Below are 144,179 nucleotides of genomic sequence, written 5' to 3'. Positions count from 1 at the left end.
CTTAATTTCCTTGTTCACATGGGCGAGTACCCCCAGGAAGGACAGCACTGGGCTGCAGCCACACTTGAGCCTGGGGGAGACACAGGATCTCTATACAGAGGAGAGATATAGGGGCAAACAGCAGCAAAGAGGTACTGATAACCTGCCTAGGGAGGTTTGGTGTTGGGCTTAACAGAGGCCTTCCACTGTGTGGGACCAACACATGGCTTTTGCAGAAAAGGCCCCTTAGCCCTCTGGTAATCTCATAGATGAAGGAGGGAAACTTCTTAGCATGGGACTTAGGAAAAATGTTTCTTTGGGAGAGACAAAAAACTTTTTGTATATCTTCAGGATGTTTGTAGGGAGAAGAGGACAGGCTCTGTGTGAGGGATGGTGTTTATATTTTACAGCAGGGCCCTGTATGCTTGTGCTTTCTGGGTACATGTGAAGGGGAGGTAGAAGTCTTGCTTATATCCTTCGTAGCTGGAGGAGAACAATGCTCTACTGTCTTGGCAGAAGGGAGGACTACTGTTAGGTATGTGAGGGTAGGGTTTATGAGTACTGATAAGGTAGCTCAGTTTAAACTGAGTAGCCCAAGGTGTTGTATGTTAAGACTATTTCGGTTTTAGCTCTGAGCTGTACATCTGCAGATGGCCGTGCACATTTCCTGCCACCCCAGAAAACCGGCTGCTTGTGGCAGTAGTGCCCAGATATGCAGAGATGGTTATGGGCTGGCTTACAAGCTGCTCGGACTAGCTCTGAAACATCTGTCTCACAGGAGTTCGGAGACCTCAGCGCCCAGCTTATAGCCACACAACCCATGGCAGCAACAGTATTCACTGTACCCCAACACTGTGATGGCTGGTATCCCTTTGGGAAGAGAAGGTGATGGCCTTTTCCAACCAAAAACATCCTAAATTGTGAAAAAATTGTAGATCATAGTTGTGGTCCTGACCCATGTCAGAAGGAAGAGATGATGGAAACATCTCTGGCAAACATGGACTGCAATGGCTTCAGAAGGGCTAGGTCTCTCCACCTAAGAAAAACTTGACAAAGACATGCATCCCATGTCTTTGCCTCTCAAACCTTGGGAAGGGGAGTGGCAGCAAGGACGATGCTTTCACATGTGGGTAGTGGATGCATAAGTAATGGATGGCTGAGAGCATGCATGGTGGGTGGGCGCTATATATACAATGAAATCAGGTCTCTGAGGCACATGATGTCTAATGTGTGCTGAAGAGTCCCAATCTGTGTAGCACAAAGAGCTACAACAAGGGGTGCTCCCGTGGGGATGTGGTTGCAAGTTCCAGTAGTATCTGGAAACCTGAAATGCCCATGGTGAATGCAGCCCAGGGAGTCTCTCATCTGATTTTTCCACCGCAATCGTTTCAGGATGGCGGAGGTCCTGGCCGCAGTACCGACAGGCGTTTCTGTAGGGAGGATCAGGTTGCAGCACTGTAGCAGCTGACACACAGAGAAGATGGCTGAGATCAGCCTGTGTTCCCATAAGATATAGTTGGGCCATGAAGGATTGCAAACACAATCTCCACTGTGCAAGAGCAACTGTAGACATTTAAACCACTGTTGAGCTTTTATTGCAGTGTGTTTTTACTGTTTTCCCAAGCCATACTAGCACCATGTATGTTTGGGGATTAAAGCATACCTTGGGTACCTGAACACTACCTGTTGTCTTGTGGCTATGGCGTGGAGAAATGTCCACGACATATGGTTAACTTTATTCATGAACAACACTTAAGGCTCTAACACCTACCTGTGCTGTGGCTAACCATGCATCAGGTTACATGAGGTTTGTAAAGATGGGTCACATTTTTATTAGAAAGGTGATAGACTTGGAAAGAAATGGACAACCTCCCAGGCACACAACTCCTTCCTCCAGGCAGAAGCAAGAGCAACAAACAATAAGCATATCCCTTAAATCACATCATTTCCTCTAATGAAAGATTTTAGCTCTCCTTGCACAGCTTTCCTTTCTTATATTTTTATCAGGGATGCAAACCTACAAAATCCAGTTTGGCACTGCCATGATGTAATGGGATGGCCTTTGCAAGCACAGCAGGAACCCCAAACAGGAGGTGTCGATATGTCCCCGAACGCACTGTTCCTGGTGTCCTCACGGGCAGCGCTGTCTCAGAAAGGCTGCCCATCGCTGAAAGAGTTAAGAACATCTTGTCAAGGATATGCAGTTATCTGGAACTTTTGTTTATACAGAGAGGCAATAAAACATTCAGCGCCTTAGACCAGTGTAAGAAGGGTCAATACAAGCTCCAGCAGTTGTATATAAATTAACCTTTTAAGTATGGCCTAATCCATAATGATTCATTGACAGGAATTATTCCAGGAGGCTGAGCTGCAACAAATTGTAGCAGTTGTAGCTAACTACAGTACCTCACAGCTGCTGAAAGCTCGGCTGCCTCTTAAGATGAGGTATCTAAGGGAACATTTTAAAAGGCTTTGACAATGTATTTCCACAATACTTGTTAGAACTAGGACGTCTCCAATGATCTTATGTTCCTAAAGTGGAAAAAAAGTATGAGGAATCTGAATATATACATGAAGGATGTTTTGAAAGATTTTTGCTTTTACTGTAGCGCTGACAGAATATGAAAAGGATGCTTCACTCCTACACACTGGAGTGGTCACCCAAGAGAGCTCATTTCTTCTCCTCACTAGGATTTAGCCAGGATAGTGCAATGAGCGTTTGAGCTGAGAAGCCTGCAGCGTATTTGCAATTGTCAGAATTAAAAGTGAAGGAAGACAAAACAACCTCTCCACTCCCACCCTCTGTCAAACATGCCTAATGAATAGCTCTACATGCACTGTATCAGAAGCCCCAAACGTTGACGGCGACGCAAGGCACTAATTTGTTAGTTATCATATCTGACAAATTGTCATCATGGTTCCACTCCTTCAGAGGGTGTTGTGCGTCTGACCTGGGGAAGGGCTCTCAGGCTTGAGCTAATGGGTGTACGACTTGGAACAGAAGATGATGTGCCAAGATGGGAACCACAGAGTGGGCTGCCAAAAAAGAACAGTATAATTATCTGTGCATAATTCACGGCCGGAGAATAAGCTTTCCTCCAAAGTTGTCTGCTGTAGAGCTGTACCAGATTCATGGCTTTTTCAGTGAGTATTCACAAAGTAGTGACAATCTGTGCAGAAATGTTCACTTCTCCAAACTTTTTTTTTCTATTGGACTAAAATAGACATTTCTATAGCACTCTTTGCTCTCAGGACTGGTCTGTTAAGACAAGTGATGACTCACAGATGTATATTCTTACTTTCTTGGATAGTTATCTCTCCCCTCACCCCACCTAATCCCTTCACCGATGGGATTTGAAAAAAAACCCTCTGCAAGGAAAAGCACTAAAAATACAAACTACTGCAAGAGTATTGGCTCATTGAATCTTCAGAGTTGCTGCTTTACTGTGACAACAGTGGTCCTAGTTCTCCGATTCTCAGGACAAACACGCAGACAACATGAGCCAAAGGAAAATTTCCTTTAATTCTTAGCACTTTAAGGCAACACAACTTGCCAGTTCAGGTTCTGTTCATCAGATGGCAAGGTATGAATGCACCTGTGAGAGCACATGTATATAGCCCACTGCTCTTTCAGTTATTATTGGACTGTATGAGGGTTATTTGGTTCTTTTACCATCATCAGAGATACCACCTTTTCATCACTGTTATGGAAGACAGATATTTTGTCTCAGCAATGAGTAAAAAGTCATTTTCCAAACTGTGTTCATTTTCTTGAAGGAGATTCAGCTTACAAAAGGGAAAGCTCGGGAAATTCCTTAACTAGTAAGTCCTTCTGGAGGAGATCAGGGTGAAGGACTGAATGTCCTATAAAGGCTATTCCGAATGGGAGGGAGAAGGCTCCTACAGAAAGGCAAAGGAGATGGAAAATGTTCCTATAATTGCTGGCAAGAAAGATGCAGATTTTGCTTGGGCACATTTCTCTTTGAAAGCTGATCCTGTTTTGTAAGGGTAGACAAGGAAGAGTTGCCAAATTCGTAGGACAACGAAGTTTGGAAAGCGCTGGCAAAATATGTGGAATTTGATTAAATTTGACAAAATGTCATATTGCTTTAAGGCTCCTCAGGGTGTCCTGAACCATTTTTGCTCCTCGTAGTGCAAATTTCCTGTAAAGCTTTGGCACCGCTGCCTCCATCCTGAGCTGCTCAAAAATGTTGCTGGGGCCATGCTGAAGCTGTAGGGACCTCGTCTCACAGGAATTTTCCCAAAGAATCGGTGCTGATCTCCCTCTGGTCTCTGTGTAGGAACCTCCCCCAGGGAAAGTCCTGGTGTTGTAGGGAGCTTGTGGGCACGTGCATGGGGTCTGTGCTGTCCAGGGGTGCTTGGGCAAAGCTCACTGGGTCCAGCCGGAGGCCGGAGGAGGCAGTGCTAAGCTGACACGAGAGTTTGGATCTGGAAGCGATGTAAAGCACAAATGTGCTTTCCAGACCCCGACTAGCTGCTTCTGGGGTTGGTTGTGCGGGATGACGCTTGTGCACTTGTTGTGTAAGCCTAGCCTGTGTCACTGCCTTGTCTTCCATTACTTTGATAATTTATAGTCACAAAATTATTAACAATGATTTCTCCAGGACTGGAGAAAGATGTCCTGGTTCTGGCAGAGTGCTTCAGTCAGTGGGATAGTTTATAATTTTAAGCACACGCTTAATTGCTTTGCTGGATCAGGGTGCAACTTTCTCGGTAGATATTGCAAGACTCACTTTCTGGGAACGCTTTTGGAAGGAAGAAACAAAAACATTTCCTCTATAAATGTTTGTGGAAAATGAATAAAAATGTGTGAATATGCAATGAAAATGAATTTCCACTTCTTTATCATGTTCACCAAACAACTCAACATAGCAATAAGGACCTAAGCTTACATGAACAGTGAGGAATGAGCTTTGCAGCCTATTAACCTGAGTGAGGAAACCTTGGGGTACGGACGTGTCCTGCAGTTTGCACTCACATAAGTGTCTTTGTCAGAGTGACCAATTGCCCAGAGGGCATCAGGCTGGAGGGGCATCTCCTGGAAACACCCCAGGGACAGGCTGGTGCCACACCTGAGGCTGCTCTGCTGATAATCAGATGACTTCAGTTTCCAGAGATCTCAACCTGAGAGCTTTCATCAGCATTGCATTCACGGAGAGGAAATTACAAAAAAAAAAAAAATCATAAAAGAAAAGTACTGGAAAATCAGGTGCATACGTGTAACCAGCCCCAGCATTGATCTAACGTAAATGGTAGCACTTATGAGGCAGATAATCCAGCTTCTCATTGATCTTGGCAGTACTAGTAGGGGGCAATATTTACATTTGATTGAATTGCTCTTGGACAAATTTTCTCCACAGTATTAAATACAAAGAAGCTTTCCATTAACACCAGGAGAGCAGGGCTTTTCATTCATCTATTTTTTTCATCTATTTTTAAAAAAATACATGGCCTGGTTCTCTATTCTGTTGCTGGTCTTATACTGGGGCAGCTGCACTGAGTAAAGGAAAGTAGCAACTACATCAAAGGCTGCGGCAGAGAAGAGTTGGACCCTGAATATTTGCAGCAAACAGCATAGTTTTCTCCTTTTTTAAGTACAAAAGAACAAGGAATTATTATCCTTTTTTTCCCAGCAAAACAGAGCAAAATCAATATTCTTCCCTGGGTCATTTCTCTAAGCGTCCTTCTTTCCTAAACACTCTCACCTCATGCTTTCTCCATTCTGGAGATATTCTGCTCCTTTGATGAAGAAAGGAGGGAAACAAGCATTTTTTGGGGAGTAATTCTTTGGATGCATTTTAGGCTAAGATGAATTGCACCATAAAGTGCCTGTTTCTCTCCAGGTATGATAGAGTTCAAACCCTGCAAATGTGTGTGTGTGTGACTGTACAAGTCCTGCCCATTGCATCTGGGCAGTCCCATCATGTCTGGCCAGTTCTATCCTGCTGTCTGGTAGAGATCTTGACCCCTTACTGTGTTCAAGCAGAGAATGAAAGCGCAAAGGAGTCAGTGTCCTTGCATGTCTCACCCCACCACTCTAGCAGCAGCTCAGGGTACTGTGACGGACAATGCCTTGCTGGGCACTTCCAGCCTCCTCCTGGGAACATGACAGGGAAACAAGAATTGCAGGACAGAAGAGTTTATCGGCACCAGGAAGCCAGTGTCTGTGGCATATCAGCATAAACAAAGAAATTGTCTTAATAGAGAGCCACACCTAGAAGTATCACAGTCCTCTCATGGGATCACACAGCATGTGGTACATGAACCAAGGCAGTGAACCCATAGCAAGCAAGGGTAAGAGCAACTTTATAGAGCAGCAGCTAGAAAGAGAGCAAACAAGTACTGTGAAGGGAGACAAAAACCGCCCGTATAGTAGCAGGGAAGCCAGAACCAAGTCTGTATGCAGAGCTGACCATGAGAGATAAAGATGAGAAAATGAAGGTAAAGATTTTTACTGTCTCACTGGGAATTAAAGGACAAGAAGCAAGTGAGATGCTGTTGCCAGGAATAATGCCTGAAACACTGGAATAGCTGATAAAGGTGTTTGATTAGAATCATGACCCTGCAGACAGAATAAGGCTCTGGAGAAATATTGTATCTTTCACCCCACCTCAAAAAGCAGGAGCTCAGATAGACACCCACCTTGCAGAGCTGCAAAATCTATAGCTCTGGAGATGTTAAACACTCCCTAAATGGAGCCAAGATCATCTGTAGGACACATGAGTCCCTCTTACAGAAAAGTATTAAAAGAGGAGATCTAGCCCTAGAGAAACACCTCCAGATAGCAAGGGAACAGCTAACTATCCCAGGAAAAGGTCAAACCGATAGAGCAAAGGAAGGCAGCTAGCGGGAAGGGACAGCCTACCAATAACGCAGGCAGCAGAGGCCAGTGTAGGAGCTCTGTAGTGAAACCACAAGAAAGGCTGAAAGAAAAATGCCTGGCAAGGGCAAAGATGCAAAAGAGGTGGAGAAACAAAACATTTGCCTCAATCCTGCAACTCCCTAAGGAATTAAAAATTGGAATGCCTTTCAGATACCTGCAGCATGGCTTCAGCAGCAGGAGGGACTCTGGGAGTCCGCACACTCAGCAGAGCATGGCCACCAGCCTTCAGAACCCACATCTGCCCTTACATCAACAGCCAGGTCAGAGCCAGCTGGGTCATGAAGCCGTGATGTTGTTGAAAGAAGCGATAAGCAGCAATTCTAACCTGGAGAAATGTGACCACATCATGGTGATGTACAATAAAACCACCTTGAGGTCAATGGGCAATGCAGGTTGTTGACAATAAATCCATGAAACAAGAGATGTTATTGCTCAGAGTTTATAACAGTTGACATTCAAGATCACCACCCAGGGCAGAGCACCGGGGCAGTGCACAGCCTTCCTCCGGTCACAGTACAAACCCTCAGTACCCTCCGCTTGTACGAGGAGACGGTCTCTGTGGGCCACGTCCAGAATTTAAACAGGACTAAAGGGCATAGCTCTGTTTCCTGTGCCACATCAGAAAAGGTAACATTGCCCAGAGAATCTGGCCCAGACACTGTCTGTGTTGTGATCAGAGACCTCCTGACTGTATGTCCCATCGTGTATAAAGGTTAAAGGGGGGATAAAATATTCTAACCTGACCTGGTAGCTATGGGCACTCATTTTTGGACATGTCTGAATGCCTACACAAGGTGCCAGACAGAGATGGATTAGGTCAAGAGCTTATGTGTTCCTGTTTCATTATATATATGCATTGTATACTTTATAATAGATCTTATGCTGCTAATTTATATAATAATCAAAAATTATTTCTTCAGCTTGTATTTTTAAGAGATGGCTAAATGTGTGGTTTGCCTACTGTGCCAAAAGGCTGGCATGTGGCCACATGCTTTCGCACATCTCCTTGCAGTCTGTGGGGTCGAATTCTAAAACCAGTGGTGCCATCCTACAGCTGAAGCAATTCCGTCTACACAAGCTCAAGTGCAATCACAGTGGGACCAACTGCCTCTTTGTTTGGCATCAGGGTGTATAAATATCTGACACTTCCTATGCAGGTATCTATGTATTTCAAAGTAACTGACATGCTAGAATTATCAATAAAAGAAAGATAACTTACACAATAATCATCACTTCCTGACAGCTGAAATTTCAAAGGAATCAGCTGTGCCCTTCTTTTAATGAAAATGAGTAACAAAACCTTACCTATGTGAAGTTTGTCTCTCACTATCAAAATAGCTCAGCTGACCTGTGTTAAAGACTGTGTAAGAGTTGTTGAGAAATAACAGGAGAGGAATAGGCAGAGATTGTAAGCTCAACATTCTCTCCAACAGGTATAAGACAGCACAGGTGACCTGGCTTTAAAACACAGCCTTGTTGAACATCTGCTTTTTTATTCCAATACATACTAGCTAAAGCATAAAACATATATTTAAAAGTGTATTTCTTTTGTAAATACAATTTTTGAAGTACAGCTTGGGATAAGACATCTGTGCAACAACTGTAGATAAAAAGACAGTATTTAATTCTTTTTGAAAAATTATGCTTCACAATATTCTTCAACAGGGAATTGGGAATTTTTTGTGCTGGCAAGCAAGATCCAAGAAGGCAATCCCTTGCAGAAAGTGCTTACACAGCACAAATCAGTTTCTTGTGAACTGAGCAGAGTCACTTCATTCTGCTCTAAGTAATATTTAAGCTAGAATCTGAGGGGAAAAAAAAAGAAGTTTGTTAAGCTGGGTGCTGATGCTGATAGTGGTTGTTACTAAGTGCACCTGCCTCTCATGACTCCCAGCCTCACGCCCTGGCCAGCAGGATTTTGAAAGGTATAGGTGTCCCTTAAAAATGTAATTAACACCTCAGTGGAGTCTTCAAAGGGCAGAAGTTCCTGGTTGATATCTGTTTCAGTAGAAACAGAAAAATACTGGGCATCCCCTGGTTTGAAGCGAAGTGGAGATGATAACCAAAGGAGAGGGAGGACAAGGGTAAATACAGCGAAACCACCAGGATGTGTGGAGACAGCAGTGATAAGGATATGGGGGCTCTGCCGTGATGTGGCAATTCCCTTAGTCTGTGGCAGGAATCTCTCCCACTGATTAGAGCTAGTTAGGGAGGATGAGGCTTGAGCCTCTTTGTACTCCTTGGTGAATCTGCCTTTGATGCAGACTGGTTATAGCACAGCTCTGGTCCTAAAACGGGTTTTGAATGTCCTTCCTTCACTGGTCCATTTAAATAAATACAACAAGCTCTCTAGGTCTGTTATGCACAATACATCTATTTTGGTTCCTGATGACTGATTTCTTTGGCTCTGCAAATGAGGTGAGAACACCAGTTTTGTTTCTTTTTAGCACTGTTAAGGAAGTCTTGTGTAATTTTGTGAGTGCTGGAAAAAGTTTAGAAAAGAGGTAAGGAGGTGATTTGGATTCTGGATTCTGTACTTTTTATTGAGGGACCACAACTGATTTATTGGTGAGAAAGTTCAGAAATTTTGTGACCAGAAATTGGGAACGACCGGTATTGGGAAAAAGGTTCAGTTCTCTGTCCTAGCACAGACCAGTTGGTGAGATCAGTCAGTTGGAAGCTGAAGCTGGACAAACTCAGGTTGGCAATAAGGTGCATTGGCTTTTTAATAGGGGAAGCAATACATTATTGAAACAACTCACTTAGGGTTGTTGCGGCCTTGTCCTTAAGTCAAGACTGGGTGGCTTTCTATAATTCAAATGGGAACTGTGGGTTTGGTTGCTCAAAAGCCTGGGTGAGGTTCTGCTGCCTGCATTATGCAAGTGGCCTCTAGCCTTCAAACCCACTAATCCAAGAGCAATGGGCAGATCTCCAAAAGTTGAAAGGGTTGAATTGCACATGCCCTAGAGACATACAATTTGAATACCAAATGTCCCAAATGGCCACAAAATGAGCCTCCTTGGGGAATCCAAACATTTCACCGTATTCATCAGAAAAATTAAGACCTCAAGCATTTGGGAATGTGCCTGTGGTGACATACCGTTAAATCTGAGCGGTACCCAGCAGCGTACAAGCGCACGTACGCTGCGTCAGGGAGCAGCAGACACTTCTGCACAGCACCATGCAATGCAAGCCGCTGGAGAAGCCAAAGCCAGGTCAATGCTGGGCTGCGCCAGGCCAGCCTTGGGCCTCCCGTCTGTTTTACTGCACCGAAGCTCACACGCTGAACTCTGCAAGGTGAGGGGAGCTCAGCTGAAATTTGACATCTCATGCGACCCATCAGGCTTTTACTGCAGCTTCGTTACTGTGCTCTTAATTGCTGTGCCCCAGAAGATGGTTTCTGGTGAGCCAAAGCCCCCCCCAACTCTGCAGGTTTCTGTCTTGGTGGATGCCGGCCAGCTGGGGAATGGTTTCAGGGTTCATACTCTAAAAAGCACACGAAGCCTGAGCTGATACATAGGAGCAAGATGGTAACCACAGGCACTCGGGATTCATGAGGTAAGCCTGAGCGCTGTGCGTGTGACTGAAGAAGCATTTGCTGTTTTAGTTCCTTTTATTGTGTTTAGTAAAGTGTCCTTTTTTTCTCTGGAATGCTGAGCCTTTTCGTTGGCACAGTTTGAGCTTTTGGCACATTTGATTTTTTTTCCCCTCTCTGCAGTTAGGAAAAGCTCTTTTTTTCAACTGCAAACTTTTTTTCATGAAAAAAATGCCCAAATCTTAATAAAATCTGAAGGTGGCAGCAACGAAACAGTAGCAAGGCTATGGCTACAGCTTCTAGGGCATGTGTTGGGGTTTAACCCGGCAGGCAGCTAAACACCACACAGCTGCTCACTCCCCCCCAGTGGGACAGGGGAGAGAATCAGAAAAAAAGGTAAAACTCATGGGTTGAGATAAAAACAATTGATGTACACAGAGGCTTTTAGGCATGATGGTTTCATATTTTATATCCTTTATAATATCAGCAGGACATATCACACTGAAACTGTAAATTGATTTGCATGGGTTGGTCATCTCAGAACAACGTCCAGCCTGCAGCAAACAGATATGCTGTACTTAGGTTCAGAAATAAGGTGTCTCTTCGTTTGTCAGAACAGTAAAAGTATCATCACTGGTGTTGCTGGCCTGTACCTGCTGTCCGGAGCACCCCACATCCCCTCCTGCTAGTCCCACAGCTCCTCTTCCGACTTTCTCCGCAGCCAAAGGGAAGTGTGGAGAAGTCCAGCAAAGTTCACCCACCACGACCAGGAAATGCCCAAGCAGCATGGCTGTGATAGGGGGTGATAAAGCAACAGCTATCACCATGAGTGGCCAGCACGGGGTTAACCACAGTGAAATCCACTCTGAAGAATGTGCCTGTGAGGTTTCATCCTGAAAAAGGGCACAGAACAGTTCAAAATCCCAGTGAGGTGCTGCAGAGGACGCGGAATAGTAGGTCCAAGTGCCTTATAGAGGCTGTTTGAGATTCCCTTCCAGATTGCCCGATAAATCACAGGTGTGGCAGCAACAACAGCCTTGGTGGGGTCTTTGGGGGGGGAGAATATCCGTCAGCTGCCTAACGCTTGCATCTTCAACCGCAGCGAGTCCAGAAGGCACCCGAGTGCTCTGGCTGCAGTGCTAGCGCCTGACTTCCCCCAATTAGTTGCGTGATGGTCGGTGGGACAGGAGGCTGAGGGGGTGAGCAGGTCTTCCTGGACGGCACGGTGGGGGATGATTAGGCAGGGACTGGCAGCGTGCTCCTGCTGCTGCTACTGCTACCGTACGGTGCTTCACAGAGGGGATGCAGAGGCGTAGCAGGCAAGCAGCAGGAGAGTAGGATGCCACATGGCGAGGAGGAGGAAAAGAAAGAGGTGGAGGAGTAGGCAGAAGGGAGATTCAGTTTAACATGGCATGCCAGGCCTCCACTGCTGCTTCCCTCCCTCAGGCCTGCTCATCATGAATTTAATTTGCGCATGGGGTGAGGGGGATTTTGTTGGCATTGTTTTATTCTTATTCGATGTTCTTTGCATGGCAAACGCTGGTAGTATGCTCATCGCTGTGCATATAGGCAAATGTGGCCTTGGGTATACTTTAGTCTCAGGCCCTGATTGTGCAAACACATGAATAATCTAAAAAGCAAGAGGACTTAGTAATATACTTAAAATGACACCTGCTTTTGTCTTCATCTCTCTTTCCTTCCCCCTCGCAATATACTTTTGCTTCTGGATAGCTATTTTGAGCTCAGTATCTCAATTAAAATTTGATACAGAAAAGATAGTGATTTTTTTTTTTAAAATCTCAATTTAGAGGCTGACCTCATCTATATATATTCAGTAAAACAAATAAAATCCACTTGTGCCCTGTCCCAACTAAGATTCAATGTAAGACACCTTCCCTAGCAGGAAAGGCTCAGGAAAGGTCAAGCTTTGAATGGTGGTTGATACGCAAGGGCACTGCCGTTTGGAAAGATTTGTCTTAACCTGACTCAGAGGAATTTAGGTATGTGCTTTGACACGTTTGTTTGCTTTGCTTATGGACATTAACTTGATCTCTTAAAAAATTATATTTGGGAAAGCATCTATTGGATTTTTGAGTGATTTAGTGGAAGGCAGTACAATTACCTGTAATTCTGAAGGAGGATCAGAAAATTCACAATAGTTAGAATGAGCATATATAAAAATATATATATATATACACACACTCATACATATGTTTAAAAAATAGATTTCAAAAAACATTCCTGGGCTTTGGTGTGGAGGCTCCAAGCAGCAGCAGACAGCTCCCTCTTCTCAGTAGCTGCAACATCATTACACAAAAATACAGAGACACAGGAGCCACTATTCAAATGTAGCCCCTCAACTTCATGACCACAAGTGGGTTCTATTTTGGTCCTTGCTTTTGAGGCTGTTTTTGATGAAGGGATCAGAGTTTTTCAGCTCCCTGCCATTACATGTTGCTGTTGACCTCTAGCTGCAGCTGGCTTTTAGAACTTTGTTTCCATTTCCATTTCTTTAGTGTGAAGGTTGGGGATGGGAATCTGTATTTTTAAAACCTTGGTGCCAACTGCTGTGTGCTGTTGTACTGTGGCTGACTTTTACCTTCCTTATATTTCCTCCCGTGTTATTAGATCTGAATTGTCCGAAGTATCTGCTGGAGTATGGCCTCTAGACCCACATATCCTGGTGACCTGGGACATAAACTGTTGTATGGCAAATCCTGACTTGATCAAATTGGCAACAGAGCCTCAAGAATTATTTAGGCACCTAATGATCACTGATTCTGGTAGCAGGTAAGCCCCAAACTGAGAATCTGTGCATTAGTTTTTCTGTGGCTTGATGTGTCCCCTTCAAAATCAGAGTCTTTCCTAGACTGCCTTTTTCTTTCCTCCCCTTTTAGCAGACTGTGGCTTTCAGTTATCCCTGTGCTCTTGTTGCATGATCCCCGTGCAACGTTTCCTGTGGGCTGTCATAAATCTTCAGTCCTCTTGTATTTCATGTTTTCTTCAGGCAGCCTGGGTTACAGCACGGGCCGTGGGGAAGCCAGCAAGGGAGTGAGACCCTGCAGTCACTGGCCATCTGCAAATTCAAGGGTGTGCAGAGACAGGCGCAAGCCTCGAGTACAATTGACATACGACATTGGGGGAACTTACTCAAACTGACCCTTTTCTTGTACAGCTCAGTAGCCTAATACTGAGTTATAACATGACATTTTATTGTTGTTATTGTTGAAAAAGAGAGGTAGTGATGCTATTGGAAGATGGATTTTTAGCAGCTAAGAGAACTGGCTTTTAGCCTTTGTAATCTTGCATTTTTGCTTCTGTCCCACAGAAGCTGGATAACCTTTCAAGGTTATGGGAACACCTTTTATGCCTCCTTGCACTCATCACTAGGAGAAGTATCCCAATCGTTACCCACCTTTATGAATCACCTGGAGATGCAAGTGAGACATAAATGCAAAAATAATATTATTGGTATTGTATTATTATTTTTCCCAAGGAAATCGCTGTTTTCCACAAAGCAGAGCACATGATCTCTTGTTTATTGTGTAATAATAGCCTTGTGTTGTGATGGTAAGTAGGACACAGATACAGCTTTTCAGTGATGTACAGTACTCTTTCTTATCTTTAATTAAATGCTATTCCCTTGTATTGGAACATATTCTGCGATTACACATGTTTACAGTCTCTGTGTAACTTACCATCAAATACACTAATGAAAATCAGTGCCCCAAAGCAACTTGTGCCTTTTGTCCTGTACTATCCCACACCTCTCTCACTTTTTATTTTTTATTATTACTTGCAGTTTCCATTTTAAAAATTAAAGGGTTGAATTAAACAGTTTTGTATGAATTTCCTCCAACCATCGCTGCTTTTGATCTAGGGACATGTACCTATCTAGCTCTCTGCCCTTCCCCAGAACAGTAACCCCTGGGGATACCATAGAGCATAGAGATGATACAATTTAATAAAGTCACAATAAAACATCCAAGGCCTTTCATACTTTTTCACTTTCTTTAACTCAATTTATTTTTCATTTCATGGACAGAGATTTAGTCCTGGTATTAGTTTATGATTTTGCTGAAAGAATTACTGAACACATACAAAAAGGAAATACTATTTTTATTATTTATTTTGTGCCATGTATACCATAGGAAAAAAAAAAAGAGTTGAAATCACTTCAGTACCGCTGTGTTTTTCATTACAAAGTTATTACATATAGAAATTACTCCAAATTATCTGAAATGAATGGAAATTATGAGGTTTAAATTCCCCAGGTTACTGCAAGCACAGCACTGGAAATTTATTTTGTCATCTTGCTGAACATAATTGCTACAACAAAATTTCTTCCATTTTACAACTGCAGCATAACTTATTTATACCAGTGTTGTTGTAATTTTACATCAATAAGTTGCATGGGAAGGAGTACACAGGTGGTAATTGAAAACAATAATTTGTAGTGGGGTCCAGGTGGAACAGTTGGCTCAGAAAAGACTTCATTTGCTGCTCCGTAAACGCTTCGCATCTCTGTGGCCTTTGACTAGGGTGCTATCAAATCTCTGGTCCACCCAATGCCGAGGTGGCCTGATCATCCTAAATTACATTTCAAAGCGTCAGTGGAGGTGAGAGGAACAACCGATCTATCACTGTGGCACTGACCTGCAGCTCACGCGCAGAAGCAAAAGCGAGGTACCTGGGGAGAAGGCAAAATCAAAACTGGAAAAGTGGCAAGCACGATCCCGGAGTCAGGAGCAGCATCCTTGAAGGAACCGAGGTGGAAGGAAGCACAATCCAGATCTGGGGTATGCGTGTGTGTGCGCACACGTGTGTGCTCTCGGCATGTTACGGCCAATACTGGCTGTTGCCCCGGGCTTTTCAGCTCAACCATCTTCAATGAGCGTGGTGATACATTGTCATTTGTTTGTCGAAGGGAATACTGTTATTTGATAATTTTCAATTAAGATGTGAGTAGTTGCCTGAGACACGAGCAATGACGTTCACATTCATACTTTGCTCCTCTCTTTATGAACAAGAATGTGTAATTTGGGTGCAATACACAAGCACTCCCAGGCCAGGCATCCGCACTTCTCCGATCCGTAATTGTCAACAGGAATAATGAAACTGCGGAGGCTGGTACTGAATCCAGAAATCGATGAATTTCCCTGTTTGACTTCCGCTGCCCAAGTTAAAATAATAAAAATAATAATAATGACAATGCTAATAGGTTACTATGGATATACCCAATTTAAATAAAATAAAATAGGAAGAACATAGAGGAATAAAGAACAAGAATGAATGAGGTGCTGTTCTTTTCTGATGTTCAGATTTGGATTTTCATGATTCACGAGAGACAGGCTGGAAGATTTCTGTCATGAGTTCAAGCTGAAGATTTCATTGCCACATTCAGAGCTTAGAGGCTTTTGTTATTTTAAACAATCCAAAGATTTAAAATCCTCTTAAAATCATCTGAGAAGGGAAAGGGAAGAAATTGGTTGAAACTTTCACTTGAAAGCAGTGGAGAGCTGTACGGATCCCAAATTTCAGGTAGTGTAAGTTCTGAGGAGCACCTATGGAGGAGGGGTTCTTTGCCCCCTCCACATGCAAACTGAGTTGCACATGAATCTCTAGAGAGAGACAATGTTATGCATTTCCATAATGGAGCAAGTTTTAAAACTACCTCTTCAGACAAAAATATCCCTCAATTTCTAGGAGTTTTTAATGGATTTTTTTTTTTTTTACAGCGAAACTAGTGCTGGTTCACAAAACTCAGCTTATTGCACCAAGCAATGATGGCATCTGTTTTCCAAAGACACAAACGATCCTTGGATTGAATTTGTTAGGGAATATGTGCCAGCTTTTTTTAAAAAAGCCTCCCCAGCAACAGTGGATTTTGCCCATCTTCCTTCAATATTTTTTGGGGGGGTAAATAACAATCCTAACCCCGGTGTTATGGGGATGCCCGAGTGGCATCCTTAGTGGGACGGAGTGTATATAGCAGATGGGATGCTTGACTCCTATTTACTTTGGATGCTTGTAAAGCGTGTTCCCCTCCCCCTTTGCCTGTCGGCGTGTGCGCGCAGATGCAGGCGGTCGGTTGCAGGATGAGAGAGGGTGCTGGAGAGAATTGTTACCTGACTTTTAGAGAGACCCTCAAGTTACAAATGTATAGGCAGGTCTTGCTCTCACTGCAGGCCCTGAGGGTCCTGCAAATGATTTCAGTGGGGACACAACTGAATCTCTCCTGTTGGAAAATCTGAAGCTTAAACAGACCAAATTCTGCCTTTAGGAATGCACCTTTAAACTGACAAGGAAAACAGGGCCCAATCCTGCATTTTATCTGATTAAAAAAAAAAAAATCAGTGTTTTTCTTCTGCTCTTGCTTGCTGGTTCAATGATTTTTTTTTTTTGGGGGGGGGGAGAGGTATTGTTTTGATTTTGTTTATTTTAATTGGAAAAAGGTGTGGGAGAAAACTGGGCCCCAGCATTTGGACTGTTATTGAGTATGTTTAACACTTGGAAAAAGTTGGAAAAATGAGGGACTCTGCAGGAAAAAAAATGACACAAAAACCAACCAAACAACACCCCCCCCCCCTCCCCCCCCCCCTCCCATTGACTAAGCAGGGGACTCCAGGGAAGGTTTAGAATGTAAATGTTGAGGAAATCTCATTTTCTAAATTCACTCCTGGAAACATCAGCAAGTGACAGCCACCAGAAATAAGGAGACACCAAATGTCTTGAAAACATAGCAAAATATGCATCGCTTTTGCCTCTCTCCAAAAAGTCTTGGGAATGGGGCAGGGGATAATACATTATCCTCTTAAGCCTTCATTTCACTGCACCCTCAAATATACCAGTGTCATGGAAAAGAAAATCAAGTGAATAAATGTTGCAATTTATATATATTTGAATAGATAACAAGAACAATTTTCCTGTTTGCCATAAATGAAAAACCCCACCACATCATTCCTCTGATTGAGGTTCTGAAACTCTGTTTATGGCTGCAAAGTGATTCAATAAAAAAAAATTTACACATTTTGAGTTATTATATCACCCAGAAATTTGATGCTACTTAACTATGTAATTTTGAGAAATGATATAAAAGCACTGCAGAAAAATATTCAGGGAAGCCCAAAAGACCTCTGTCGTGGTTTAACCTGGCAGGCAGCTGAACACCACACAGCCGTTCGCTCACGCCCCCCTGGTGGGATGGGGGAGACAATCAGAAAAAGGTAAAACTCGTGAGTTGAGACAAAGACAATTTAACAGGGCAGAAAAGGAAGGGAAAAGAATAAGGATAAAAAAGGATAAAAGAATATACAAAAGAAGTGATGCACAATGCAATTGCTCACCACCAATGCCCAGCCAGTTCCCGAGCAGCGGCCATGCCCCCCTGGCCAACTCCTTCCAGTTTTTTGTTCAGCATGACGTCATATGGTATGGAATATCCCTTTGGCCAGTTTGGGTCAGCTGTGTCCCCTCCCAGCTTCTTGTGCACCTCCAACCTCCTCGCTGGCAGGGCAATATGAGAAGCTGAAAAGTCCTTGACCTTAGTGTAAGCACTGCTTAGCAACAACTAAAACATCGGTGTGTTATCAACATTATTCTCGTCCTAAATCCAAAACACAGCACTGTACCAGCTACTAGGAAGAAAATTAACTCTATCCCAGCCGAAATCAGGACAATAGCCACCCCTTATTCTATACCATCTACGTCATGCCCAGGTCTCACACTTTCCAATACATCCCAATTAATCACCACCACTTTTCCTGTCTTTTGATACATACACACAGATATCATTCCCTAAGTTTATGGACCATCCCTCTAAAATGTCCTTTGAGTTCATTCAGTCCAACACTTTGGGCTCCATCTGTCACAGTAGTCCTTCAGGGCAGGAGAGGTGGTCTGTGTTGTTGGATTGTTGCATGCTGAAGACAGTTCTGGTTCCATCACCGCTGCACTTTTCTCAGTTTCATCAAAATTCATTCTTCATTAATTTGGGTGATTCTTACTGTAATACTGTTGATATGGCATATAGCAATCATAGTAGTGATGACATACAGTATTATATAACAGTTAACATCATACAATTCAAATCATTGCTTGTTCTTACCAAAATCAAATCCCCTTGAGGTACACATCGGAATTCCCCATCCTCCCGCATCACCCACAAAGTGCACCCAGGTCCTTCAGCAAAAGCAATCCCACGGATGGGTTTGCCTTTGCCCGAGGAATAACCCAGGCTGTCTTCCCCAGCATATTTTTTACGTGCTCTACAGGGACTTTATCCCCTTCTGCAGTACGTAAAAGTTCTGACTGGGCAGGGCCAGCTCGATTGACAGATCCCCGAGTGTTGACTAACCAGGTGGCCTTTGCTAAATGTGTATCCCAATGTTTGAACGTTCCAGCACCCATTGCTCTCAGTGTAGTTTTTAACAGTCCATTGTATTGTTCGATTTTCTCGGAGGCTGGTGCATGACAGGGGATGTGATACACCCACTCAATGCCGTGCTCTTTGGCCCAGGTGTCTATGAGGTTGTTTTGGAAATGAGTCCCGTTGTCTGACTCAATTCTTTCTGGGGTGCCATGTCGCCATAGGACTTGCTTTTCAAGGCCCAGGATAGTGTTCTGGGCAGTGGCATGGGGCACAGGATATGTTTCCAGCCATCCAGTGGTTGCCTCCACCATTGTAAGCACGTGGTGCTTGCCTTGGTGGGTTTGTGGGAGTGTGATATAACCGATCTGCCAGGCCTCCCCATATTTATATATAATAATTGTCCTCCATACCAGAGAGGCTTTAACTGCTTGGCTTGCTTGATTGCAGCATGTTTCACATTCATGAATAACCTGTGCTATAGTGTCCACGGTCAAGTCCTCCCCTCGATCACAAGCCCATCTGTATGTTGCATCTCTTCCTTGGTGACCTGAGGTGTCATGGGCCCACTGAGCTATAAATAATTCACCCTTATGTTGCCAGTCCAGATCCACCTGAGCCACTTCAGTCTTAGCAGCCTGATCCACCTGCTGGTTGTTTTGATGTTCTTCAGTGGCCCAACTCTTGGGTACGTGAGCATCTACGTGTTGTGCTTTTACAACCAGGTTCTCTACCTGGGCAGCAATATCTTACCACAGTGCGGCAGCCCAGATGGGTTTGCCTCTGTGCTGCCAGTTGCTCTGCTTCCATTGCTGCAACCACCCCCACAGGGCATTTGCCACCATCCATGAGTCAGTATAGAGAGAGAGCACTGGCCACTTTTCTCGGTCAGCAATGTCTAAAGCCAGCTGGATGGCCTTTACTTCTGCAAATTGGCTCGATTCACCTTCTCCTTCAACAGTTTCTGCAACTTGTCGTATAGGACTCCACACAGCAGCCCTCCACCTCTGATGCTTTCCTACAATACTACAGGACCCATCAGTGAACAGGGCATATTGCTTCTCATTTTCTGGTAGTTCATTATACAGTGGGGCCTCTTCAGCACGCGTCACCTCCTCCTCTGGTGATATTCCAAAATCTTTGCCTTCTGGCCAGTCCATGATCACTTCCAAGATTCCTGGGTGACTGGGATTTCTTATTTGAGCCCGTTGTGTGATCAGTGCGACCCACTTACTCCATGTAGCATCAGTTGCATGACGTGTAGAGGGGACCCTCCCTTTGAACATTCAGCCCAACACCCGCAGTTGGGGTGCCGGGAGGAGCTGTGCTTCAGTACCAACCACTTCTGAAGCAGCTCGAATGCCTTCATATGCTGCCAATACCTCTTTTTCAGTTGGAGTATAGCAGGCCTCAGATCCTCTGTATCCCCAACTCCAAAACCCTAGGGGTCAACCTCGAGTCTCCCCAGGTGCTTTCTGCCAGAGGCTCCAGGTAGGGCCGTTCTCCCCGCCTGCAGTGCAGAGCACATTTTTTACATCTTGTCCTGCCCGGACTAGCCCCAGGGCTACTGCATGAACTATCTTGTTTAATTTGTTCAAAGGCTTGTCATTGCTCAGGGCCCCATTTGAAATTGTTCTTCTTCTGGGTCACATGATACAGAGGGTTTATGATCAGACTGTAATTTGGAATGTGCATTCTCCAAAAACCCACGACGCCTAAGAAAGCTTGTGTTTCCTTTTTGCTAGTTGGTGGAGACATGGCTGTTATTTTGTTGATCACATCCATGGGGATCTGACGACGTCCATCTTGCCATTTTATTCCTAAAAATTGGACCTCCTGTGCAGGTCCCTTGACCTTACTTTGTTTTATGGCAAAAATGGCTTCCAGAAGAGTTTAGACTATTTCCTTCCTTTTCTCAAAAACCTTTTCTGCTGTGTTGCCCCACACGATGATGTCATCAACGTATTGCAGATGTTCTGGAGCTTCACCCTGTTCCAGTGCAGTCTGGATCAGTCCATGGCAAATGGTGGGGCTGTGTTTCCACCCCTGGGGCAGTCGGTTCCAGGTGTACTGGATGCCCCTCCAAGGGAAAGCAAATTGTAGCCTGTACTCTGCTGCCAAAGGGATTGAGAAAAACGCATTAGCAATATCAACTGTGGCATACCACTTGGCTGCCTTTGACTCCAATTCATATTGAAGTTCTAGCATGTCTGGCACAGCAGCACTCAGCGGTGGCGTGACTTCATTCAGGCCACGATAGTCTACTGTTAGTCTCCACTCTCCATTAGACTTTTGCACTGGCCATGTGGGACTGTTAAAGGGTGAGCGAGTCTTGCTGATCACTCTTTGGCTCTCCAGTCGACGAATCAGCTCATGAATGGGAATCAAGGAGTCTCGGTTGGTGCGATATTGCCGCCGGTGCACTGTGGTGGTAGCGATTGGCACCTGTTGGTCTTCGACCTTCAGCAACCCCACAACAGAGGGGTCCTCTGAGAGACCAGGCAAGGTGGACAGCTGTTTAATTTCTTCCGCCTCCAAGGCAGCTATACCAAAAGCCCACCGGTACCCTTTTGGGTCCTTGAAATACCCTCTCCTGAGGTAGTCTATGCCAAGGATGCATGGAGCCTCTGGGCCAGTCACAACGGAGTGCTTTTGCCACTCAGTCCCATTAGGCTCACTTTGGCTTCCAATACAGTTAGCTGTAGGGATCCCCCCGTCACTCCAGAAATACAGATGGGTTCTGTTCCTTTATAGCTTGCTGGCATTAGGGTACACTGTGCACCGGTGTCCACTAAAGCCTTATACTGCTGTGGGTCTGATGTGCCAGGCCATCAAATCCACACAGTCCAGTAAACGCAGTTGTCCCTTTCCTCCACCTGGTTGGAGGCAGGGCCCCTCTAGTCCTGGTCATAGTATCCGTTACTCACTTCTTGTAAATGTGAATTAGAAGTCCCTTGATTAAGATCAGAAGTAGGATCAGCTCTTCTACTCGGTCTGGAGAACTGCCCACTGGAAACTGGAGCAGCAATTTTCCTGGAAGAACCCCCTTTTGTGACTGTTTTTCCTCGCAACTCACGTACCCATGCCTCTAGGGTCGAGGTAGGTTTTCCATCTCACTTCCTCATGTCCTCTCCATGGTGGCGCAGGTGAAACCACAGGGTACCCTGTGGTGTCTATCCACTGTATCCTCTCTCTTGAGCAGAGGAACACTTACTCCTAATAGTTGAGATACTGGTCCCTACAGGTGGGGAGTAGGACATACCCTCTTTGAATTGCTGGAACTCCCAGGACAGTTTCTCCACAGCTGAGACACAGGCCCATAGGGAGGAAGAGAGACTTTCTTTGTATTGCTGGAGTTGTCCAGCCAATTAATCCACCGTTTGTCCCTCTCCGTCTTTCCAGGTCATCACTGCCAATGAGTTGGCATATGACGATGCTCCGCTCCGTACAAACTTCCGCCACATGGGCTGTGTGCACTGGACTTCATCTGGATCTTTGGTTAGCTGTTCATTGCTCAGGTCATCATAAATCACCTCCAGCATGGCTAATTCCCTCAGGTACTGGATACTTCTCTCCATGGTGGTCCACTTGCCTGGGTGATATATAACATTTTCCTTGAAGAAATACCTTTCCTTCACGCCTGACAGGAGTTGCCTCCAAAGGCTGAGGGCTTGTGCCCCTTTTCCAATCACTTTGTCAATGGTCTCTTCCCTAGAAAGGGATCCCAGCTGCTTGGCTTCCCTACCCTCTAATTCCAGGCTATTGGCCCCGTTATCCCAGCATCGGAGCAGCCAGATAACAATGTGCTCGCGTGGACAGCAGCTGAAATCTTTTCACATATCTTGCAGCTCACTCAGGGATAGGGATTGGGTGGTTACTGTCTCGTTTATGAGTTCCTCCTCTTCTTCCTCCTCTTCTTGTGATGGCCCTGCTTCGGAGTAGCCTGCCTTGTCCAATTCTTCCTCCTTCCCCTTCTTAGTAAGAGTTTCTTCCCTTACTAAACGAGCTGACTTTTGCATCCAATATTTCTTCTTGTATTTAGGGGTGACTGATACCAGCACGGGTTGGTTCTCTGGTTCAGCTGCAGTGCCTGTCATGGGGGTTGGAGTAGCTGCAGTGCCCGTCACCCAGGTTAGAGTAACCGCAGTGCCTGTTGCCGGGGTTGGAGTAGCTGCAGTGCCTGTCATTTTGTTGTCAGATCCAGAGACCTTCTCTTCCCCTTGAGGGTACTAAATAGTGTTGAACAGGGCTCGGTAGGCATGGGCCAGGCCCCAGCACATTGCAGTGATCTGTGTCTCTCTGGAATTGCCAGGATGACAGCATACTTTTTCCCAATATTTTACTAGTTTTTCAGGATTCTGCACTTGTTCAGGGGTGAAGTTCCAAAACACTGGAGGTGCCCACTGTTCTAGGTACCTGCCCATACTATCCCACACATCCTGCCACTCATAACTATCCAGCTTCGGGGCAGATCTCTGGGTGGTATTCTTAAATAGTTGTTTAACCTTAAACAAGACCTGAAACACATTCAGGAGACACAGCAATAGGAACATGCTGGTTTGAACATCCCAAGGATATTAAGGATTCTCAGGAGCTGTTGTAACTAGGCTGGAGGAGAAGGGGAAGGTGAAGGAGCGGGGGAAAGTGTTTCCCCTTGTCTCCTCCACAAATTGTCTCTCCAAGGAGAAAAGGTAAAGAGTGTAATTCTTAATAGCTTCCAGGAGATGGTTCCCGAAGTATGGAGATGATGGCAATGCTGAGTACAAATACCAGATTAGTCTCATGACCAGTAATTTTGTCATATCATAAGCTAGTGTTACACAGTACAGCAAAATGATAAACTTAATTCAGCACCCAGAGGTGATAAACAGCACAACAGGGAACATATACGGCAATTAAGGTGTTACATAACACAACTCTGAGAACAAGCACAACAACTTTGAGAGCAAATAAATCAACATTGTGACCATCAACTATTTACCTACTAATGAATGCTTATGACAATTTGTTTTAACATGCTCTGGTCAGATCTGTTGTTATCTCAACCCTTCAAGCCCCATGTTGGGTGCCAAAAAAGACTGTCGTGGTTTAACCTGGCAGGCAGCTGAACACCACACAGCCGTTCGCTCACGCCCCCCTGGTGGGATGGGGGAGACAATCAGAAAAAGGTAAAACTCGTGAGTTGAGACAAAGACAATTTAACAGGGCAGAAAAGGAAGGGAAAAGAATAAGGATAAAAAAGGATAAAAGAATAGACAAAAGAAGTGATGCACAATGCAATTGCTCACCACCCACTGACCAATGCCCAGCCAGTTCCTGAGCAGCGGCCGCACCCCCGCCCCCCCCCCCGGTAACTTCCCCCAGTTTTTTGTTCAGGATGATGTCACATGGTACGGAATATCCCTTTGGCCAGTTTGGGTCAGCTGTCCTGGCTGTGCCCCCTCCCAGCTTCTTGTGCACCTCCAGCCTTCTCAGTCAGTAGAGCATGGGACGCTGAAAAGTCCTTGACTAGTGTAAGCACTGCTTAGCAACAACTAAAACGTCGGTGTGTTATCAACATTATTCTCGTCCTAAATCCAAAACACAGCACTGTACCAGCTACTAGGAAGAAAATTAACTCTATCCCTGACGAAACCAGGACAACCTCTTTTTATCTTTTTTTATGGGTCTAAAATGAGAACTCGCAGAGTTCCTTGCACTGTATGTGAAGGCTGAACTGCCACCTCGGGAGCTTTGTTAATATGTATGTAAATATGATCTGGTTAGATCCTGTGTTTCTGTGTCTTTTCACAAGGTGGAGCGGCTAACTAAACCAATCAGATCAACACCCTGTGTTCGTTCTTTTTTTTTTTCCCCTTCCCAAGCAGCAACATTTAAAGATTCAAAGAGAATGAGGACAGCAGCTTCATTTATGTCAAGATCATCTCAAACCTCCTTCCTTCCTTCCTTCCTTCCTTCCTTCCTTCCTTCCTTCCTTCCTTCCTTCCTTCCTTCCTTCTTTCCTTCCTTCCTTCCTTCCTTCCTTCCTTCCTTCCTTCCTTCCTTCCTTCCTTCCTTCCTTCCTTCCTTCCTTCCTTCCTTCCTTCCCTCCTTCCTCCCTCCCTCCCTCCCTCCCTCCCTTCCTCCTTTCCCTCTCTTCTCCCCCCCCAACTCCCAGATCTGTATCAAAACCAATTTACTTCTGACTTAGCATGAGCTTTCTCAGTAAAGACTGAGAAGAAACTAAAATCACATCACACAGAATCTGCAGCTCCAATTTTTCTTCCACTGAGAAGTTATTTGAGCAAATGGGGAGAAAGTGGAAATGCATTCGAAACGTGTCCAAGTGACACATCAAGCTTATCCTCCGTGAGGATATTGGGACTTCCTCTTTACACTGAAGCCACTGTTATTTATGTATCTACACCTGTGCCAAATTTTAGCTAAAGGCATTGCACGATTTCAAAAAAAAGAAGAGCAACCCAGAAGCTGCACATGTGTGTGCAGAGTTCTTGACTCAGCATGCCTTGTATATAGGATAAAATGGAATATTTAACATCATATTAGCTTGTTTTCCCCTATGATAAGGACGGTGTTTCTAGATGAGAACTCTTCAAATCACTGGTATATTATGAAGACAGAAAAGATGATTACTTTAATACAAGATATGTTGTGCATGAGAGTGCTTTTTTCCCCCTAATTTAAAAGAAGGGACTATAACACCTTTAAGGCCAGTAAAAAGCTTGTTCTCTTCTTGCAGGTTATGCTCCCATTTTGCCTGTTTTTCTTCTTTCTTTGGGGGATTTTTTTGGGGTTTTTTTTGGGGGGGTTTTGTTGTTATGGGGACTTGCGGCTCCAGGTTTGCAGGACAGTGGCGGGAGGCCGGCGCTGTGCCGTAGCTCCCAGGACGGTGGAGTGGGGGGCCGGGGGGCACAGGCCCCCTTTGCCGGCTGCGGGCGCTCAGCACGGCCGCGCAGCCCGGAACAAAGCGGGCCGATGTCGGGGTCCGCCGCCGCCGCCCGGGACAGCCCCCGGGGACCCCGGCCCCTCTTGCGGGGCTGCTGCCACCGGCTGCGGCGGGGGAGGGGGGGGGGGGCGCGGGGAGAGACACAAGCGCGGGGCCAGCTGCAGATGGAGGCGGGTCGAGGGATAGGTCAAGGTTAGAAAGAGCCTGCTATTGATCTGGCTTTGAACGCGAGACAGGGAGAGCAGAGAGACTAAAGGGGGAGCTGTGAGACAAGACATTAACAGCTTTCAGTGCTAATGATCACAAGTGCCAGACAGGGGAGGAAAGAGGAGACTGAGAAATCACTTTGGAATTTCCCCCCCCCCCCATTTTCGGAGGAGGAGGAGGAGGAGGAGGAGGAGGCAGGCTGGGGGCTCACCCCCCGCAGCCCTGCCCGCAGCCGGCGAGGCGGTGCGGGCGGGAGGGGGCTCCGGCGGCCCCGCCGCCCCAGGCAGCCGGGGCGCCTGCCTGGTCAATCATTGCCGGCCCTTATCTCCTGCTCTCAGTGCCCACTGGAAGACACTGGTTAGTCAACAGATGATGCCCAGTAACTTCCCGATAAGCTGCGCTCCGAAGGGGTGCAGCTTCCTGCAGGTCGCTGAGAAACGGCCGCAGCCGCTGCGGGCCGGACTTTGCACCCCTGAGGGTGGAAAGTGACACCCCCACAGCCCCCCCGGGCCGGGCCGCGCTTTGCACGGCAGGCACGGCCACACAAAGCCTTTCGGCCTCGCCAGCCGCCGGGAGGAAAGGCGTGACCCGACGGGGGAGAGGAGTGAGGGCAGCCCCCGTTCCCGCTGACCTGCCCGGGCCCCCTTCCCCGCGGGTGCGGAGGCCGGCGGAGGGGAGCCCCTTCCCTCCGCCCCCCCGCGAGGGTGCCGCATCCCGTCCCCCGCAGGCTCGGACAACGCCGCCCCGCAGGGCCAGCCCCGGGGGCACCCCCGGGGGCCGCGGCTCCCGTCCCTCCCCTGCCCGGCGGCGCCGAGCCCTTGCCATCACCACGCTCATTTTTCTTTGCAGGACCCTGCAAAACAAACCAAAACACGCACGGCGAAGAATCTAAACAGCTTAAGCGCCGTTAAATGTCTTTTACGTGTTTGCCGTGCGTTAATAAAGGCGGAGGGCTGAGCCGGGGCAGAGGAGGGCACTGCGAGGCTGGCCCGGCGCCCACCGCCCGGCCTGGGAGCTGGGGGGGGGCCCGGCAGCCCTCGGCGAGCCGTCGGGCCGGGCTCCGGGGGGCCGGGGGCTGGCAGCGCCGAAATGCGAGCTGTGAGCGGGCGGGCGGGTGTGGGGAGGAAAAGGCAGATTTGCTGGAGGAGGCGAGAGCGTTGCTGTTTAGCCAAATTCTACTCAAAGCTGATTAAGGGCACCGAGATGAATTCTGGTCCCCCCCAAGACTCTCATGCGATTTAATATAAAAATAATTTAATGTGGAAAGTAAGTGACACGACTGCAGAGCGGCTCTTCCAGCGTGCTCCGGGTGGAGACTGGGTTTCTTGGGTTTCTGCTCCATCTGCCTTCAAGCCCCCAGCCCTCCCCCTCTCCCCATTCCCCTCGCCCTGTCCAGACCTGGTGCTGAAAAGCTGTTTGCACCGAACAATTTCCTTGTCTGGGGAGCGAGAGAGAGAGGGGAAAAAAAAAAAAAATAGCAGGAGATGGGCTGGGAGAGCGGAGGTAGAGGGGGAAAAGTTGGTTTCCAAGAATCTCGCAAGTTAGAAGCGCACGCAGTTGTGGGCATTTACCTGCGTGTGAAATAGGAGGAAAAGTGCACTGAGATGCGGTCCCTGGGAACTCGGCGTCTCTCGATTCGTGGCTGAGACTTAATAATTCCTCCAAGGAAAAATCCTCTCTGCCAGGATTTTAAGGGAAGGGGGGGCGGAAGGGGGGGGGGAGAAGAAGGTCGGAGCGTGTGTGCGTGTGCGGATCGGGCGTGTGTGCGCGCGTGTCCCGCTACCATCACACTTCGGGTAGGGAGAGAGGAGGGAGAAAAAAACCCCTCTCCCCAGCCCACACAGATATTTATGTTGTTGTAAAACTGTTTGAAAGAAATGCAGGGGGATCGTGCTCGCCGCCGAGGAGCTGCGGCGGCGCCTGGAGGGAAGAGCAGCCCGAGACCCCTCGGGAGCCGCCGCTCCCGGGCGCGGACGCCGGGGAGCACGACCCAGCGCCGAGCCCGGACGGCGGAGACCGGCCTCCGCAATGAGTAACGGCGAGGCGGCGGCACCGGCGGGCAGCGCGCCGCAGCCTCCCGCCCGCGCCTCCCTCGGCCGCCGGCCGCGGAGCCCGGCGCGGCGCAGCGCGGCCCCCGGCAGCCGCCCCCGCCCCGAGCGCGGCCGGGCCGCCCCGCCGCCCCCGCCCGAGCCGCCCCCGCTGCGGCCGGCGCCGGGCTCGGGGAAGTTTGGCCGTGCGTGAGGATGCGGATTTATTCCTTCCACCCCCCCCCCCTCCCCCTTCGCTGCCGGCACTCCGCGTACCCGAGAAAGCGGCGCTGCACAAAGCCCGGAGCGGCTCCCGAGCCCTGCATGTGCTTTAGTTTGTGTGCGAGTGTGTGTGTGTGTGTGTGCGCGCGAGTGCGGGTGTGTGCGGTGTGTGCGAGTGGCGTTTCTTGTTCTCTTGCAGGGTACAATGTTAAAAAGCCACCGCTAGTCGCCCCCAGTGCTCCTACTCTCTGGGTCTTTTTGTCTCTAGTGCAGATTAAACGTCACGTCCGCACTTGAACTTGAATTTTATCCCATTGTACAGAGGCAGCCCCAGCCATAGAGAGACAGAGCGCTCCCAGAGAACCAGGACTCCGCCATCTTCACATTGCAATATATAATAGTAATAGCCAGCACCAGCCCAGCTGCACTGGGGGCTTCCTTCCTTCCAGTCCCAGTGCCAGGCGAGGGGGGAAGAGTGCAAAGTGGTGCAGGAGCACTGGCAATCCAAAAGCACCAGGGCAAAGCAGTGCCACTTGAACTGGGAAAGAGGAGACACAGTTTTGGCTACCCCGTTTCAAAAAAATTCTCTCTATATATCTACCCAGCAAGGGTCAATCTCTGAAAAACATTTTTTTTTGGCAATTTTTTGTGTGTGTGGGCAATCCCAATTCTAGTACTTTTTTTTTATATTCCTGCTTTTTTTTCTTTTTAAAATTTTTTTTTTTTTTTTTTTTTTTACCCTCCTGGTGGAAAAGCGCACTTGCCAATTTGCCAAGCACTCTGGAAAGAGGGAAAGAGAAAAGTGTCACTGGCGGTGCATATCCTCCTAAGTTCAAGAAGAGATCTGGAAGTCCAAGTGGCAGAAGCAGTGGAGAAAAGACAGTGTGTGAAAGAGAAAGAGAAAAAAGAGCGAGAAAGAGCTTTTCCTGATGATGATGATGATGATTTTTAATTGAGAGGGGATTCCATCCAGTGCACCACAGCAGCAACAAAAAGGAGGCTTTTTTTTTCTTTTTAAATTTTTTTTTTTTGAAAGAAGAAGAACTCGATAAAGAAGAAGAAGAAGAAAGAGGAAAAAAAAAAGAGGAGGAGGATCGCCCCCCCAACACATCCCCCCAAACCAGTGCAGCTCTCCAGGCGATGCCAGTGTAAATGCCAGGGCAATGTCCCGTCGCAAGCAGGGAAACCCGCAGCACTTGTCACAAAGAGAGATTATCACACGTAAGTTTGAACTTGGAACCAGACCGAGCCGAAATCGAAGAGCAAAATTAGGGAAGGGGAGGAAGCGGGGGGGGGGGGGGGGGGGGGGAGACTCCAGGAGCAACCAAAGCTGGTAAATGACTTCAGAGAGAGGGAGAGGAGAAGGGAATTAAAGAGGGGAGGGGGGTGTGTGGCTAGGGGGGATGGGCTGGGGGTGGAGGGGGGGAGAAGCCCGAAGTTTGCTGTGCGTTTTTGCAGCGGTGCGGAGGTGAGGCGGGCAGGCAGGCGGCGTGGAGCGGGGAAGGCGCTGCCGGCGGGGAGAGCGCGGCGCGGCGCGGGGCTCCCCCGGGGAGCGGGTGCGTGTGCGGGGGGCGGCGGAGCGGGGCGCGCCGCTCCGGGCCGGGCCACCCCGCCGGGGCCTCGCCGCTCGCCCCCGGCCCCGCTCCTCGTTCCCCGCTCCGGGGGCAGCGCGGGGCGGTGGGAAAAGTTGGCCGAGCGCCTTGCCTCGGCATGACGGCCGGGCCGGGGGGGGGGGCGATCAAGGTGGGCAGCGAGGCGGGGAGAAAAGCGGAGCGGCCCGGGGGGGACTTAACGGGAAGCACATGGAGGCGGTGGGCCGGACGGGGCAGCGCGGGCCGGCAGCGGCGGGCGCCGAGCCCCCCGGCGCGGGGACGCGGGGCAGGTAGATGGGCAGGCTGCACCCTGCCCGCCCCAGGTGCATCGCCGGCGGGGGGAGATAACTCTCCTCCAAAGCGGGGAGGGGGGAAGGCAGGATCAGTTCGGTTGGGGCTAGAGGCAGGGCAGGGGCTGCAGAGGGGTCGGGGGCGGGCGGGGGTGTCTGTCGGTGGCGGGGGGCGCGGGGAGAGCCGAAGCGGGGACGCGGCTGGAGGGCAGGAAATGCGGGCCGGGCAGCGGCACCGGCTCGGGTGCCGGGGCAGGAGCGGAGGCTGCACTTTGCCGAAGCGCCCATTGTGAAATGAAAACACAAACATACCCCCCCCCCCAAAAAAAAAAAAAAGGGGGAAGGAAACGATAAAGCGGGGGGAGGGAAGGAGGCCCCCCCCCGCCCCCCCCAAGTTTCAGCATCCCCCCTCCTCCCCGTTCCCATTCCTAAAGCCCCGGGAGAGGGGCAAGCGCCTGCAGGCAGAGTCGGGGGCAGGTCCCCGCGCCGGGCGCCCCGCTCCGCTGCTCCGCTGCTCCCCTGCTCCGCCGCTCCCGTCCCCGCGGGGCTTCTGCCGCGGGGGTGTGTGTGTGGGGGGGCGCCTCCCGCGGCGCGGGGCCCCCAGCGCTCCCCGCTGCTCCGCCGCCACCGGGGCACGGGGGGGGGGGGGTGTCAGGGGTCCCCCCATTTCCCTCCTATAGCATCGGACCCGTTTGGGGGGGGCTGGTAGAAAATGCCCGGCGCGCCGTGGGGAGGTTTGGGGGGCGGAGGCCGGGATGGGGTCCCGCACCCCGCCGGCAAGGCCGGCCGGACGCTTCCCCCCCCTCCCCAAGACGAGTCCGCAAGTTGCTGTGCTGCGGGGGGGCGGCGGCGCGCACGGAGCCAGCCCGGGGCTGAGCCTGAGCCGCGGCGGATCCGAATATTTATGTTGAGATTTTAAAGAATTTAAATAAATAAATAAAATATTCCCCCGGCTTCTCTCCCCTCCCCTGAAAGCCAAGAATAGGAGCCATCTGCCAAGAGCATTTGGTGCTTGCGAGCTCCTCTCTTTCTTTGTTACCGGTGATAAATTTCTGTTTGTAAGATTTCCTTGGGAATCAAGATATATATGTGTATATAATTTTTCCATCTCCTGTGAGATTTTTTTTCTTTTCGTAGCGGAGGGTTGTAGGGGGACAGTTCGGGTCCCGAAATTTCAATTTCTTTCGCTCTGTCTTTTCCTTTTTTCTTTTTTTTTTGGTGTGCGCCTGTATTTTTTAACCCGTTCCTCCTTCCTCTCCCCCCCCGCCCCCCAGCCCATCAGCTGGTGGAACACAAATGAAGATGCATCTGGTGTTCAGCTCTTTCTGGGGGGGTTGTTTTTAATTCATTGTTATTTTGGAGTCAGATTTGCATCACCATAAAAGGTGGATTCCCCCCCTCCTCCTCAACTCCCTCCCCTTCGTTAATTGCATTTTTGTTTTTAACCATCCGGTTTGGAAAATGCGTTTCCCTTTTTTGTTGGTGTCTTCTTAATTTTTTTCCATTTTTAATTTTTTTTTTTTTTAAGAAAATGCATCAACAATCTAACCCCTCTAAATCGCCCTGTGCAGTTTCTCCCACTTCTTTTCTGTCTCAGTTGCGAGGAGATGTGGGGTGTTGAAAGGGGATGTGCGGAAAATCTGGTTTGTTGCGCACGTCTGAATTTGTTTAAAGGGGTGAAACATTTCTTTTCTCGCTGCTGTTGCTGCTGGGGGGGGAGGTGGGGTGGAGAAGAGAGCCAGGTAGGTTTGTTCTTCCAATTTGATCTCCTTTTCTGATCGCTTTACTTGAAAGTAAATAATGAGGCAGGAGAGCATTAAAAGGTGCCGAGGAGCTGCGTGTACAATGGGTTTAGCGGGGAGGCTGGGGAGGAATGGAGAGCAGAGCGGTACGCAGCTTCCCTCCCTCCCCTCTTGTATTTATCTATCTCTCCATCCTGAGGAAGCTGGCGGAGAAATCTGGCTGCATACTGAACAGTGGCAGAAAAAAATGAAGGTATCCAGGGGAGGAGAGGGTGGGAGCCGGGGGGGGCTGCGGCTGGGGCTGGGGTTGGGGCTGGGGGGAGCAGGAAGCGCAGGCATTTCAGCGCACAGGCGCTGAGCCTCAGCTGCAGGCTTGCAGGAGGGGGGTTTCGCAATCCCCGCACTCCTCGGGAAGGTGTCATTCGTGGGGGAAAAGCAGCCGGGGAGACTGTCCTCTGCAAGGGGGAGTTTAGAAAGTAGCGGGCAACGGAATGGGAAACCAGAACACTTACAACAAGATAAAGCCGACCCCAAGCCAAGCCCCCAAAGCCGGGATGAATTGATACTGTTTTCTGAAATCTTGCATTTATGTCGTGTTTAGCTTGGTCTTCCCCCCCCACCCCGGTCTCTCTCTCTCTCTCTCCCTTTTTGGCATCTGTCAGGAGAGTTGCATTTCAGGATGGATTGGAGGTCTGTGCCAGGCAAGGAAAGAGAGATTGGGAGAGAGATGGGAGGGGAGAGAGGGAGAGAAGGGTTTTCTGACACTGCTCAGCTGGAGTTTATTGGGTTTCATGCTCTTGGTGTTCAGAGAAACGTTTAGATCCTGAGTGTAAGACAAACAAACAAACACAAAAAGCAGAGAGGCTGCAACGTAGTTGTGCTCCAGAGTTGCAGCGTCTCATTAGCACAGTGGTTTTTAAGACTGCAAAACGGAGTGGCCTGTTTGTCCTTGCCAGGCTCACCCAGGCAGCCTTGTAACGGATGCATGTGCAGGACAAAAAGAGGGGAAACACATGGAGAGAAAAGAGCAGCTCTGGACCTTTCTTCAGTGGTGGTGGACAGAACAAACTTGGTAGCTGAGCTCACTTGGGTGGACAAAGCAAAAGAGGCGATTATGTAGAGAAGAGGAGGCTGAGCTGTTGAGCTGCTCTGTGCAAAGAAACGTTATTTTGGTTTGATTCAAATTGCTGATTTTCCAGCTTAAGATCTTCTTTTTTTAACTTGAGAAATCTGTTTTCAAACTAGCCCTGCATTTTGCATTTGAAGGAAATGTGAAAGGCGAGAGCCTGTGAAAAGCTCGGTGATAGCAGTTCTGCAGAAGGCGGCAAAGCAAGAACATTTCTGTAGAGCAGCAGCAAAGATTGGGAGGGAAAGGCACAGTAAAATCACACAATTCCAGGTAGAGAGCCAGGTTTCCCAAGGAGGGTCTTCAGTACCTGGTCAACAGGTTCCCTAGGAAGAGTAATAATTTCCTTTATTGCTTTGTATTTGTACGTAGTAATTAAAAATAATAATTTAAAAAACACAATTTTTTGCATGTCAAAGTTTAGCAAATTGCTTCAAGGAGCTTCTCTTAAAATGCATTTAGATTTAGTGCAATTAATGCACTTTTTCCTACAGAAAAAAACCCACACCAATGTAATCAACTCTAATACAATGTAAGCTGTGACTGAAGAATTAGAGAGGAAATTATTATTATTTTGGAGATGGCTGATTTTTTCATAATACCCACATAGTTGTGCACAGAAAACGTGCTTTTAAAAGACATTACATGTGTTAGCTTTAAATAGGACAGGGGACAAAAAAAAGGCTGTGTGCTGTCGACTTCCAGGTTGCCGTTCATTTGAATATATTTGTACTGGACTTACAAGACTAAAAAAAATACTGGCATGTTTTCATAGTTTCTGATCTTTTAAAATATTTTTAAAAACTGGTGCAGGGTGACTAGATTGTGGATCTAGGTTGTTTCGTCCTTTTTGACTGATGTGCTCAATGGCTTTAATAGATGTACAACGGGTGAGAAATAATTTTGCATTTTTTTGCTGGTCGGCAGATGCAGAGCATATTTTGTCAGGCTTATTTAAATATTGAGAAATAAAAGTCTTCAAGATTCTACAACCTGGCTGCCTTTAATAGGAATGGTTGGAGCCCTCGTCTTGCGCAAAATGTATGTTTCTCTGCAGAACAAAGGGTTGTCTTGTGACATATTTGACAATAATTATGACTTAGAGGAGTGTGCGCTCGTAGAAGTAGTACAAATTATTGATATCAGTTACCGACTTCGGTTGACACCTCTTCAGCGGCTCTTCCCGGGGCTGAGCTTGCTGCTAGCAAATCTTTGCCCTTACAAAATGCCTCGCACGAGACTTTTGCTTCTCTTTCACATTTTCTACCTGGATTGCTTCGCGCTCTGTGGTGTTTGTTGATGGAAAATACGTTCCAAAATAAACTTCGCTGGCTTTTTCAGTTGCCTCGCAAGCCTGCCTTGTGCCCCCGGCTGCAAGTGGCGGGTGTTGACGACTAGGGGGAGCTCATAGCCTGTGTCATGGCAGGGATGGCTCCGGCCCTGCCGGCGCGGCTGCTTGGGATGCTCTACCCTAGGAAATAACAGCCGCGGCTCAGGCGGTTTAACGTTGCTGCAAAATGTTTTCAGTGTAAAGTTGTACTATTGATTTTCATGCGAAGATCTATACAGCGCTAGCGGAGAGGGGCTGTGAGCAAGACAAATCTATTTTTAGCTAAATCACGGCTGATTAATTGCTTCAGGAGGACAGGCGTTTTTAATTAAAATTAGTTTTTAACAATGCCTTTCATTGTCAACATACAATGTTTAAATTCTCAATTCGTTGTTGTCAGATAGCGATCGGGGTAATGATACCTGTACATGAGCGAGTCTCTGTGCGTGGGGGGGGAAAACCCACGGAGATCCGTTTGTTTGTTCCAATGGATGTAAAAACACAGAGCGAGGAAGCTGGAGTTCTAGAAGAAGGTGTGTACAGCAATAAAGCAGACATACACGTACATAATTTGGCGTTGATTACATGTCAGAAAGCCACATGTATCCCTGTCGAGAGGATTTGATATTAGATAGTTTACCGTACTTTGATCCTCAGGTCCCTACAGCAAAAAATCTGCAGTTCCTGCAAATGAAAATAAGCATTTTTTTTTTTTCTAGAGAAATAAACACAAAATCACATCAGTAGAAGTTGCTGCTGAGAGCTCACAGGCTGCTCTGCTGGGCTTGTGCTGTTCTCTGCTGCAGTCGGCTTGCGCATCGTGGACGGACTTTAGCGGGACGCTTTCTTGCCCAAACATATAATTTTGTGACATACACACGGGAAGCTTTGATCAGTTATTTCACCCAACCTGAGAAATTCATCAAGTTATGGTATTGTTAACATAACACAAGCGTTTTCTTATTTTTAGGGCGCAATATGTGGATGGAGGTTATCCCGTGATAGGAAAGCGCGCTTTATTCTAACCTGAAAGAGAAGTAAATTAAGTCAGACAAAAGATCAGGGCTGTCATCAGCTGTACAAAAACCCTTCACTCTTGGGTAGAGAGGGCCAGCAATTTGTCTGATGATTTCTCTACTTCATTTAATGTTTGAATCGAGCTAGTTGGAAGCATATAGACAGCAGCCACCTCGTTTAACAGACTGGTAAGCTGAAAAGCACAGTGCCTGGGCCGCTGATGGTGCTAGTGTTCCCCAGCCACGGGGAAGACCTTTCCTTCTCCCCTCCTGAATCCTCAAACTTCACTGATTGTGGCTTTCCTTCCATTCCATCACTGTTAACTTTTACCAAGCGAAACAACGATCCCCCTCTCCTCCTCCCCGTCGCCTCTGCCTACCCAGCGCATACACACCCACGCTCCCCTTCCTCCCGCTCCCTCCTCTGCCTCCCACCCGTCCCACTCCCCCAGGATGAAACCTGGTTGAAAAGTCTCCCCGCGGAGACCTGCTACTCCAAAATGGCTCTCCGTCTCCTCGCCAGAGCATTTCCTTCTTTTTGGTTGCAGTTCGGTTTCTCCAGGGTTGTGTTGCAGTTGTCTGTTGAATTTGGTCTCCCCTTGGTAGCCTCCAGGGAAAGCACGCGGAAAAATAGACGGGGGCTGGGGGTTACCGCCTGCTTTAAAGTTAGCGATACTGTAGAAGCGCTTGGTGAAGCATCAGTATTGGCTGTAGACGGATTTATACACATGTATCTTTTTAACGAGGGAGGGAAAAGACATCAATAACTGTGTGCATTGATAAATGCGTGATTCATTCAGCTGCTCTTACTACAGCACCTTCCTCTCTCGTGTTTATTTACTTTCTTAAAATGTATCTGGGCAGGCTGCACACCATTCCTCGGCACCCACTGTTACAGCCTCAGAGGCAGTTGTGTGTTCAGCTCCTGAACATCAGTTAAATTTGCTTGCTGTCTGCCCTCCCTCCCGAAAAGCTGTTGCTTGCTCGGTAGTGTAGACCCTTGCTGGAGCTTTAAGTAGCAGCTTCTTTTTTTTTTTTTTTTTCCAAAGGATATATAAAAAATGCCTAAAGCAGGCTATTCGAAAGCAAATTAAAGCAGAGGGACACACTTCATGCGTTGCAGGCACGCGCCAGTAGAAGGGGGTTAGAAGAATATCATCATTTTACTGGCAAAAGTGACACCAGATCGGGGATTTGATTAATGGTGCAGCATTCACAGGGACTCGGTTCTGTATTTTTGACATATGCAAGTCTTTTGTGTAGTTGCCTCAGTGCAAGAAATTCCTTTTTTTTTTTCCTGGAGCAGCTGATAATTTGTGTGTGTGCTGGATATGCCCAAGGTACTTTCCAAAGACTAAGCACTAGACAGCACAGTATAAAAAAGGAATCCAAAGTTAAGGGAGAGGAAAAAAACACACTGGTTTACTTAACTTTTTTATGACCCCTTTTACTAAGCCACTGGAAGAAGCCATAAATTTGCTGAATGTTATAATGAATATGCTTCAATGAAAGTAAAAAAAAAAGGCTTAAGAAAATTGTATATGAGCAACAGTGTGCCATACACAATTGAGAAACACAGTCTCTTTTGAGCATGATATTTAAGAAAAGAACAGAGCTGTTGTGTGTTTAATACATGTTCAAAACTAATTACTTAAATTTGATCATGCCTTTTAAATCCTTGGGTAAGAATCTGTTCTTCCAATATCCTTTTCTACGCCAGTTAAAAGCCTGTACCCAAATACTGCTCCTTCTCCTTTTGTGGCACCGAGCGTTCCTTTCTCTCCTTGGTTGTCGTTGAGTTTTAAATAAAACAAATGTATTCACTGGGGAACAAAGAATGCTTTTATATCACATCATCACATCCCATTTTATCTGCGGAGATTTACAGCTTCTGCAGTCTATAGAATAGCCTATGCATTTTCTGCTCTCAAAAGCAGTAAATATTTTTTTATGAACATATAGTTTACTTAAGAAGAGACACGCCACTCCCTTCTTTAACACTGTACATAGTTTCTGATGAAATAACATCTGACAAGTGTTGGAGATTCGTGCAGATCCTTGGATATTCTTGGCTTTTGTTCTGTTTGGGTCCGGCGTGGTTATTGTGTTATTTTCCTTCTTCTTTTCCCTAAACCCTGACGCGTTGCCTGGCTCTTTGTGGCGGTGCTTGGGCTTGCTCCGTCTCAGGTGTGTGCAGAGGGTTAAACTGCTTTCTGAGAGATTCGGGCTACTTCTGCAAAAGGTGCCTGATGTACCGGCGTTGCAGGAGAGTCCTCTAACTCACAGATGTGCGTGGGGCTTGCTAAGGCATTGGAGGAAAACAGGTTATTTCCCTCCACCCTCCCTCCACCGCTGGGTCCCGGTCCCCTTGCTGTCGGTACCCAGCGGGGGCGGCTTGGTGGGCTGTGCTGGGGCGGTGGGCTCCATCCTGCTGCTGCAGGCAGGTGTCAGTGGCCAGCCTGCCCCGGCCACCACCACCCCGCCGTACGGTGCTGCTGTCTGGCACGCGGGGCCGGCGGGCTGGAGCGTGGCAGCGGATGACGGGACGGCGGCGGCTCGGCAGCTGCACCGGGGCCACGCACGGCGCGGCGGAGGTTCTCCACTGCTCTGGCTGCCTTTGTGCACTTTGCACATGCCTGAGAGTCGCTCGGAAAGTAAGGCAGAGCTGCAGGCCCCTGTGTTTCTGGGACTTCCCGATCAAGTTGCCTCTTTCGGCCATCTCATCCTCAGACTTTTATTTAAAAAAATATAAAATACTCTGAACAATTGTTTTTTGGTCCTCAGAAAAATTAAAAATTGATGGCAGATAAGCGGTGCCTAGTACCGCTGAGTGTGATGCTGATGCAATATGTAGGCATAAGCTCAACTCTGCACCTTGCAGCTGCAGGGAGCTGCAGGGAGGCTCTGAAAACAGGTTATTGATAAACTTCGACGGCGAGAAGCCGCGTCACCCGCTTTAAGCAGTGTTAGTCTTTGTGCAGCAAGGATCCTGACATCGATCTCGGCGATAACCCAGCTAGAGAGCGTGTGATCCGAGCTGTTTCCGTTAAGCGTGTTGATGTTACAGTAAATGTGACATGTGGGTGTTGATTGAAGGGACATCATTTTCAGGCCTGCTTTGGGCCAACACCCTGAAAAGCGAGTCACTTCTTTGTGCTCGCTCTCCAACTAGGCTGAGCTCTTTCTGGATGTGCCTTCAAAACAGCAGTGACTGTGTGCGGAGAACAGCATGCTCGGTGCGCTGCGGCATGCTTGTGGGAGGCTTCCCGTGCCTGGGCGCCAGGAGCTGTGGCCCCATGGCAGATCCCAGGCAGGCCCAGCTCGTCCCAGAGTTGGCTGGCCCCTGGGGTAGCCTGTGCTTCGCCCCCCAGGTGGGCACAAGGGTGGGCAGTGGCTGCAGTGGGGTGCTGGGGCAGGCAGGGCACCCACCCACCATCTGCAGTGAAGGCACTGGCAGCACTCGCCTTAACCCTCCCGTTATCGATCTGTGCAGAAACCAACTGCGGAGGGGAGGTTTCACACGCAATGCTTTGGCCCGGCACCAAACTGATCCCTCTTCCCCCTTTCTCTGCCTCCTTTTGATACGGCGGGACGGGAAAAATAGGGAAGACAATAGGTTGGCAACTTTCAGATGCCTTCTTACCTTGGTTCTGCAGTGCAAAAAAAATACAAGAAAATAAATTACTGCTGCCTGGACCCAGCCTTATGTAAACCCCGTGAACAAGGATCCACGGTTTTGTCTTTAGAGGCCTTGGAAATGATTTTTGGTACCACAGTCTTTTTCACTATTAGTGGGTACGATTTTGAGACATCTGACAGGCAGAAAGTAGGTAGCATGCGCATTTGCTTTAATACTGGGCATGAGAGTATTGTTTGCATGGGGCACATATGCTCTAATGATGTCACCACGCCTAAGCAGGAGCGCTGGTGGTTTTGCGACGGTGCCGCTATGGAATTAAGGAGTTTGTCCACTGTATTTTGGCATGCTAGGCAGCCAAAGAGCTTGGAGGTGCTGCTTAGAGTCCAGCCAGCAAGTGTAATGCTTTTCAAAGTAAAGCAAATGATTTAGATTGTCCAGCTGCATTAATTTCATGAAGCCATTGGATAACAATGGTGTCACTCACGTCCCCATAGATAGCTCACGTCCCTGACTCGCTGTGCTCCCTCGGCAGGCAATGCCAAGGCAATCCTTTTTGGAGGAATCTCTGGGTGCAGGGAAAATGCCGGGCACACCTTAACACACCTGGAAGAACCAGGGCACGAGTCCTGGCTGGAAATAGCTCGTTTGCATTTTTTTTTCCTTTTCCCACGTAAGGGAGATGAGATGTTTTCCATTCTCCTTTTTTGTGTGGCTTGATTTTTCCTTCTTTAAAAAAAAAATTAATTAATTTTAAATAAATACTTGCGAGGAAACACCCTCCTCCCCCCAAACCCAGCTACCAACAAACAGCAATAAAACCACAGAGTTAAATTCAAATAATATGAAGCGACTCATTTGAAACCCACAGACACAAGTGGAGTCAGAACTTTAGATTGAGACTGGCCTAAGTTGCCCCACTGGTATTAAAGGACTCCTTAAACAGCCAAAGATCTTGGCTGTTGTATTAACCAGGCATGACCTGATGCGTTATGGGCTGGACTTGCAGGCTTTTTTCTCTTTTCCTTTGTGGGTTTTAAATCTCTCCTGTAATATTACTTGAATGTAGGTTTTTAATGGCTTAATTGAGTTGTCAATAGGAAGCCTTTTTTTTTTATTCCAAGTAAAAAAAAAAAGCAAATTGACGTGGATAAAATGCATGTGAAGATCTACTCAGTATTTTGTTTTTCATTCTTTTATGTCTGTTTTCCACATCCCGAATAAGGGGATGTAATATAGCTTCTGCATTGTTGGGTGTACGGCTGGTCTCATGCTTGATGATTTATTAAGCTCAAATCAGAAATAGAGTCGAGTAAAAAAAATCTTTTGATAGTTTGAAACCCAATTACTACTGATCATGAGGGCTCGGCGTACCAAGAAAACGAAAAGCTGATTTTCGGTAATGTGACGACTGCCAAAATACGAAGGAATACCAGATGTTATTTTTAAAAAGTGCCATTGCAGAGTCCTTGGAAAGAGAGAGTGAGCGAGTGTAAGTGAATAGGCATATGTGGATTTAACTAATATTCAAATGAAGTGTAGAACTGAAAAGAAAGAATTCGCAACAGTTTAGCTGTTTAAAACCTCCTTTATGTTTCCACAGACGCCTGGTCAGGACTCTTATCAAACGTAGCAGTTTTGCTACGTTTTCTGAAGAGCACAATTTAAATAGCAGGCAAAAAAACCCCCAAAACCTCACGCCAAAAAGATAATAAAGTTGAGATCCGTGCTTTTCTTTTTGTTTGTTATATATATATATAAATGCCAAAATTCATCCTTTGTAATTTGAGAGACAGACTTTAATCTGAAGGCTTTACAGGAATGTTAGGTGAAACTAGTAACAAACATTTTCCCCCCCTGCCACCTTTTTTCCTTACGACCCTTGGTTCAGTTCCTGTTTTCGTGTTGTCTTTTCCAGCTCTTTGTCCCATCTCCCGCGTGTGTATCTGCGTGCCTGTGTGTGCCTCTGTGTGTGGGTTTTTTTTTTTTTTAATATTTTGACACTCTGCTCCCCCTTAATAGGAATTCTTCCTAGAAATAGCACGCACATTTCTAAAGGACCCTTTTCACAGTCCTTTTCTTTTGGCTCTAAAATGATGTATATGTAATTGGTAATTAAAGGTGCAAGCTCTCTTCAATATAAACAATATTGCTCAATGTTAGATCATTAAAGGGAACCGCAGTACTAAATAATTACCTTTTGCATCATGACACACTGTTCGCAGGCATCCGCTCCCTTCCCAGCAGTCCCTGTTCAGCGCAGGGTTATGGTTACATTTTCACTAAGGCAAGGAGGCATCTTTTCATGACATAAATTGGTGAATTAATTACATAGTGTTGTCTTCAAACTCCTTTTAAACTTAGATTAAGGGGAAAAAGGTAATTAATGGTTTTCAGAACGAGTATTGTGCTGTGTGTTTGGTAAGCTTGGTGTGAGTTAGGAAACCAAAGCCTTCCTGTGCCCATCGTCCGCTCCAGCAGGATGGTCCGTGCTCGGGCACTTCTCTGGGGTCCCAGTCCTTTTCCTGCTGCCGCTGGTGCTGCTGCTGCTCTCTGCTTTGCTGTTAGTGAGCTCTGATGCAACTTGTAACACAGCTGGTAGATACACCGATCAATTATTTATTCTGCAAGGCGAAAATGGGGGCAATTCTTTTTCTAAACTGCCTTTTTCAAGGCTCAACCATTTTTGTTGTCAGGTAATACATTTCACCTTCTGCTTCTTGTCCCTTTCCTATGTGGTTTTTTTGCAATTTGGTGAAGAGTGGGACAAAACTCCTTTTATTTTCGGCCAGGAGGAGAATCCAGATCTGGATTATAACATATGTTTATCTCAGTCTCACTTCTTTGAGATATTTGTGTGACTTGCTTTCCCCAGGAAATCCATAAGCAAACCGCTTGGGCTAATAGAGAACATTTTTCCTCTTATTCCTTTAATCCTGATTCGATTAGAGGTCTCACTCGCTGATTTACATACTGTTAGTTCCTCTGTTTTGTTTAGCCCAAATCCTATAGTACTTGCAGAGGCAAAACAGCCTTATGCAAAAGTCAGTGGAAATTTTGCCCGAGTAAAGACCAAGGTTTGTATGATTTGGCAGTTACACAGCAGAAAAAGAGAAAAACCAAAAAACACATTTTGCCCCCAAAAGGGATTGTGATCCATAATTATTTTATAATATAAGAATTATCTCCGAAACACCCATTAAAAATGCACTATGTTTTATTAATTGTGAAATGAGAAGTTACTTATTTCTTAGAAACGGATGCAGGTCACTCAGAAATGTTTTCGCAGTCTTTGGGGGTAATGGTATGAAATCCATCACATCCGTCGGCAAGTTTTAAACAAAAAACTTTTATTAACCTATATAGCAACTGCAGGGGTATTTGACATCAGGAAAATGAGTGGAAGATTTCAGGCTCAGCCAATATTCCAGTATGTTAAATAAGTGCCTTATTCTCTTTTCCACTGTACACACTTTTGAAACCCCTTAACTTTTCATGAGACCGAATCCTGATTACCTTACTCTTGCAAACATTTTGCTGTAGTTCGTGCTAATGGGTGGTCGTTTAACCTTGCCGGTATCTCTGTAATGGGACAAGGTGGTATTAATTTTGTACGCCACGTGGAGCCTGATCCTGCTTGTTTGGAGCACGCAAGCACTTTTTCCCCCTCTCTCTGAAATAGGAGGAGACATTCGGGTGCATAGGATTTGCTGGATGTGGCCTTGGCCAGATGGCTGGGAGATATGGTGGGAATGAGAAGGTGGGATAAAAAGAGAGGAACTATTTCAGAAAGTGACTCGGGGCTTGAACATTTGCAAAATGGCTCTTTGCTGATATCCTTGCAGAGCTGGCAGCAGTGGGAAGGAGCTGTCAGGAAAGCTATGCCAGGTCAGCCTTTCCATTTTGTTTCAGGCAGGCTTGGTTGCAAAATATATTGAAATCATTCTGGGAGAGCAGAAAAGCTGAAAAATAAAAGAAAGATCTAATCAGGCTTGGCTTCTTTGGGGAGGTGGGGGGAGGCTGGGCCTCTTGTGATGCATCCTTCAGAGTCTGTGAACATTCAAAGCAATCTCTTTCTCTTCTTCCCTCGTCCCTTTCCTCCCTCTTTCTCCTTGTCCATGTAAAGCAGAGGCTGACCATGTGGAACCGGCACTCGCCGACGAGGATGAGAGCCTGGCAATAACAGAGCCAGGCGGCATCAGCATCGCCGCAGGCGGGACAGACCCCGACTTGTTAACCTGTGGACAGTGTCAGATGAACTTCCCGCTGGGAGACATCTTGGTTTTTATAGAGCACAAGAGAAAACAGTGCAATGGCACTGGTGGTGCCTGCTATGAAAAGAGCATGGATAAGAGCAGCCCTCCCCCCTCCTCACGCGCCGAGCTCAGGAAAGTGTCAGAGCCAGTGGAAATCGGGATCCAAGTCACACCCGATGAAGAAGACCGTCTTCTCACGCCTACAAAAGGAATTTGCCCCAAGCAGGAGAACATTGCAGGTACAGCATGTTTTACACTCAATCAACTGCCTAGGTAATCTTTTAACGAGAGCCCTCTAGAAAGTGCCATGAAACAGAGGCTTCAATAACAGGTCTTTATAGGAGCCATCAGTCTGGAGGATCCTCATGGCTACCCGGGGCTCAGCAGGGCTGTCCACCCCACATTTAATTCAGTGTAGCTATCTGCGCAGGGCCAGCTCCCAGAGAGACAAGCCTCTTGATCCCCCGGGAGAGCCAAGGCGCAGCCTGTACACATAGGAAAAAGCAGAAAGTTGGGGTCAGAAACCATTTCAGGAGCGTCCTTAAGCAGGTAGCAGTGGCGGAGGGATAGGGGCCTTTGGTGAGATGCTCAGTTCAGTCCAGTTCAGATTCCCTTTGTCACATGCAGACCCACTAGGAAGGACCAAATCTCGACCTCCCTGAAGTCAGTGGAAAAATCTTCCCACTGACTGCAGTGGAAACAAGATTTGTCTGTGAGGGCTAAAGCCGGGGTTCATTAAGTCCTTGCTTGTTCCTTCCGCTGGGGTAGATGTCAGCTTCCTGGTCTGCATTGCTGCCTGTGCTGCCTGTCCTGGGTCCCTGCAGATGGCTGGAGTTGGGTGGGTGACACCTCCGTTCACATGCACGCCCCAAATGGGGCTTTTGAATGAAGAGACAAGAGCACAGGCTGGCCTGGGTGAGGAAATTGTAGGCATTTCTTTTTCTAAAACTCTCATACGTGGTGCAGTTAACATTTACTCAGAGGACCTCCCCTGCTCAGAGGTGGGCAGGCGGGCGATGGTATCCCCCTGGGCGAGCTGCTGTGCAGCAGTTCCTGCAGAGCACCCGGCGTGGGGCCGCATCTGTTGTGCAGAGCATTTCTCCCCTCTGCAGCAGTGTGTTCCTCTGCAGTGGTGAAAGGACGGCTCCACTCCTTGCTAGTGAGTAGGGGTTTTATGTTACACAGCAGGATCTCCCCTCAAACGGGCCTTTTTTGTTCAAATGGACTGTATCCCATACAGAAGACCAGCGGCAATTTGTCTTTGCTGCCACTATGCCAATTTCTCTAGGAATTGTCCTATGGGATCAGATCTGATGGCCTGTAGTAGAGATGTTCCCATGAGGGGATCCCCAGAAGACTTGTGAGAGGCTCCTATCTTTACAATTGAAGCTTAAGAGATTCCCGCTTTTAGCATTGGAGGTCTCTGAGTCAGTCCCCAGTGTCTCTAACGGGCTTGGCCATCATATAAATGAGGATGTGGGCTTTGAACTGCTGCAGTCTTCAGATCTCCAGATGATCTTCCTCTTAGGAGAGGGCATATGCGACCCATTGACTACCTTGTTGTCTTCTAGGAATCTTTTTTGGGAGGAGTCACCATCTTGGCATGGGGCAGCTGGTAGCTTTGGGGGCATTAGCAGTGGCAGCCTGTGCTGTAGCATTGTAAACAACCCTACTGTAAGACCTGACCCCATCCTTTCCTCAACCTTTTTCAGCTTTCCCCATCCTTTTTCAGCTTTCCCCATCCTTTTTCAACTTTCCCCATCCTTTTGCAGTTGTGAATGCATTTCTTGGCAGAGATGACTACCTCATGGTATAGCAGCTTTGAGAGGTAGATTTCCTTCCCATTTGGTGGGAGCAGAAGAGAAGTATTCCTTCCAGGACCTTTTCCTCCAGTCTGCTGAAGGCCTCCTGAATGGTGCCGAGCACGCTCAACAGCTGTTGACCTCTGTGCAAGCTGATGGTGCTCAGCCCCTTGCAGAGGGTGCCCAGTGCTTAGTAAGGTTGGTCCAGGAGACCTACGCTGTAGTTGCAGTCCAGATCTCATCTCTTACTAATCTGTGCCCAAGTTCAGTCCATAATGAAATACTTCAATGGCTATACCCAGTGCAGAGGGTGCCGTCCCATCCCAGCTTCTGGGGGTCAGCATCAATATAACTAATGCTTTTGCCTTGCAGAAAGTCTGCTGGGGGAGGGGGTGAAGGGGATGTTCACATGTGGAAAAGGCATTAAAAAAAATTAAAAGCCAATCTGGAGCACCTAATCTCTTTCATACTAAACTGAATATCAAATGAAAATATGTAGGAAAGATTTTGAATTGAGAAAAATAAAAGGGTTTATCATTTGACTGGCATTTTCTCAGCAGCGCACGGAGATAGGGACATCCACTAAATAGTGCAATAATAATGCTTTCTCAATTAGGAGCCCAGCTCCGAGATAAAAAGGTGCAGTGTCCTTCCATGTTTTTTTTAATAGCAGATAGTTTTCAATAGTAGGATAAAAGCCTCACATTACAGCCATGGAGGGTAGCCATGAAAAACCCACAGAAGACATTCACTGGAAAGGCTTTAGTGGGATATACCAAACCCCTTATTTATATTTCAATAGAAAGGCTTTCTGCATTAGCCAAGAAAATCAGAATCTGCATTTAACATTAAAGGTATTTCCCAGTGAGCGGCTGTAGAGCATTGTTGTTAGATTTGTTAAAAAAAGAGACTAAATACGATTTCATAAAAGGGAAACTTAATCTCTAAGGCAGCTTTCTCCCACCCGGCCACCCCCTCCCTTTATTTTTTTATTTTTTTGGTAATAATGCAACAGCCTACAGTATTTTTACTTTATATGTGACGAAAGATATTCTTAGCCTTTCTGTACTGCGACAGGAAGAATGAATTTCTTTATTCCACCAAGAAATATGTAAAATAATCCCTTAGAAGTATGGGGAGATATGTTTGTTCAAAGCATTTAAAATGTTATTTTAATCAAAGGCACAAAACACTCTACATGCTGTGTCAGCTAAAGGAGACCATTACATTTTAACAGCAAATCGTGCTCTTTTTCCCCCTTCTAGCCAGCCCCCCCCCCTTTGAAACTAACTTTTTTTTTTATTAAATAAAAAAGCAAAAAAGATTAAAGAATAAAAAAACTTCAGTGGCTCAAATGTATAAAGTAATTTAATATGGTGGAAGCATTAATTATTTTAGCTTAATTGAATTCTGAGGACTGCAGTAGTTGCATTTTTGTAGACAAGCTCTGTTTATTATTTCTTTGTGTAGATTAACAGTAAAGGAAACATAGATAACTTTCAGTTATTTATTGTAAAATAAATGTGTCAATTCATGTGTAAAGCAAGCTGTTCAAAGATAATTGAGTCTTTATATTTGAAGAGGGAAACCAGAAATCACCCACTCGCCACTCTGGCTCCCTGAAATATGCTGCCACCACTGCTGCCCTCAAATAGGTTTCAGCTCCTCTCCTTGATCTTGTGTTATTTTAGTAGACCTTCTTATTTGGTCAAAATGATTTGTGTGGCCTTCTGTGGTGTGATTAAACCGCCAAACCTTACAGATTCCCATGGCTGAGCGTAGCGAGGGTACGTCAAGCGCTGAGCTTGGCTCTGCCGTTGCACCTCTCTTCCCTCTGGGTGTGAGGATGTTGGGATGCAGCACCGTGTGGAGCGTTCACCCTCGCACAGGGTGCTCCAGAGTCCTGAGTTCTTTCCTTCTCTCTTTCTTTTTGCCTTTCTTTCTTTCTTTCTTGGTAACTCTGCTTGGTCTGGTCACTGAATGCCTCTTGACCGTGTAACAGACCTTGTGCCGCTTCGAGGGAGGCAGGTAGAGCTCAGGAGTCTGCAAGAATTTGCATGCATGCAATGCAGATCTCCAGCTGACATTTCTAGATATCAATAGAGACAAAGGCACCTTTATGTCCGCAATCAGCTTTTAAAGACCTTTTGATAATTAAGTCTATCATGTTTCCCTGATTGATAACTTGCAAATCCATGCTTTTCAAGGCACTTTCACTTAGTTACCACTGTCCGTAAGGTGTGTGGTGGCATGTTAGCTGGCACTGGGGGGAAGTAACTTGCTTAGCAGCAGTTTTTCCTGTAAAGGTTTTTTTTTTCAAATTGGCTATGCTGTTTGAAAATCAGTTCTGCCTCTCGTACAGAGGGTGTGATAGTATCGAATAGATGTACCAGATTGTCGCACAGCAAAACACAGCCAGGCCAATGAGTTGGCTAGAAGTTATCAGTCACGGCTTCTTTCACTTCACCGCTGTCAGGTATTTTGGAAAAAATTAGACCACGGTTGTATTTTATACCTCTTTTTATCTTTCATATTTATCAGATCTTGGGCATAACTGGGTGACCTGTCCTGGCTGCAAAAAGGCCCTGGGGAGGTGGCTCCCGCTGTCCTTTGACTGATGGTATCTCCTGTCCTCCTCATGGCCCTGCTGGGCTCGCGGGCCACCAGGCTGTTCTTCAGCATGGCTCTCTGAAATGATCCAGATTAAAGAAAAAGCACCAGTTGGCTTGTTTTTAATGCTGGGTGGTTTCAGAGAACCCTGGCAGAGGAGGGAGTCTTGGTGGGGCAGGCACCGCTTGGACCAGACTTTCTCCAGCTTCACTGGCTGGTCTGCATGCTCCAGGCAGCGTACCCTCATGGACAGAGAATGACACCAGCAGCAGAGGTTCATTAAGACAGCGTAGTTAATTTCTGCAAAGACGGTGCTAGGAAAGGGGAGGGGGTTGTTTGGAATTCCTCGTTCATCCTGTCCCGGCCGCCAGTGCTGGGCTCCATACATTATGTACTTGAACTAGATGTGCATCATGAAAAAAGGCTCCCTGTCAGAGGCAGGATTTAACTGCAACCCCTGCTCCATGAATGTTCATTTCAGGCTTTTGAATGGTAAAACTGCCAGTGAGAGAAACTAAATAACTCACATGTGCTGGAAGCCAGAGATAAACACCGCCGCAGGTTGCCATGAAATAGGCTATTTGATATATTTAGAATTGTTATTTTTCTCCAAATTAAGATTAGTTAAATCCATGTGTGTTGTGTGAGTGATTGTTAACTCAATGGCATGGATTATCCTTTTTTCAAATCATGACAGCTAATTATTATTGCTGTCTACCCTGAGACATTCACTTACAATGTACCATTATGGACCCGCGCACCCATATTAACTGTAGGACTCAGACAGCCATCGTGATGACTTCACACGTGAGGGGAGGAAAATGCGAGCTGAAACAACCCGAGGCCTGTGGCAGCGATGTTGGGCAGGTTGGGAAGAGGTGTCCTGAGCGGCACTGAGCCGTCATGGGGCACGGAGACCATCCCCTTCCCGAGGCCACTGTGGCACTGGGTCCTGCTGCCAGCATCTCCCCAGGGCAGTGGGTCTTGCAGGAGTGGCTTGTCAAAGCCAGGCCAGGAAAAACACTACGTGGGGAAGAAGAGGCTTCCAGAAGTGTGTGGTAACAGAGCCTGAGAAACTCGTGTTGCAGCTGAAATCCTTTTCGTGAGGCTTTTCCAGGCTTGTTTCTTCCCTCGCGTCTGCCAGGCTTTTCCTGAGTGCAGAGGAGTTACCTGGCCTCCTCCTTCTCCTCCTCTGCAGCTTCACCAGCTATTTAGCAACGTGTTTTTCTAATTGGTGTGGCTGAGCAGCATGGGGGACACACACACGGAAGGTGTCAGCCACAGCTCTGCTGACAGCAGGGTTAACAAGCAAACCTCCTTCCCCTGAGGACCTCGGCTGAGGTCCTGACTTGGGTTGCGGAGAGAGAAACAAGCCGGGTGATCTCACCCAGAGCCCTGCTTGTGCCCAGGGCAGGATGGAGGGCACATCAGGGGAGCCTGGCTCTCCTCTGGGGGACAGGGCACCCCTAGCCCACAGGAGGGGCCTCCAGTGGCAGCTGCTCTCCCCTGGCTCACTGCAGCTTCAAGGATGATAAGGGGCTGCTGAAACGTTGACAGCTTGAAGTTTTAAGGCTGCCGGTGAGGTCAGGTGGAGGCTCCCCAGGTGATGTGATCTCCCCTTTAGGGGGCTCTTAGGGGGGCTGGTGCGGAGGGCATCCTGTGGCGGCTTGGCAGCCCCCCATCCTCGGCATGCCCCCCCCAGCTGGCAGTGAGGGACGGCAGGGCCGCGGCTGCTTGGCGCTGCACAGCGTCTCTCGCCAAGGCACTGGTAAGCACCCTGCTAATCCCAGCAAGAGTTAAAGGTGAGAAACCTGCCGATTACGAAACCCTTTCTTCCCCTTGCTTGAACTCCACCGCACCCATGTGGCGGGGCTCCAGCGCCCTCTGCTCAGTCCCGCTCTGGGGGCCACCGGCTGCCCTCTCCCCACTGCCGTCTCAGCTTGCCTCCCAGCTGTGTCCTGCCTGGGGTCTGGCCCCGCCAGGCACCGAGGCCTTCCCAGCATCCCCCCCGAGAGTCAAGTGAGAAATTAATTGCACCGAGTTTTAAAAGCAGACTAAAAAAACCGCTGAGGAATATGCCCTCGATTCTCCCTGCTGGTTTTAGCTTTTTGTTTTGTTCCTGTCACCATCCTGTTTTTCAAAGTTATTTTCTGCACCCTGTATGTGGTTATCTGGACTCCCACGAGGCCGGGACGGCAGGTGCCAGTGCTGGAGGAGCGGTGGGGGGTCCGGCTCACCCCACTCCACCCCAGTTTCACCTGGGGTAACTCCCCTGAAACCAGCAGTGCCATGCCAGATCGATTGGGCGGTGCAAGCGGGGACCTGCCCCCAAATGCATGGGGTGCTGAACTGCGAAACGGGAGCTTGCTGCTGTTATTTTCTCTCTAATCTCTTTTAGTTACAGTCATCTTCGGTTTTACGTGTGGCAATGCTAGGTAAAACCTTTCCAACAGAGGTGCCATTTTGCTGGCTGGTGAGAGGGGATTTAAGAAGATCATTCAGTACACGTGGCCAGAGTCTTCTTGCTCCGGGGTGGATGCGTATCGGGAGTCACTCCTAAGGAGCAAAACTTGCTTGTTTGTGCCAGCTTGGCACTTCTGTTACCCTTTTTTAATTCACTGGAAGGACTCTGGACTTACTCAGAGGTAGAGCCCAGTCAAAATGTCACCCAACAAAGTGTTTTTATGCCTTTATTTGGGCCCTCTTGTGAAATTACTTGGGCCATGTGTGGGAGACCAGAAACCGTGTGTATCTCTCTGATTATTATTAGCGTGGAAAGATTGGTAGATTTTTTAGACAACACTAATGGTAAATGATGAAAAGGCTGGTCAGCCAGTCATTACTCATTTTTGTTGACAACTTTGCGAGCAACTGTTAGGAGCAAAGTAAAAGTAGTGCCCAACCATGCTATAGACTGCTTTAGCATTTGTCTGGATGTGACTAACAGCAATAGGCTTGTGCTCAGTGGAGTACTGACTGCAAGAAAGGAGTTTGTGTGTGCTCGCAGGGGAATTTTGCACTGGGATGTAGCCGAAGGAAAGCCGGTTGCGTGGAAGTACTGTAAAACAGAAAAGCTCCCATATAGATAGAAAAAGTTGCTGTTCCTCTCTGACAGTGAATAAATACATAAAGGCATAGAAATGGTTCCTTTGCTTCAGCAGGACAGAAGTGCTGCTATAGCATGAGGCTGCCTCCCTTCATGTCTTTTCCATAGATTGTTTTTCTTTCTCAGCCTGTGTTTGAACTGCGCTGCCTATACACACAGTGACCAAATCGGCTGTGACATAAAGGTTGAACCTTTCTAGGGTTTTTTGGAGATTGGAACATTTTTCTATCATAACTGGAGAAAAAAAACCCTGTGAAGTAATCATACTTTCTGTACAAGAAAGGCTTGGATTTCTATGTCATGTCACATAACTTCAAAGGGCATAGATTTGGAGCTGAGTTTCAGCGCTGGCTTCGATGGCCGAGTGGGAAGATGGGAGCCCGGAGGGTGAGAAATAGAGGGAGGTCAGGTATAGAAATAAAACTGTGTTTCTCAGTGGACAACCCTGGAAGCCCGGAGAAACTGGGTAGCTCTCGGCTTGGGAGATGCGCGTGCTCGCTCCGAGGAGAGCATCCTTTTCAGCATGGTTCCTTCTCGCCGTTCCCTCCCACCCTCCAAATGGTAATTGGTGGGCCATGCAGTAGAAATGTTATAAAAAAAAAAAAAAGAAAAAGTGGGTGGGTGGGGTATCTAGGGATTTGGTGTCTAAGCTCAGGAGTTAAGCCGGAAATCCCAGAGATGTAATGAAAACAAAACGGACTTTTCACTCGCGCTGTGGCATTCTGGCAGTGAGAACGCTTTCGTGAGCCAATGTTTTCATTGTAGGTTTTCTCGAGAGAAGTAGTGGAAACGAATCGTTAACCCCTTAACAGGAATGAATGTGGTTGCTGCAGCGGGGAGAGGAGAGCCGTCTTGGCTCCTAGTTGCCACGTTGGAGAGCTTGGGGGTGTGTGTATGTTTGTGTGTAGTGGGGAAGGTGGGGTAGATACCGCTTGTAAGGAGTTTAATAATCTAAATGGCAGATGTGAAGTGGTTACTTAGCGGTTGCTGTTTTTTCCTCTTTGCATGTATGCCTTTGCAGAAAGATCTGAGCGCGATGAGCACAAACCACTGTTAAGCCCAACAGCTTTTAAATTCACTCGCTCTTCTGGCATTTGGTAGCATATTTCTTGAGTGAGAAAAGGGGGACACTGCTCACCGGTCCCTCGACAGGGTCATAAAAGCTGCAGATGGAAAAGACCTACCAAGTAGCAGAACGCAGTTTTCTTGGAAAGTGGAAGTACAGGATGCGTGTCTGTCGCAGGCCTGTTATGTATATAGCTTTAAATGTCCAGCAGCCTTGGACAGCGTTCAGCCTTACAGGAGTAAACCCCTTCATTAAAAAGAAGGGAGTTTAGGGAGGAAGGGAGGTGGGAGTGATTAATTTGATTTACCTTAACAGCCACTTTTGGTGAAGAGATTGTGTATCCCTGTCCTCCATGCTCTCATTAGGCTGCATTTTATTTCGGTATTTTATTTCACCTTTTGATCACAGCTGGCACTTACCATATTTCTCTCTCTACTCTTACTAGGGTATTTTATCTGCACGTATTCTTGCAAGCGGTATAGAGCATCAGCCCCCTGCTCTAGCTAAAGAGCATCTCATCTACCCTTTAGCATCTCGGAAGAGCAATTAAAATCTTTATACACCTTCTTCCAGCTGCCCTAGATCCTCCGGACCAGCCCTTGCATGCAGGTTGTGGGACTCTTGGTGCTGTGCAGACTTTGGATGTAATTGCATAGCTGCTGCAAGGGGCTGTGTCTCTGCAGCTGACCTTGCTCAGCGCATCTGGCCTCTGAATAGATGTTTGCCTTCTTTCTTCCCACTTTGACAGCTCCCCCCGCTCCGCACTCCAGCCCCTCACTCTGCCCCAGCCCACTCCTTGTCTGCTCATGCTGGGAAAGCACCGCGGCGGCAAGGTATTTGTCGCTGAAACTGCCTTGGCAATGAGCAGGGGCTGAGGAGAGTGTCGGTTCTCCCGTGCGCCGCTGTTTGAAGAGGGGAAAAATCAGAAAGAAAAGAGATGCTGCTGAATAAATGGTGGTTCTACATGTTTTTTATACCATGCTGCTTTCGTAATGGTCATTTAAACAAGGTGGAGTGGTGGGGGAGGAGAGAACAAGATGAGACTGCAGACAGGGATTAAACAGCACTCTTCTTTTAAGACATTTATTATTTTCAGAGTCAAGCCTGTAGCCAGCTAATGTAACTGTAAAAGTCTCCTTTGAATTATTGGCGAGGCGCTCTGAAGTCTTCTATTATTGCTGATGTACTTGCACGCAGGCAAAATCCAGATTTGAATTTAGCACCTACTTGTTTTATTTTCTTTATTAAACCAACTCCCGGCTCATTTTTTCCTTTCAATACCCGCTTTTCGTTTCCCGTTTTCTAGAGTGCCCTATTACTAGCTCATAAAAAGAGTTAGAAACTGAAGGGAAGTTTCCTGACCAAGAAGGAATTTTTGTTTTGGCCTTTTTTTTTTCTTCCCCCTATGGCTTGGCCCGGAGCCAACCTGTCTTTCAACAAGTAGAGAGCCATTCCAAGTTGAAATTTATAGAGCAGAGTCCAGGTTCAAGGGCTGAAGCCCGCCAACAGCTCCAGCCTCTTTGTTACTGATTAATTCTGCAAGCGGTTCAGCTGGTTTGCTCACTTCTGCCTGCTCTTCACAGCACTGCAGCGCTTCCGAGCCGGCTGCCGCTGCTTCCCCCTCCCCTGCTTTTCAGCAGTGCTTTCACCCCTCTCTGTACAGCATCCCCCCCCCAATTCATTTTAACCCCATGCAGTCCAAGCGGCACCGAGTCGACTTTACGGTAAAATTATAAAAAATCCTTTCCCTCTGCTTTTATTTTCTCCTTTCTTTTTTTCTTTTCCCTACAGCTAATTTTAAACGTCTGGAGCTTCCCGTTTCACTTCAGCTCATATTAACGATTGCTTCTTGGTATCGTTTGGAACCCAAGTTCCCGGGTTTTAATTCGTTTGCTCAAACACATGCAACAGGGCAAAATAGTTTATTTCAGCTTTACCTGCAAAGGATGTTTCCCATCTCAGCGAGGGGGTTTCCCTCGTGGAGGGATTTGAAAGGCAGAAGTTTTCAAGTGGTCTCAATATGGGGGCCCCACAAGCGTGAGTGTGGGAGTTGAGGGGGAGAAAGAGCAGGAAGAAAAAAGGAGAGAAAAAACCCAACAGGAGTTTGGGAAAGTACCTTGAAACGAGGATGGTCCCAATCCTGCAACAAACTGGATGTCAAAGCATAACCTTATTGACGTCAATGGGGGTTTTGCCATTGGCTTTAGTGAAGGCAGGATTTCGTCCTTAGCCTGCGCTGAGCTGTAGGTACGCCAACGGTCCTCTCGCAGTCAGCGGGATTACTGATGTGCAGAAAGTTAAGCATGTCTGTAAGCGTTGGCAGGATTAAGATCTGTGCTGGTATTTTCAGACCAAGTGAAATGCATGTGGGAGGTTTTTAAAGAAGAAAGTGCATGGGAGTTTTAAAAAAAGGAGAGTATAGCCGAGCCTGCCATTTTTAAGTGCCTTGGGGAAAAACTTGGGTTGCTATTAAAAATATCGGAGGATTAATGTGTTACTAATTGTGACACAATTAACTTCTTAAAAGTATTCGATTGTGAGTCCCAAGAAAATAAAAAGATGGGGATGAATAGCTAGAAATTCAGCCTGTGTTTCAGTTTAAACATTTCTTTTTTATTAATTAGAAATAAAAGCAAGCCTAGAGGTTCACTTTACCGTGCATCTTGGTTACTCTGCTCCTAGAAGTCTACTTTTGAGTAGGTTATTTAGAGAATTAGAAGAGGACGACAACAAAGAAAAGAAGCTCAAACCCAGTAGCTGTCTGAGACCCCTATATGTGGCTTTACCACAAAGCTCTTAAATTCTTGTTTAAACATTTCTCCAGAGCTGTTAGTCAGGAAATAAAAATGTGTGCTATTTGTCTGTAGCAGATTAAAAGTTTACCTTTAATGTGACAGCTTCTCAAATCTAGTGTCGGAAACATGCCTCTATTTTATGGTATTATGAAACAGGTCTGGAGCAGAAACAATATATTTAACTAAGAGAGAACAAGATAGAATTTGTGGGTTTCTTTCGTTAATGGTTTATAACCAGAAACCTTTTCTGTGCCTGTCTCTGAAACTTTTGTGCCTGCAAGTGGCCAGCACATGTAAACCACACTTTGAAATTTAACAGTTTACCTTAAAAAATCTTAAGTTCAGCAAAATGGAACTTTTTCTTTTAGTCTACGGACAGCTTTTTGTAATGATCTGGCAGAGGAATCTAAAGTTGTTATTTTTCTCCAAAATATTCATAATTTCAGCAGTAGAAAACTGAAGCACACCCGAGCTCTGAGAAGGCGCTCTCACATCTGCCTCCGCCTGTGTGCCGATTCCCTGGGGTCCCATTTATAACAATCTAACAAGATAGAATCTGCCTTTGAGTATCAGTAAATATGGCTAAAGATCACAAAACTGTGCTCATAATTGTTCAAGACTAAAAGGCAGAATATAGTGTTTGATTAATGTTTATGGTACAGGGCCTTCTTGCAGAAAGAAGTTAAAACAGTAACCCCCAACCCCCCCTAAAAACCCCCTGAGCCCCCGCTCCAGCCCCCCCCCGACTCCACTGAAAGATGCTATCCTCATTGTGCATAGTTCTTCAGTTAAGATGATGCACTTTATTTTTTATTTTGAAGTTGATCGAGGATACCTGATCGGAACTGTTTCTTGAAAGAGATGCACAAGGTAGTTTTCTGTTAGCAGCGCTAGTACACAGGAGCGAAGGACGTCTTTGCTGGCCACCATAAACACCCATCCCTCAGGTCAGGAGGCTTTCGACAGTGCATTGTCTTTGGACTGGCCTCATCCTTACCATGTCTGCTCTGTGGATGAGGAAAAATGCTCTCAATCCTTAATGCTCCCTATCTGACAATTAATGTTCATTAGAAATATTTAAACAGGGGGAGGTTACGGATGCAGCGGTGTCTCAGAGACCCCTAGCAAAGGCACCTGCTTGTGTTGGAAGGACTGATGAGCTGGATTGATGAGGTCTCCATTGGCGCTGGAGCCTTGCTGATGCTTAGGCTAGGGTTTGTGCCGTCCGACCAGCAGCTTGCAGCAGGCGTTACCTAGGTGGGGTGGTGCACTGGCAGGTGGGTTGTCCTCACTCCCCCCCCAGGAAGCTTGGGAACTCCTGTTGTCTTCTCTGTTGGGAGACTTCCCTGCTGTCTGGAAAGGTTTATTTTTTAGAGTGATAGTGGGTGGAGAATGCGATACAGATGGATCTGTTTCTCTTTCATTAGCTCTTTTAAGTCGCTTGTTTAAATGTGTTCACTTTGCTTTTCAAATGGTAAATGTCAGTGTTTCAAATATCACTGTTAACAAAAAAAAAAAAAATTAAAAAAATAGGTCTTTGAGAAAGCCCAGGCCAGGATTTTGTTAAAATGCTGGTCTAGAAATGGCAAAGGTGACTCTGGACGTGCACAAAGAGGGAAAGATGGGGGGAAGAGTCGGTGCTAGTTTACATTCAGGGCTGGTCCCTGCTCGAGGCTCCTGCCAAGGCAGAGCCCAGAGCAGGTCCTGCCAGGGGGAGCCAGTGGCAGGGGAGAGCTGGGGCCTGCGAGTGGGGCTGGGTGCTGGTGAGGGTGCCCGGGGGCTGTGCTGAGCGGGTGGCTGTGACTTTTGCAGTGAAAAACCCATGCTTTGAGGAACAGGGTAAGGGTACAGAGAGAAAACCTGGCGGGGCAGATGTGCATATGCTCCAGCGGAGTTTGTTTCTTATCGAGGAAACTGTGGCCTTTGGGGCGAGACACTGACTGGGGTGTGCAGAGCGCTGGGCTAGCAGAAATACCACGCCATCATGGAAGAAGCTTGGCTCTTCCAAAATCACGCCTGAATACTTCTGTTTCCTACCCTCCTGTCCCTACACTTCTCTCAGCCCTGGCTGCATGATGGCAGTACTGAGCAGAGCCTAAACCCTGTCCCCCGTAACCCTTCTCTAGGGCAGGTCTGTGTGGCTTGATGGGTAAAGCGCAGGAGACCATCAGCCCTTTCTCCAACCCTGCAATCCCACCTTTGTTCCCGGGAGTGGAGCAAGTCCAGGAATTTTTAGTGCTCGTTGCTGTCGGTTTTAACCCTCCCATCTCTTTGCCAGCGCCAGCTTTAAACCGCCCGCAGGAGATATGCAGATAGGCACTCTCATTTCTCAGATGAGGCAGAAAAGATGTGAATGGCTTGATTTTCTAAAGTGTCCGGCTGCGTCCAGTGGAGGCTCGGGGCAGCCTGCGGCACTTAGCACCCCTCTGAATGAGGCCGCAAGCACTACCGTCCAAAATTACAGCAGGGTGTGGGTGACGGCAGCATGGCTATCACCAGGAGAGCTTACCCTCTGGTTCACTGCTCACAGCCCTACCCTTTTGTGTGTGCATTGATATTTTTGAACAAGCCCAAATCCCTTCGGGCCTCCGTGCTGTTAGCATGTTCCCCCCCGCCCCAAACTCCTTGCCAAAAAGGTTGGATTAAACAAATGCAAAATCACAGGCAGGGCACCGGGGAGGGCAGCGATCTCGCCCGTCCCCTCTTGCAGCGTGCGCACCGCCGGTGAGGATGGATGGAGGATGGGAGGCTTCGTGCCACTTCCCGGAGCCTCAGCAGCATTGCCGCCATGGGCACAGTGCCAGAAGATGGCTTCTGCCTCGTAATTGAATAAGGATCTAAGGAAATTTCACTTGTGAGCGTGAGATAGGGCCCTTTCCTGTGCAGGGAGATGGGAACCCTGGAGCTGGTTGCCTCGTGCGAGATCCTGTCCAAGTTTGGCTGGGTCGGGACGAGGCTGGGTACCCTCACTGCCGCCGTGGGTGCCGGTCCCAAGAGGAGCCAGGACTCCTCTGTGCTAAATCCCTGCAACTGGGTGCTGAGGAAGAGGAGAAGGCAGGGGGGAAAGGGGGGGGAGGAAGAAAAGAAAAGATCTGTGTCAAAATCATGCGACACCCACGTAAATATTGTTTGTATGAATTGGGTCCTTCATCTTTTGTTAGCAGCAGCTTGTTAATTAACAGCAGATTAGTGCTGCTTTCTTCTGACACATGAATATATTTTGGGCTAGAAAATACTTGTACTCAATAAAACTGTGTGACTGAACAATTCAGAAAGTACCAGCGGAGCGCCGTAATGGATTCCCTTTTCATCCCCTCCCCCTCGCCTCCTCCTCCTCCTGCTCTAAATGCAAGCAGATTTCTGCAGTCTAGTGCAGAAGAGACATGTTAAACACAGCTAAATAAATCATGTTTACTCTTGGCGTTCTTGGTAGTGAAAAATCTGTTGGCTGTTTTTACTTCCTTATTTCTCAGCATTTGCTTCCTACCTGTTTTTGAGCCCGTGCCCAGAAATAGTAGTTTTGTCAAACGAGTGGATTATGCCAACCAGCAGTTCCCTCTGCCAAGGAAGCTGCTGGATCGCAAAACCTGGTGACTTTTTTCTTACAGTGACTCTGAGATTCTCCGTCTTCCTCCCCCCCCATTAGAATATAAAATAAAAGTATTAAAATCTGGAGAAAGAGAAAATGAAACCAGATCCTGGCAGTTTAAGAGCCCAGATTAAGGAAAGTTGGACTTCTGTTCCAGAAGCCCTCCTTTAAACTGTTTGTGGAGGTGAAAGTGCTGGAGATAGCAATAATAGGAACCAGACATTTTCCCTTTCTCGTTATCATTCCTTGTCCTGTCCCCCCTCACAAATGGGTGTGGGTTTTTTTTCAGTGTTGGGTGTTTTTTCCCTCTACACAGAGCTTTTCAGCTGGGAGGGAGAGGTAACTAAGCCTTTATTTTAACCAAGTCGGCGCGTGAGCTCTGCTGTTGCATGCACCAGGCGAACTCTGGTTTTGGGGCCGAATTCTGCTCCTGACCCTGTGCTCCTGGGCGGCCCCATAAACCTCTTGCTTGAGTGAGGGCTGCCGAAAGGGCTGACCTGCCTTTGCAAGGTGGGGTGAATGCAGACGTGACAAAGCCGTGCACAGCTATATGTGCGCGCGTGTGTGTATATATATATATGTGGCACATCTGCTGTCGTCAGCAGAGCTGTGTCAAGTGGAGGGGAGTGTAGCCCAAAAGGTAGCTAACTCTGTTTTGATGCAATCCTGGGTATTAAGCGCTCCTCTTTGACCTCAGGTGGCAACTTTTTAGCCTGGACCCATCTTCCTAGCTGCTATTAACCCCGATGTCAGTGATCCCAGATGTGACTGTAACATGGATTACGAGCCTGGTGGACTCTCCCTGTTTGGTTTTAAAATTAGAAAAAAGATCCTTTTTCCCATCAGAGCTTTGCATGTATTTACTCTTTGATCACATTGGAAGGGCCTTATCCTGTCTCCAGAGGAGCTTTAGTTCTGCTTTCAGTGGTAACAGGGATCTGGCCCGTGCTGAATATTAGCATTTTAATGGCTTACGTAAAACCCCGTTGCTGGTACACTCACAGGGCTCCCGGCACGAGGAGAGTCCAGCTCTGGGGTTTTGCAAAGCGATGTTGTGCAGGCTGCAATGCCTGCTGAAAGAGACGAGCGGGGATGGCCCATTTGTCATAGATTATTAGTATTGTCAATAATAACATGTCTACAGAAGCCAAATTAATTCCTTCTTCCACTTTACTAAGTCCAAGAAATGCCAGATCAGTTTCAGAACAGGGGGAAAAAAAAACAGAATCAAAGTTTGTATGTTATGATTCCTCTGAATTTCTGGTGGGAATACTCTGCGATAGAAATGATATTTCCATAGAGGCATTGGCTGCCAGTTTGCTTAATTACATTAAATAGTGGTATAAACCTCGGCAGAACATAAACCTCTGTTACAGCCAGTCATTAGAATATTGAATCATAAGGAATAATGATACCAGTGCTAACGTGTTATAACAGTCTTTATTATATTAGTGATTGAAGTGTTATTTAAAAAATAAGGTTTGTTGTAACCGTTTAGGTGTGCATGCATATTTTCTCTGATCACCTATTTAAGAGACTGACGACTGGATTTGAATTTATTACAGGGAAATAAAAGGCTTGCTTAGAGGAAGAACTGCTAGATTGCTGCTTATGATTTTACAATTTGATTCCGTTTGTCCTTAAAGAAGGTTCATAACGCTTACTTCGGAAATGCCATCTACATCTAGAAAATTAGGGTTAAAAGGACTACTTTGTTGAAACTAATTACAGGATAGTTCAGTTTTTTAGTTGGTGACATTTTAGAGATTTTGCTTGTAATGCAAGAGGTTATAGAAAGATTTGGTTAGACTGTGATATACAGCAGTAAGCTGCCGTTTGAGTATATTGACATCTTCATCAGAAGCAAAACAAAAACCCACTAGCCTTTATTTTACTGGGGTGATAGGTATGAATTTAATATCGCTTCCTCATCCTGACTATGGATGTTTGAAGGAATTCTTTTGCTTCACCTCGGTTTGTACAGTATCTCTGTTTTGTTATAATTTTTTTTTTAATACACCTTCCTGGGTAATCAACTTCAGCTTCCATTTCAAGCAGACCTGATAATAAAAAGCCTTTTTATGTCTTATGTGTTTATCTTATGGAGAAAGAAGCTATTCTGTGCAAATAAATGGGTGAATTGGAAGTTATGGGGAAATCTGGTCCAGAAAAAATATACCTCAGAAAAAATGTCCTGTACGCAGAATGGTTCTTGGTTTCTTGTAGTTGGCTTTGCTCTTAGTTTTGTGTCATGCTGAAAGGCGTAAGGGATTCTTTTTATACTGTACTTGTGTTTTACCTCTCCTGGTGCAGGGTTCAGTTATCCTGTCTAATTAGCACTTGTGACTGGCCAAATTCTGCTCGGATCCAAGTCTTTGGGTGAAACTTTTCATTGTGCTATTTAGCAGCAGGATTGGGCGCTGGTTCACAACATGCTTCCTTGTGCAAATGAAACATTGGTTTATTATTTCCCTTTTTTAACTTACATTATAGTCTGAACTAGATTCCTGGTTGCTGGTTTATTTGTCTGCTTTCTTTCGTTATTTAAAAGCTAGTTAATTTTCTAGCCTCCTTTCCATTCAGAGAGCATTATTTACTCAGTTGTGCTGGTGTCCAGTAAATTGAGGACTGAAGCTTTAGATCCTCAGTGTTCCCCTCGTTTGGTGGATTGTTTTACCATCTCCAGTTGATTGCTCCGCTCATTTAATTTGACAGATTCAGTTATCAGACTTGGGCCTGCTTGTACACACGCAGCTGGATTGGTTTTCCCCCAAGAGATCCAAAACTCAAAGGGAATCCTCATTTTAAAAATCTCTGTTGCTTTTCCCCCCACTACGATTGCTTGCCCTGCTTTGCTTTTTTAAGTTTGCTTGTTGTTGCTGAGTGTGAATGTCTTCTGTGTACAAGGGAGAATTTGCAAATTATAAATGCGAACGTTAATGGGACCCCTCCAAACACTGTTTATTACTTGAAGTGTAATGTATGCATTCACACTAGGCAGGTAGACTATTTTTCACATTGAAATTCAGCACTTACAAAGTGCCTACACTTACATTGCGTTTGGCAAGGGGTGAGCCAAAAAACCAGGAGCTATGATTCTCTCCCAAAGCTAATTGTGTCTGTATATTAAGTTTGTCCATCTGTGCTTTGCAGGGACATCGGCATCACTTGATGGTCCTCCTTCACATTTCCAGCAGTGAAACAGTTAACAGTGCTGCTGCTTAATATACTGCTGTTACAGAGTCTTTTTAGTTTCCAGGACATTTAACAAAATCAGGTGGATGTCATTAGCCGATTTTCACAGATGGGGAGACTGAGGCACAGAGGGGCAGAGTGACTTCATCTGCCTCTTTTTCCCCAGGTTCCCTCCCTTTCCAGGAATTGTTTTTGCTACCAAACAGCTGCAGAGCTGCCGAAGCCTCATCCTGCCTAATTTCACCACTTTTTTTTTTATTTTTAATTTTAGTGTGAGATAGGGAAAAAATTCAAAAATACTAGTAGAATGCAAACCTTAGAGCAAGGAAGAGATACCTACCTGAGCAGCAAATCCTGCTGTTGTCTTTTCCAGAGGCTATATTCTGCCTGAGGATACATGTGTGCAGTGCAGCGTCTGCTGGTGTGAGCAGGGCTCAGTCCCAAATGGCCAAGGCAGACGAGAAGTCCACCAGCGTTAGTGACTCCTGCCTATCCGAGGCTTTTCCCTGGCCACTTCACTTCCGTCATTTTAGCCTCTTGACCATGCCTTTGTAGTCAAGCCCTCAGATTATTTGTAGTGGTATTTCGCTCTTTAGCTGGCTGTATATATTATTTTGCCCTTTGGAAACAGCTCTTTTCATCCACTGAGTTCCTTTATTAATTCCAGGGCCTGTTAAATTGCTGTGATTGTCTATTGGGGTGGTTATATGTTTCAATTACATCAGGAATATTTGCTGGTGTATAGAAATATTCACGGTATAATCGGAACTAAAAATTTTAATCCCCACAAGGATTTTTACAACCATTGAAACTCCCCAGGACTTAATTACAAGAGTTGGGGAACAAACTTGGGAAAACTGATGAACTGTTTATTGTCAACCCTTTATGCCTTTTGGAAAACAAACTCCACAAATCAGGGTGATTATTGTTATTTGTTAGTTTATTGTGGCAGCTTCTGGACATTGCAGCTCAGATCAGGGCACCATTGTGTTAGGCATTCTGCACCCCCGGAGTGAGAGCCAGGCTCTACTTGGAAGCGTTTCGGGGCTGAACAGACCAGACAGGCAGAGGGTGGGAAGGGGAAAGCCGAGCTCCGGGAGGGGATGTGCCATAGCCCGGCTGGCTCGTGCCCTGGGGTGTGCGCCCTGGCCCCCTTCCCAGCCCAGAGCCCTGTCTGCAAGACCACCCTCCTGAGATGAGAAAACGCCCTGGTTTCCTATGTTATATTTATATCACATCTGTTGATATGCTGTATTTACTTATGCCTTATGATGTTTTAGGCCCAATCCTGCCCTTGTTTCCGCTGCTCTCGCTCCTGGTTGCTCTCATAGCAGAGGGATACCGTCCTCCTGGGACAAAGCCTTGCGTTGGTGGGGTGGGCAGAGGGCACGGCGGGAGGAAGCCATGAATGCAGCCTTGGGGTGGGCGAAAGTCCTTTTTCTTGTGTGTTTAATCGGGGTGAGCCGAGATATTTCAGTTTTTCGCTTAGCTTCGTGTTCAAAGCACAGACAAGGGGCTCGGAGCAGGTCTGGACGAGCATCAGGTGGGAGGGGGGATGGGTGGTCCTGCAGGAGCCCCCGTGGGGACCCGGCTCATAGGGATGCTGCCGATGTTGGCATGCGGCACCTGGATGCCCCCGCGGGCCTCCCACCCTGGCCCCTGAGTGGGTCCAGTGGCAACCCACACCCCCATTTCCTCAAAGACAGGTTTTGGCACTGCATAAGCAATCTTGCAGGCATAGTGTGTGCTACTTCTGGGGATCCACATGGTCTCTTAGGTAAGTAAAAATCTCCACAGCCTGCCCTCGACGTCTGAGCCTCCAAAATGCCGTGTGCAAATATGTGGATGACCTAAAATGTGGATTTTTATGCAGTGAGAAGAGTTGCATGCTCAAAACAGGATATTTAGATATATTAGGATATTTATTAACCACACGGGGTGTTCCAAGCTCAGTTTATTTATCTTTGTAAAGTGCTTCCAGATCTTTGCGTGGAAGGCACTAGAGAAATGAAAGGCGTATTATTATTATTATTGTTATTATTGTTGTTGTTGTTGTTATTATTATTATTACAGCATCTAACTACTGACAGGCAACCACAGCTGCACGCTCTATTCAAGCCACTTAAATTTAGGGGCTGATTTTTGCAATATTGACTCTTAATACTTTTTCCCATTGACTCCATATGCTGAAATGTGTGTTCACCTGCCCTGCTGAAGTATCATTATTCTCCAGAAATATGTAAATGAGGTGCTTTTAAAGAAAGGAAGAAAATGTAGCATAAATATTAAGTATTCACATTTATATGGTAGAACTCAACTGCCATTTAAGAAGGGCTTCAAAGCAACCAACTGTGTGAGCTGGTAGTTGCTTCTCTGTCATTAAAAAAGAAAATGCATTGATTAAAATAAAGCCAAGGAATCTCATAGACAAAGGATAACATTTACGGTGTTCAAGGGTCTGACATGAGCTACGAACAGCCCAGGAAATGGAAAGCTGAGTTTCACAGCCAAGCGTTTTAATCAGTACGGTTGTGCACAGCCGCTGCCGCGTGTGTGTTATGTAATATCACACTTCACCCGCCCACACACACCTAGAGACAACAGGCATCTTCAAAAGGTCTTGGCATTATTCAGAGGAAAGACTCCCAGCAATACCCCTGCATGGTGTTTAACCTTATCTTTACTTATGTTTAGGCATTTCTTTTTTTTTTTTTCCTCCTTCCCTTCTCCTTTTTTTTCCCCTTTTCTTTCCTGTGGTACATCAAGAGCGGGTATTTTTGTATCTCCAAAAATGGAGCAGATATGGGGGGAAAAATCCCATTAGCTCCACGATGTGTCTTCACGGCAGCTCTGAAGGTTCCGGTCGTGGCCGTTTTGTGCATTTTGTACATTGTCCTCATGCTGTTGTTATTATTATTTTTTTTTTTTAAAAAGTAGAGTTGAAATGTTACATTCTGAAGGCACCAGCTAATTATAAATGGTACCCAGACTATGCTTTCTTTAGATTTTAAAATAGGAAATAATTAACCAGAGGTTTTAAAGATCTGCAGAAAAGCCAAACAGGCCTGTGAAACCCCAGGATCTAATAACAAAGAAGGTGAGTCGGTTTTCCAATGCCCTAAGAGTTTGAAGACATCCTTACTCTGGCTTTTGAGTAGCAGAAAGAGCTCAACCACATTTCCTCCTGGTATAAGGTAGCCCTGAAGTTAACTGTTTTTCCAAAAAAGACAAAAAAAAAAGGATGTCACTGGCTGCTAATTAGATGTATTTTAACTGCAAAGTCATTTTAGCAGCTGATATTGTTATTATGTGCTTCAGTGTGAATCCTTAGTGAAGCTATTAAACTGTGAGAGCCTGAACTTAACAGACATTTTGTAACGTGGCTGGATTTTTGTATCCTTGTTCAGAAACCTGTGGGGAGTGGAGGACCTTTCTGGCTCAGACACGGAAAACACATTTCTTACCAACTGAGTACCAGGGTGGGCAGCTGAGACCTCCTTGCTCCCTCCTTTTGCACCTTTTTTTTTTGCTTTTTCCCCCCTGGCAATAATATTTCTTATTTCTGTTGCACTCCCTCCCTGCTCTCCCAGACAGTGGTCAAGCCCCGCGGTGCATCCTCTAGCCGAGGAAAGGGATTTAACGGTAGGGACCGGCCTCAGTTATTTTGGGATACTTTCGACTTTCAGGATACTTTCGACTCCTGCCTGTCGTATACAACAAGTTGGCGGTTCTCAGTAGCTGGGAGGCGCTCAGCATCAGGCAGGCTCCTGCTTTTGAAAAGCAATAGCCCACAGCAGAAGGTGGACTTAGCCATCTTTTTCCTATCAGTTTCTCACCCAGGATTCTTGCTTTGTAATTGCTGGGTTGGGTTTCTCAGGGTTTGGATTTCCCCCCCCATTTTCTTGCATCGGTTGTTTTTGTTCTCCTTCGCACTCTAGAACAAAGTGACTGATACAATATCCAAACTGATGAAAAAGAAGGGGATTTTTTCCCCCTTTATTTGCTCAGATTTGAATTGGGTTATCTGCCTATCTTGTTTATGAAATTTTGTGCTGTCTTTTCTGCACAGACTGTGACTCCCAAATCTTCCACAGCTCCATTTCCATATTCCTGCGTGCTTGTTCTTTGTTAATCACTTGGCAAGCGCTTATTTGAATATTAAAAATTTCTTTAATCATCAAAGGCAGGAGCACAGCTTCATGAATATTCATATTTTTTTCCTCCTCAGACTGGATTCTAGTTCATTACCCTGCAGTAAAGCCAAACAGTCATCAATCGCGCTCATTACAGCCGCTGGCGTTTTGATTGGCTGCCTGCTGCTGGTAGCCCGCGTCCCCCATCCTCCCGCTCTCCTCCATGAGCTGTCGTGTACCTGCCAACAACAACAACAAAAAAAAATATCAACAATGCAAGAATAAATTTCTCCGGTTGAAAAACAACTTTGCAAACTTGTCAAACAGTCTTCGTCACTTTTTTTTTTTTTTTGGTTTTACACCAAAAAATTAAAAAAAAAAAAATTAGAAGGAAGAAACTTGAGCTTTAGAGATGAATATTTGTCAAGAGAGTTGACGTAAGTTTCATTTGCATAATGACTTTGTACTTCTGCATTAATAAAATTTGCATATGAAGCCATGTTAATTACTCCTGATCATGCTTTTTGCATTCATGCATAGTAATTTTCTCCGACTTGTGAGAATTAATGTCTTGGCATGGGGGGAAGAAGGGGGGGAGTTGGGGTACTGTCAAATTTCTGTGCCAGTGCCCCTCACTCACAGTCTTTCTCCTTCTTGCTCACCACGTCGCTGTTCTTGATCTATGACTCATTTATGCATTATCATTTGAAATTCTTGGGAGAAAGAAATGTATCAATTCAAAGGGAATCCTTGTCTGCCAAAAAAAAAAATATCCCTGAGCAAAATATAACAAGAAACCCCTTCCCTGCCCTCCTTCTTCTTTCCCCAGTGTAGCCTTTCCATTTCCAGCTCGAGCAAAGTTTTAGTCTTAGCATTATAAGTCGGTGTGGGGGAACTGCTCCAAAACCTCTGTGTGTGTGCTGGGGGAAGAGGTAAAGGCCTCTGTGCAGGTGTGTCTGGCTGAGCGCCGGACTCCGTGCGTGAGTGTGTATAATAGCGTGTCTGCCTATACCACTGAGTCCTTCTGCCTTTCCTGGGGGATGCTGTGTGTGTCCGCCACTTGCAGGGTGTGCATGCATCGCTCTGCTAGTTGGAAATGTTTGTTCCTCTGTGTCTCTGTACACTCTGTGTGTGTACACGTGTGCTTGTGCACGTTTCCTTCGTCAACCCTGTTGGTGTCTGTGTAAAAAGATGGTAGAAAGATAATAATATCAGGAGGGAACAGTCCATATGAGAGGGTGTAATACAGATGAGACAACTTGTTTTAGGAAAAGCTTGGAAAAAAATCTGTTGGAAAGATTAGTGAATAGATCTGTCTTTCACTTTTGGATGTGTCTGTTCAAGGCTGCTGCAATGGTACATGTAAAAGCCATCTCAAAACATCTGCAGTACTCTCCCTGAACGAGACGGGCACAGGGCAGGGATGAGGCTGCAGCCTGCACTCTGAATTTGTAGCCATATACTGTTTGAACAGATGTTTTTCTTTTTATTGAAAGAGAGTTTTTTAATAATGGAACAGAGCTTTAGTCTCTAACCAGCTATTGACTGATTTTCCATCACCAGACAGGCACAGAGACACACACAGAAAAACTTGGTTCGTGCCCCTTAAGTGGCTTACACATCTGCCTGTGCACCTACCTGTCTGCCTATGCACAGATACACACCCCGACACCCACCCAGGCAAGCACACAACACCCCCGGGGACGCACCAGCTACACAAGCTACGTGTGGCTGCATTTACACGTGGCACAAGATGTAAAGTAAGATCTCTTAAATTAAGATCAGGTCCCCTGGTCTGAACCACGCTGAGGTGGGACATTGTGAATGCTGCTTGTGGCTCCACCTTTGTGCTTTGCTCAGGGACTTTTCTGCAGATGTGCCAGAGGAGTGTGGTGTTTTACATATACCATATCATATGGCTAGTCATGCCTAGGCTCAGGGAGAGGGACAACAAAAGGATGCAATTTATGCCTTGATTGTGGCTTTTGTCATGTTCATCTAGGCTCTTATGCTCATTTCCATCTTCTGGGGTCATGTCCAATTTGCCTTATTTTCTTCTTTGCAAGTTTAAAAATAGCAGGGAGCGAAAAAATTACTCTTAGCGGTGCCTGGGAGTCAACATAACCTGTGAGCTACTGTCATGTACAGGCACTGAGTATATACCGAGCCTGTTTAAAGCATGAGGACAAAATCCTCCTTTACCATCAGCAATGCAGACCTTTTATTTACACGGAGACAGTCCCTGTGCATGTTTCACACTCATGCTACGTGCAAAACTCCCCTTCCCATCCGTGCAGAATGAATGCAGAATATATAATTGAGATCTGCAGTGTAGGTGAGTGATTTCCCAGTGCTGACCCAAGAGGAAAATTGAGCCTCGCACATCGTGTCAGCGATGTCCAAGCGACGCAGAGCTGCATGTGTGTGCCCGCTCACCCCAGTCAGATCGGATTTTTGCCTCTTAAGATTGCAGCGCAGTTCTTGCGGTCTGCTTTCTCTTAGTGCCGGTTGTGGCTGTGCCCTTTGTGGCAGTCAGGGGCTTGCAGGAGTGTTTTCTTTTTGAAACCTGTGTGCAACATGATGTGGTCGATCGGCTGTAGAATTCCAGAGACTGGCTCCCCTCCCTCGCCTGGTGCTGCGTGGGTTGGACAGAAAACTTTCAGCATCACCTTAGGATACCATCTATCTAGCTACATCCGTTTGTCTTTTTATGTTTGTTCATTTTGTGTTTTTCCATCATCTGTAGCAGTTAAGTTGAAGAATGGTAGAGCCTCTGTCTTAATTTTCAGCTTTAAATATGTCTTTATGGGGAAAAATCCCACAGAAGAAGAGCTGGAGAGGTAAACCATGGGAATGTACCTAGCAAACACAAGCTGAGCATTTCTGAGCACCACTGTTATTCTTTCTATAGCTATGAAGCGGTATCATGTACCTAATGGTGGAGCACTCCTTTTCGCCATGCCTTTCCTTGAGGCCAGTACATATGATTTCCCTCTTCATTATTTGCCACTTGATCTGATTCTGTAGGACTGTCCTGATTTGTGACAAAGAAGCAAACCCTAAAGTGGTAGCAAAGAGGAGGAGGAATCACCTGGTTTGACTTTGCTTGTAGGGGCACACTCAGCCTCCTGGTCTGGCAGCCCCACAATCTTTGTCTCTTAGCGCTGGACTCGGGAGTGGTGGTGGGACTCCCTGAGGATCTGCCAGAGTCTCTCTTTGTCCATTCCTCTTCTCCCTTACCAAACCTTTCCTTTCTGACACTAGGTTAGCACTTTTTAGATTTCCTCTTATATACATCAAAGGACAGAAAAAGACCTTCTGAGTGACACGTTCAGTTCCATCCCTTCACTGGCAACTGGTTCATATAGTCCTTCCTGTAAATTTGTTAGGCACCTTGTTAAAGCAGATTGCTGGCTTGCCCCCAGTACCTCTGTTGGAAGGCTCTTACAGGATCCCTTTGCCCAGATGGTTAGAAACCTCCTATTTGAAACCTTAATTTCCTTTCCACACTAGAGGAGACGTATTGGATAAGAGCAGGGAGGGCCTCCCTGTACCCATTTGGTGAGCTCTTAGCATCTTCTCATACGCCTCAGGGCTGTGCAGATGGTATCAAATTTGTTACCAATGGAAAGATGGGACCCACCAGGACTAGAGGAGAGGCTGTTGCTCTTAGGGCAGCGTTGCATGCTAGGACCCGTGCACGTCCCATTAAAACTCCATGCAGTTGTGGTTGATGGTGCACTTGGCGGGCTTCGTACAGTTCCTCTGTGTGATGAGCTCCTTCAAAACTTGTCGTATGGCACCACAATGTGCAGAGGGCTGAGTGACTGCAGGACCTGTGCCCGTAGTCATGGTGGGGCCATAGATATGTCTAGGTGTAACCTGAGACGTAGCTGCCCTGTGGCCCTACTCTAAATCCCGATTTCAAGCTCACAACTTTCCCAGCAAGGACAAGTGCCCAGGCGGCTCAACATAGCCTATGCTAGCCTAGCATAGGCTAGCATTTTATAATATTAGGAATATAAGATACAATTCTTAAGCCATTGGAGGAAATCTTTGTTACTTTTTGCTTGTTCCATGAAAAAACCAAACTTGTTATTCATATATGTTACAGTGGCAGTAGAGTGGTTCATACACACATAGAAATCCATGTCTGACATCAGTTTCTACATGCCTAGCACACAGTCCTGCCCAAAACACAACGTAGGTATGATCTAGATAGTAGTTATCGTTACCTTGAGCACAGTCCTGCCCAAAATGCAATGTAGGTACGATCTAGATAGTAGTTATCATTACCTGCTTGTGTAGTATTTCCAGGGAGATCAAACAGTTGCAAAAGCCAAGCAACTAAGCCCCCAAAATAAAAAATCCTTCCTTGTCCCATGAGCTACAGAGATGGCTTCTATTTAAAACCAGTCCTCACAAAAGAGCACAAATTTTATCCTTGATGCTTGAAGCTCAAGTATTTACACAGGGAATTTAGACTCTTCACTTGTGGTTTTGGCAAAAGCTTCACACAAATGTTTTGCACTGGTGGTCTCCTAGCCATTTAAGATAAACGCCAAAATCAAATGCAGTCCTTGCAGACTGGAGCGCTGGATGCTGTGCCAAGGATGAAGTATCCCTGTTTGCCTCACATGTGTAGCTGTCAGATCAACATGCAGGCCTAGTTTCCGAATCAGGACTCTTGAGGTGGAGAGGCTCCCTTAGAAAATGTTGTTTTTCTAGGGTTGGAAGGAGCACGGATAAATACTTCTCCTTGCTGCCACGGTGTAAGCTCCCTTAGAAAATGTTGCTTTTCTAGGGTTGGAGGGAGAACAGTTAAGTATTGCTCCTTGCTGCCATGGTGTTTGCATGTATCTGCAAGGCACACACACATGCACAGACAGAATTGCCACCATTAAAAAAAGGAGAGCATTTGCCAGAAGATACCCCACAATTAACACACATATTTCCTGATCTCAGTACAGGGGGAAACTGTGGTTTCTGATCTACCACTGTGCGGTAACTGTTGGCAAATGCCAGCTTTTTAATGGCGACCACTCCACCACATATCTTCATTTAGAAACTGCCCTTGATTAGTAGCTGCCCTTTATTTAATAATTAAGTGGCAGGCATCGTTTTAAATGAAAGGGGTGGGATTCACGGTGGATGTAAAGCGGTTCCATTCTCTCAACTTCCCTTTAAACTCTGCTAATTCATGCCAAAAATGTGGCTTCTACCTGATTCTGCGTGTGTGTATGTTTGTGCGCATCTGTATTTGTGCAGGTGTATATCGATATTTAAGACTTGTATCTTAGTTTTTCAAAGCTGCAGAGCTCAGTTTGGACTAGTGCCAGGAGGAGTGAGCGTTTCCAGTGGAGCCGGAGAAAACTCTTAAATACAGCTTTTAAATGGAAGGTCGTTCCTAGAGGGGTTAAAAATAAATAATATGGTTGGAGGTTACACTATCATCTTTTAGCTACCAGGAAAAAGGTTGCTCCCTTCTTCACAGGCTCGATAGGGAAGCAGCCTGCATAATCGGGGCATGCAAAATGCACAACTGGCTGCAGCTCAAGCGGGAAGGCAGTACAGCGGCCGCCAGTGCTTCCTTCTGGGAGCTCGGCTCCTGGCACCTCTCTGAAGCCATTTGAGCTCTAAGTCATCGCACTTTGTCTGGGCTGGTGTGTGGAGTCCGCTTCAGCGGCGGCTCGGCAGAAAGTCTGCCCAGTTTTGTGTCAGCTCAATGCATTAACACAGCCGTAAAACAATAATCCCCCTTTTGATTCGGTCCCTGAGCAAGTGCCGGTGGCGAAGTCCGCCGCCTCTGGCTCTGCTCCAGGCCAGGGCCGTCCGTCCTCCCCCTCCTTCACCCCTCTCCGTGCCCCCCCCACGGGCCCCCAGCCCGGGTTTGCGGGTCCCCCATGTCTCTTCTTGCTCTTCCCCTGCCCGGCGTGAGCCCGCCAGCCTCAGCCGAACCCAGAGAGGGGTTCAGACCAAGCGTGTCGCGTGTTAGGCAGCCAGACCCCTCCTCGCCTGTCTCCCTTGATGATGCCTCCTCTGTCCCTTCAAACTTAGATCCGACTGACAGTTTTTTCTATTGTTTTTTCTCCAGGGCCGTCCAGGCCTGCAAACCTGCCGGGGGCTCCCATAGCTGCCTCCTCCCACCCTCACACATCCGTGATCACGTCACCTCTCCGCGCACTGGCCTCCCTCCCGCCCTGCCTTAGCCTGCCCTGCTGTGGTGCACGTGCAGTCTCAGTTGGCGGGACTCAGACTGAGATTCAGACTGAGACGTCAGGCACATTTGGATGTCATTGTCAGTTGTCAGGTAATAGAAACATTTTTTTTTTTTTTGTTGCTATCTGAAGGTCAGTAGTGCTGCCAAGTGATGTCGTCTTTGCTGTGGGAGAGCTGCCTTTGCTGGGTCACATGGGGAAGGCAGAGAAAATGCCCTAAACCACCCCCGTCCCCTTCCTCCTTCCCCCTCCACCCTGGCGGAGGATGGGGAGCGGGAAAGGGCGTGCGACTCCCTCCATTTCCTCATCCCTCCCCTCCTGCCTGCCCACCTTCAGCTGTCACCAGCGGCCACTGCCGGGCCATTAGTGCCACGTTGTGAACAAATGTCTGAGACTCCTTACAGAATGTGATACCCCAGTATCAAGATTTTGTCTCTCTGGGCTGTTTATTTTAAGCTTAATTGGATAACATTTAACATCTGAGGTTTTTTTCTTCCACCCCCTCCTTTTTTTTCCCTCCCTCCCCCATCATTTGTATTAAAGGATCTCCTCCGCGTCCATGTGCACGCAGGATGTATGTGCTCCATGCCGTTTTCTCCCTTGCTTTGAGAAAATGCTCCTTGGTAACTTGCCACGCATCCCTCGCCTTTCCCTCGTCAGCTTTTCTTTTCCTTTATTCCTTTTGGATGCTTGACTTTTGTCACCGCAAGGAGGGGAAAGTGATGTGGAAATGAGGGTGCACTGAGCTAGCCAAAGAGGACACGGACATATTGTTGCCAGACCCCATCATTTCAGACACAGCGATCTCTTTGAAATCAGTGGGTGTTTCTGAGCGTGGCTCAGTTGCAAGATTGGGTCTATGGTGAACTGTGGGCTGGAGAGGTGAAAATGGGGAAGGCTTAAAAGAAAATACAGCTGTGGCAAAATCCGCAAGCGTTTATGGAGTCTCACTGTGGTGGGCCAAACCCTGCAGCCCTCATTCATGCTAACGTGCGTGGAGTTTTAATGGGGAGTTCCCAGAATGATGCTAGCTAAGTAATGCGTGAGGACCAGAGGATTTAGAGAGACAGCAATGACTGTCAGGAGTAAGGCCTTTGGGAAATGGCTCCTCCTGTCCTCCTGAAGCTGGCAAAACTGCTGCGCTCAGCTTTTTCCTTCCACAAGCAGTGGTACCACCTGGCTGCAGTATGCTATTTCTCACGAGAATGTCCCTGTACATCCTTCGTTGCTCTAATAAAGCGAGAGAAAAAGTTTTGCAAGAAATTTAAATTTGCATCTTGGAAAGACAAAATATTCTCGGGAGGAGGCTGAGAACACTCCTCAGGGTCCTGTTTCGACCCTGCGTGAAGCTCAGGGCGTGCAAGGAAGGCTCCTGTTCTGCCTGGGAGAGGCTCAGCCTGCACCCAGCTGCTTGTGCCGGGGCGCAGGCATAGGGCTTGCAGCGATGCACTGCGTGGTGTGGCACAGTCACTGCATCCAGGGGATTTGGTCAGATTTCCTGTCCGAGCTGCCGTACACAGGGTGGGGAAGATGCTGTTTTAATCTGGCTCTGCTTCATCAACCTCAGCAGATTGACCAACTGGCCTGAGATGGGTGTAGAGATGGGCTCTTCCGAATGGTGAGCGCTGGATCAGAAAGTCAGACAGCTCTCCTGCCTCCCCCTTCCCTCCTCCCTGTAACCAGTAAACCAAACTGGAACTGATGTCATGTTTTGCTGTTCTGTCTCTTCACTGGTGCAGTATGCACCCAGGTGCCTTTGGTAGGCAGGTAGTTGTAACAGCGAACTGGATGCCCTGGTTCCCTGTTGTTTCTGATGCCAGCTGCTAGTGGGGAGGGAAGCAAGTACAACTAAAAATAGAAAAGGAAGGAAGGAATAACTTATTAAAGAATGTGGGAAGGCGAGGCTTTTGTACTTTGCGTACTTTGAGTTCTCACTTTGGAGTTGTGCGCTGTGAGTTTTCAGAATTGCCTGTTTGCTGGGAGAGCGATGCCAGCTCTGCGGAGAGAGAGACCTGTTATCATGGCTTCCTGTAATTACTGCTGCAGTCTGTGGCACTTAGAGAATAGGTTATATCAAAGTGCATACTACATGTTTATGACAGTAGTTGGTCAAGTTCTGCTTGAAAGAAATATTTTTTTCCCTTGAAAAAGGAGATTATGTCTACTTAACCCTTTCTTAGCTCCCGTAGTATTCACTGTATATGAGCCTGGGCATGGTTTAAACCTTGTAGCAAGGGTTACGGGATCTTTCTAGCCCCTGAAATGTTTTGTGGAAATGAAAGAAAAGTGAGTTCTATGTGTTGACTAATAATCTAGTGATGATCCCTGAATTGTGCCCTCTTTTTTAATATAGACATTTACAACAGTCACTTGCTACAGCTTTAGAGATCTGCTTGTGCCTCTGACTTGATTAGCCTTTTATTCTGTCAGCCCTGTTCTTGCTTCTGAGGAATTGTTTCCTTCTTTGAACAAAAGCCATCAACAGTTCCCGCCTCTCCTCCTCCTTCTTCATTTCTTACCTTACCTGTTTTTCAGCATTCATTTAATTCAGGACCTTGAGTTTTTCTGTGCGGTTCTCAAACAGGCTGTGACCCTGAAGGCTTGAAGTTGCAGGTACTCCCAAATCTCTGCTGGGCACTCACAAATTGGGCCTCCAAGAGTCCCAGAAGTTTTGTGCTGGAGAATCTAAACTTCTGGCTGCCAGTGGGATTTGGGGAACACATGTGTGAAAACTGCATTTGGAAATCTCCGACCTAGATAAGAGTGATCACCCAGAATGCTGAGTAGCGTTCAGGGGAGGTCGTCCTGCCTCATCCAGAGCTGTTTGCGATCTTTAGAAAACGTGCTGCTGATAGTAGTTTCAATCACAGTAAATGGTGCTGGGAAGTCCGCTTGGGTGTCCACTGTGTCGCTCGGCCAGTGCTGGTTGTGGTCCCCTCTGTCTTTGTTCAATTCTTTGTGTTCAGGGCACCACAGGATGAGGAATTTGTGAGTAAAGGTCTATGTTTTTCCATGTGATATAAAAAAAATATCTACCACTGGAACAATCTCTCTCTCAGTCTCTTTATTTATTTATTTTTTTGCCTCAGAAGCTTCTGTCTGTTGAATTGGGTTCTCCCGTTTAAATGTTTTTAGTGCCTATTTAATTAGAAGTTGGAATAGAGTCATGAAATTCACACGGTTGTGTAGCTTGGATCTAAAATATAAATGGGCAAAGCATTCATTTTGCTTTACCCCTTGCCAGGTTAGGGTGCTTTTCTGAGCCTGCTTTTTATTTCATTTCAATGAATTGCAACTGCTCAGAGTAACTGTAAAACACGCAGAGGTTTTTTTGCATAACAGAGACATGCAAATGGTTGTTGAGAGATGTAAGTATGTAAAGAAAAGTGTATGCCCGTATGCATGTGCGCATATACTGCAATGCTTTTTGTGGGGCTATTTTTTCACAATACATCTTCATAAGGCTCTTTTTATGATGCTGATTTATTAATATTGCACATTACGGCTTAAATTGTCAAAGCTGCCTAAGAGATTTGGATGCCCATTTCCCATTGAAGTTAACAAAAAATGAGCTTTGAAAATCTCAGCACAGAGGTGCATGGCACTTTACAGTGTGCTTTCCAAAGAAAAAAGTCCCTGTCCTGAAGATCCTACAGTGCAAAAGCCCCAGAAATGGAATTATAATCGGCGTAAGACAAAGGGGATTGTAATGGCACAGGTAATAATTTATCCCCTATGCCTGCATTCAGATACATACCTGATCCAAAATCTTTGGACCTGGGCCCACGAGTGAGGGTTTTATATACCTCCATAAAGATAATTAAATCTGTTCATTACACATATATTCAGCTAACCAGTGAAACTGCTTCCTTGCCACATGTAGGCTGATGGAAGGAGGTGGAAAGTAATTACGATACTTAGTTGCATATATAAAAACAGCAAGTGGGCATGGACAGCAGTGATTAATGGACAGGGCTGTGAAGTTTAAGGTCTAAAATAGAGGAAGGCATGGGGCCATAGCTCAGAAGAGTGGAACAAGATCCTGTTAATTCAAGGAATCAGCTGTATTAGTCATTAGGACATTCTGAAAATCACACAGTCATCTTGGAAAGTTAATATTGATTTACTTGGCTACCAAAATTCTACTTACTGCATTATTTAACTAGTCTGGTGTTTTCTTGGCAAAGGTTAAGGTGACAGTAAAGATAAAAAAGGTACCTGTAAGTAAATAATAGGTTTTAAAAGAATACTTTTTCTTCCTTCAATTATATCACTGTATTCATTTTGTGTTGGTTTTATAACTGGAGTCAGCCAATAAGAAGAACTAGATTAGACCACCCTGCTGTAAAAAGCTTGATGCAATTAATACAGTCTGTCTAGAAAGCAGTATTATTTCAAAAACTTTTATGTTAATGATATGGTATGCACTCGGCACATTTCTTACTAGAACAAGAAGCAAGCTTTTGTTCACTCCAGACTGGGTTTTATTAACACAGGAGGATCAATGGAAAACAAAACAGTAATCGGAGCAGAGAATGCAAACTCATCCAGCAAAAACCTCCTAACTCATCAAGTCCCAGGACGATGGCTGGTACTCTACTCTTCATTTTTTGTTGAGTGGAATCTCAGGGGAAAAAAAAAGTCCACTAAAACTTGATTTCTGATCAGCACTGGGTGCTTTTTCGAGAGGAGAAAGAGGAATTGGGTGTATGTGTCTGAGGGCAAACAAATTTCTATAGTTTCCCTGAGACCCTTTGAAAATGTATCTTTTAATTTTGCTGCATAAAGAAGAGGTTTGCCTAAAGTACTGGCTAACATGCAGGAGACATGTACTTATTAGTCATGGTTACATGTATTTATTTATTTTAGTGAAATATTTAATGCATGCTATAGTAGAATTGACTTTGTGGACAGTACTTACAGAGTGCAGGGATGTGTGAGAGATGTATATACTAAAAATGGTAATGCATCAGTCTGAGCGTATGCATCCATCTTTTCATCTATCTATCAATCTCTGTGCTCATCCATCTATCCAAGTATTAAAATCATGTGTGACCTGTCTGTCTATGCAGCTCTCTGTCTCACCAGATATTAAAATCAGATCCAAACTCAAAATAGATGGATCTAATCACAAACTGATTTTTTGACTGAATGGCGTGTTTGTCAAGAGGCAGCAAAGAGACCTTAAGACGGCAAAGAGGTGGCTAAAATTAGGGTGCTGCATGGGGCAGCGGCGCTGGCAATTTGAGCGTGGCTGAGGCTTTGTTCTAGACAGACGCCCGATCACTGTAACTTTGTAAGTCCTAATTATGCCAAGTTAAGAACCAGCAGGAGCAATAGCAATATTTAAAGGTGCTTTAAAGTGGATGCCTGCCATTTCCAGACATCCCAGGAAAAAAGAAAAGCCCTTAATTGCAATATTAACTGGTGGAACTGAATCTGGTAGTCTCGGGACAAAAGGGTTCAAGGCGACGTTGCCTGCAGTAAAGACAATGGCTCCAACATTGAGAGAGTTAACTCGATCGCATACCACTACGCTGAGCCCGAGAGTCTGAACTCTTCAAACGCTCCAAATGGAGAGCTAAATCAAAGAATCCTGTTTCAAATCCATCCAAGATGTTGCTGTTTTTCTCCTCTGACAGGAGAAGCATTTGGAAGTGCAGTTTCTTTCTTTTTTTATAGCTGTCTTAAAAAGGAGTTTGGATGTTTAGCACAGCTGGTGCTCATTACATTATGCACTATCAATAAAATAGCATGTGTAATTAATTTTTAATGCAGTGCTGTATGCAGCGCTTTAAAGCAGTTACTGTATGGGGAGAGCCGACACCGGTCACTGACATCAGAAATATTGAAATAGAGGGCTAGATTTTGCATTTTTAAAGGGTGTATGTGTGAGTGGGGGAAGGGTAATTCCCAGCCAGCAATTCTCTGGCCACAATCAAATTTAAAAATATAGGAACAAGATGGATGAAGGTGATTTTATAATTTTCTTATTGGAATGAACGAATTTATTTCCTTTTAGAGGTTGCTGAGCGATGGCTGGGTTAGGAGTAGGTGACTTCAGAGTGTAGGTAAGCACCAGGGGACTGCACAGCAACTGATCCATCTTTGTTAAAGCATGAACAGGCTTTGGTGGTGTCAGGTGGGAGATGAGGCAAAAGGGGAGGTTACGAGAAAGCAAAGGAAGGACATTTCTGTTCTATCTCATTGAGCAGGTTTTTTTACAGGGCTCCTTTCTTGTGCCTTGTTATTCCCATTAGTAATAAGACCCATTTTCCCCCCTTGATTCAGTTAATATTTGGGAGTATCAGTAGTTTGGAAGGGGGAGAGTAGCTTGGTTACAAAGAGGCACCACTGATGGCAAGTTGCCGGCTGCTCTGACAGAAGACCCAAACAAATCAGAGCCTTCTCTTTTCTTGGTGTTTGTGCAGTACTTTCCAGAAGACACCAGCGTAAATAAAGACTGCTTTAATGGGGAGCACTAGGCAAGGTTTGGGCACCGCTGTAGCTTTCAGCGGCCGTTACATCCCCAAACACCTTGGTTGTTTGAAGGAGGAGCAGACCTATTTTTGAAGTTGTAGCATGGTGTGTGTTCGTATTCAGCAAAGGGACAGGAAAAGCTTTCGCGTTTCTGCGGCAGGGTAACCACCAGGGATGGTTTGCAGGATAGGACCAGCCTCTCCCTGCTGCCACCTCCTTCCCACCCGTTTCAGGGAGTTGAATGCCTCTTGGTGAACACTTCCGAAAAAGAGAAAAATCAACTGCAGGAAGAGAAGGAAGGAAGCAATCACCTACAAAGCGACAAAATTAGGGGTAGTGTTGTTTGTCAGGTGCCTTGCCTTTTGGTTGGGCAATGCACCCGCTTTCTAAGAGCTGATTTTTTTTTTTTTATACACATGCACGAGGCATAAGTGTTTGCAATTATTCTTTCTTTCTCTCAGTAAATTGCCATTCATTTGTACATAGCATATGCTAAACAGTTCACTTGTACAGCCTCACCTGGCATATTCAGGATGGAGTTTTCTCCTGCCCCTTCAGCAGTAGTTTTTTGTCATCACTTTTTTTCTCGCTTTCTGTCAGATACGTGCGGATGTGTTTGTGTGTCTGAGCCAGGAAGTGAATTGGGCTGTTCAGTTTGTGAGAACAGAGATAAATCTCTTGTGCACAAATATAATGCTCAGCATCAAAGGAAGTATGGCAAGGCATGGGGTATGGTGTAGGTAGTTGCAATGAGAACCGCTCTTTAGTTCACAAGTCAGAGCGGGAAAGGTAGAGGCGAGGCGTTGTACATTTTGCAGTGAAATAGCTTTATTTTATTTTATTTTTTTAAAGGAATTGGATCACATATTCCTGGGGTGGCTCAGGTTTAGGCCAGAGGACTGCAAAAAAATTACTCCATGTCCCTCCAGAGCTGCCTAATTCAGAGGACCTGGGTTCTTTTTTCTTTTCTGAGTGCTTCGTAAAAATAGCTGAAAGGAAGAGTTCTGTGCTCAGATGGGACGCTTTATGTTCAGAAAGGGATCTGAGTCAAAGAAGCCATGCTGATGCACCTCGCGTGTGCCCCACTGGGCTCCTGTGTGCTGCATATTGGTCCTTCTTTCTGCTGAGCAGTAAACAGCTGAGCAACTGTTAGCAACATACGTTTTTATGCTGTTTGCTTTCTTTTGGTCAGGCTTTTTCCAAGCATTTTTGCAGTACGTACAGAAATCTGGTACGCTAGAGTATGGTACGTGCCTTTTCTGTCTTTATTTCCCTCTTGGTTTTGTCTTAATCAAACCATTTCTATGGGTCCCTGTTCCAGCTAACACAACCTGCCATAGCACGAGCTGGGGAAGCCAGGTTCAATGAGTCAGTAAAGCGTGCACTTGGAAGGAAGCAGGCAAAAATCCCACATAACGAGGGCTTACATTTTTTATGAATTCAGCTGTAAGAGTCAGAGGTCCTGGGACTTCTGGAATGAGGTTGTTAATACAGGCACTAAGCAAGGCGGTGGGGAGGCATAGGTGCTGGAATCACGCCATGAAACGGTGCTCTCTAAATTATTGTCTTTGCTATTAACATAAGGAATCTCTGGTTAGAGAGAAGCCAGTTTGCACAACATACCTGCAGCTTTTATGCTTGTTTAAATGTCACTTGGCTATTTGGAGCCAATTGTGAATGCATTATTTTCAGTCCGTCCCCTGGCAAAGTGAGGGGAGCACCTTATCCTTTCTGTGTGTCAGACTGCCTCCTTACATGTCCTGTATTGACCTAGATTACTTCACGTGAGGCCCAGATCTAAACCTGATCCTTACGTCTCTTCCATGGCTGCGTGACAAGCGTGGTGTTTCCAGGGCATGCTGTACAATGCCAGCAGTCCACTGAGGGATGGGTTAGGGACTGCCTAGGGATGCTTAGCTGAGCATCTTTCTGTGAGGTGTTTTCTGACTTCAGTGGCGTTGTACTGTTACGCCAGCTGTGAAGATGGTCTATGGAATTCAGGGATGCAGGGAGATTTAAGTAAGAATCAGAATATTGTTGGGAAGTATGTACCATTTAAAACTATCCATGGCATTCAGGGTGAAAAACAAAAATTCATGGAACATAGGAAGACCTCAACATGGCAGCAGCACCCTTTGCCTGTGGGGGAACTATTTTTTCAGTTTGCACCTTCTAACAGAGATTTGGGTTATCTTCTCCTCTCCTCTGGTTGAACAGGGAGAGAATAATTTCATTTATTATGGCACAGACAGGCTTATAATGCAAAGTCTGTCCAAAAATTAGGTCTGAGTGTTTACGGATTGATTAATCCGAATCCTTTATAAAAATGTGTGAACTGTTGATTGAACTGGGAGTAGGATCACTGTGGTTTTGCCTATGGTGAGGACAAGATTAGTGAGTAACTTCACCTTTCTGCAAAACCTTATAAAATAGAATAAAAAAACGTTGTTCTTTCTCTATTTTTTTCTGGATTCTCCTTAAACTGAACTAATACTTCCATTGAAAAGTCGAGGTAGAATCTTAAAAACTCTGTAGCCTACTGAAGCCAAACCTTTCATTATCATTATCAATAGATATGTAGAATAGTTGTACAAAATCTTGTGAAATTGTTGTAAACTCCCTCCCAATTTTCTTCGTACTTTCTCTGCAGGTTTTCCACGAGGAGCAGTGTGAAAGCTGCAGTGGTGCTAGCCTCTGCCTCCACCATCACTGTCAACGTTCATTAGTGCAGTTGAGCACACTCATAAATGTCTGAGCTCTTCCCATATTTAGAGCCCTCTAGCCAGCAAATCTTTCCCTGTGCTCTCCCTGTTTTGAGGAAAAAACTGATGGTCAGGGTTTGAGGTGGGCACCTGAGGTTTAATTTTAATTCCGTGGCCTGATATCATCCAGAGCTGTAAGGGAGGATGAGGGTGTGTGGGAGACAGTACCATCACTGCCTTAAATTATTTGCTCCTTGCCCTTTCCTGTTAAGTTTGCCAGGCCATGTTTTGTGATTATAAGCTGGGATTTCTTAAATTTGTTTTTTCCTTAATAGGTAAAGATGAGTGAATGCTGTTTCTCACTTTCTCCTCACTCTTTCTTCGCCGATGTCTTTACTCTCTGGGGCTGGCTGGGACCGTGGGGAGGTATTACCCAAGGGGCTGCATTGCCCCGGGGTTAGATTTGCCCCTCTCCATGGCAGCACGGGGCTGCATTGCATATAGCTCCCTCCCAGCAAGTCTCAGTGAGTCACCATCCCGCTTGCTGGGCTGTCTGATGGGAACAGGCTGCTCTGTCCGTGGCCACCCTGGCCATGGAGCCTCTCCCCATCCGCACCTTTCCCCTCCCCTGCTCTGCCCCAAACTTTCATACTCCTTTCTTTTTTTAATGTATCATTTCAACTTTGCCATCAGGTAGGTCCTTCATTCATTGCTGTCTCTGCCAGTGGTCCCCGCAGTAATAATTACAGCATTTTTTTCTAAAAATCAAGTCCAAAGTGAATTTGCTTTTTTTGTGGTTTTTTTTTTTAACTTCACTTTTTTTAAAAAATGGAAATGCCTGCTGAAAATAAACACAGCTTGCAATGTGCAGACTTATTGGGCCAGCATGAATTTCCTTAATAAGTTGATGTATGCGACTATGTGCGCGCGCGCGTGTGGTTTTTCCCCCTTAAACCTTGGAATAAGAGCGCTGTCTCTTTAAATCCTAACTCAAACTTTACTGGCGATTTTACAGAGCCTGGTTTCATTTATAGTGGAGCCAGACTTGCTGTGTGAGAGCCGTCCGCATGCTGGAATTAGTCTTAAGCTCGCTTCTGTGGCGTTGCCAAATTCCATGTTTGTGTTTTATTTAGAATTCTTTTCACGGCCAGTCGAATCTGTTCAGGCACACATAGGCAGTGTTGCGCCCCATGGAGAAAATAAGCAAGTTTGCGTTTTCTTTGGCATAGGCCACGGCCACAAAAGACTGTGGTCTAAAAAACCATTTTTTAAAAGCTATTTTAACCCATAACAGATGTATAAAGTAGGCACATGCATGCCAGCTTCCTTAGTTTTAATTAAAAAATAATTACGGCTTTAATGGGATGCTAGTGACAAATTTGGATGAATGGTGGGTGACATTATCTCAAGGCTTGCTTCAACTTATAAATTAGTGCATTTCTCTTGGCCAGTGGTACAGATGAAATTAAACGAAGGAGCATATTAATATTTCTTAAAGTTACACTGAACCAAATGAAAAATCAAATCAAATAAAAAACCAAGGCCCCTTCCTCCCTCTCACGCTCAGATTCCTGTTTGCATGAGATCACAGAACATGGAGGAAAGGTTATTTTCCCTGGCTGATAAACGATCTGGCCGACAATAAACTGGGCTTAGCTTTGCAAGGTACCTGTCCCTTTCATAATTTCACATCGGTAGCCACATCGCCAAATTATTGTGATTAATGTCAGCAGGCGCTTCTATTTATAACCACATCTAACTAGCTAACACAGTACCTCCGAGCCAGGAAATCTTAAATATAAAACCATCCCTACATGCTGCATGTTGCAATGGTTCTCTCTCCATACCTTGGCTAACTGGCTGCCTTTTGGGCTGCGATGCCGGCTTTGATTCTTCACATCTTTAGGCTATTTTCAGTTTGGGGCTTTTAAGGCTCACCAGAACTGGGCTAGATGCACAGGCTCGCACAGGTAACAACAGTTTATATTTATGAAGAAATAAACAAAGGAGTAATAAACATGTAATGAGCTAACCCCAGATGGTATCTTTGCTGTTATTACAGGCAGGTGTATGCGGAGCTGGGGAAGGGAGAGGGAAGGATCAGCATGGGAGGCTGTGGATATCGAAGGAGGAGGAGGAGAGGTCTGACAGGTTCACTGGAAAAAGTGTCTTCCTCCTTCCCATGCAAGCCTCCATCCCACCCATGGCCACCCTGAATAGGTACTGAGAGGAGAGGTGATAAAGCAGCACATTCTTTCATGGCGTGCAGCAGAACCACATTTCCTCTGGACCTGCTCGTCCCACCCTGGTGCTTTCCAGCAGCAAAGGCAGCCCGGCGCGGGATGGGGCTTTCTGGATGGGAGCAGATGATCGGCTTCATGATCTATGGCACAGGCAGACGAGGATCATTTTGTGTGTGGATGGCCAAACCCTGCTTGCTGTTCTCAGACGTATTCTTTCATGAAACTTCTCATCTGCTTAACATTTAGACCCCTTATAAAAAACTCCTGAAATGCTGCTGATACATATAATCTAGATGGTGAGAGTTCTTCTTCACTTAGGCATTGCCAGTGTTCTGTAACAAACATGTTACATGTTTTATTAAAAAATAAAAGCAATTTTTGGAAAAAGCAACTGAAGGAAAGATAGAGAAAGAGAGTATCGGGTGTTTGGTGGATAGCTGTGCACCTTCCCCTAGACCAGTCCAGATTTGTCTTGTGGTATACAGATGTTTTGCTACTAATTTCCACACAAATGTAGCAGTGTCCCCCACCTTGCTTGCTGAAAGCTGTCTGCCATGTTAAGCTGGGGAAACCCAGCAAGAGGAAGCTGCTCTGCTTGGTTTGAGCTAGTCTGGAGAATTTGAGCTCCTCAGGGTGATCCGTTTGATCCCTTGGGGAGGGCAGTGTCTCTCCTCGGTGTGCAGGATGTCCATTGCCTGAAGCTGAACCAAGCCAGACTCTCCAAAGATATGATTCTTAGGCTTCGTTTAACTGCAGCAAAAGAGAGAGAGATTTTCCTTTGTCAATTGAATGAGGATTTCTGTGGTAACATTTCCCTGAGCTTGAATTCCTCATGAGTGAAAATGAAGTTCCAGCATTCAAAACATGAGTCACACAATGCAGATGAGAGTCATTTTTGCATTCCTGGAATTTTTGGAAGGGAAACATTACATTCACGTTAATCCTTTCAATTATACCTTATTGCTAAAGTAATCCATGAGGCATTCTGCAGTAGAGCCCTCTGCTATTTGGTTACAGTTGAGGCTTTGAAAATAGCACCTGAAAGCTTTTAGACTCCTGTGTATCAGTATCTTAATTTTCTTTTTATGTTGCTGCTCACAGGATGGTCTGGTGTCTTTTTTATTTACTCCTTAGGATTTTTTTGTTTAATAAATAAGGCTAATTTGATTTGTTCTGATGTGTCTCAAGTATCTAATTGCTGCTGTAGAGAATGATTAATGTCCAGTTGAAAGGATTCCACATCTATAAATGAGAATTGAAAGCAGATGTTAGTTTGATGAACGTGTGCTGCCCATTCCTTGTCTGCACTGGCTCAGAGAGCAGGCTGCTGAGATACCGCTATCTATCAAAAGAGAGATGTTAGATGCCAAATACAGTTCAGAGTCACACACCTATCATGAGCTGAGTGAACAGTTAACAGATAATGTATCCCAGGTAGTTTTTTTTTCTCTGCTTGTGAAATATCTATACACAAGATAGTGTTATCCTCAAATTGTCAGAAATACTTGACAAACTCCAGTTCAGGAGAATGCACCGTGAATTGATTACAACCAGGACTTTGTGTCTCAGTTTTTACTCAGGCAGTAGCGTTGGTATGTTGTCCGAGGGCAGGTAAGTTCAGTTTCCATTGCTATTGCACGCACAGTGCTGATTCTGAAGTTAATTCAACCCATAAAAACAAATATGAAGCTGATATTGTTCTCTTTTCTATTTGTGGACTGGCTAGGTGCTCAAGCATTTCTGGCAAGCCAGGCAAAATGCTTTTCAGAGTTCGCTAGCTTGAGTTCATGCAGATCTGTGGAGAGCAGACAGTAAAAGGAGCAAAAGACTGAATTGCGTGGGCACCAGATCAGGTTTTGTAGTGTCCAGCCAACTTTGACGTACACCTGCACACAGTAAGTGCAACAGCTTTTTAGATAAAAGCAGGTACAAACAGGATCTTTCTGTGTGGGCTCTCCAGTTTAGTAGTGCATGATGCTTTACAGTCCTTTCACAAGCGGTGCCCTCTTGGCCGTTCAAGTACGCCTTCCCAGCCAGTGTGTAACAGCAGGTTAGCAGCCAGTGCGTGTCAGAGTGGAGCAGGAGAGATTTTGGGCAAGGGCAGGCATTTCTGATAATGGCAGTAGGATTGTCAGTGTTTCCAAAAAACAGAGAGAGCTTGCTTTTTAAAGCCTCTTTTAAAAATCTTTCCTGCACTTTTAAAAATGTTTGCCAGCATTACTGTGAACAAAAGAGAAAAAATAGTTAGCTTAACAGATTCAGTCACTTGGATTTTTTTTGTGAAATGGCCTTTGCATTTTTATTTTTTGTTAAATCGCTATTCAGGTAATGTCTATGACTAGAAAACTGTTTCACAGATGGACAGACGGAGATGTAAAGTCCAACACAAATCTTCCTTGCTGTCTATAAATCACTCTGACTTGGGATGTGTGTGTATGGCAGGAGAGAGAGGGAAAGAGAGAGAGGAGGGGAGATGGAGGATAACAGGGACAGAGAAAGGACTTGGAGTCATGGAGAAGGAAAGGTACTGGCATCCCAGAGCTCTGGCTACGTCAGCTTCTGTACTGTAGTCATGTAAAAATTACAGCAAAGAGTACTTCCAGTGGGACCTTCCGTTCCCCTGGTACCTGAATAGGACTTTACATACAGCAGGCAGGTGAGAACAGAGGAGAGACTGGTTTTACATTTAGCTGGCTTTTTCATTTGCGATGTAACTATAATGACATTAATTTCAAATATAATTGAACATTAATTAATATAATTTCAAATATAATTATTTCTTAAATCCTTGGGTTTTGTTTCATAGATGGTACTGAACTGAGCAGCAAGACTTTTTTAATTAAAGTAACTACACTTTACTAGGGTAAAACCTGGCCTTTTAGATTGCTTCTGATGATTCTTCCTGACCTTTGTCTACCTGACTGTGCTAAAATGTCCACAGTTGCCAACTGATATACCTCACAAAGTGACTGGAAATCTGAAGTGGACCAAAATAAACGAAATGCTCTCTCCCTATCAGGTCATACTTTCAAGTTATTAAAAAACAAAGCCTGCTTTTTGTCTTCCTTTACTTCTCTTTCTTTCTCTACTCTCTTCTTAGCTTTCTTTTCTTATAGGGAAGAAATGTAACTGATGCAAACATGACCACCCTAAATTAAGCTGGCGAGATACTCATGTGGCTGATATTGTTGCTGGTCAGCCTGTAGTGCATGGTTAACTTCATTTCTGTGGAGGAGAGCCAGGACTGAAGTCAAGAGATGGGGCACAGCTTACAGTGCAGTTCAGCAAAGTATGTTGCAGTTTCTCTTGGTGTTGTCTCCTGACTGGTTGTTCCTACACAGTTACATGGGGTGGGAGAAAACATCTTTGAGAAAATGTGTAAAGAAAGCTATCCTTTGTAACATGGTGGCTTTCCTCATTGCAATGAACCCAGTCTGCCGAATGAGCTGCGAATGTGTAATTTTTGCAGGACAGGGCTTGTCCGCAGTATTTTATCGTTTCTGGAAGTGGTCACTTGAGCAAGTACACATGTGGTATGAGTCAGTATTGGTTTGCTCTGGCTGCTTCTTAGCAGGTTTTCCTATGAATAAAGGTGTGCCTGGCCCTGAGCAAATTGTGGAACTCCCTTCTGCTGGCAGCTGGAAGGCATAAAGGGGTTGGGAACTTCATGTGGAGCACATAGCTCAATGCACATCAGAGGCTCAGCATCAGGAATCTCACGTTTGCTCATCTCTGCACAGGTAGATACTCTGTTAGCCTTTGTCGTGGTTTAACCTCAGCCGGCAACTAAGCACCACGCAGCCGCTCGCTCACTCCCCCCCGGTGGGATGGGGGAGAGAATCGGAAGGGTAAAAGTGAGAAAATTCATGGGTTGAGATAAAGGCAGTTTAATAGGTAAAGCAAAAGCCACACACGCAAGCAAAGCAAAACAAGGAATTCATTCACTACTTCCCATCGGCAGGCAGGTGTTCAGCCATCTCCAGGAAAGCAGGGCTCCATCACGCGTAACGGTTACTTGGGAAGACAAACGCCATCACTCCAAACGTCCCCCCCTTCCTTCTTCTTCCCCCAGCTTTATATACTGAGCATGACGTCACATGGTATGGAATATCCCTTTGGCCAGTTTCGGTCAGCTGTCCTGGCTGTGCCCCCTCCCAGCTTCTTGTGCACCCCCAGCCTTCTCAGTCAGTAGAGCATGGGAAGCTGAAAAGTCCTTGACTAGTGTAAACACTACCTAGCAACAACTAAAACATCGGTGAGTTATCAACATTGTTCTCACCCTAAATCCAAAACACAGCACTGTACCAGCTACTAGGAAGGAAATTAACTCTATCCCTGCTGAAACCAGGACACCTTACACAACTGAGAGCATGGCTGTAAGTTTTAATCATGTCTAAAATCAAAGGAGAACACTGCACAGGGAGCGTTCCTTGGAAAAGGCAGCTTTAGGAGACCAACAACAGGCTCTCTTTACAGCTGGGAGAAAAGAAAACATTCCTGTCCAGGGCTCCCCAATGATGTCAATGAAAGGACTCTGTATCTGGCTAAAAAAGGAAAATCCAGATTGAAAAATAGTGAGTGGATTTGAGAATTTGCCGTATGCTTCTATTGCTATCCAGTGAAAAGTATCAATAAGAGAAGGAGATTCTTGTATCTCATGTCCTGTTCCCTACAGTTTGGAAAATCTGAACCCAAGCCTTGTTTCTCCGCTGAATTTTCCCTGTGATCTTGGAAAAGTCCCTTAATTTCTCCATGGAAAGTCTCCCACCAATTCAGTAAGGAATTCCAACTCTTCACTGGGAGTATTCTGAGGATAAAGATGTGAAAGTTTCTGAGGTGCTCAAATACTAAAATAATAAAAAGCTACAGTAGTATATAAAATGAGTGAGAATAATTTAAGCTAATTTTTGAGGAATTGCTCATCCTGGGTTTTACTGAATGTGATGGAAATGAGACTGAGGGCCACTGATGGTGATTGATTGATGTTTGTCTAACTGTTACTGTGTTTAAAATACTCACAAGTGTATAAGAGGTACTGCTGTTACTTCTCTCTGTGAAAACAGTGGATCAAATTGTGCTTTCAGGTACAGCAGCTCAAGACCATTGCAAATTAAGCCATTGGAAATCAATGGGGTTGCACATTTGTAACTGAGATCAGAATTTGGCTTGGCCTCGCGTGGTGCTCTGTGTGTTAATTCCTGCATCTAAACCTGGAAGAAATGGCTTTTTTATTACAGCAGTGTTGAAGAGACCCCAGGAAAGTAAGGTGTAAATATTAGAGGCTGCCAACAGCTAGTGGCAGTTTCGGCCTAATAAACTGGAAGTAAATAACTTGGTGATTAGCTGGAATTGGCAGGCCACTTAAACACAGCGCTGACTGGGTACATGGTTTTCCCTGTTCACACTTTAATACTATATAACAGCAGAGATAGATGCCTGGAAGATACACGAGCCTCAGCAGAACTTGTTCTGAATCTACCTTGATGCTTCTATTTGTGAATAATCTTAATGACAACAACAACAACAACAACAACAGCAACAATATGTACTTAGTTAGAACCTTTCATTCCAAGGAGCCCAGAGCACTTCTAATTTGAAGAGTGAGCAAACAATAAACAATAAAATACAAGTCATTACAGCAAGGATAGTTTTGCAGCTCAAATGCCTAACTGGGAAGCCAGTGTAGTTGGGGTTTCTTGCTGCTGCCCCCACCACACAGTCCCTCTGTGAACGTCACCAACTCCCTTTCCCCCTGGTGTGGATGTGGAAGGAATAATAACATGTGAGGCTTAATCTCAGGCAAACAGGTATGCAGATAAAGCAAGCAGTGCAAGAACCTGAACAGGATTACTGTGAATAGACTTGTATGTTCAGAGAAATTCAACCCTTGGAGATCCACTCTAGGAAGAAATACGATCAAATAGCGAGGGAACAAATGAACTCTTTCAGGGCAGGACATAGAAGAAGTCCATGGGAGTTACCAGAAAAATCAATTGCTATTGATTCAGCGAGCATTAGATCAGGCTTCTTGCTACCTGACTGCCATTAAGTTGTATTTCAGGAGACAACAGGGCATTTTGGCAAGGGTAGTAAGAGAAAGTTTGGCACAGTCCGCTCATTTTTGCCATTGTCGTGCTCCTGTCTCACTTCTCTCTCTTCTTACGTCTGTGTAAGAAGCAAGAGAAGATTCTGGTTCAGTTGTCATTTGCTGCCTTTCTGAGTCCCACTTTAAGCTCTAATATACAGACTTGCTTTAACATTTTGTTGTTCTTCTGGATGACTTTACTTTTTCCTTTGCAGCGATGAGGTTCCTGCTGCAAGGAGGAATACCCCTCTCCTATGAAATAAAATGACCAGACTGGGTTGGCATTGTGTTCCCAAAGAGAAAAGGATATAAAATACTCAGTGCCAGGCTCCCTGACAGAATTAATACTTCACAGTATTGTGTCACTCCTGCAGCCTCTGCTTTTCAGTTACCTATCCCTCTTAGTCATTTCATTAGTCATTATTTTTGGCAATGGGTGTAGTGATCTGGTTTGATTGGAAAGCATCAGGGTGCAGTGTCCAGCTTTGTTACTTATGAATAGTGGCCATCATGTTGACATGTAGATTCCTAAGAATTTAAGCTGTGTAGAGGTCAGAGAGTGTAGTGTTTCTTGACTCCTCTGCTCTCCGAAGTGTAGGCTTTGGTGGTTTAGAAATGGAGCGATAATCCTTAAAAATGCTGCAACTTGCCTGAGTGTAGCATAGTTCATCTTTGTGGTTTGTCCTAATCAGCCCTCACAGGTGAGTATGACCATTTTACAGGCAGGAAAAAAAAAAAGGGCTTGGGCACAGACTTTGTTAGTAAGTTCCCGGCCTCTAGAAATCTGGTCTGGTCACGTCGCTACATGAACAGCAGGCATAAAATGAATGTACGGTTGAAAGTGATTTGCTTTGGGTTTGGATTAAGCTCATAATCCAGGTCAGCAGTTATCAAGTTATCTTGCAGAAGATAAGAGTATTTTGGCCCAAGGTAGTCAGAATTGAAATGCACGACAAAAGTACGTCTAAAATTCCTACTTAGGAGGGCTAAAACTTATGCATGGAGATGCTGGAGCATTTCTGATCAAATCATGGAATCTGCTTGGCTTTTAACTTTTACTATAACTGAGAACACACAAAATAAATTTAAAAAAAGAGGGGACCTGAAAGATTTAAATACAACTAATTTTACCTTGTTGAGATTAAGTACTTGATACCTGGAGCCCGCTAGGAAAGCAAACCTGGGTTGGCTCTACAGTGTGAATCTCCAGGTTTTGAAGAAGCCAAGAATCCAGAATGGCTGCTTTATGTGGGATTTCTTCATTTCTTCAACCTCTTGGGCGAAAGTCAGAGCTGTGTGAAGGTAGGTGTGTGTGGTATTTTGCAAGCAGACACGAGCTTGTTCTGCCCATGCTTCAAGCCAACTGGACACAAGCCAGGCCTGCACCGGAAGCCGTACAGCTGTGTGAGTGAGGATGTTGAGCCCCAGCCCCATCTCTCTGCAGGGCTTGTTAGCTCGGGTTTGGGGTTGTACTAACCACAGCTACGTCTCCTCTGCGTTGGTGCTGGCTTGCGTCTGGCCAGGTTGGAGTGCAGGCAGGGTGAGCCTCTGTCAGCCTGCCAGATACCATGTAGACATACCCTTCCTCACCCTAGGTAGCAGTTTCTCAGGCACTTAGTTTTCGTTGAAGTCAGCATGAGCAAACGTTAGTCATCTTGAGTAACGGTTGCCAGAGGAGGTCCTTTGTGTAACACATAGATTTAGCAATCTAGGCATTGACTTTGCATTACTAATGTTTGGTCTGTTTTCTCCCAGGCCTTTCCACCTCTTGGTCACTGTCAATCCCCTTTCCTGCTAGCTGCTCCAGTCCGTAATTGCATCTGACTGCAGTGATACAGTTGTCAGCCCTGGAGAAGTCTCTAGACTTTATCACTACCCTCCCTCAGGCAATGCAGTTTGCCACGAGCCCTGAGAGGCTGGTTTGGAGTCTCCTGAAATCGCTGAGATCTCGATAGTGCATTATGGTGATATTGCCCTTTCTCTTCACCTTGAAGAAGGGAGTGGCAATTCGGCTGTAAGAGGAGTGACTTCAGCAAGCTGGTGTTTCTTCCCTAGGGAGTATAATAAAGGCTTCACCCTAGAGGGTACAAACTATGCTTCACAGAGTAAAACAAAAAGAGTCAAAAAGAAGTTAGTGTTGGCTCATGTTTCCAAGTTGTCTGAGCTTTGATTGGTTTCTGTAATTCAAGGAATTGCAGCAGTACATTTTATGTTTCCTTTTATTGTCTGTTATAATGCACTAGTATTCCTTCCTACCTGGCTTCTAGCTGAGGAAACTTGAACTTCATAGTGAAATAAAAGCTTGAAATTGCCCAGAAAAATTCATCTTCCTTCACTTTTTCAGGTGTTAGCACTGGTGTTCTGAAAAACCCCACACATGATCTAGGTGTGAAACTGTGGTCTGTTCAACCCACTAGAAACTTCATGGTGACTTCTATCAGGTTTCTCATAGGGAGAAAATTCTTAGGACTTGTGTCCTAAGAATTGAGAAGAATAACAAATGTTCACTTTGCATCCATTATTAAAGTTTCAGATTGTTTTTTTCTTCCTAATGGAATGAAACCCAAACTTAAAGATTTCTCAGAAATGGAATTCAGTTTTTTTAGGCAAAAACTTCTGGGTCAGTATCAATGTTGTTTCAGCATCTTTCTCCCAGATCATTTGCAGTCTGACAAAAGGAGTTGAATATGGGTCTTATGACTACCAGGGCAGGTCCCTGACCACTAGACAACTCTCTTTTATTCTCTTGCACCGTCTTTCTGATGAAACTTCACTGAAATTCTGCTCTTAACACAGGCCATCTTAGCTGTCAAGAATCTTTGGTAAAAGTGTTCTGAGCAGCTCTAGTCCACAGTCTTCAAACTTGTTTTAACTTTAACCATGTAAGTCAAATCTGTAAGATAAGATCTGTGGTGTCCTGTGAAAAGGAATGGGCTTTATACATTGATTACATTGCTTGGCTGGTACAGTTATCCTCCAAGTGCTTTTTTAATGTGATAGACATAAGAAAAGCCTTCCAATTGTCTCTTCCATGCGCTGCGTATCCCAGCTAGATTCCAAATAGGATCTGAGTCCCACTCAGCCCTGGGTTGTTATGGGTGCCCTCTTAAACCTGGGAGGAAAGCAGTGGAAACATACCTTGCAGAGTGGATGCACTTCACAGTTGGAGAGATGTAACCTAATTTGTCAGCTATCACAAAACACGCATTTCATTTCCATTGCTACAGTTTTGGCTGGAACTGTTCAAGCCCTGCAGGGTTCGGTTCACAAGGTTGTATGTGAACTGAACCCTGCTCTCAGGTTGAGGAAGGGTGGGTGGAGAATCAAACCTTTCAAGTTTGTTTAGAGGGATGAGTTTGAGAAATTCACATGTTCAGAACTCCTCATCCTCTTCCTCTACTCACATGTGCACTAAGCCCTTTAGTACTCTTTACTCGGGACTTCATAGTGATCCTGGTAATACTTTCTCTCTATTTGTGTTTCTGGCTTTCTCTGCTGAGTCTCCCAAAGCACTATACAGTGCTTTTGTCTCCTTTGGGGCTCTAGGTGCTGCCACTAATTAACTCTTGCATTGTTATAAAGTATGTTCAGGATCTGCCCCGCACTGTAGGTTACCTTGTTGCAGATTTGATCTTCTCTTGGTAATTCACATGTGGAATCTGTCTCTCTACCCAAGTTCATGAGAAGTGTGGTTTATAATTTGTAGAAAATATGATAGGGATACAGTTCTGCTCAAGCTACTGAGAACAAACATCAATGCAATATTGTGGCTCGTTAAGGCTGTTTGCAGCAGGATCCACATCCAAAAAAACCCCAACCCAAAATCCAGTAGGCAAAATCGTATTTATGTTCCACAGCCTTGATGTGGCACATGCAAGGACTCGGTGGCATTTTTAATTCACAGTGGTGTCCCTATCAGTGTCCCCTTCTTGAACATTCATATTAATCCCAAGTCCGTTTCGGTGTGTTGGCTATATTCTGTTCTTGTTTACACCCAGTTGATTACCAGGAATTAAATACTGATAGTGGCAAAAGGTATTAAAGATGAGATCATAAAAGAACAGGATTTTGTGTATGCTCCCAATTACCTTAATGAGTGTATATATATTTTTACTTTGGCCATAGAGATATTTTAATGTGGGTCCTCAGCTTGGCACAAAGTAATGCCCTTTCTTGCTACTTCCCGTAGGTGTCCTAAGAAGGAATAATCCAAGCCTGTGAGTGATTTAGCTGCTTGGTCCACCTCACTTTTCTCACAGTGGCAGTATCGTTTCTCCGTTTAACTGCAGTACAGAACATGTGGCTTTGAACATGTGGATTTTGGTGGAAGACAAACAGATTCCCTCTCCCCTTGACGCTAGAAATAGCAATAGCACTGAGCAGTCAAAATATTTCAGTATCTTGTTCTAACTGTATTTGAGTGTGCCTGTGTTTCATGTCCTGTTATCATTGCAGGAAAGAATCCCCCATCCTTGATAGCTTTTTTTGGTGCTTTTTGCAAACATGAGAGTGAAGAAGTAAGGGGGAGCTCTTCCACAACAAATATCGCTGCATGCTCTGGGATCTTTTGGAAACAAAGCTTTTTTTTTTTTTTTAAAAAAAATTATCTTCCAATGGTCCTTATTATTAAGATATTCATTCTTATAAAAGGATGTTAAATAATTAAGCCTGTGGAAGGGGCAACATCAACAAATGCTGGAATATATTTAAATAATGAAGAACATCTTTAATTTGTACATGTAAAATAATTGTGGGCCGATGGCAGGTTAAGCATTCATATTTATTAAAATGTACTTGCCCCTCCTTTAGAGGAAGAAGGTTGTCGTTTCCTATATTCTCCCTCAGCCTGAGCCACTTCAAGGCTCCCTTCTCTTCAGTCAAAAAGAATCAATTATGCGTTGTGGTTGCTTTCCCCCAAAATACTTTGATTGCCTCATTTTGTTTTAGCTGAGAGCGCTCAAGTCATTCCTCTTTATACAGGAGGGAAGAGGGGTGTAGAAATTACCCAGGTTGTAACCAAATAACCTGGCCTTTAGTGCGGATTCCTAGTGATTCAGAATATTGACAGCAATCAGGAGTCTCAGGCTGTTGAAACTTCCCCTCTAATTGAACTGGGAAAGGTAAACCAGTTTCAGTGCTCCGCACGCTGTAATTGCAATAATTTAATTTAGCTATTTAACCTGTAATTCAGTGGTATTTATTAAAGAGCATAGGAGAAAATGAGGCCATTAGGAGCCAGAGATGAATACATTGAAATGAAAATGAACACTTCTAACTGCTAGTTGACCTTCGTTTTGTAGCAGTTTTTATTAGGCTGGTCACGGTAATTACTGGGACGTGAATCATGGAGAAAAGTGAATAATTCTGTAATGAACATTTTTATTCATTATCTCACATTTTCAGGAACCAGAAAAGTATAATGTAAAAGTATCTCCAATGTTCTCCTTTTGTTTGTTTTTCAACAAATAATGGTTTGTGGACAATAGCCCGGTGCAAAACATCACTCCACTGTGAGAATTTGTGTCACGCTGAATTGATGGGCCCATGGTACTCCACATGCAGTGTGTGGGGCTGCGGGGTATGCTCAGGGAGACCGAGCAGTTTGTAAATCAAGCAGGAATCATAATAGTAGACGTAGGACATGCTGGTCACCTGTGTTAAAACTTAGGAGGGCACATTTTGGGACAAAAGCTGAGGTATTAAAATTTTCCAGTGACTTGTGCTGGGCTCTCTGGGCTCGGGTCCTTTCACCCTGGCTCCTGCCAAGGGGCAGTTTGTTTGGGAGTAGGTCTTCCTGACCATCAATGAGCTGTTTTGGGGAGCAAAGTCAGCATCTGTGGAGGCTTCCAAATGTTTTTTTGTAAGGCAAGAGTGAGGCCTCTCCCAACACCACTGTGCGAGCAGTAGAGTGCCCTCCATTCCTCTCCTGCTTCAGCTCACACTGGCATTTCCAATGCCAGCCTAGGTCTGGAGCACACGAGCTGCATCCCTGGGGTTTGCTCCAGAGGAGAAAGGGTGGAGGGAGAGCAGGAGTGGGTAGATTTGTGTCTCTGCCTCTTGCATGACTGCTCTGGGACTGCCATCTTGCTGGGGAGCAGGGGAGGGGATCAGCACCCTGCGAGGAGGTGGGAGCACATGTGCTGCCCTGCACTGGTGCCAGCATGCCGTCCTGCCACTGCAACCCTTCTGGCCATGTTGTTTCATTAAATCTGCTCCTTTGCTGCAGCAAATTGTTCGGAGTTAGTGTCTCGGCAAGGAGTAGAACAGGCAGCGTTTTGGCAGTTGCACTGTGATTGATATTCTGTTCGCTGCTCTTGAACACTCTGATCGTTCTTTTTACTACTCTTGTTTTCTTACTAGTGTTATTAAACCAGCCAGACTCTACAGGGACCTGGCCTCCTGCACTCCCATAGTTCACAAGATCTGGAGGGGTTTTTCTTTTGGTTTTGTGGTATTTTTTTTTTTAAATCTTTTTTTTTTTTTAGTCTTTTTGGTTTTGTTAATTACTGCTCAATAGAATGAGATGTAAGTTCAGTGAGAGCAGTGCCATGAGGAAGATTACACCCCAAATCCCTCAGCATATCTGCACTATCTGTGGCCACAGTAATTCTAACATGGATGAAGAGGGTGAATTTATTGATTGCAATTATTCACCCTGAAGAGGATGCTAATAGTTCCAGGTTCGAAGCTCTGTATGCTGGAGATGATCTTTGCTAGGCATTCTTTACTTAAAAGCGACCAATAAACCTACACTAAGCAGCAGTGATGAAAAACTCCAGCTGCACTAACCTCTTAATTTCCCAAAGTGTGTGTTTTCTTACTTGAAGTTCTTTGATTTTCAGCCTGACTTTGAAAAGGAACATAGGTCTCATTTAGCTTTAAAATGTCCCACTGATGCACATTCCCAAGATAGTTTTCCTAATTTCTTTCACTGTCTTCACTTTGAGGCACATCTCAGTCCCTCTGGCATCACTGGGACTGACATCGTCTTGAGGCTTGGTATTCAAATGGCTGAGGCTATATTCTGTGGGTTTAAGTGGTAAAAAACAAATGGAGTTGTAAGTGGTAAGGTGTGAATACTTTCAACATTCACCTGGGGTCAGAAATTGGACGTAACTTAAAAACTGAGATTGGAAGAGTGTGCTTATGGAGAGGCACCAAGGAGCTGGGCTGAAGAAAGGGTAGGTGATATTTTCCAGTTGACGGATTTTTCTGCCATATCCCCTTACCTGCAAGCTACCTCTTACTGTGCAGCCTAGAATCCCAACCTGGTAAAGATGGCACTGTTTGCACCAATTTTCTCTACCTGATACTGATTTAACCTCTGCCTCACCGAAGAGTCTAGCCTGAATGCTTGCTGGGGATTGGAAAGCACTCACCCCCCTTTGGAATTTGGCAGTGTGATCTCAGGGTGGCTTGCCAAGTCTTTTGTGGGGGGTTTAGTTACCTATGACTAGTTTTCTTTAGAATACTGCCACATTCTTCTGGGCCCCTGTTGCTAAATGGAGATGCACAAATGCATGTCTGACCACCCCCATTCAGTGATCAGCCAGAAAACTTAATCTTGGGTCAACCTAATAGGGTCAAGTTTTATTACTAATAGTTTTCATCTGTGGTGGCTAGTTAACAGTTATAGATGATATGTGAATGCTGATTCAGTATTGCCAGGATACTCAAGGATTTGACAAGGCTTAATACATCTCAGAGTTTAAAAACAATTAGCAGATTCTGGGCTGCATTTCTTTTAAAGACATTTATTTGCCTTGTTTATTCAAATGGGCAGAACTGAATGTCCTTACTACAGACATTCTCTTTGCAATGCAAGAGTTAAAAATCCGTGCTGTACATTTTTCTACATCTACATCAAAAATACTGTAGTGGTTAGTGTTACAGACATACCTGTACAAATAGATATACATTCAACATATTCCTTTTATATTCAATATATATTTTATACACACACATGTATCTGCACGTATATGCGGGTAGGCAGTAAACAATCTTACCATCAAATTTTTGTTTGGAAACAAATACCAGCCTGTAATAATGGTATACTTTTTCTGGCATAGGATCTTTTTAAGCCATAGACTCTGCCACTGGGGACTGTACTATGAGATAATTGACCTCCACGTGAGTTATGTGTCCTGAGTCTAAAGCAAGGGCACACGTGGTGGCATCAAAATCAATTATCTCACAATCCATCCCCCGGTGGAAAGGGCTACTGCAGTTAGAATAGACTCATGAAAAAGATTTAGATATTTTAAAATGTTTTCAGTGACTTAATTCTTATAAAAATGTTATTGCATTATGCAAAGAAATAGAATAATGATGGTGGATTAAACTGTGCTAAGCATACCTACTGATGGACTCTGTATGAGCACTCACTAGCTGGGGATGAAATCTCATTGGGGTATCACTGATGGAGTATCACCAAGGCTGTATTAACTGGGCTGCCTCCATTGCTGCTATGCAGGTGACTGTCAAGTAGATGCATCTTCATTTCCTCTGTGGTCGTCATCCTCTTGCGTGCAGCAGAAGCTACTAAGCTCTGAGGACAAAATTCTACCTCCGCCAACCCTTGCAAACCCTTGCCAGGGTAAAACTAATCGGAGAGAGCACAAGTATTTAACTTGGGGATGGCATCTCCAGTCAGAGCCTGATCACCCAAATGATCATAGCTAAACTATCATGTACTGGAACTTTGAAACTCTTCAATTGCCCAGTTGCTTGGTTACAGGATCATTTGTCATCTATTCTGGTAGCAGGGTGAGAGGTGGGGGAACTGGAGGGAAGGGGGGAGAAGATTACATGTACTGTTGAAAATGCAATGAGCACATTCGATCATATCTAATTCCCATTTATATTACTGTGGACATCCCTACTGCCCAGCTGCCCTCTCAAAGACTCAGAGCTATGGGATTTTTTGATGCATGAATGAAGACTGGGAAGAGGGCCAGCCAGCATGCTGTTCATAGGCTTCTTCATCATTTATTACCTTCTAGTTTTAATTGTTTTCCTGCTTCTCTCGAGATATTTATCTAGGAGGAATTGTACTATGCAATGCAGACACGCGAGGTGGCAACTGAAGATTGCTTGTTAGCTCAGTGCACTGTACAGTAGATGCATCTTAATAAAATAGGGAAGACTATTTACATTAATAGAAAAGGCCCATTTGTAAACCTTTTATTACTTAAGTGTACAAGTTTGACTCCCGTTTGTCCATTATAGAGGTGTGGGTTATATAATAATCACCACATAACTGTATTGCCTGTATCCTTATAGTAATGAAAATCAGATCTCTCCGTATGCCACTCCGTTGTACCCTATTGTGTCTGCAGGGCTACATTTATCTCTGGTAAAAGGCTCTGGTAGATTTACAATAGGGCAAAATTTGGTCTGCTTAGTTTCTGACTGGTACTTCAACAGTGGAAAAATTAAGCAGAAGCCACCAGAAGAGAGCTTGATGATAGGAGGTAAAACAAAGGGGAAATTGGCAAAGGAGGAAAGGATAATTAGTGAGGAAAAGATAGGAGTGAAGTGTGTGTATCACAAAGTGAGATTTGAAGGGAGGAATTCAGATCTCTAGTTCCCTGTAGCTTCAATGGAGCTTCACGGTCCTTTTCTGTGGGCAGCTTTCAGATGTCACCCTTGCTGCCATTTGGATTCCCTCGTCAGAGCCTGGTGGCTTTGTCGCAGGCAGTACCTCTGGTTACTTTTCATGGTCCCCATGCTGCTTCCCATCCCTGCCCCGTCCTGCTGAAATTGTGCGTGCCATGACCACAGCCTTTCCTCCTTGCAGATCTGGCAATGGCTGTGAGAAGGGCAGCGCATGGCTGAGGTGCAGAGGAACTTGGTCTGCGTTCGGTCAGCCTCCAGCTCCCAAACCTGACACAAACACATTGGTGTACTCAGGGGAGGGAGAACTGGCAGTGTGGAGCCGTGTGAAATGTGGCTCCAGCCTTCGCCAGTCGCTGCTTTGTGTTTTCAGAGCACCCCACACTGTGCAGGAGATGTGACAAATTGCTCCGAATCTCCGAGTAAGGTCAGGCCTGTAGGCTGAAGCAGGAGTGACCACTTTGATTTAAGTCCTCTTTGATTTGAGGAACAAAAAGATGCAAGTCCCTTTTCGTGCTTTGAGGGCTAGAGAATTAGGGGAGCTTTCATGCTTCTGTCCCATTTTAGTCTTCAGGAAGGCAAGGTTTATGCATTAATCCAATTTCTTTTTTCAAACACAAGAGTGCAGTTGAGAACAATTGTGCGTGCATTGGGGCTTGGAAGAATTGAAGGCCACTAAATGTAAGGGATCTTCCTAGGCAGAGAAAGTGGCTTTAGAAACAGGCATTTTTGAATCGATACCTCAGAAATTATTTTATTATTTCTCCCAACATTTCAATGACCTTGAGTGTTTATCTCACCTCTTGGGGGAGTGGGTAGGGCTGCTCATTTTGTCATCATGAAAGTTCATGTTATTCACTGAAGCAGTCAGGACTTCTCTGTTTGTCTGGTACCTAGCATTCACTGTTAGTTAATTGGGAGAGTATTTGTTGACTTTGATGGGTCTGCTGGGCAGAGTCCATGTTGCCAAGTTCAGCAGACAAAGCATATACACCAGATTTATCCATTCCACATCCATCTTGACAAAAGGATAAATATTGACTCAAGTGTTCAATCTTGTTTCCCTCCCATCCCCCCTCCCAGCAAAACCCAAAGAACATGTTTTATGGATAGAGCCAAATGACCTTGTGCTTGTAGATATGAAATGGGATCAATTAGTCTGAGTAACAGGTCATCTTGCCTGAGACAGCACACATCATTAGGTCGAAAAAGATGATAATATGTAATTTATAAATATATATCATATGTATTTCCTAATGAGTTAGGAAAAAACCTTTTACCGTCATATATTTTTAATTGTATAATGAACATTAAAGTATGTGAATCAGCTTGATTTAAAAATACAAAAGAGCTGAAGCACCCTAATAATAAATCTGTAGGTGTGTGTTGGGAAAGAGATGCAGTTTGCGTGACTGATGAGATATTAACAGTTTTGACCTGATCTCTCGGTGACTGATATTGATAACACTCATTTCTAGAGCGCACCAAGGCTCCCATATGGCACAGCCTCTGTTGAGGTTGGAGGGGGTGTGTGCAGCTCACGCTGAGTCCGGTGTTTCTAAATGGGGTACTTGGAGCAACCCGATTCATTTTTGTGAATCACGGCCATAAATTTAGAAAGCAGAAAACGCCTGTTTCATAATGCTGCCCTGACTCTGGCAATGCGACATTATTTTTGTTGCGTACTCTCAAGTGCTCCCCCTCGTCTGAGATGCTGCCGGCTTGGGGCTTCTCTTAAGCATTTGCCGTCCTCAGAGTTAAGAAACATTTTCCTGATAATCGGCCTACACTGTCACTGGTCCAATTAAATCCCATTACTTCTTGTTATACCCCAGTGGGATCCCCCAAACAATTCCTTGGCATCCTCACTATCTGTCCCCTGTCAGACACTCCTGGATGCTTATCTGGAGCCTCCCGCCAAACTCCAGCTATAAGTCAGCCTGATTGCTGCCTGTTCTGTGCATGTCCGGGGCCCTTCTTGCTGCTTTGCATCCCATATCCCTCAGTTGCATTTTTTTGTAAATCTGGCATGCCATGATGTTTTGGTTAGAAAATAACTTCTCCATAGAGTTAAGCATCTGCCTGAGATTGATAAAGGCAAAACAGTCCAGACTGAAGGTTGTCAATTAATCCCTCCGTCACCCAGCTCTGTCTGCCGGTCTCAGGGGTCATAGAGAAGGGAAGGCTCTTGACCACTGCTTGATCCAGGGACAATGACACTGAGCTTTGGAAAATACCCCTACTTCTCAATTTGTACACTTCAGTCAGCCTTTGTTATGCACATGGGCCAAATTCAGTCCTCAGTTTCACCATCCCAGTGTGTTCTTGAAGTCAGAATCTGATCCACAGCAAGACTAAATCGGAAACTATTTTTCCACAGAACAATGACCCAAGACCGTGTATAATTCTGTGCACCTTGCTAATTGGAGAGTGTTGTCAAATTGGAGGTAATTGAGAGAAGAACAACAAAAGTGATTAAAATGTTGGCAGGATCATTTCATAGGGAAAGATGAAAAGAACTGAAAATATATGAGCAAGTTACATAAGGAGCAGGTAGAGGGAATATGAATCAGGTAAGAAGGAACACTGGGGGTGATTCAGTAGTGTGACACCCCTTCCAGGCCCCATTTCCAGAAGGTTTGGAGTGAGGTTATGAAGTCCGTGAAGCCAATGGGGCTTCAGTATTGTCTTGATGCTACGCACCAGGTGCATTTTCAGAACGAGAGCTACAGCCATGAATAATAGGTAAACTGAACTACGCGTGAAATGAGCATTAGGAAAAACTTCCAGACCATAACTGATTTTCAGGTTGTAGAGTGTTCTCAAGAGGTGGAAAAATGCCAAGTTTCAGCAAAGTACTTATAAGCCCATCTCCTAGCATTTGGTGAATACTTCTCCTTTGTTTGAGGCATTTAAACCTAGATTAGATGTTAAACCTAGACTAGGAACAAAACAAGAAACTATTCAGTTGATCAGAAATCAAGAGCAAACAAACTAAAGGAAGGATGGTTTGGGAAGGAGGTGCCATATCTGACTTGTGCCCAATCTTGAAGTTTTCCATCTGCTGCTAGTTAGAAGTCAGTCTCCTGTGGAATCAGTAAGGATTTGGCTGAAATAAGAATTGTATAAAAGCAGAGAGTGTGATTTTGCTGTCCATATCGCTAGGGAGTATTTTGCGATGGTCTGCTGCCATGACACACTCAGGTTGCACTTGGCGGTGCAAATGTCCCTGTGAAATGCCCTGTGAGTCAGGCAGCAGACCTAAAGCCGATGTAGTTTTTTGCTCACACCGAACGGAGGTGTGGATCTCATTGCCGCAAGATGTTGCAGGGGCTAAAAGTAACAAACAGATTCAGAAAAGGACTAAGCAAGATCAGGACGATTTGGTGGGTGGTTAATAAAAATGTTGATCTGGTCTGGATCAACCCCTGGCACTGAAAGACTCTAAATCATTGATTGCTAGGAACTGGGAGGTCTGGATAGGGTCAAGTTGTGAACTTTTTTCTACCTTGATTCACATGCTCTTTCCCTACGCTTCTGCTGGTGGCCATGGTTGAAAATGGGGTCCCGCCTGTGGGCATGACCCGGGGGTTTTATGTTCTTATATGAGAAAAAGCAGCAGTGTCTGGCTGATGGGATCTCACTGATTTCACTCTGTCCTGAAAGAGACCTTGACGTTCCAGCCCAAGATGCCATCATTTCTCTTACAGGCTTCCTATGTGAAGCCAGTGCAGCATTGGCTCTGGCCTGAACACCCTCTTCCACTAGTTTAACTAAAGGGGTCTTTCAGACAGATAATCCAGAATACTTCAGGGTATAGATTGTTTTAACTGATTGCCACCCCAGTTCAGCTGACCTGTTTTAGCATACCTATATAAATTTACAGTGAGAAATTTTCTGATATAGCCAGTTTTAAGCTGACAGAAATAGAGGCTACACTGGGGTTTGCACTGGTTAAAGTGAGTCCTTTTGATTAAACTGGTGCCAAATTCTGTGTGGACAAATCCTCATATTGTAACAAACCCACACATCCTCCCTTTCCTCTGACAATCATATCAGGCTGGTGAGTCCTATGGACCCAATCTAATAGAAATGGAATTTTTACCATGCAAATCTTATTACCTAAAGTGCCAATGAAACTAATGGGATTTTGGATAGTAAAAAATACTCTGGATGTGATACATAGTTTGGAATATAAATTCATTGGGGGGTAAATGTAAGGAAAAGGAGCTGTTATTGCATGTGGTCCTTTGTGACTTTGGAGGACCTGTTCCTCCCAACACCCCTCAGCTCCCCCTTGATTTCAGTGGGACCAAAGTGGTGTTTAGCGTCTTGCTGAAAACACTGAGCTCCTTGCAGAATTTGGTTTTCAAAATACACAACTAAGTGTCTGCTTGGTTTTGAATTCATTTGAGGGAGGGGAACAGAAATAAAAAATATCCCAAACGCTCCACTCCAAGGACAGACGTGTAGAGGAATATATATTTTTCCAAAGGGAACCATTTTTGCTGTGGAGGTTGGCTGAATGCATCAAGAACACAGGGAGCATTTGGATATATTTTGGCAATCCCTGGATTAAAAAAAAAAAAAAAAAAAGGGCTGAATCTATTTAGATAACATTTTAATTTATGTCCCACCCCAATACACATGCACATATATGGTATATGTTATATATATGCTAGCGTCCTCAGGCTGCCAACCTGTGTGGCAACTCTCAGGCTGAGGACAGTGTCAGCAGATAGATCCAAAGTTAATAACTGAAGTGCTGCAAACACTACAACCTTTAAAACTGTCTCCTGTAGTTGCTATATGTTGTGATAACACAGCACAACTTGCAGAGGGTTCAACACCCCTTGTCATTGCTTGGGCAGAATTCCTACCGACTTTTCTGGGAGCTTAGTTTATGTGTACGTTCAGGCCTAAAATATTTTAAAGTAAAATCTTTTTAATAACCTACAGCGTTGTGCCATTTCGATGGTGATGCCGATTACTTGGTTTTCTGTCACCTTGGAAGCAAAGATGCAATAAACGATACCTTTATTTTTGTATTTATTTTGATGAAACACACAGAAAAGGCACTTTAGAAAAGTGGAGGAAAGAGGAGGAGGTCAGATAAAAACAACTGCAGTCTGATGTTCGTTTTTGTGGCGTTGATAGTTATTATTCCCAAAGAAAATAATGTCCTTTTTTATTTGCTTTTAACATTTCGCCCTTGGCATCTGTTCCATCCATTGTGGACTAACCTAGACTCTGTTCTCTGACGATGGGTTAAAGCGAGCACTTACTGAAAAGCATTCTCTACTTAATTACTTTTCCTTCTTCTGGAAGCTATTTTTTTTATAGTCACATGTTAATTGTGTATTAGTAGGCCTTTCTGATTAGTTGAAAACATAATGAAACCTTTGTAAACAACAGGGAGAAAGAGGGAGAGGGAGGGAGGGAGTGGGAAGGGGGGAGAAAGGGACAGGGAGAAAGAGAGGTGTGAAGTGGGGGCTGGACCGGTGGGGGGGAGGTCGGCGAATTTTGAAAGGCAGAAATAATGCCAGTGGAAATTTCTGTTTTTTTGAATAACAACTTCCCTCGCCCAAATTAATCAACTTACTTAACGAGAAATGAGATGCATGGAGATGCAAATTGCTGTCGATCTCCAAAAGCAGGGTGGCAAAGGCAGCAAGTTGGAATGGCGTGGAGGGGGGCTGAGCCGCAGCTGTCCACTAACAAGTCAGTCCTATTTGTAAAGGGCACGGAGCTGAATAACGGTTTTGTTATTGGCTTTCTCTCTCTCTCTCAGCCGTAGGTAGAAATGCTGCATTTGTTTCCTGCGACTATTTCAGCGAGATAGATGTCCTCCTCTCTCATCTTGCCTGCCCGTTTGATTCCCACAGTGGAGCCCTGTGTTCCCCGTGTACCCCAGCCTCCCCCCGCCTGGACGGGGTGGAAAATTTGGATGCACGAGGAACACAGGCTCAAGTGCAGGGTCTCAAACACGCAAGGTAATACCAGGAATTATTAAGTTATCTGCACGCCCCTCAGAAGGGCAGGAAAAATAAAAAAAAAAAAAAGAAGAAAATAAACAGTACTTGGGACCCAATTCAGTGACGCTCAGAGCCCAGCCAGCGCAGATCAGATTCGGTGAATCAGCTGAATCAGGCCCTCTTCTCGGAGATGTTTTTTTCTTTTCCTGGAAAGCTTCTCCTTAAGCACAATTCACATTGGTTGTTTTTAAAAGGACTATCCTCTGTTTGCAGCGCTGGATTTTGAACCAGCAGAGCCTCCCCCCCTCCGGTCCTCCGCCCCCACCCCCTTCTGTTGCTGCTTTAAAGAGCTGTGCTTATAGGGATTTTGCAGCTCTCCGTGTGTTATTAGAAAACGTGTGGCTGGGACGGTTAAAATGGGAATGCTACTGTATGCAAGAGCAATGCTCACTGTAAGCAATCCAAGGAAATCCTGCCAAGGCAGTATATGAACAGCAGCCAAACAAAACACAGGCGCCTTTCCAGTGAAAACCAGCACACTTCTGCAAATAGAGGAAAAATTGACTTTCTGATTTGGAGTGTTTCTACAACTAAGAAGAATTACTACAATGATTGTTCTAAAAATATTTTTCGGCAGCACATTCTCAAAGGGGTTGGGATGCTTAGCATTGTTTAATTATGCTTCTCTTAGGTGATCAATCTGGATTGTATAGAAATAAAATAGGAAGTTTTTAGGATCTTCTTTTAAGCCAACATTGGCATTATTTTCTGCAGTGTTACAGTGGCATAAACCACCACCTATTTAAGGAGCAAAAATTGTATTTTTATCTTTGCACTTCAGGAAGTATGGTTGGAGATTGATCTTTCGCAACTTCATAGTCATAGATTGCAATTTAACTGCTTAATCTGGAGCAACCCCAAAGATCCCTGCTTGTGTAACTGATGGGTTTTATTTTTCATCTGACGTATTTTGTACTTTCCCTTGTCCCCCCCTCACCCCCCCATATTTAGCCTCTTAAAGCTTCTGCTTGTTTTGCTGCTTTGTTCACCCTGTCTGGGATTTTCCTTTACAGGACTTCTGAGTCCTGTAGGAACCCCCTAGTGTAAGATGTGTCTGCAGACATTCCGGCATTTGAAAAATTTCCATAATGATGGAAATTGAATGGGATTCCACAAATTTGTTTATTGCCAAGAATAAATATGTTATTAAAAAAATTGTTTTGCTAGTCTCAGCTACAATTTTTTCAAAGAATTCTGAATAACGGAGTTTAAGAATGCAGTCAGTTTATCTAAAGAGAGCTAAAGAAATAGGATAGATCTACAGAGAATTATTATTATCCTTTTTTACTTCCAAAAACCAACATAATATCAGCATAAGAAAAAGCAACAGAATTGTCAAGGATTAATTTCAGTTTATGTATTTCTCCTATTTCAACTGTTTTTCTTTTAACTAAAGATACAAAAGATACTTTACTAGATATGTCTCCATTTATTCCTCTAAAATATTTACAGCTGAGTTCTTTAGGCTTATAGCTGCTGTGAACCCAGTTATCTTCTTTTAACTACACCACCACAAACCAGATTTATCCTTACATTGAAGACAGTGTCTTGAGACTAAGAAATCCCAATGTGGAAGAAGACCCTCAGCCAGAGCTCACTGAAGCCAGTGGAAAGATTCATATTGACTTTGGTGAGCTTTGTATTGGCATATTAAACATTCATTTCCTCTTCTTCTTTTGAATTGAACTACTCATTTTCAGGGTGAGATACTCTCTACTTTAAACAAATCTTAAAGTTGCCCTAATTTACTAAATTAACTTATGCTGTATTTAGCATTCAGGCAAAACTTCGAGTAGGGTGAAACTGTTGTATATGCTTCTCCAAAGATAAGATTGTGTTTTTGAAGGTCTAGTTGGAATAGCTGGGGAAGGATGGACCTCTGCCCTGTACTCAGCTCCCTTTCTCCTTTGTGCATAGTGCCGTATTCACAGCCAGTCGTACAGAGAGCAATCATGTATATATACATACACACACACACACACACACGCACACACATATATGTATATATATAAAAATGAAAGAAAGCTTGAAAATGTAAGCATTTCTGCCTTGAATGTGAGGGATATCATCTGCCGTGTTCAAATTAGGACATGGAAGCTGTGGCATATGCCGTGTCAAGGCACAGCAGCGCAGTTCTGTATCTTTAAATGTGGATGCATAACAGTGAAACCAGGTGAGATCTGGCCCCAGGTGCTGGCTGCTGCATGCATTGCTGAACAATTTTTAAAGGATGCAGATTGGGTGGTTGGAGGAGGAAAAAGTACGTCTTTTTTTAAATAGATCTTTTTTTGTGAAATATGTTGTAGGTTTAATGCAATGATTAAAAAAATTATCAACTTAAGCTTCGTGCATTCCTCTAATAGCAGCTCGGTGTAATCCAGTCCTGACCTGGCTCCCCCTGATGTGCAGTACTAGTTGTCATGGAGCCCCAATTATGCCAAACTGGGGGAAGATTTTATTGAGATCATGAAACTCATTTCACTGGTGACTGTACACGAATGCTGAATTAAGGGTCCTTCACAGAATTACTCTGAAGGGAAAGCTTGGATGCTGAAGAGGTGCTCCAAGGACTGCTTCTGCTTTCCCTGTCTGCATATCAAAAGCCTACATGGCTTGAAAAACAGCTCCACTGCAAAGTTTTTTCCTTCATTCCTTTCAATGTAAATCCAGTTTTGAATCATTTTACCTTCGAGTCCATAGGTTCAAACTCTGTGGTCACCAGAGATGAGACATCAAGGTAAATTTGCAGATAATTTGGATAGCGGCCCATACTGAAGGTGTGTGGCTTCTAAACCTAATTAGAGGTGTAGTTTGTTGCAGACAAAAATTATTGATACACAAGGAAGGTTTTATTCAGAGACATCTGTAGGTTGGCAGCTGTGCCAGCCATGTCTGTTCTTCTAAGTAACGGAAGCCATGCAGCCGGGAATAGCAGTGGTTTGGTGACAAGTGTTGAGAATATTGGTTGAATTGCACTATGAAAATATTTTCATTATTTTTATTATTACTGTTCTGCAAGCGGATTTGAGATATGTGCTTGCCTATGTCTGTGTGCGCGAGCGGATGAGGTAGAGAGGGAGGGCTGTTATTTTTAGTTTTTTTCAATCACACCTCCTTAGCATTTTGTACATATCAGCATTCTAGCCGAGCGATTTGCTAATTGCACTGGAAGACCCACTTTAAATTCAGGAATACTGAAACTTTGAAACTGTAACATTTTGACTGGCGAGAATGACCAGTCTTCCTTTCTCTTTCGCAGTGAGCTAGTTGAAGGAAGCTGGCATTGTCGCAGAGTGAAAGCTCTGCAGAAGTGCCGCAGGTTTTTCATATGGAAATGTGAAATAATGGGGTGATTAAATAGAGCTGTATATTAAAGTACATCTGACATTAGAATTAGCATAATGTGCTCTAGCCCTAGGCTGAGTACTTTATTTGCCATCTGCGTCGGACCAAAATCCCCTGGGGAAGCGCTAAAATATTCTGAATAAACTCAGCCCGAGTTCTTATTGAGAGTAAAATACCATTTGTGGCACATCGTATTGATTCGTCTTAATTGCGGTGCAGAAAAGAACATTCAGTTGCTGATGACTTTTGTACTCTGTGACAAGTCGGCTGGAGTTATTCTAACACTGCAGTTGGTTAACCTGAACAGACTGTCGCGCTCAGAGAAGGAGAAAACCTTATCTTCAGTAGCGTAAACTACAGTATCTTCTCCCGGCTTTACTCCTTTCTATCTTGATGCAGCATCCTTTTTTTTTAAAAAAAAAAAAATTATTCCCTGAAAACAGCAGCCAGCAAACTGAAGGGGAAATGGGGCTTCATTGAATCAGACCAAGAAAATTCACGTTCTTACCTAGTTATTCTCCCCAGTCTCCCTCCCCACACTTCCACGCCCACATCTTCTTAAAAAAAATCCAGAAACATCTGACCAGCTTTCATCTAAGGGAGTGAAAATCAGTGGAACTTGTCCTTGAGGATCCATCTCCGGAACCATTAGTTCAAGAGATTTATTATGTATATTCCGTAAAAAGCTGTGGCTTCTCCTGTGCATAAGCCCACAGTCTTAGTCGGTTGTAATGGTTTGATTTTTGTCAACTCTCCACTCAAATAGGTTGCTGAATACCTTTGAAAAAGTGCTTATAACATGCATAAAAGATAAATATTTCATCTAAAGGAAAATACTTTGATGCTCCATGCAATTCTGTAACATTCATAAGGTCCAGTTTTTACCCTATAATTGCCTATCATTATACACAATTTACATATTCAAACATTCTCTACAAACCTTAGTCTAGCATGTTTTTATTACAAATTCAGATCAAGGGAATAACCTTTAACTTCAGAGACAAATGAGACAAATTTACAAGTGCATGTCTGCTGTTTTCTTGTGTTTTATAAATCCCTGCAGACCCGAACACTTTTGCTATAACGCCACTCAGAACAATATACATATATTACTACTTGTTTGTAGTGCTTCGGTAATGAGTCCCCTTTGTATTAGATAACCTATATAATTCAGCATCTAGGCCCTCCATAACGTCAATTATCTCCTCATAGCTAAATGTACATTCCATTAAAACAAGATTTACAGCCGTTATAATACTTCTTAGGATTGAACGTGGAGATTTTGTGGATTTAAAGATGCAGAGATGGGAGTTAGCATTTGTTAAAGAAGCAATGAATTAAAACAAAAATGCTATTTCATTTACTAACTATGAATAGGCACCTAATACCCTTAAGAAATAGTTGTAGTAAAACAGACTGAAGTACTCCTGGGGAAAAAAAACAGGAAAATTTGTTTTCACCCTTTAGCTCTTTTTATTGTTTCCTAATTTACTCTTTATTTTTCCATTATATGACATGGACAATTTCCTTTATGTATCCTCCTTTAAGTTCCTATGCAGATTACTGAGAATTCTTGCTTGTAAGATGAGAAAATGGCACCTTAGAAAAGTCTGTGGGGAAAAAAAAAATCCCAGCACTTGCCAGTTTTCAAACAAAACTACTTACAGGAAATCGATTTAAAGGGAAGCTGCTGGCATATTTCATATGTTGTAGAAAAGACTGACATTATTTCAAATGCATTTGAATACCTTATGCAAAGAAAAGGCCTAAAAGTGTCCTTGAGCAGTACAAAGGTTTTTCATGAACGCTGTAAATGGTATCCTACATATTAAACCACCAGCCATGGGTAGTCCTATGGTCTTTTCATCTCACGAGTGGGTACCTTTCCCCCCCGTATTACATTCCCCATTTTCACTGACAGTTTTCACTATTTTATACAGCAGGTTTGTAAAGCATCCTTTCAGTCTGCTAGCTGATATCTTAGGTTCAGAGAAACTAACTAAAAGACACAAAGCTGTTTAGATGCTAAAGGTGGAGTCAATTGAAACTGTTGTATCACAAAGGGCTAATTTAAAAGTTAACTTATTCACTATTGATCTTTTAATATTGATTTCCCTGTTTGCTCCCTACTTTTCACACTTCTCCCTTTCTCTGCTTTATAAATTGCCTTTGTATTTTAGAATTTAACACCAATTAGAAGAAGGTGTTCAGAGATGACAAACATGTTTTTTATCTTCCATTTTAATAGTGCTTCTGGATCAAAATCCCTGTGTCGTGAGTTCCAATTTTTGCTATGCATTTTTCTTTTTTTTCTGCACTAAGTAAAAGCACTTCTTATACTTCTGTAGGCTGAACATTAACTTCCAGTAAGCCACAGGCTCTTTTAAGGAATGAGAAATTGGATGTCCAGAAGGAAGTTGCCCAAAATGACTATTGACATTTTATACCTAAAAATATAATATTGCCATTTTGTAATGCACTAGAAATTAAACTGAGCTGTGCATTTGGCTCATTTATGTGAATCTGGCAGTACAGATCTGAGGTATGATTAAGTCTCACAGAAAATGGGACTATTGAACACAAGCTGCATCTTCAGCCAAAGGTCGCCTGTGTCCATTAAGAAGCAGGAAGCATCTGTTTGTGTTATGCATGGCTGTAGTCTGCCTGCAGTCTCCTTCTTTTTTGTAAGTATAAATGCCAGAGCGGACATATAAAATGGTTCTGCAGAAAGTTCAATGAAAAAAAAAAAAAATCACAACTCGGTATATTCACATAAACCTAGTTAAGATCCGTGTTTGTGATAACCTGGTATAGCTTATCTGGAAAAATTTGAAGTCTGCAATGGTGGTCATCGGAGCTACTTTGAATTCATAGCAGGGTAATTCAAACCAGAGTTTGGCTAAGAATATGATTTTAAGGTATCAGGTTGATATCTCTAAGTCTTTGTTCTTGGAATTATGAAAGGATTGGCTGTAGACAGATAGCACGACAGTCTGACTTCTCGACTATGTGATTGGTAGTCTGTTTGGTTTTCCACTTATATGATAAAATAGTTCATTTGACAAAAAAGATATTTATTATTACAAGAATGATAAACAGACAATCTGCAGTCCTGCCTAATAGAAAAGGAACACCACTGAAAAGCACAAATGGCTTCAGAAAGTAAAATAGACTCCAAAAAGTGGGGCAGCATTTAATCCACCAAAGACAGAGTTTGGCAGTTGGCTTTAGCATAGAAAGAATTAATAGTACATTACTAATAGTAGTGTAATATTAAAATATTTTAATATTGGTGTTAAGCAGTGCTATTGTAGATCTTTTTCAACAGGTAGAAAATGCTCTTGAGAATATTCGCATCACTAATTAAAATCAGTGCTGGGAATGAGAGGGTCTTGTGGGGTTTGTAGGTTGTCTTGGCAGAAAGCTTCTTGCATAATCTCTGTAGAGAACTTGCAGTCTCACTAGTTGTCCTGGTTTCGGCTGGGATAGGGTTAATTTTCCTCCTAGTAGCCGGTACAGTGCTATGTTTTGGATTTAGGATGAGAATAATGTGATAACACACTGACATTTTAGTTGTTGCTAAGCAGTGCTTATACTAAGTCAAGGAATTTTCAGCTTTCCATGCTCTGCCAGCGAGGAGGTGCACAAGAAGCTGGGAGGGGGCACAGCCAGGACAGCTGACCCAAACTGGCCAAAGGGACATTCCATACCATGTGACATCATGCTCAGTATATAAACTGGGGGGAGTTGGTCGGGGGGTGGTGAGCGCTGCTCGGGGACTGGCTGGGCACTGGGTGGTGAGTGGTTGCATCACTTGTTTTTCCTGGGTTTTGTTTCTCTCTCCCTTTTTGTTGTTTTCCTTTCATTACATTTATTATTATTATTATTATTATTATTATTATTATTATTATTATTATTATATTATTTCTTCAGTCATTAAACTGTTCTTATCTCAACCCACGAGTTTTCTTATTTTTGCCCTTCCAATTCTCTCCCCCATCCCGCTGGGGGAGGGGAGGGTGAGGGAGCAGCTGTGTGGTGCTTAGTTGCCGACTGGGGTTAAGCCACGACACTAGTCAAGGTTGAAACAGGATGGGGAAAGCTGTAAAACACGCAGGCAGTGTGTGGGAGAAGAATATTGCATGAACTCATGATTTTTTTTCTGTTTGAAGGTGGCACTGGAGGAGATAGGCTATTCAAGAGGCAAGGTAGAAAAAGGGAACAGAGCCTAGTATGGGAGGAAACAGGATTCTCTTACTGAGAAGTAACACTTCCTGGTTACTTCTTTCTTCAGACACACTTATTTTTCATCCACCTCTTAAACACATTTCATTTTTGTTTCCCTGTCACATTCTTTCCTTCCACTGACCTCATCCTGAGATTCCCCATTTCCAGATGATGACAGGCTCTGTGGCACCTCATGCTTGGGCTCTTGCACCTAAACCTTCATCTCCTTTTCTTGACTGAGATGTACTTCAGGTCAGCTGAGCTTTACGAGAGAGCAGCTGTTTATCTGAGTGGAGAATTGGAGGTGCTTAGGTTGTGAGACTGCAGGCGTCTTGCTAAGTCATAAAACACCAGCTTTAGTTGCTAGTTGATGCATACTTTACGAATTGATGGTGATAGTCCCCATCACCCTCAGCAGGATGTGCTGCAAGACTCTTTTGAGCCCTTTCTTCAGACAAGGCAGTGTAGGGATGGATGCACTGTGTTAGCTCTGGGGATGGGTAAGGGAGTTGCACTTGTTTTACATCTTCACCTCGTGTTGCCATCAAAACAAAATTAAAATGAAGAGAGGTATAAAGAGAAATGGTTCCTTTGTGTTTGGTATTTAAAAATAGTGACTGGCATTAGACTGGCAGTGGTGATCTTCATCCAGGCTTGGACCCTACTTCACACTTCTGTCTTTTTTATTGAGACTGTCAGTCCCTCTGAAATGGAGGTAGCAGCACTTCCAAACACCCCAGGGAGTGCAGGGAGGGTAAAACTCTCAATATTGGGTGTGCTCAGCATATGTTTATTCAATCACAAACATATGTAAGTAAATGTTCTTGCTAACTTGGATAATTTAGAGTGGTAATATGGCTTATAAAACCTCTTCGGCAGAAATACCTATATTAGAGAAATTTTTGCATACCCAATCAAGCATCGGGTATGAACCAATATCGTTCACACTGCAGATCCACCCTGCAGACACCTGGAAAGTATTTGGCCCTTGTCTAGGCGACCTGTCAAACCACGTATGACCATATATTTTCTTCACTATGAAACACTAAATCTTTCCAGTATTTAATGCCCTTCTCTTTAATGTCAGCTGGTCTTATAAGGAGACTTGTTAAACTAGTGTTCTCATTTATGGCATTTTAATTTAATAATAATTCAATTAAAAGTGTGTTTTTTATGGAGCATCCACGCTACCGTTATTGGTATTATTAGAGTAACCATCATAATAACATGGAATAATTATTTAAACGCTCATTAAAAATAGAGTGGTGGAGAAGAGAGTAACATTGGTGGAAAGACTGTAGGAACCTGATACATGTCTGTTCCTGAGTGCTACAATAAAAGGTGTCCTTTCTTTAAAGCTTGCAAGTTTCTACTTTTCCTGAACTTCTAAAGGTGCAGTAAAGCAGCATTAAAATTCCTTAACATTTTTATTGCTTCTGTTGTAACTTTGTAAAGGGAACCAGAAACATTATCTGGAAAGTATTGCTAGAGGTAAAGAATGGCAGTGGTTATGTGGACCTGACTGCAGGTCCTCGCTGCAGTCCTGGCAGGGGTTATGGGTGGGTGATTAAAAAGTGGGGGAGTTTGTTCTCTGTTACAGCTAATGGAATTATTCAGGCATGCTGAGGGGAGGATTCGTAAGGCACTGGATGTCACTGTAGCCCAGCAGAAAATAATGAATTCTCAACAGTTCTTATCTCACACTGATTATTGTTTGATGGTATCCAGAATAACTGAGGATATTTTGAGGGAAATTTATCTCCAGGGCAAAGGCGCTCAGCGTTCAGGGTATATAGAAAGTCATGTACCAACTGGGCAAGGAAGATCTGTGTATCACTAAATGATACAAGTCAGACTGCAGAGGACAGATAAGTCAGAGGATTCAGGCTGCCTGGTGCAGTGGGATGAATGTCCACAGACCCAGGCTACTCTTGTTCTGGGCTGGGCAAACTGACCTGTCTTTTCTCACTGCCCCCTGTAAGAGCAGAATTTGGGAGGCAGGATCTGAATTTAGCTTTGTTTTGTGCTGTTCATGAAAGAGAAAAAAGCTCATTATTGCTTTGACATTTTGAATGGAACGTAATCTGTCATGCAGTAATGGAGGGAACACATTTTAATATTTCTGGAAAAGACCATCTTTTGTCATAATAGGCAGAAAAGGAAAGAGTGTTCAATAAGTTCATAGTTTGTAATTACATGCTTAGGGAGAAGATACTAGAGAGATTTTTATTCTACCAGATAAAAACATAACCAGATCTAATGGTTGGCAGTTGAAGTCAGGAATTTGAATTGGAAAGAAGACAGTTTTTTTAATACTGAAGATAGTCAACCATTGCCACAGACTACTCCGATACATAGTGAATTCTCTCTCACTTGGCATTTCCGAAGCAAGTTGGGAGAAGGGGGTGCTAAAGGACATGAAGTGGTTCAACTGCAAATCACTGGGCTGGATGAGATCTGTATGTGAGATGCAGAGTAAATTGTTTCCTATATTTTTCATGTACATGTAGGTAGGACAAAATGTTATGATCTTAACTTGCAGGAAGCAAGATTTAGATTAAGCATTTGGGGAACCTGGAACCTTCGTGATGGTAAAGGAGGGAAGGAATGAGGTAGATTTTGGGAAGGTTGTAGACTCTCCATCCAGGTGGCCTTTGAAGTGGAATAATGGAGCATCTGCCATAGATATGAATACATGCATAGATATGGACCACCCTTGGGTCAGGAATTGGACAAGGGCAACCCTTAAGATTTATCCCAGTCCTCTCATTCTTTAATTTCACGGTCCTTCCTAGCCTTCAAATCAATATTTCTGAACCTATACACCCGTGTATAGGACCCAGCCCTACAAACCCGTCTCATGTCTGAATTCCAGTGGCAGTATTTGTTTGGCTTTAGTGCAACCTTGAAGCTACTATTGACTGCTCGGGGCTTGTGGCCTGGGTGTCTCATCTCAGTACGTACACTGTATCTACCAACTAATGTAAAGATAAAAAATTATACTTGAGCCATCAACCTCCAAAATCATGCCTAGTTACAGACTGTAGTGTTGAATCCATGTCCAATTCATTGAACAGTATTAATGAAGTCTTGGCTTGTGCTTAACTCTAAGCACATGAATAATTTCATCGCTATCCAACAGAGCACTTCAGCCTATCCTTAAGTTTCACTGATGTTGATTACTCACATGCTCAAAGTCAAGCACATGCTAAAGTGATAAAGACTGCATATGGCAAAGCCTGTATAGCTAGTTGTCATAAAGTGGGTATTTAGACAGACTTCAGTGCAGGTGGCAAGGGATTAAGATAGCCATATATCAAAAGTAGCCTTATAACAAAGAGTTTTATAGTGTAGGTGCACTGCATTATTAAATATAAGGATCATTCTTGAGCAATACATGGCTGTTTCCGGGCATGTTTAAAATATTTAGCAAGTTTTTGAATATAAAAATGTTCGGAGTGGATCTTCAAAGACTTTTTGACATTGTTCTGTTCTTAAAAGTGAGCATCTACACTGCTCAGGGCAACTTCTAGGCAAGATAACCATGAAGTGATAATATGGAAATGAACATTTTTTATTATTATTATTTTTTTATTTTTTTTAAATGGGGAGTCTGGGGAGAGTCTTTGAGGGTTGTGAAAGATAAAATACATATATACACAGGCATGCACACATGAACATTTGTGAAGTAGTCAGAGATTGGTAGCCAGGTAGCCTGCAGTCAATTTTGCCGTCATGTCAGGGTCTCCTGAAGAGGAGTGTTAAGGAGCATAAAAGCTAAACAAAACAAAAAGGAAGAGAAGGCTGTTTTATGACTGCTAGCTTGTAAATCTTAGATCACTAATAGCACTAATTTGCTCTGTTTGAAAGAAAACTAAAAAGGAGAGGGATTTACTTTCCTCACTTGAATTTCACGGAGGTGAAGTTTTGGAGAACAAAACAAAACATCTCCGTTCCATGTAACATGTAGTAGCAAGCATCCAGCCAGCTGCCATTTTGAGGGTAATTTTTTTAATCAGCCATTTCAGTTTTAGATTGGCCTTGATCCTCAGCCTGCTCAGGAATTTTTCTCCTTACGTATGTGCCTTTGCTGAAGTAAACGTGTTGCTGTTGTTGCCGTCGTCATCGTCTAATACACAGCTGCTTTCTTGCTCCTGTCATCTCTTGAGCAAAGCAAGGAGAATGCATGCACACGCACACACACACTTTATTTTTTTAAAGGAAAAAACCCCACAACAAAAAAGAATGCATGCTGTGACTTTAAAAATGAAAGAATTGAACAGCTGTGGGTAATAAATCGATTAATTAGAGTGGATAAAATGAAGGTGAAGGGTGCAGAGCACTCTTTAATTTGAAGATATATGACCTTGTAAGATGCTACACTTCATTTGCTATTAGATCACACTTCAGAAGGGGCTTTATTAAAATCTATTCTAGGGTGAGCTGAGGTAAAACATATTGTTAAAAAAAGCTTTTGACAGAGTATGTTATATACTTTAGTCTGCTTCAGTGATTTCTGTCACTTTTTATACTACACATGTTGCCGTGCAAGAAAAGTTAAAGGTCTAGACATTTTCATCATATTTCTGTAAGAAACAGAAATTTAAATATTTGAAGTAATAATGGGAGCATTTACTGTTGCTTTGGCTGCAGAGCTGACATAAAGCTCCCTAACTGCCTCAGTGCTGAGTAGATTTTTAAGGGATAATGTATCAGTTCCTTTCTGTGTTTGTATGTGGCTTTCATTAATGTCAATAGCAGTTACGGACACTTTTTCCAAGCCAAGTACAGTTCCCAAACTTGTGTTTTTTCCAATAGCGGTTGTTAGAGATTGATCAAAGCAACTGGGTCTGTCCCGTACGACGCAGTGTGCAGGGCCGGCGCACACGGGCCGTATCAGCGAGGCAGAAACGCCTGCTGTGTTGTGTACGTTTTTTCTTGGCTGTGGAGAGCCGGCTTCTCCGAAATTGGGGTCTGAAGCCGCTATCCGCAGCAATAGCCGAACTAAATCAATAGGAGCGTGAGGAGCTGCACCACATATATCACCTACCTTTGTAAATAAGTCTCAATCTGATAGACGCTTTTTCCTTTACGCTTTTATGGATGTTCATTGGGTGATAAGATTAGATAGACTGACAGGCTGATAGGTAGGCAGATAGTCTTCTAGCCTCCTTGTATAAGGTTTTGTAGGTTTTGTTAGCAGCAGCTGTTCCTGCAACAGCCAGAAGAGGGGAATTCAGTCAGCAGCAATCCTGCTTTGCCTGGTGTTGCCTGAGTTTAATTTTTTTCTTTTTTTTTTTTTTTTTTGACTGCTATGAGTCATTCCTCTTTACAAAGGTAGTTTCGATAATACAGTTCAGTTCACCTTATAAACTCTTTCACTTTCAAGCTCAGGCAACAGGCTTTTGTAAATTGCAGTCCCCCCATCTAGAAAGGGGTTGTGTAGTTCAGCTTCAGATCTGAGCTCCTGCGGAGGGGCTGGGATCAGGCTTCGTTCGGGCCGTTACGCAGGTATGGGTCAGGCGGGAAGCTTGGTTCAGACTTTGAACTTGCAGGAAGTTTAGTGCCTTTAGGTGCAGCGGGGCCATCGCTAGCCAAAATATGTGCTTTCCTAAATAAATAAACAAGCAAGAAATTAATTTTAGATTTTCTAAAATGGGTAGTTGTTTTTTTCAGGAAGCCTCCCCCTCATTTAAAAAAAACAACAACAAAACAAATCCTGGATCATGATTTTCAAGTTGACACATATTTGTGAATTTATCGGAGTCTTGCAGAGGCATTGAAAAAAGGAGGAAGGGGTTGGGGAGGAAGTGCTTTTTGAAGATAGCACATAGTTTATATTGTGCCCAGGACTGGAATTTTCTAGCTAGCAAAATTATGACTGTAGTGCAGACTTGTCCACACCTGTCCTTTATGTAAAGCTGAATCAAGGTTAAAGGAATGCTTTCCACCTTCATACAGTTGTTCAAAGAGGCTAGAAAGGCAAACAGAACAATGTTTTTGGCTCCGGTGAATGTTTCTGCATTGGAGGGCAGGCTCAGGCTCAGAAATTCTTGGGACCCAGTTCAAGCACGGCTCGACATTTGTTACTGTTAATTGCAACTGTGCTGTCCGCTTTGATTACCGGATGTTTCATTTGAGTGGCTTCTTGGTGTTTTGGCAAAAAGAATGTCAAAGTGGTTTATGCAAAGGTACGTTTTCCAAGCTCCTGTTGACTTGGATAGGACTTGTGCAGCTAAATACTTACATAGTATTTTAAAAATGGAAGTGCTGGCATGACTGAAGCATGTATAAATTAGATTCAGCAAGATCTCAGGGGTCTGCTGCATGAAGTATATGAAAATGTAAAATGAAAGAGTGAAAATGATACTGAAGCTCCTTGCAGGTGCCTTGTAAAACCTACCACACTGCATTTTCCTTGGTTTTCGGCTGTAGTCATAAATCCCTTGAAACAAATTCCTTTTTGTGGAATAAACACGTGAAAGGATTTGGAACCTTATGCATCCATAAAGGAAGGTTTTGTTTGCAAGTTAGAGGATATAAACGTATATAGCACCAATGCGTATGTGTGATATTTGTCATACATGTTAAGTGAATAAGTGTGGTGAGTAAATGTGCTGTTCAACAACTTATATCAGTCAATACATTGCAATTAAGTCCTTCTTTCAGAAATGCCAAGGAGGAAATGTGTTAGCAAAATAAAATGCATGCCAACTGTATTTAAATGTTCTCTGCTGTATTATTTTTTGAGTGTTCTTTCTGTTTTTCTTTTATAGGTAAAGATGAGCCTTCAAGCTATATTTGCACAACATGCAAGCAGCCTTTTAATAGCGCTTGGTTCTTGCTTCAGCATGCCCAGAACACACATGGATTCCGCATCTACCTGGAAACAAGCCCTTCAAACAGTTCCCTTACTCCACGCATCACCATCCCTCCTCCTCTGGGACCGGAGACTGTTGCACAGTCCCCGCTGATGAATTTCCTTGGAGACAACAACCCTTTCAATCTTTTGCGGATGACAGGACCCATCTTGCGTGAACACCCTGGCTTTGGTGAGGGTCGGCTCCCAAACACGCCTCCGCTGTTCAGCCCACCGCCTCGTCATCATCTGGATCCACATCGCCTTAGTGCCGAAGAAATGGGGTTAGTTGCCCAGCATCCCAGTGCCTTTGACAGAGTTATGCGTTTAAACCCCATGGCAATTGAGTCCCCAGCGATGGATTTTTCCAGAAGGCTTCGAGAGCTGGCAGGAAACAGTTCCACCCCTCCGCCAGTCTCGCCCAGTCGCACCAACCCTATGCATCGCCTGTTGAATCCTTTCCAGCCGAGTCCTAAATCACCTTTTTTGAGCACCCCGCCACTGCCCCCCATGCCCCCCAGCAGCACTACGCCTCCCCAGCCTCAGGCCAAGAGCAAGTCCTGTGAGTTTTGTGGGAAAACATTCAAGTTCCAGAGTAACCTTATCGTGCACCGGCGCAGTCACACAGGAGAAAAGCCCTACAAGTGTCAGCTCTGTGACCATGCTTGCTCCCAGGCCAGCAAGCTAAAACGCCACATGAAAACGCATATGCATAAAGCTGGCTCCATGACGGGCAGGTCAGATGATGGACTGTCCACCACTAGTTCCCCCGAGCCGGGCACAAGTGAGCTCACTGGAGAGGGACTGAAATCCAGTGAGGCAGATTTCAGGAACGAGAGCGATCCTTCCCTGGGCCATGACAATGAAGAAGAGGAAGAGGAGGAGGAGGAGGAAGAGGAGCTCGAAAACGAGAGCCGGCCAGAGTCGAGCTTCAGTATGGACTCGGAGCTGAGTCGTAACCGAGAAAACGGCTCCAAGTCGTTGCCGGACGAGAAATCCCTCGTCCTGGGAAAAGTCATCGAGAATGTAAGTCTAGGTGCCATCCAGCAATATAATGACATGCTAGCTGAAAAACAGAAGAGGAGTAGCTTCATGAAAAGGTCTTCTGACCAGCGAGACTTGTGTCCTCGAGACCTCTGTCAGAGAGATCCAGGCGACGAAGACTCAGTGGTAGGAGAGCTGGACCGCACTGAGGAAGGGACGGTCAACGGAAGAAACTTTGGCCCGGGTGAACCCTTCCCAAACTTGTTCCCCCGCAAGCCGACGCCTATCACGAGCCCCAGTTTAAACAATTCCTCTAAAAGAATAAAGGTAGAGAAAGATTTGGACTTGCCACCAGCAACGATAATACCTTCCGAAAACGTTTACTCCCAGTGGCTGGTAGGGTACGCAGCATCGCGGCACTTCATGAAGGATCCGTTCCTCGGATTCACAGACTCCCGACAATCCCCCTTCGCGACCTCTTCCGAGCACTCGTCGGAGAATGGGAGCCTGCGTTTCTCCACCCCGCCGGGGGACATGCTGGACGGGGGGCTCTCAGGGCGCAGCGGCACAGCGAGCGGAGGCAGCACCCCCCACATCAGCGGTCCCGGCCCCGGGCGACCCAGTTCGAAGGAAGGGCGCAGGAGCGATACATGTGAGTACTGTGGCAAGGTCTTTAAGAACTGCAGCAATTTGACGGTGCACCGTCGGAGCCACACTGGAGAGCGGCCTTACAAATGCGAGCTCTGCAACTATGCATGTGCCCAGAGCAGTAAGCTGACGCGCCATATGAAAACGCATGGCCAGATAGGGAAGGAGGTCTACCGCTGCGACATTTGCCAGATGCCCTTCAGTGTTTACAGCACCCTGGAGAAACACATGAAAAAGTGGCATGGAGAACATTTGCTGACAAATGACGTCAAAATTGAGCAGGCAGAAAGAAGCTAAGGCCCCCCCCCCCCCGCCCCCGCTAGGTTAAATTTCAGGGGTCTAGGTAACATTTTATTTGTACAGTTTAACTATTGCCAACTGAGAAAAGATGACCTAACTTGCCTCCGTAAACATAACTTAGCATAACTATGGTAGGTGCCAGTCTTTGGCACTTAAAATATAACCTGTGTCTACAAAGTTCTATTAAACCCGAGGGTTGATTAAGGCAGTAAAAATTGTGGAGCCTTTTAACTGTGCAATAATTTCTGTATTTATTGGGTTTTTGTAATTTTTTGGCATGTGCAGGTACTTTTTTTTATTCTTTCTGTTTAAATTTCTTTTAAAATTTTGTTGGGTATCCCTTTTTAATTTTACCCAGTCGTAGCCTGAGATTACTTGCATTGTAGGGGAGAAACATATCTTTTTAAATTATAATTTTTGGGCCGCTGCTTTGTTGAAATTTAAGCTAAGCATGTGTAATTTCTTGTGAAGAAGCCAGCATTTGAACAGAAATCTTTCTTTTTTTTTCTTTCTTTTTTTTTTTCCTTTCCTCTTCTTAAATAACCTTGAAGATTAGGGAAAACAAAATTGTACAGCGGATAACAATCTTTAAAATTAGCACTTTCTTTTGGAATTGGATTGAATATGTAGCACTGACAATGTCGCTGACGATAGAGGCCTTTTCTAGATGGATTTCATCACTAAAATCATGGCAACAAAAAAGACATAGGTGCAGAAGGCAGCTACATTCAAAACCCAGAAACATTCTTAATTGTGCATTGCTATCGGATAGTTTCTTCTTGTTGCTAAAAGCTATGGCAACATAATGGTGCCATTTTATCACTTTTTGGGGTGTCTTTCCCTCCCTCTTCCCCTCCCGCCACTCTTCCCAGAGACAGTAAAAGTACATCTTGAGTATTGTAATATTCTTTTCAAACCTTGGAGGAGCCAAATGCTGTCTTTTTTCTTTGTAAACCACAAAATCATAAATTTGAGCTCAGGACATCTACTTCAGTCCAGATTTGCTGTAGTTAACATAATAATTACTAGAGAATGGGAAAGTGTGAATTTCTCAATGAAAAGCCTCAACTCATAGGCATTTGGTTTATGAATAGAAATATTGGAACTATCTTATATGATGTACAATGATGTTATTATAAGGAAGGGAAAAATAAATTCTGGTTGATTTACCTGTCTTGGCAAGATTCTGTTCCTATTGAAGTTGGTAAGAGTTTTCCCCTTGACTTAATTAGGAACAGAATGGAACTGTATTCGGATAAAAGCATTACGACAGAAAAAAGTAAACAAAAGAAAAATGCACCTGCTCTAGTTTCAAATTCCAAATTTTTTAAAGCCTTTTACGACTAATATTAGCAAACAGTGGACGATTATGGTTAGAGATTTTAATTATGTTGACCCGCACTTTAAAACTTTTGTTTGTGGTTAAGAGAAAAATGGCTTCTCAACAAGAAATTACATCATATTCTTCTACTTGGCCCAAAGGTGGGTTAAACTGTAAGGGAACAGCTGAGATTAAGTGTCAGTGTTGCTAAGCATGGCATTCACAATACTGGCACTATAAAGAAAAATAAATAAAAATAATTTATTGGACAGTTTTTCTACTGCCATTCAATTTGACGTGAGTGCCTTGAAAACTGATCTTCCTATTTGAGTCTCTTGAGACAAATGCAAAACGTTTTTGTGAAATGAAAAGACTTTTAAAAAAAAAAGTAAAACAAGAAAAGTACATTCTTTAGAAAAAAAGAGCCACATTTACTTAAAAAAAAATTACTGGTTGAAGATAGTGGACATGAAAATGCCATAAGACCCAATCAAATGAAGATGTATACCCAGCACAACTTCGGACATCCATTAGCTGAATTATTCTCAGCCTTTTTTTTTTTTTCAGGACAACGCTGCTTAGGAAATGGAATGGAAATGATTTACTGCTGAATTAAAACTCAAATGACACAAATTACAAGTTGTTATCATTGAATGAGAAAAAACAATTCAGGAACAACGGCTAATTTTTTTTAAAAGTTAAATTTAGTGCACTCTGTCTTAAAATACGTTTACAGTATTGAATACATACAAGGGTAAAAAAGAAATTGTGTGTATGTGTGTTTGAGCAATCTTTTTTTTTTCAAAGTTTGCTTAATAGGTTATTAAAAAATGCCATAATGGCCATGTGTATATTGTTTTCTTTTGGTGACGGGGTTTTAGTATATATTATATATATTAAAATTTCTTGATTACTGTAAAAGTGGACCAGTATTTGTAATAATGGAGAATGCCTGGGCATTTTACAAAACCAGAAAGAAAAAAAAAAAAAACTTTTCTTTTTTCCTTGAAAATGTTGCAGTAAAATTTAAATGGTGGGTCTATAAATTTGTTCTTGTCACTGTAACTGTAAAGTCTTGAGTTTTAGTAAATTTTTTTCTGCCTTGGGTGTTGAATTTTTATTTCAAAAAATGTATAGAATCTTGTATTTGGGGATTAAAAGGTGATTGCTACACCATGTAGAAAAAGTACGTAGAAAAAAGTGCTTAATATTGTTATTGCTTTGCAGAAAAAAAATCACGTTTCTGACCTGTACCTATTTTTCTCTTTTTTTCTCCCCTTCCCCCCTTCCCTTCCCCTTCTGGAATGGATATTGATATTGGTTGATTCATATGATGTAGGCACTTGCTGTATTTTTACTGAAGCTTGTAATTTTTTAACTGTACGCTTGTCCTTTTAAAGGGATTTAATGTACCTTTTTGTTAGTGAATTTGGAAATAAAAATAAAAACAAACAAACAGGCTGCCATAATATATTTTTTTAATTTGGCAGGATAAAATATTGCAAAAATAAAAAAAAATTTGTATGTGAAGTCCTTATTGTACAGAAAAAAAGGGGGTTGTTAGACGACCTTTGAGTAAAAGAAACAAAACAAAATAATTAAGTGCTTTTTTATTTTTAATTTTTTTGTTGTTGTTGTTCACAAATAATTTCAGTTGTATATATATTTTTTTTGTCAGAAATGGCCTACAAAAAAGTGCTGTTCCCACAGGGCTCTAAATAACTTCAAAGTTGCCTGGACCCCTTGCATCAAGGTTTTACCAGGTATGGTTGAACCAGGCTGGATGGTTATTGCCTATTCGTGTGAAATGAAATTCAGCTCCCGTAAAGGTGTCTGGGGTGACATCCCACAGCTTCCCCGCAGATTCGAGAGAGAGAGAGGAGATTTTTTTTCCCCCCTTCCAAACAAGAAGATGTCCAACACATCTTCCCTCTCCCGGCCGCCCCCATCTCACTGCTCCCCACACCCTGCCACTGCCCTCTGGAAGAAAGTCGTTTCACAGCAAAGAGCGAGAGCTGTTGCATCCACTTTGACATAAAATGGTAAAATGGGCTGCTGTTGGTGCAGCTGTAACCGGGTTGAAATAGAATTGGTCCAGGCACAGCCCTCCTCTTCCCTGTCAGAACAGGACCTACTCCGTGTACAGGTCTTGCCAGTCCATGTTATTAGCTGCTTTGCTGCTGTTCAGTCCTAATTGTACATTCCATAAATTTCTGAATGTTTGAGGGACTGGGATGAAATCCTGTGCCTTTTGATTTCTCTCTTCTTTGCTGTTCTTTCTCTCTCTCTCTCTCACACTCTCTCCCTTTTGGGTCGAGGGGAAGACAGGTGGCAGAAGAGGCACCGATGCTCTAGTGAAGGGGAGAAGGAGAAAATGCTCACCGCTCTTGCAGGAAATGACGGTAAAACTAAAACACAAACAACAAAAAAAAATATTGCCATGCCAAATTCTTCTGCTGCTTTCATCGGTGCAGAACTGCTGGAGCAATTGGAGAGGCATAGGTGTGACAGCAGAGAGAATTTGGTCCAGCTACTGAACAGATAGATATATGTCTTCCTGGCTTGAACAATGTACCCTTAAGACTTCTGGACAAATTCTGGATCTCAATTAAACTGATATAAATCAGGAATTATTCATCACTTAGTCCTGGATAACTCCAGCGTGGCTGAGGCTGGAACGTGGTCCCTTAAAGGCACATTTTCACTGTTTGGTGAAAATTCAGGTCTCTGGCGTTCATGTAAGTCCAGAGTCATGTCACAGAACTCAGCAGAATCCCTTGGACGTGCATCGGTGTAATGAAGATCAGAAGTTAACCGCGTATTTTTGGTCCACAATTCATTGATTTAAGAAAGAATTGAACCTTTCATTTTAGTGTAAGTTGCTTAGGAGCTCTGGTCTCCCTGTTGTTTTTAATTATCCAGGATAGCTAACACCAGCAGTTGTCTAATTTTGTGACTTAAATCACTGAAACTAACAGTAAGTCACCCAAAAGCACAAGGGTTGTGTTTCTGCAGACTGCAGTGATAATGAAATGGCCCTCCTTTTCTTCTCGCTTAGAAGAACTGTAGTTTACTAGGCCATAAGCACAATATAACATAGACATAAAATAGCTAGAATGCTGCCATAGTTCTCTTCACAATTTAAGTAGGTTTTTATTATTATTATTTTAAGGTTGAATTTATTACTTCCGTTGTGTCTAGTCCTGCTGCCTTTGAAGTCCAGAGCAAAACTCCAGTCGACTCCCTTGGCAACAGGACAGGTCCGAGAACCTGGTTTTAGAAAGAAAAATACCGATTTTTAAGGAAAGGGTCAAAAAATCAGCATTTCATCCCAGTCCTATGTAAAAGACAGTCCAAGGTTTTGTTTATCACAGGCAAACTCATTTTTATGGTGCTCTTTGTATTTTAGAACTGCAAAGCAAAGTAACGTTGATTTAAGTTGTTTGCATTTGTACCGGCAAGGCAAAATATTTTTATTACCTTTTTCTATTACTTATTGTATGAGCTTTTGTTGTTTACTTGGAGGTTTTGTCTTTTACTACAAGTTTGGAACTATTTATTATTGCTTGGTATTTGTGCTCTGTTTAAAAAACGAGAGCACTTTTTTTTTTATTATGGATAAAATGTTGAGATGGCTGGAGGTCATTTCAATATGGCTTAGTGAAATATTTATTGTTCCTTTTATTCTCTGTACAAGATTTTTGGCCTCTTTTTTTTCCCTTATTGTCACAATGTTGAGTTCAGCATGTGTCTACCATTTCATTTGTACGCTCGTTCAAAACAACGTTTGTTCCAGTTTCAAGTTATAAAAATAAATTGGACATTTGACTTGATCTCCAAATCTTGTCTTTCCTGTTTTTTTGAAATTGAGGGGTGGAAGGGGAAAAAAGAAGGGAGTGAGGAGTTGAAGCTTTAGTACAGATGATAGAGCTCGTGCAGTATTTTCTGTTGGTTCTCGTGGGAGTCAGTCAGGAGAGAATTCTTGTTCGGGGAGGACACATGAGCACCTGCATGATGCTAAGCAGGCGCTCAAGTCCTGCTTATGTCCCTTGAACTTAAATGTAATGTAAAGTATTTCCTGAGTAGGGTTCTTGAGAGAAAATGGTAGAATAATGTTTGAAACAGTCAAATTTCTCATATGAAATTACGTGATGTTTGGGGCGATTAGCGCAGTTTACTGAGGACAGTGAGAAGAGTTTTGCTCTTGTGTTTCTTTCCATCCCCATAAACTTAACTGTGTGCTGTGTGCACCTAAGTTTGTTAATGTGTTTTGCTTCTTGGATGCCAACATAAATACTTATGAGAACACTTACTGATTTAACCAGGAGCTGAATTTGGGCCACAGACTCTGTATTATTATGTGAGAAGCACTAAAATGTAACTTCAGCTAAACATCTGCTCCTCCTCTTCAGCTAGGGACACAGGCACGCACAGTTAAAGGCAGAATTTTGCACAGTTTGCAGTTTGAGGATAAGAGCTGACAGCTACAGGCAGTTCACTGTCCTGATATTCTTTATCAAGCCAACCTGTTAGCAAATGCATGGAAATCTTGAATGAGAGAATTGTTTTTCAAACCATTATTGGAAAGCTCAGGAAAGATTTGGAGTGTCAGAGACCAGATTCTGATTTCCTGGAGGCCCTGGTCCAACAAACCATGTAACAGGCTTGTGATTCAAAGCAGGTGGGTAATTGAAATTCATTTCAAAGGAACTGCTCCTGGACTTTAAAGTATTTGGCTCAACTCAGAAGTCAGGAGGGGAAACTAAGTGGTTTGTGTTATAGAAGAGCTCCTACAGATGGTCCCTTCCTCATCTCAGGCTCCCTGAATCTACAATCTAAATTTAGGTATGTGTGTAAGTGCTTTGCTGGATCAAGGCTTCAGAGTGATATAAAAGTTACAGTCTTTGAAAAGTTGCACTCATGAAAAACCAGTGAAAATGAAATCAGAACCCGACGCTGACAATTATATTGGGCAATAGTTCATGCTGTAATTCCCAAAATGCCACATTCGTTTTGAATGCTGTCTGCAGTGAGCTGTAAAGGCTGTTACATTTTACTTCTAAATTTTGTACAGTTTGCATTTGAATGGGGTATTTTTGACACCCCATAAACATGACTTCACTTTAGTGGAGCTTTACACCGCTGTGTCATTTTGTCAGTTTTAAAGGCGTTGCAAACCTTGCAGATATTGATGTGGTGTTTGAAGATTTAGCGGCAGCAGCCGCTGCTGTGCATCCTGGCCTGTGACCAGGAGGAGGGTTTGGAGGCATGAGGAGACTTTCTGTCCACTGCCTTTGCTAGGGGAGGTGGTATTTGCCCGACAAGGAGAAGCACGGACCACCTGGTAGTGGTAATGCCTTAACTCATCACTGTTGGATCTGCTAGAGCTTGTCTGTCAGACCCCTGATTACTCACACACATTGGCATGAGGGAAGAAGCAGGATTAGGCCCTTTTGACAGAGGAAATGTGAGAAATCACACAAACAAGGCTGTAAACGACTAAATCCAAATGAGTCTCTTTGCAGCATCCTTGGGCTGGATACTCCTGTTTCACACATGCTTGTGTAACCCAAGAAGAACTCTATTATAATTAGGAAAGGAAAAAGGTTTAGAAAAATCTTTGTGAAATCCAAATGAAACCAATGGAGTTCAAACTGTGGTATGAAATGAGAGGTATTTTAAGTCAACATTGTATTTATTATAATGAAGAAACCTGTTATAAAGGTGATTTAATTTCTCAAGGGCCTTATTCCTCACACTAATTCTACACCATATTACTTCTTTGGATTCAATGGATTTACTCCTGATTTACATAAGTATTGCATGGGATTGAACCTGGTTTAGTGGTATTACATACAAAAAATTTGCATAAATGATAAGAACATATAACAGAATAGCAGTGGCCATTGAACTCTAACTCCATAATTGAGATGTTTCCACCAGAAAGCGGAGTCAAAGAGTTCCATTTACCCTATCAAAGGACAGAAAGATACCGTGAGATCTGTACGTCCAGTTAAAACAGCTTGAAAACTGAGCATTCAAAATGAAAGGCTTGTGAACAGACCAATAATTATACACCAAAATCATTCAGGAAATAATTCTGAATAATGAATATATGAGAGAAAATTGTGATCTATTTGCAGACAACTTGTAAGCAAAAAAGAGGCAACATTTGCCTAATAGTTGATTTGCTCTGAATTATTCTCCTAGCTCAGCTAAACACTGACCTTTAGCTACTCAATGACAACATACATTTCACTGTCTGACAGATGACAGACCATTCTCTGGGATCGCACATCTCAGAGATGGAAAAGACCTATTCACTCCTTTTGCCCATCCACTATCAATGCAAGATTATTCCTTTCAGTACATTTCCTAAACAGGGCCTTATGCAGAACAGAATTAAATATAATTTTATATCTAGCCATTGGAAAAAAAAAATTGGCTGGTAAGAAAAGGTTCTTAATCCAGTTTTGTCACTGTCCATTTCCCCGTGGCTTTAATCACAGGATATAACAATACGGTACATTTATTAAAAGCGGGCACATGCTTCAGGGCTTGGTTGGTCTGTAGTTTGAGGGTGAGGTTAGTTCCAAAAAAAGTTCTAATTCTTCTATTTCCCATACCAATCAGGAGCCCATTGCATTATACAGACAATTTACTGATTTACAGATTACTTTTTCTGCACAAAAGTTAGACGTAGGTTTCCTTTTATGTGTATCTTTTTATTTATTTCTTATTCTGTCAGGATGCCTGTGAAATACCTCCTGTGCAAGTGAAGACCATTTACATATTTTCATGTAGCGTTGGCATGTACCAGTGCTGATTATGGCAGAAGTCATAGGTATCATCAGAGAACATCAAACCTAATGAAAATGTGAAGGAAAACAATAATGTTTCAATGATTCCTATAAACTGGCTAGGAATTACAATAATGCAAAAAATACACGTTGCTCTTCAAAAATGTTTTAAGCATAAGGAACGGATGTCCAATGACTAACAAGTTATATGTGTGAGTGTGTAAAAACTATGTATACATCTCTGTGTACATAACTTCAGATTCAAATTTCAAGTGTACTTATAGAAAGTTAGAGTATAATATTGATTTCATTTGAATTTCTCCTAATTAACAGGCAAGTGTAACTGAGCTCATTTTAGCCCACAGCGCTATATCCTCAAGATTGCCAGTTACTTTAGCAAAGCTGATTTAAAATGGATATTACAGTGATAAATGAAGACCTCTTGCTTCCCCTCTAGAAATCACAATTGAAGTAGCCATTGCATGTGGGCAATGTCCATATAACATTCTACTAGACACTATTAAAATCCCTAAGATGCTGTTTTTTACTAGAAACCAATAGATCATAAAGCAAAGTTCAGTGACTAGCCAGACTCATCTGGGGCATGTGAAGTTTCCACAGTACCAAAGTACCACTAGGAGGTATGTTTATAATTCTTTCTCTCACTATATTTATTAATTGGTATGAAAAGATAGATATAACTACCTGTGTGTTTGGGGGATGTGGGGCTTCACTCTTCCTGCTGCTGTGAGATGTGGAGAGATGAGTAAAACTAAGATAAATTACAAAAGCCGAGCAGACATGGAAACGCTCCAGAACAAACTCTCATCATTTAACTCTCTGTGATGTGATGGTGAGAAAAATTTTTGGAGTGAAGAAGGAGGCCAAAGGAGAAAAGTCTTCATATGATATATTCCTGATGTGAACCATCAGCAAAAACAGGGAAAATTGATATTGAAAGCAATAGTAGTTTCTATTCAGGATGTGGCTGCAGCAATCTAATCAGAAACCAGGCACTTCTCACAGAATACTTTGAATTCTTAGCAATGATGTAACATAATGCAGCTTCACTGAGAAAAGCACCATTCCTGCAAAATACTCCCAAATGACTGACAGAGCGAAATGATACAATTACAGAATTAGAAGAGGAGAGGGAAGGAGATGTTAAGAGGTATAAACAAGGGAGAAAATCATGTTTCACATGGTAATAATGTTCAGATGCAAGGAATGTGTTGGAGGATCATTGATGAATCAAGCCTGTTAGACGTTTCAAAATACCTAAGTGAAATGGGAGTTTAAATCCCATTTTAGAGGTAACTTGAGTTGTAAGACCCACTGATTTTTAACAAGCCTTGCATTTCCAAATGACTTTTGAAAATAAGGCAGTGGTCCAAAGTTACTTTAGAAAAAAATTCCTGTCATAGATATTATTCTGCTGATATTCCAGTGTCTTAAATTATTACTTTTAATATCTGAACATTTTTGAACATAGAGAAATTGGAATGCCAGACTCATCCTATCTCAGTTTGTGGCTTAGCCTCATCTTTCCTAAAGAGAGACATAACTCCTAACTCCCCATATTTCAGATCTAGAAACCCATCATAGTACCCAACAGGTAGCACAAATTCAGGGTAAACAGTGCATGGCCAGGACAGTGATCTAATGATTTCACTAGATATGAAAGACTGCAGAGTCATTTCCAGATCAATACAGCTCATAACTGTTCCAGTAGTCCTATTGAGAAACTCTCAGAATGACACCTTGGTGGAAATCTCTCTACCTGCAGGAGGTTCAAATTTAGATCTGTAATTTGGCTCATTGCAAAGACTCTTGAAATAATAGTATGAAATCGTAGCTATTTAAAACGCCCAAACTACTAGTGATTAACAACATGAAATTTCTGGTTGAGGAAAACACATTTTGAGTCAAAAGTCACATCTCTGTATGAAAAATGGTCACTAATGAAAATGTTTCTATGTATGTGCTAGTTTTGAAGTTTGATATGTGAAGTATTTGCAGTTTACTCCTCTGCAATAGTTTATCCTCTCTGTAAAAGAGTTGGAGGATAGCTTGCATGGGTGCTCCTCATCCACTCCAGGGCAAAGACAGGTAGTTTAACCAGTGACAGACCAAGCTAGTCTGAGAAGAGGAGAGGACCTCAGCAGTACAATTTCAGTTGGCACATCTTGTTCTGCAATAAATGTTTGACCGTGGCTACAGAATGTCTTGTCCATCCATGATGCTTTGATGCTCCACAGCAGATGTATGCAGAACAGGGATAATGACCAACGGAGACGGGGATATGTCCATGAAGATGGATTCTCTTCCCAGATTTGGATCTGAAAGCAGATTTTTTTTTTCTTTTAGTAGCAAGTTAGAGAAATGCATTTTCTAATTCTACTTTGTGGGGGAGCAAACCATAATGGGACATCGCCTGGTGTAAATCAGCATTGCTCTGTTTTGCCAAGGCAGCTAGGCTTACTTACTTATCACCTGAGAGTTATTTTCAAATTTGTGCTATCCTCCCCAGCCTGGTAAATGGTTTTACTATCTGATATATTTTTCAAAAAGACTAAGAAGTTCTTCAGATTTTTTAAAGCAAGAAGTGTTTTAAACCAAATTACCTTGATTGCTTTGTGATACTGAGTGTGACTTCCCCAGTGAGTCAATCTTCAAAAAGAGTAGTAGGAAGCAGTAGCTCTTGGTAAATTAAGTAGACTGTGCATGTCAGTAGGAACTTCTGTGATGTATGTGAATGATCAGCTAGCAGAATTAAGTAGCTTTTTTGTCATTTCAGTCTGATGTAATCTCTCAAGCAATTTTTCCCAGAAGTATGTACTTGTCTTGATATGCAGAAACTCTAGCCACAGAGTTCACATGATTTTCCATACTTAGAGACTGTTTCTTTTGTTAGCTGTGTATTCAGACATGTTTTCATGTTACCACTTTAATCCTGGTGGTGAGTGATTCTTCAGTGTAAAACCAGTATGTTTCACTTCACCATACTGTTTTCCCACAGATGAGATTTTGGTCATTCTTCCTCTGGCCAGGCAAGACTGGACGTTGCCTTCTCCCTAAACTGTTAATGTGAACTGATTTGTACATGTAATTGTGCCTCAAGGGAAGTTTCTTGGTTCCTGTGAAACACTCCTGGCCAAAAGGATTGGTGATCTGCTTCTGCAGTTCTCCCACATGATAGCTGCTTAAGCAAAATAGGAGCTTAAGCAAAAAGGAATTCAGATCCTCTGAGCACAAAGGACACTAGAACAACCTGCATACCTACAAGTAAAGTGTTTGGCTTGCCTCTGTATCTACCAGCCACACAACATATTTCAGTTTGTTTGAATTCCTACATGCTCCTGATTTTCTCTTCAGGGTACCTTTTCTGTTCTGGGAGAGAAAGAAACATACAGCCATAGGAGAACAAAGCCATCTTGGAGGACCCACTCTCAAAACAGAGCAGGTTTTAAGGGGTCAGGACTGGGAGCAATTCTGTGCAATGTTTCATTAAAACCTTGGATGTTGGGCTGGAGACAACACTTATTATATTTGCACACCAAACCAAGTTGGGAGAGATCGAAAGTGTGTTCAGAGCTGCTGGTGGTGTTCAAAGTGATTTTAATATCTCACTAGATTCACTAAACAGCTGTTGGTAAGAAAAAAAGTGTATGAAGGATCACAAGTGACAGGGAGACAACAACATACTGTTGCAAAAAAAGGCAGATACCACCATGGGGTGTATCAACGAGAAAGTAGCCTGCAAATGACATGATGTAGTCTTGTCTACTCCAGCCAGCATTGGTGAGGACTTTAGATATCCAGTTGTGGATTCAGTTCTTACAATTCAAGAAAAATCTAGGCCAGTTGGAGGGTTATCCTGAAGGGAGCAAAGGAAATGATCAGAAGTCTACAGCATAGGTTTGATGAAGAAAATATTGAAAGCATTTGGATAGTTTATCCAAAAAAAAGCAGAAGAAGGAGCCAAAGTGAAGGAGGGAGATAACTCTTCTCAAGTAGGAAAAAACATGTTGTAAAGATGTTCTCCCTCATATGCCTCCTTGGTACCTGGAAGAAGAAACATGTCCACTGGACCTTCACAGGGAATTTCACCTCATGCAACTCTCAAATCCTTTCCTTGGCAATCCTTTCCTTTCCTCGGCAATCCTTTCCTTTCCTCACAAATCAGTGGTCATGGCTCCCTTGATTGACATCTTAAAAGAGCAAAGATTTTTTAAAATGTTTACTAAACAAGGGAGTTCAATGGCAACACTTGCCTTCACCCAGGATTTATCAAACATAAGTAGAGACATGTGGACCAAATTCAGACCTGGTGTAAGCTAGTGCAACATAACCTTTGCAAGAGCTCCTCCTTCTTCCACCAGACCCGAATTTAGCCCTTAATTCAACTCAGAGAAAAATGCAAATTAGCCTAATTAAACATACAGTTCAAGCAATCAAGATACTGGTTTTATACTATATTGATCTATTTTAAAATATCAACGTAGGACAGTTAAAAGCAAAGGGGGCAATTAATGTCTTTCCCTGGAAAGGTGTGAAAGGTACCTGTCAGGTTTCATTAAGTGTATTTATTCTTTCCTTTCAAATTGTCTCTCATTTGAGCAGACCCTCTTCTGGGTTAATGGTGACAGAAGACAGCAGCACTGCTGTAAGCATCCTACATAGCAAATGTAGCCTATTAGTGAAAGATGGGGAATCCTGAAAATGAAATACTTTATTGTTGATGCCTCTAAAATACCCCATATGCCTATAACTGTCTCAGAAAAGCAACTCTGGAGCTTGCTACCTCTGGCTTTGTGAGAGACTTAATATCTTTGGGCAGCACATATAAACAGTAAGAGAAAAAATTGTTATTGTAGTAGCTTTGTGAATGGGGATCTGAAGCACAGAAAGGTTATTTGTTCAAGGTCATATGAAAAACTCTGTGAAGTAACCAGAAGTTTTGTGCAGATCTCCTGAGTCCAGCTCTGGTGGGTTTTGATCTTGTTCCTCATCCTAAAGGAACATCCATCCTTTGATAGATGTGTTGTTATGGCAAGCAACATCTGAAGGTCTAAGAAAAGATGTTTTTCCATGCAAACTTCACCCAGAGCTTGTCCAAGTCAGTGAAAAATCTCTCATTGGTTTCAATGGGTCAGCTAGAAACTGCAAGGGGCAAGGCCATCCTCCGCTTTTGGGGGGAGGACAGCATGACTGTGTTGGACCACAAGGGATCAGCCCAACCTCAGCCAACGAACGCACCTGCCCATCACCGGGAGAGCCTGACCTACTATGGGGAGCGAGAAAGAGCTGGGGGGAGTTTTCCTACTGGACTTGCTGCAGCGGAAGGCATGGGGCTAGAGACAAAAGAAGGGAGAAGTGGCAATGGGCAAGGAGGAGGGTCTTAGTGTATTTCCTGGCAAAACCTGCGCTGTGCCTTGTGCGTATTTCTGCGAGTCCTCTGGAGCGAGTACTGCAGGGCTGTGATCACAGCTGTACAGTTTGCAAATAACCAACAAATGTGAGCAGCCATAAGTCTCTGAGTTGTGACCTTTGATGGTGGAATAGATTTCCCTCGTGATGCTGAGATTCTTTGACAGCTGAGCCTGACTCCGAGTTTACATGTTTTGTCAGGCCAGCATCTCTCAGGGTTTGTGGTTAGGGTGGCCTTGGTGACAGTCACTGTTTTCAGTTCAGGCCGTGAAAGGGGTGCTGGGCTGCAGCAGCAATTCTTTGGATATTTCTCCAGCTGAAAATCTGCACATCTCTGAGCCTGACATTTTCTTCTCAGTAGTTTTTAATGTTATATGGATTTTTAAGAAGTATAATTTATGCCAGTGCCATTTAATGATGCACCTTTAACCAAAGATAAAACACTACCCATGTTGCTTCTGATTTAGCCTTTTTGGCCCGGTTGCCGCAGATCATTTTAGCAAGGGAAAGGTTGTCTGCAGTATGAATCCCCCAACCAGTGAAACTACTTTGTCTTAATTACCTCAGGACGAGAGAGTGCCCCTGAAGCAATCATCTTTGTTTGTTAACACACCCTATCTACTGCACTACTCTCCATAAATAAAACATGACCAAGATTACAATGTCATGTTCCCATGGACTCCAGACCCTGGTAACTGCTAAAGTAGAATGCACAAAAACATCCCACAGCAACCCGGTGCGTATTGGAGGGCATATCGAAGGGATGTTTCTCATTCCTAAGCAACCACATGCATACCGGCTTCTAATATTAAACACGATGTTTGCTCGAATGCTAACAGGACGTATATGACATACTCTTTCTCGCCTTTGTCGCAGGTAAACACGACCAGGCCAGATCTGTAGCTGCTAAAAATCAGCAGACGCTCCAAGATCTGGCTCAAGTGTTTACCCTCTGCAGATTGCCTAATTGGAGCCCATACCCACAGTGTTAGCAATTACTGTGGTGTTTGTGGGAGAGGGTTGCAGGTGATGTTAAAGATTTAAGGATTTGCAAGCATTTTGTCTTGGTTTTCTCTAAGTGTTTGTCCATTAGTGCTCTGCCAGTGTTGCTGTGCTTCCCAGGCAGGATAGCACTTGATTGCTTAGGCTAGGAGAAATTAATACTATAAACAAATAGTCTGGCCTCTTAAATATCTGGGAGGGGGAGGTAACAGGTATCAGCTGTGAAATAGTTTCCCAGGCTTTGATTCTTAGAGGCAAAAATGGAGGGTAGGGTCACTCCTGCACTGAATAGTGTTTTAATCTCTGATTGAACTCACTAAAATTAAGGGGCACTGTAGGGTTAAAGATGGTTTAATGTAGGTTAAGATAAGGGCAGTGCAAAATCATCTCCTCTGAGAATAATTTAGGGTTAGAGTAAGGGGTGGAATGAAGCTGCCCAGGTAGCTCAGAAATGCCTTCCTGCTCCTTAGGAGGAAGGCATATTTTACTGCCATCCTAAGGGGCTTTGGCTTTTGGTGCAGTGGCAACCTGGATCAGCGTGATAAGACAGTAGGGAAGAAGGGCTGGTCTGAGATCTGGCACCTTCTGCCTATTTTGCTGGGCTGCTTCAGAGCCATGTGGCTTCAAATGGGTTGAGGAGGACCCTTCTGGTTGTACACGCCACTTCTAGTACAGAAATGCTCTATTACCCCTGCATTGCATAGCTATGCACGTGTTGGGCCCAGCTAAGGTAATTTCAACGTGCTCTCAACTCTCCCCTGCTTTCCTTTTCTTAAAGAAACAATGTTTTCCATTCTGCTCCCTTCTGTCCTTACCCCCCCCCCATTAATCCTGATATGAAACTGCCTTCCATTGGTCCACAGATCAGCTACAAAGGCCATTGGTGGTGCTTGTTTTTTCAAGTGGTTCAGCATGGTTCTTACTCAGAGAAGGTCCACAGGGGAGATCCAAGATATGGAAAGAAGACAATTAAGAAAAGGTCTCTTCGGACTGTGAAAGAGATATCTGAGGTCTAAAATTGTGTGGGTGGATAGGGATGGATGAAATTATGCTGGCTGGGGAAGGTCAGAAGTGGTTTTTCACCCTGTGTGCAGGTAAGCTGCAGAACTCCTTGCTGTATGTTTCTGAAGGTTTACATTCCTTAAAGGGGAGGCTTTGCAAGCTTGCGGAAGAGAAACCTTCTGAGGGTTCCTGAATACACAGAAACCATCTCTGGCCTAGGAATTTGCTGAGCCACAAAGAGATGGAGACTGGAAGACTATTTAGAGAAATGTTTTACATGTTGCCTTGATCTTAGACACTTCATATGCACCTGTGTTTGGGCACTGTTGGAGAAAGAAGATGCAGACCGTTGTTCTGATCCCACACATTGCTGCTATGGTGATACTCAGGGGCTGACAGTTAAATCTGCATGGCTGGTGTCGTGGGCTGGTGTATGCGCTTCATGGCAACTTTCTAAAATTTTCTGAAACAATCTTCAAAGGCCCTCCTAGTTGGGGCTATCTTGTGTGTTTGCAACTGTGGTGCTGTATTTGTTCATTCAGAACATCTCTGTTTCTGTGGCCCATATTATTAAAAAAAAAAAAAAAAAAAAATTCTTCTATGTCCAGTCAGCTCTCAACATCTCTGCTCAGAGAATCAGTTGTGCCAACTGCCCTGGTGTTTTTTGTGAGAGAGACAAACATCTTCTGCAAGGGGGACGAACAGCTCTTTTTATACAGGACACTAAACAGACATCAGAAAGGGTGCACTGCTGTCTGACAGGCTGTTCCATGGACTATCAAAGGCAACTGCCTGCCAGTGCCTTGACCTACTGTACGCTTTGGTCAGGCCGTGCGTTTCATTCATTTGTGATTTCAGAGGTGCTTTTTGAAGGCAAAAACTCTTTTCTTGGCTAGTTTTTCTAAATGCAGGACTCTAAGTCTCTGTAGAATACTCCAGTCCTTTTAATGATTTGTGCCCTGTCACTTACGGAGTTCTGTCTTTTTCCCAGCACTGCAATAAAATTATATTTCCCTCTCTTGTGCTTTCTTCCTACTACTGTACTTTCAAGTTTTGTTTTGTTTGTTCAGTGTTGTCTTGATAAATTCAATATTGTTTTTCTTCCTGGTTTCCTCTCTCATCTTTGCCTTTATATCGTTGTCCTGATTTACAAAAATCTGCTTTATTTCTTGAGCTTAAATCTCTATATCTGCCTCCTTATGTCTTGCAGTTGCCTTGTTGCCTCAGATACATCCCTGGCTTTTATCTGGCATCTCGCAGCCTCTCTTGGCAACTTTCTGCCAAATGTCTTCTATTTCTTCATTTGTAGCGCTATTATTCAGGCAGGTTTTACTCTGAGATTCGCTGGCTTTCATCAGTCAGGATGGCACGCTGGAAGTTATGTAAGCACTGAAATTTTTTATTTAAAAGCTATCAGGTTAAAATGTGTAAAAAAAAAAAAAAGTGAAAAAGAAGGATGGCTAAAGCAATAGAATAATCTCTAGTCAAAGTTTACTGCAAGAAGAATCTTCTGGACAACAGCTTTGGTTTGCAGGGAAATATGGGGGGGAAGAGTAAATCTCCATATTGCATCAAATCAGTGCAGCTCTGAATGTCCCCAGCTGAGGGTTTGGCCCTGGCTGTTGCTTCATTTATCTTGCTCAGAAGCCTATCATCTGCAGAATATTTCAGTCATTTTGCAGCTGGGGAGAGAAACCTGTTGGGGCAGATTTATGTGTCCGTGCAGAGGAGTAAGGATATTGTGAACCTGCCTGTGCCCAGGTGTGTGGTGCTACGGGTGGAGCTCCTCAGCTGCTTCCCTCTCCCACGGGCAGGTGTGTGGGCAGTGGCTTGGAGGGACGGCTGAGCTGTCATGGGAGGGCTATAGGCTGCTGCTGGAAGAGGCTGGTGTTAGATAGCTCTTTCTGCCCCGAGGAAGGGGCAGGAGGGGGACTGCATGCCACTGGGGCTGTCTCTGAACTACTCAGCCTCCCAGGGCTGCTCCTGGGCTGACTCACCGTCATCACCTACTGCTGTCCTGGGGCTGCGCCTGGAGGCGTGATCTGAGCCATAATTCGTTGATGAAAGGGTCTCATAATGCAGAAAGTCTGAGTTACTGACCTCTGAGTCCTGTTAATTAAAGGTTGGTAATCCAGGAGGGAGGAGGACCCGAAAAATCACATTTTGTCCTATGTAAATGTTGGTTATTGGAGGCCACTGCTTTCACATGCTGACACTAGGGGAGACTCTAGGCAGACCAGCCGAGTTAGCAGACAGAAACTGGCCTTGTAAATCTGAACTGCCAGTTTTTGCAACAATGAACAAAACTGTAATTGTTTAACCAAATGTATGTGTCATAACTTGGTGACCTCAGTGAATACACTTTAATTAAGTCCTTTTGTTGCTTTTCACCCCTTTTCCCCCAAGCAATTCCCAGTTTTTGAAAACAGCCAAACAAAGTCTGTTGTGATTATTATGTATCTGACAGAACTGTGAATGACCCACAACTATAAAAACACAATATACCAGCTCCCGTCTTTGGCTTTTAGGCAGGACTAGCCATAGCCATTACTGGGGTAATGAGAACTTCTCAACTCTCAGTGTGATGTGCTGCAGTCATCCCCTAGGGCGAAGCTGCGTATGAGCTGCTCTGAGCCTGCACCCTTCCCCTGAAATCAGGGGAGCCAAGCTGATACATATCAGCTCAGGATTTGGCCCAAGGACATTTGCTTTTGTCTTGGGAAAGGGACAGTCTGTAACTGTATTATTCAAGTTGGAAACCTGGCCTAAAGGTATGAAGCACAGGAGATTATAGGAGCTGCAGGTGGGATGGAGCTGTGGAAGCCCTTCAAACAGGTTTGAAGAAAAGGTTCAGAAAGCCTGGGTGACGTGGAAGATGCAAAATAGGGGATAGACCAAAAGAAGCAAGAGGAGAATGAGGAATGCATGGGAATGAGATCCAGGCCAGGGAAATGGGAAGGCAGTGAGAAGGAGCAGGGCTTTGTGGGAGGTGAGGATCAGCAGAGTGGTTAGGTGAGTTTCAGTGCTGGACACCTGAGCGGGACATGGGAGAAGGGGGAAAGATTTGGAAATTGGAAGTACTCATTTCCCAGTTGGGATAATAAGGCATAAAAGCACCAGGAGGGTCCCAGCAAGGCGGGAATTGGTATGATCTGAGGCAAAGGGCTATGAGTGGAGGTGGTGAAGTGTGTTTGAATTTTCATTGCAGAAGCAGGTGGAGAAAGGAACTTGATTGAACAGGTAATTATTCTGCTTTTGCAGACATACGGAGGATTTTCTAAACTCAAAAGAGGATCGCAGAGAGGCAGGCCATTGAAAATAACTAAGTGGATGATCTCATTCCATTATTTTTAACTCCATATACCATTGATAATTAATTTGTCTGACACCATATTGATTTTCTGTCTCTTGTTTTATTGTCAGTGTTTTGTTTGCAATATATAACTGGTAAAGTTACAATTAACCCGTATTGCCCTGTCCAAACACATCTATGCATGTTTAGAAGCACAACATGAATATGATGCCTTGAAACAATGCTTGCAATGTACAATAAAATGCTCATGCCTGTACTAATGAAAAAAAATTATGAGAGGGGTACTTTAATGGATGAAAGTAGAGCCAGAACTGATGCTATACTGAGCCCTGTTTGGGGAACATAGTAGATATCTCATCATGAAATTATTCCTGATTCACCCATATCTAGGATAAAAGATCTGTATGAAATATTCTTCTGTAGATTTTTACCTAACTGATTAGCATTTCTAAGGGAATACTTGTGTTCAAGCCAAATCAGGATACTTTGCATTTCTTGAAAGAACTTCCCTTCTGATAACTTTAAAAACCTTGATATGCATATGCTAAACGTGATTCTCTGTTTTTTCTTGGTGGCCTGACATTGTTTTCATTGTCTTAAATGTAAGCTTTTTTGCTTCTAGAACAATTAATTCTGTTTTGAATCTTCAGAATAGCTAATATGCGTATTTATATACGCACACACACATTCTCCCTTTTCTTTGACAGGTTTTCAGTCCCACACTGTGAACCTCAGCCACCAGGAACAGCAGTTCCTTTGGGTAATTCACAACAGAATAATGAAAATGCTAAACCCAAACAAGTAGCAATGCCCTCCTGTGCGCCTTGGCTTCTGCACTGTCAGTTCTGCATGGCAGAATGGCTTTGCTTTGCCATCAAAACGCACAGGGTCAACTGGAGATGGTCCCAGAGAAGCATCTCCCAGCTACAATGAGAGTGCTCACAGTCCCCTTCTCCTCCCAGCTGTTCATTCTTCTGAAACTGGTATACCCGGACCCTCTAAAATATTTAATCTATCTGCAGTTTCCCTGACAACTGCCCGAAACTGTCCTTCCTGGCTGCCAACAGCTCTCAATACATCCTGGACAAGCTGACTAAACATCCTCCTTCCTCTCATGATATATGCCAGCAATCATGGCCACGTGGTATTGTCACACCTTGCGACTGCTCCTCCTGGATTTTATATAACATTATGGTCTGGAAGGAGCTGAGTCTTTAAGTTCATTCTTCTTTGTGAGTAGGTCTGTGGTTAGTATTGATGCGATTTGTGTTCATGCTGGCACAAGGAAACTGGCGTAAGAGCCTGGGCATCTAGGAGGACGAGTAGGCTCCTAGCTCTGAAACCCCAGCCTCTGAACACATGGGAGTTCAGTCTTAACTTAGTCACCAAAGCTCTCTCTTGAAGTTAAACGGTGTGAACATTTGTTGCAGAGGTTGCTTCGGGTGTTAAATAAAGCTACAGTACCTATATTTTCTCTTGTTGTCATGGTTCATAGTGTGAGGATCATTAGGCTTAGTCATTTCTGATCAGAAATGGGCACAAGCCACAACTCCTCACTTGAATTCTCTAGGGGACACCTGGGATTTATCCACTGAAGTTTGTAGAAAATTACATAAATGGCATTCTGGTGATGGACACGGATAGTTTTGCTCTTCTGGCTCAAGAGAGCGTTCTTCCATTTGGGTAAAGCTTGTCTGTGAAGGAAACACAGCCTTAAGAAAGCTCACTGTCAATTAAAACAAAAGCCTAAGAAGCTAAGGACCATCACAAGCCTCACAGCCTTCCACTCCAAGTGTGAGACATGCTTTGTGACCTTGCTTTATCCAGTATGCAGCAACATGTGCAGACAAAACCAGAAAAAAAAAAATCCCTAGGAAAACAAGAGGCCTGGCGCCACATACTCCTCCTCCATGGGGAGATGATGAGAGAACAAAGAACATGTGATGGATGTGAGACACATCACATAATGTGATGTCCTCACATACTCAGATGAGCAAGTATCCAAGTTTCGACAGGACAGAAAGACACCTGAATTTCTGCAACAGATTTCAATGGAAAGTGAAGATGCTGGGGTGAGTGTTTCAGTGCCATAGTACTCTTCTTGCAGTGAATGTTCATGGATCATCAAATTTAGTGGTTAGTATAGACATGTTTTCTTCTGGACATTTCATGGCATTCCTGACTTTATTGAAATCATGTGTTGTACTGCTGTGCTTTTTTTTATTTTATTCTTCCTTGTATGTAGAATGTCCTAGTTTGACTGCTGGTCCGGTGGCTATTTTCCAGGAAAACTGTTTTGTAACAGCTGGCGCACATTCCTTGACTTTAGCTCATAGACTATCAGAGTTGAAAGTCTGCCTGTAATCATGTAATGGAGACAGGGCATGTTTTTAACTTACATAGTGAGGCTGAAGCTATGACAGCAAATATCACTTTCCTTACAGAGAAAGCTACAGATAGGCAGAGAGAAAAAAATAATTGTGACCGAAGGAAGAAATTCATCAGTTCTGCTCCCACATTGAGTGACTGGAAGTCTGTAGGTGCATATTGTTGGTACCTGCTGTGACTACTTGCCTGTGGGAGATAATTTTCACACAGAAGGATTAATAATAACCAATTCCAATACTTCCCAAAATCAGCTGTTTTCAGTGGGGAAAACAAATTTCTTAGTTGCTTTTTGGAAGCAGAGCTTTGAAGACAATCCTTCTGGAAATTAAACTTCAGACAACCAACAGCCATCATTTAATACAGTCTCACGTAAATCACACAGGGAGAACTGAAATGATAAAGGGTTTTTGGAATTTGCTGCCCATAGCCATCAGACATATCAGATCCAATTTTCAGCCATTGTAGTATTGCAGAGATTGTTGAATGTGATGCTTTTTACAAGTTCTGATAATCTGGCTTAGTGATTTTTCAGGGTGTACAGAAGAGAGTGGTTCACTGGGCAAGAGATGTTTGTGACATATTCAGCGGAAAACAATTAATGGATTTGTTTGTCCTCTGAGTGTTGCCTCAGTTGGTGGGGTTTGGGGAGACGTGTAATGGGAAGGCCTGACAGGGTTATTGGTTAGCACAGGAGCCGCCTGTCTCCTTCACTTCCTCAGCTGATCTCTCTCACATGATTTACATTGTTCTAAAAGAACAGGCCAACAATTCAGGACATCTGCAGCAGCTTCCTTGCTTGTCTTTCTGAATTTGAGTTGAGACAGGGCAAATGCTGGCCTCAGAAGGCTGAGCCTGGCTCTAGTTACCCTCCCGTTGCAAGTTGTCCTTGATGCCTGGGGCTGAGAATCAGAGGGTCTGCTCACCCATGGCAATGCCCTGCTGGGCAGGCATGCCATACATATCCAAATCTGCTCACTGTGTTTGCCTGTACTGGGGTCCTCAGCCACCCAGTTTTGTTGTCTTGTGGTTCATCCTCCCCTGCAGAAGGCAGTTGGCTTTCTGGGTGACATCTCCAACCAGATACCTGCTGAAACGAGACATGCTGTCCTAGCATAGATCCAGTCTGCCTAGTCTAAAGATTCAATCTGGAAAGCAGGCTCTAAGGCACATAATTAAAAAGGAAGTTGAAAATTATTTAAACATGAGTCTTAGCAGAGGAAAGCTGTAATCTGAATGTGTGTTTTAGCTCACTGCAAATATTTAGTGGCTGTAGATACACGAAATGAATCCATTGGTTTGGCTTCCTCTCAGAGATGGGTGCCTTGATATGGTGTGTGAGCTGCACACTCATTTGACATGTAGGAGGACATAACCCTGCTGAGCTGCAAAAAATGGGACATTGTAAGCAGTGGGATAGTCGTCTACCTTCTTGCTGTCAGCATACTTGGGTTCATTATCAGCTGGGCTTATTATGTAGGTTTAATGCTTTGCTAACTGTGGTTGAGTGGAGTGTGGTTGGCTTAGCACACTGGCAGAGTGTTCGTGTCTACCCACAATACAACATATAGACATGCTATGTGATTGTTCCTGTGCTGGGCAGAGGTTGGTATCAACAGAAAAGTTAACTCAAAATATTGGAATTTTCTGTTGTAAACAATAAGAATTGGAAGTGTTAGATTTTGGGTTACAGTGTATGAAAACACTATGGG

The 144,179-nt window shown here is 44.2% G+C and overlaps 1 protein-coding gene across 4 annotated transcripts; it reads left to right on the top strand.

Moving 5' to 3' along the window:
* The first annotated feature begins 28,256 nt into the window (after positions 1 to 28,256).
* On the top strand, positions 28,257 to 121,211 carry BCL11B (BCL11 transcription factor B). 4 transcript variants are annotated; one of them, XM_076345411.1, is made up of 4 exons: positions 28,257 to 29,409; positions 43,051 to 43,416; positions 71,568 to 71,783; positions 119,200 to 121,211. In XM_076345411.1, the coding sequence occupies exons 1-4, from the start codon at positions 29,352 to 29,354 to the stop codon at positions 121,209 to 121,211; spliced, it is 2,652 nt and encodes an 883-aa protein (XP_076201526.1). In that variant the 5' UTR covers positions 28,257 to 29,351. The 4 variants fall into 4 exon arrangements, with proteins under 4 accessions (XP_076201526.1, XP_076201525.1, XP_076201528.1 ...); XM_076345410.1 differs by having other exon boundaries at positions 43,048 to 43,416; XM_076345413.1 differs by lacking the exon at positions 71,568 to 71,783.
* Positions 121,212 to 144,179: the final 22,968 nt, after the last annotated feature.

This window comes from Aptenodytes patagonicus, chromosome 7 (genome assembly GCF_965638725.1).
Source record: "Aptenodytes patagonicus chromosome 7, bAptPat1.pri.cur, whole genome shotgun sequence".
Classification (NCBI taxonomy): Eukaryota; Metazoa; Chordata; class Aves; order Sphenisciformes; family Spheniscidae; genus Aptenodytes; species Aptenodytes patagonicus.
This window is presented reverse-complemented; position numbering and strand designations above follow the sequence as displayed.

Coding starts and splice junctions, on each gene's coding strand:
- BCL11B (XM_076345410.1), top strand. CDS start 29,352: ATGTCCCGTCGCAAGCAGGGAAACCCGCAGCACTTGTCACAAAGAGAG. Junction 43,417..71,567: donor CAAGCAGGAGAACATTGCAG/GTACAGCATGTT, acceptor TTTTTTCTCCAG/GGCCGTCCAGGCCTGCAAAC. Junction 71,784..119,199: donor ATGTCATTGTCAGTTGTCAG/GTAATAGAAACA, acceptor TTTCTTTTATAG/GTAAAGATGAGCCTTCAAGC.